The sequence below is a fragment of the Drosophila persimilis genome, unplaced genomic scaffold, assembly GCF_003286085.1.
Source record: "Drosophila persimilis strain 14011-0111.01,24,50 unplaced genomic scaffold, DperRS2 tig00000124-arrow-pilon, whole genome shotgun sequence".
In the NCBI taxonomy this organism is placed as follows: domain Eukaryota; kingdom Metazoa; phylum Arthropoda; class Insecta; order Diptera; family Drosophilidae; genus Drosophila; species Drosophila persimilis.
Window position 1 is genome coordinate 3,684,072 of NW_020825294.1, and position 142,176 is coordinate 3,826,247.

Below are 142,176 nucleotides of genomic sequence, written 5' to 3' on the forward strand. Positions count from 1 at the left end.
ACACCAGGCCCATCCCTGGAGGGCCCATGAGTCCCCCATACATGCTGCATGGTGTATGGTGTTTCAGGGAAATGGCCAATATGATTTGGTCACAGATGATGTAACAAAATGCCAGGAAACTGGACAATACGAAAGCAATATCCCATGGCATAAATATTGGCATTTATCTGAGAAGGAGACCTTTCAATCGTCTTGTAATGATTCGTTATTGTTAAGAAAGAAAGGCGGATGACATTCCTAAACATTTCAATGTCCTACAACCCAAAGCAGGGATCCTTTTATATCCAATGACTTTTGGCTAACCCTTTCAGTACCTTCTTTGATAATTCTTCAATGGTTCTTGTGACTAATGGGAAGCAGTCTTATAGGAAACCTCATCACAGATATTTCAAGAACTATAATATGATCAAATAATCAAAAGAAAGCCTTTAAAGAACTATTCCCATTAAAAGTTATTCTTCAAAGGTGCTTAAGTCCCTCTTAATCTCAGGAAATCTTCGGTTTTCCACCTCAAAACTCCCTCCAAACATTGAGGAATCCTTGAATTCCTTAAGGAATAAAGAAACCAATCAATTGCACATGTCTTCGCCGTATGAAATACGAGTATCTCCACCAATCTGCAATCACACTTTGTTTCCTCAGAGTATCTCGAAAGTCGTACATCGTTCCGATTTTCAGCACTTTGTTTTTTTATCATTTATGAACGAATCTCAACGCGCTCCGTCTCGGTCTCCGCCTCCCCCCTCCATCTCCATCTCTGTCTCCATCTCTGTCTCTGTTATTGCAGTGTGAATTTATGGCCAACAGATTGGTGACTACACATATCCGCGTACATCCTCCATCCTGCTAGCCGGAAAAACGTATCTACCGCGACTTTTATGCGCTTTAAATACGGCCCCGCATTCCCCGCAGTCCACAGTGGCATTCCTCAGTGCCATCAGTATCATCGTTTCCTTTCCCCTGCGAAGCAATTAAACATGTTGAGCACGTCAGGTTTCAATGAAATCGATGCGGCCGCGACAGTCACGTGCCTGAGATATTGAAAATTCAATCGTTGCCATTAATGCGCACAAATCTTGACTTTTCGGAGCTAACATCAATGCGATAATGGAATGGAGCAGGGACTTGCCCTGCCCCCCCTCCCATCATCGGCAAGGAACGGCAGGAGTCGGGCAGACCGGAAGGTAAGCTGCTTTGAATTTTTCAACATTTCCGCTTATTATTTTACGTGTCGGATTTGCGTGTCACGCAGCATCGAGCGATTGGAGCAGATACCAGATAGCGGAAAAGACAGAGGAGACTCTGCCGAGGAATCCGCCCAATCATTGCTCATGTTTATGCAAATTAAAATATGTGCAATCGCAATACAAAAACATTTTTAACAAAAATTATTTGCATATTGGCCTCTTTCAGGCAATTTACAATAAAACTTTATTACATCATTTTTGAAATGAAAAAAGAGAGAGAGTGAGAGCGTAAATGTGACAAATTACAAGCGAAATATCATTCCATCAAGGGGAGATACCATCCAATACTAACTTTTTGTACCACACATAAAAGATTTCATCGAAAACTGATAATTCGAAAGCAGCAAATGAGCGATGATGATGATGTGGCGGGGGGCTGGTGGCTGGTCCGATAACCCCTAATAATCCATATATTGTATTAGGAATCCTTTGGCTAAACACTCAACAAGCGATCAATCAGTTCAATCAAAGCAACGAAGCAACATGTGACAATGGCCACCCTATCGGAGGGCACTCGGGTTTCCGTTTAATTAGTGGGTTGGACTAGGCCTTGTGTCAGACCCACACACATCCATCATGTCCCTGGACAGCAGAGAGAGTACGCGTATCAATATGATTTCCAATCGCAAAGTCAACCAACTCCCACACCCACTCCCACTCTCACCGCCACCACCGCCACCACCGCTCATAAGTATCGATAGATTAATCATCAGGGAAAGTGGTTACAGTACACGCCCCGGCCCGTCGTCTATCGCCATTTCCCCGAAGCCAACTCCGCCATTTGGGGGATCCCTGTGACTTTTGTGACCTTTTTGGCATGCAATTTTAATGCTTTGCGGGAAGCGAGAGAGATGTATTTAAATGATTTCCAGCCGGGAGCCAAAGCCAGAAGATGTAACGAGGACACTTCATTTTGTATGCTGCCACACGCCAAAGAGAAAGAACAACTTTTACGAGAGAATTGAAAACTTTTGACCCCTGGGTTCAGCCTCGGTCTGCCGAGGGGTACCGGGGTCTGGGGTCTGGGTGGTGTGTGGTGTGGCAGTGGCAGTGGCACACAACAATACAATCAACACGTTTCCACAATCGATCGATTTCATGAGCAATCAAACGTTTGTCACATCCAGAGAGCCCCAGCGATGTAAAAGTTACAGCACAAGTTCAAAGTTCTTAACCCACAAGGCACCCCCCCCACCATCGTACTTCACTTGGCCGAAAAAAAAGATGACAAGAGAGTTAGGCAACAAAAAACAAAACAAAAAAAAAGAACCCAACAAAACACCAACAAGAAGTGAAAATGTCCAGCAATAAAATGGGAAATCCATTTGGCATCCCCGCATCAACTGTCGTCTAACAAAACTGTGACAAATGCGACAAAAAAAAAAAAAAACACAGAAACAGAAACAAATTGAAATTAAATTTGCGCCTCCAACTTTGTACTTTTCTACATTTTATTTTTTTAAATTTATTAAATTTAAAATGGAATAAATTGTAGAAAATGTCAGACAACACCACCAGAGCCGCTTCGTTTCTTCGTCTCGCATTCGAGCTCATCCGAAAGTGCTGATTGGTGCTTAGGATAAAGAATGTCCTCATTTTCTTGGCCTCAAATTCGAAGGGTAGTCGAAGGGTACATACATATGTGTTGCGCTTCAGTAAAAGTGTAACTACCAGAAATTAAGAACAGCATGGATGAAACCTGTTCCTGAAGTCCATTCGTTCATTAATTAATGTTGGCTTCCAAATGACATCGTTCGGACCAACGGAAATACTGCGGCAAATGGTATTCTTTATGGTTTCTTTCTATAATGTTCTCAACTATGGTTCCTAGTTTAAATCTTTCCTTTTTAGTTTAAGTTTTGTTGAATTTATAGTCTAACCATTTTCTCATAGTAAAAACCTCTTCAAGTAAAATAGTGCAGCTCATAAAATACCCTATAATCATCTCAGACCCAAAGTAAAAGCAAATCTACACAATGCCTCAAATATTTATAGCTTAACCGGAAGTCAGCACCCTGGGAACCATTCACCGCCCAAGCCCAGGACCGAGCCCAAGCCCAAGCCCATGATCCCATGAACCGCCCCATCCTTCCATTCAGCAGTTCCGTTAAAGCAGTTGGCCTTATGGCCGGGACCAGTGGCTGAAGCTGAAGCTGAGGCAGTGCCTAGTAAAAGTTAACAAGAACACGTAGTAAAGATTTTGCCGTTTAGGTTTTAATGCGATTAGAGTGGCAGACAACAGCCAACAGCGGAGTCGAGAGTCTTCGCCTTGGCCCTGCCCTGTGATTTATGGCCTGAAATACACGTAGCCATAATCGATGCTGACCCACAAGGAGAAAGAAGAGACAGAGTGGGAAAGGGAGCGATACAATGTATATGGGTATGGGTGAAAGTGACAGGACCTAGGCCAAGACCCACACAATATTTAAGTTTAAAAATTTATCAATTGGATTTGCAAACTGCTTTGTCATAAGTTCTCTCAACCTTTTTTGCACTTTTCCAAGACGCAAGTCGCCGGTCGCAACTTTTTCTTTAACCGAAGGATCCTTTGGCCACCGCCCCCCTCGCAGCCCAAGTCCTAGCCCATTCTTGGTGACTAGTTATCGCGTGGACCTTCGGCACGTGCCAGCATTTTGTATTTGATTTACTGCCTGGTCTCAAGAGATTTAGCATGGTGTCTGGGGCATTCCTGTGGCAGATGAAGGAATTCCATCTTAATTTCGCGCGAGGCAGTGGATTGTCAAAGTTGTGCTGAAAGTAGTCGAAGGAAAGTACTAACCCAACATAATTCAGTCACTCTTTTGGGAGCTCTTTTCGGCGAATCAAAAACTGAAAGGTAATTGCATTATTTTGCCCATCTCTCGGCTGTTCCATTTATTCCAGCTAATGAACTCAATTATAAGTCAATTGGCGGCTAATTCGATGCAACCAGAGCCTAACCAAAGGCCCCACCACCCCCCACGATCATCCAGTATAATATGGCCTTTTGTTTGTTCGCTCGTCAATCGAAACCGAAAAACCGAAAACCGAATGGTAACCAAAATATTTCATGTCACTTAAATTAGTTAATTTTGCGCATAAATGCATAAATAAATGCACGAATGTGGTTTGGGATGCATTTTGCACCGGGATTAACTTGATGCACTCGATGTTTTTCTCATAATTATTATTCCGTTTTTCAATATTTAATTTGGTATACCCCCCCCCCCCCCTCTGCCCACCTACCTCTTGCCACCCTCACAATTCCGCACTTTTCGACTCATTTAGTATGTGGCAATATTTCTAATTAAAGGTTGCAAACAAAATCAAAACAACCGCGAGCCCAGTTTTGGGCAGCAGGACACATTTCGAATAAGTATCAACGAGTATGTGTGTGCGTGTGTGTCTCTAACTGTGTGTGTGTGTGTGGGGTGTTTGCTCTGTTAAGTATGCCATGATTTATGCATCGCTGCTAAATGTTGCTGAGGTTTCCAACCCGTGCATTTTGCAGTGCGGCCATGTGGCCAGTGTCAACTGCGCGGTGCGGCATTTTAAATTGCAATATTCCATGCACGCATAATTGAAGCTATTGATTGTATCGGAACAGTGGGCGTAACAGTGTTATGCAGGCACTACACTACACTGCATCGAGTGGGGGGGTGGGGGGGAGGAGTGGGCTGGTCGGATGTACAGAATATTGGATAACTGAAATTGAGATTTTGAGCCTAATGAAATGAATGCGTGCAGTCGCACAACAGACAATTATGTATGTATGTGCGTCATTATTAGTCGGAAAAAGTTAATGATTTGCTGGAGAGAGAGAGAGGGTGGGGGGGGGGGGGGAGAGGCAGAGGGAAGAGAAGTGTTAAACTTTTCCATGGCTAATAGCTTTAATTGGTTGTCATTTGATACTAGAGATATGGTTATTTTATTTACCTGTAGTTGCTTCTTAATTTATGGGCGAAAAAAGTTGGAGGTTGCTTCTGAAAGAAAAATAGAAACAGATCGATGTAGATATCTCTCAAAAATTCTCAAATATTATCCCAAGACAATAGTTCGAGTTCTTCCCATACATTTACACACTATTCTATTGATATCCTGCCCCCAATGATAATTAAAATCGATTTAATGCCTTTTCTAGGCCGCAACTGAAAGATTGACTGAAGGACTGACTGCCACTGGGGCTTTCAGTGGCTTCTTCCTTCGAGTTTTTTTTTGTGATTTTTTTATTTGGCAAACTCCAAGGGAGCAAATTTGGCATGCTGCTTCCTGGCCTTAGGCAGAGTCAATGCCAGGATACTGAGAACTGGCTGCCGGGATGCTGCTTGGCTGCTGCTTGGCTGCTGGTTACTGGGCTCCTGGATCGGAGGGAGCAGCTCTAATGAAATTGCAGCGACTGGCTGAACAATCTTGGCAAGGATTTAAGTTGCCCCCACGCGTTGTGATTGTTATTGTTGCTGCCGATGCCGATGCCGATGCCGCACCGCTGCTGCTGCTGCTCTGAGCCGGTTTCCAGTAGGGGGCTTTGTGGCCCAGAAAACATTTCGCTTTGTCTACCAAAAAGGAGGAGAGAGAGCTACAGAGAGTCGGAGCGAGACAGAGAAAGATTCTATTGAAAATCCGATTTTCTTTTGCAGCTGGCAAAGGGGGCAATGGAATATATACTTTTGTGCAAAATGATATGATGGAGCCAGATAGTATCATGTAATTTGGCTTCTTTCCGGTGGCCGCAGCAAGGAAGTATTCTTATAAGGAGTTCAAAGGATGCGAGAGTGGAAAATATAGCGGAAATCTGGGAGATATACTTCCTTTCAATTAAATTAAGAAATATTTAAAAAATTAAACAAAAACTACCAGCTATTTCCAGTCGAAAAACAATGTAAATTCTAACAAATATTTTCCATTAGTGATTATAGAACCAATCGATCCCTGCTCCCTATATTTTCTTAAGTACGGGGTACTCTTAGCTCCGTTTTCTTTCGGATTTCATATTTCCCCCTGCCCTCACCCTCCCCTTCCCGGCTTACACATTTTCTTTATGCTTTTACTTTCACCCTTGGGGCAGGCATCTCTGCTGCCTCTGCCTTGGTTTATTTACCGGCATGCATTACCTTTTTCCAACTTATCGACATAATTATCTTAAAAAATATGAAATTATATATCGCACATAAAAAAAAGAAGGAATACAGCGCCAAAAAGCCAAAAAGAAAAGGAAAAGCAACAACAACAAAAAAATATGATATACCAAGGTGAGCATAAAAAGGAGGCAGCCAAAAGCAAAGTGGCTGCCATGCCCAACGCCCTTTGATTATGCGGCTGTGATAGCAGGACCCTGTTACTGTTACCTTTGTTGTTGCTGTTGTTGCTGTCCTTATAACGAAGGCAAGTCAAGTAAACTTAGAGGAGCCAACCGAACAGGTTGGAGTGGGGAGGAGCAGAGCAGAGCAGAGCACAGCAGAGCACTTCTCATTAGAATGCTTCACAGCGCAGATTTGACAAGACGGCCGCCTAAATACGCACAGCACCGGGCGCCCCACTTTTCCACACTCTCCACTCGGGTTTTCCTTCAGTCTTAATACCCAGGGGCTTGCAGCGAAGAAGGGTGTACTGGATTCTTGGGGAAGAAAGAGTTTCACGGAGTAGCGTTTAGGGATAGAAGCTGATGGAACAAAGCTGGATAACTGAGAAACATTTGGTACCGGCTCCCTCACTTGCTGTCTTTTCTAAACAGAGATTCTGGAAGAATTTAGAAGGTATAAGATCTGGTGTGCATACTTTTCTGATTATTACCTAAAACCTTTTGATATCCGAAATTTGAGAGCTATTGAAGGCAAGGTTTTCCACTAAAAACGGTAGGTTTTTAATCGTTTTTACAGCCAAAAAAAAGAAAGAGTGAACATTCTTAGTTCTCCTTCAGATAAATATTGAATATTTTCTTATAGTTTTCCTCTTATGAAATTCTACTTTAAAAAATTCCGATTCTAGGGCATCCTTCTGTTCGAAATCATATCAAATATTTCGCATGTCTCTCTGCTGTTCTTGGTGGTGTTGGTGTTGGCGTGGAGTCACCTCCGCCGCACACTCGCACTCACAGTCACGCATTCCTTGTTGTTGTTACAGCTGCGCATTTTTAAACAAGATTAAAGCGCGCACGTCGTCAACATTTTAGGGTGTTGCCAGCAGATGAGTGCGCGCGTTGTGGCAAGGATGGCTGCTGGTGTGTGTGTGTGTACGTGTGGGGTACGAGTATTGCTGTCGGCAATTTGTTGACTTGACTGCAAATGTGTCGCATCTTAATGCGCTGTTATTAAATATGCCACAGCAAATGGAAGGCAGCGGTGGAACCCGCAGCAGGAGCAGCACTCGCACAGCCACAGCCACAGCCCCAGCCACAGCCCCAGCCCCAGCCACAAGGAGAAAGTGCGAAAAGAAATACATCTATCTACAAGGTTGAATCATAGCGAATGTATCTTGGAAATTTTCCATTTACCCTCGAAGGAGTTATGAGTGTGTGAGTAAAGGAAAATTGCGACCAGCAACAGGAATACATTTTAGTAAAAGAAAATTTCCGAGAAATCATTGCTGCTTCTTCTGTTTCCAGAGCAAAGTCAATTATTTTATACATATTCATGCGGCAGGTGGCAAGTGGCAACGGGTCTGAGAGAGGGCAGGGGCTGTTTTAAGGAGGTTCTTAGGGACTAATTGTCGTACAAGTCAAGATTCAGTCAGGGGCAGAAGACTGGCAAATATGTATCTTTGATTAACTTGTAGATTGAGTAATTAATTAAATAATAGATGACTATGTGTCTGTGGTGGATTTCTTCGAGATTTCTATAGCTTAAAGTCGGTTGAAGTGGGGCAAAAGAAGTTCCAATGTGGTATATGGTTTCATGTGGCTTTGGCATCTACTTTTCTAAATGAAAGTCACATTTCTTCCAGATTTTCAAGAACTCAAGACACTAAGACTTAATATATAGTTTTTTCTATACTTAATATGTGAAATCTTTGCTCATTCCTCTTTCCCTAATGATATCCACTCTCTAAACACCTCAAAATTGATCAGCTCTTATTAATTAGTATTTAATTTTGAGCCCCGCCAATTCTGGGCACTCCTCTCGCAGTGGCTCTCTTTCTCTCCCCTTGGGATAATACCAAAATAATTGAAGAGTCATTTCAGAGCTCCGCTCGAGTATGCAACACGACAGGCGAGCAAATTGAAATTTCATTTGTGTCAACCGCATGTCTCTCGCCATTCGTGTCCTCTCTTATATTTTCCAGCAACTCTTCGCGATATTCCTCTTGTTTTTTTGTTTTTTTTTTATTATTTTCGTATGTTGATTTAATTGAAATAATTGAACGAGCAAAAATGTCGTAGGTGCGCATTTCATTGATGACCTAAAAGTGACACTCGCACATTTATTTGTTGCATTTTTGTTCGCTTTTTTCCATGTGGGATTTAAATTGGATTCGCTCGTTGCCATTGCCATTCCATTGCCGAGACCTGACCGGCCCTGCTCCACCGCCCACTGCCCACTGCCCTGCCCCACTGTCAATGCCTGCTTGCAATAAATTCGCTTAATGAAGTTTTAAAAAAAATACCAACGACTGGTCGGAGCGGCCGTGTGGCGATTTCACGTGTTTTATACCGAAATGCATTAAATGTAATTATTTCTTTAATTAAAATATTTAGTGCAACAGCAGCCGACACCGGACAACAGCGAACAACAGCGGACAACGGCCTACAACAATGTGAGACGAGGAGCCGTGCCGACGTTAACAATTTGCGCAAAAGTCACGTCGTTGCTGTTATTATTGTTAATGTTGTTATAATGCCTCGAATGACCATTCAGCCTAATTGAAATCATTAAAAATACCGTTGCACAATGGCCCTACGTTGCACACACACATCTGGATGTGGGCTTTTGAGTTAAGCAGTTAAGGAATGCCTTGAAGATACATACATTGAATGTGAAGGACGGAGGAGAAATGTTGTTATATAAATTTGGAGTGTGTTCCCCTCTTAGCTTATTTGTTAAGCGTTCGATCGTGGTACATGGCTCACCCTCCGACAGAAATATACCCAACATCCAAGGTTTCTGGTATGCTGACACAGTCCCGTGTTTAGGCAGAGCTCAAATATGCACGAAAACGAAAAAGAGAACCACCGATCGCTGGCACACGACGCACCCGAATGAGAGCTCGTCTTGAGGCGATACGAGGCTTCAGTGCAATCGTTTTCGCTATCACTTCGCGCCCTCCCTCTCTCTATATTTCTCTCTCTTTAATACGCCCTCAGACCGATAAGATGCCCTTGATGCCCGGAGGCCCTCTAATGAGGTTGAAAATTTGTTGATTGATTTATTTTATTTCAATTTTTTTGAGTCGAGAAATCAAAATGTGCTTCTGATACCCAAGAAAGAATACAGTGTTAGTCGAAGTAATTGCGATAGCATCTTCGTATCTGTGGGATATTTTGTAAGTGAATAATCTTCATATAGATGAATGGTGTAACCTACCATAGAAAATACAAATTGGGGAGCTCTCGCTGAAATGGGAAATCTACCTCAGACTCTTACAACCGCCGCTGTTCTGCTGCCTGGGGGTCTAGTGTGGAAGTACATGCCTGGCCCATCATTCTTATTACCTATACAGGAGACTCGTTTTATTGTGATGGTACGGAACGTAACGGAACTTACTTCATTGGAACTTGTAATCCACATCTGTAAGCCTTGGGCATTGCAGGGGCTGACGGAAGAGCTTTGTCTTACAATTGTTTTTGGGTATTCGATTTGGTTTCCATTTGTATACTATCAGACGATCTCTCCCTAGAGCGCGGTCTTTACATATATTACACATATAAAATATATAAACAAAATATCTCGTTTCCTTTACATGTTGTGTTAGTCTGACAGACAATAAAACTATGAGCGCTAGAGCTACAACATTTTGTATCCAGCCTACTGTGATATCAGACTGAATCAAGATAATTTCAAAATTTTGCCCCACCAAAGAACGCAAATCTGTGGTATCCACAATATTGAAGATTCGAGAAAACTATAAACGCGCAATCATAGAGAATGACCATATCTAACAGATTGTTGAATCTGGTTCAGATCGGATAATTTTTATAGTCAAAAGGAACAAACATGACTGATTTTCTGTCTCTCTCGCACGAACTCTTTGTCGTGTCGTTCAATATTCGCGGCGTCTGCCGGAGGAAAGCCATACTGACTAAGTATAAGTATAAATGTAGAGTTGCGGTGTCCGCAGCAACTCACAACGTTCCCCCTCGTTGTATTTCTCTTCTTCTATTATGCTGCACAAATCTGTCAGCATAAGGTTGCCTCTTTCTATGCGATCAATATTTCATCGTCCATGTCTTAAACCCTTTACTCCACTCCATCCACACATTCATAACAGCAAGAGTGCCCCCATTGAGTTTTTAACACGAATTTTCGTACAGCAATGCAATTCCACTGCAAAGTGAGAGCTTCGTGAAAATTCCATTTACAGCATCAAATTATGCAATGACAAATATGAGGGAGCTCTGAGAAGCTAAAGCAGGAGAATCGGGTGGCCCGCCGCCCGCCTCCCACCACAATGACTGTCCTTCAGTCCTCCTGCAGTTGGAAAAGTGCCATGCAAAAGGTTAATTTACTTGGAAAATTCTTGAATGCTTATTCTCAACAAATATGCGAGCAATTGTTGAGCTTACTTTTTGAGAGTGAATGAATGGTAATGGGGGAATGGAAATCTAGGGTCTTGGTTTGGGGTTTTTGGGGGTACAGTGAAAGGGAGACCCAGAGCCGGACAACTGTGCTGATTTATCTGCACAAATTGCCAACTGAAATTAATAAGAGAAATCAGTTTACCATTTCCTGTCCGAGGACGAGGACGAGAACGAGGACGAGGACAACGAGGAACGACAAAAATACTAGAAAAATGCCAACTAATAGTCCATTGTCGTAGTCTTCGCATCTACGACTGTGATGGGGGTAGGAGTCTGGGGATTGAAGAGACATTCCAATAACTGTACAACATCCGGTTGCACACACAGACACTCACACACACACACACAGACACATCCAAGCAGAGATACAGGACACAATGGCAAAAACGTTTCCAATTTCAATGGGGAAATATTTCTATTTCAACATGAAAATATTTTTTAGCAGCCTTTTGTGTAGGATATCTAAACGACTCTTCACCTGACGAGAAAAAGAGAAGACCCGGTAGCCAAGATTGTAGGGGGTTGTGGGGAGGCGACCTGCGCCAAGAGAAAAATTCAATCTTAATCCAGTCCGCTTGGTAGGAAATTTTTTATAGACAGAAAAGTAACTAAAAAAAAAATATATAAAATATATGGTATATGTGGTAGGGGGGGGCAAAAAATTGATGCCATGCACTTAGACCTGGCTGCTGCTGCTGGGGACTGGAATTGAGTCTCTCTCTCTATATAATGGAACCAGTGACGTATGCACTTGACTTGACTTGCACATTTGCGGTGTGGCAGAAAGCCTCGAGAACTCAATTCGAGCCAAAGCCAAATCCCAAGAAAAATAGTTATTGTTAGAGCAACGACGACAACGAAGACGGCGACGACGACAACGAGGATGAGAGCGAATACGGCAGTAAGTAGCTTTATTATAGGATTTTAAGTTATTACACCGACGGCCCTGAGGAGACCTGGTGATCTGACACTGGGGTCGGGGATTGGGGTTGGGCTTGCACTTGACTGCGAGAGAGAGAGAGAGAGGAAGGGGCTTAGTCCCCCTTCTCAATGGGATGTGTGCGCCTCCTTGGCCTACAGTCGAATTTGTCAACATGATTTGTAAGGAATTCAATTCGTATTCTCATCGCCTTTTTTTGTGGGATTTCTTTTATTAATGGCGGAGTATTTACATTGAGGTTAAGGAAAGTCGCATTGCAAACAGTATTTGCACACACAATATGTGGGTCAAAGTTGATGAAAGGATGAGCACCTGGAGCCAAGTATTTAACGGGAATACCCTAGCATGTTCCCTTTAATATTTCCCGGCCTACAGCCACAGGGGAGTACAGCTAAGGATACTGTTGTCTCCTGATAATGAAAACATTCTTTCTCCAAAGAAAACAGCCCCCAATCAACAGCCACTTTTTTCACAAATGTCAACCTCCTCGCGGCCAACATTTTGACAGTTTGTTCCATAGAAATGTTGGAGACTTTTTATTTGTGCCGCCACTTTGACCCAGTTAATAATTTAGTACAATACATTAGCATTGGGTGGAGGACCGCCCATCAGTTTTTGTGTCACAATTTTGACACTAAGACTAATTTAATGGAAAATGTCCGAACAAGGAACTTGAAAGTGTCGCATATCGCGACACGCGAAGTAGGACCTTGGCCCCGCCAAATGGTAGTAGAAGTATCTGAGAATACCTCATGTGGATCATATTTTGGCTGACATATCTATTTGTATGCAAATGCCACTCCCCCAGAGAGAAGCCGAGGAGGGAATGTCCCTCTGAGAGCTAGAGTGTCACCTGGACTCATCCTGGGGCAAGTGTGCGTGCACGTTCGGGCGTTTGTGCGTTTGTGCGTGCCAAAGTCAAAGTCGAGGCGAGGAATTTTCCTTTTGTTGTTTCGGCATTCCATGAACAATAAATCACGGCACATACGGTGCCGCAGGTCGGGAGGGATGGATGGGGATGTGGGGGTGTGGGGGTTTGGTGGTTTGGGGGGTGGTAAAAAACTAATAAATCTAAGGCCAATTAATTGACTTAACTGCTGCTGGCAAACCAGACTCAAAGGCACACGAGGCACACGGCCAAAGGCGCACCAAAGGGTCGCAATTTATGGCCACACCATCAACTTGAACCCGCACATAATAAATCATAACATTTTACAGATAATAGAAAACCTCACACATGTCCAAAACAACCTCGGAACTCCCACCTCGACTCCCACTACGACACCCACTACTCCTTCACCCACTCCTGTTGTTGTTTTTGCAATTTTGTTTGCCCGCCGGCCTGAAATTTTAATAAACCGCAGAGCGAGTTCTGTCTGCCAGGAGCAGTACCCACTGTAGTGGGAATAAAAATTGTTTCACATAATTTATGCCGCCTAAGAGGAAAGCCAAGGCTCCCACACACACAGACAGACCCAGGACACCCGGCACACCAGACCAGACAAAAGGATATTGCCCAGGATGCGTATCCGGCGGCGCCTTTTTGATCAAATCTAACTTTTTGTGTGTCTGTGTGCGTGTGCCTTGTGGTTTTTCGTCGGTATGCGTGCATGTGTCGCAGTAGTAGGCCTTGACTTGGAGTTCATTTTAGTTTCATCCTGGATTCACTTCATTTACAATTTTTTTGTCCTTGTTTGAACTTCTGTTTTTATTTTGTTCTTGATTTATTCACAAACTAGTTGTCTATATATTTGTTTCATTCTCTAAACAGTGAACGACAGCAAGTCTCCTACGGTAAGCTCACAATATCAATTAAAGGTGGTGGAGGTATCAGAAGTGGTAAAGGGGTTTAAATAATCACACCTAAAAAAGTACTATGCCAAAGATAAAACTAAATAAGACTTACGAATAATACGCGAGAGCCACAAATGGGAAATATATTTAAAAAACATATTCTTGACGGCTAGCGACAATTACCCACACTATTTTCCATCTAACCAACACTGGGGTGGGACCTAGCCAGCACAAAAGTACAGCCATTTTCCAAGACTTGAAATACGAATGAATGAAATGATGTTCCACCAACACTAAGACTAAAAGTTGCATCGATCCCGAATTGGAAGACATTTGAAGTGATTTCATAATTTTCTATCAATCCACCACTAAGTTCTCTAAAGCTTGCCGTGAAAATTCTAGTACTATTTGTTTGTTTTTCATCGTCATCCAGAAGTATTTTTTGCACTCAGAATTCTTGATAAGTTAAACAAAACAAATTCAAAATCAAACCTAAAGTAAAACAAATGCAACGGCAGTGAATCAAAGTCGAATCGAAAGTTTTTCGGGGGCGTTGCACAAAAGTGTTGCCAGTCGGAACGGAAACTTCCCGTTACGCCCACGGGGCTGGCCCGCGTGTTTGTCTAGTGGTCGTGACTCCTCTTTCACGACTCCTATCCTGTCTGGTTCTTCCTCTGCCGTCTAATACGGTGGGCAGCCCATCGTCCGTCGTCCGTCGACAGTCCTGCCACGCCCCACGTCTTGTAATGACGTCATTTACATGCTGCAACAGCATTCATTACAAGCGAATATGGAAGAGGGTGAGGTCTAGGCCTGGAAGCCTCCTCTGCAGAACATCGCCGCGGCAATTACATAAATCATATGAGAGGGCTTTGTCGGAAGACAAACGGAGTTTACATATGATATGAAACCTCTACAGATAGTGGTCCGATGTGCGGTTAAGATGTATCCAGACAAAGGGGGGATATAGAATAAATATAGATAGAGGCAATGTCCAGTTAATGTATCTCCAGATAGAGATAGGATATCCAGAATCCAGAAGAATAATCTACATAGTAGGGTAGAAAACCTAGATACCACAGGATAAAAGTACCCTAGATTGCGCTGCGATTTTAGATTTTCTTTCCAAATGTTTGCGCGGCTTGTCGGATCTGTAAAAACTTCTATAGACAGATGGGTGGATGGGGCAATCACTGGCGGAAAGCCATCAAGTTCTTTCATTCGTTCGTTCATCGAATCGTAAATAAATTATTTCCCTTGATTGATCAACTTTTTCTCGCTGACAACCATCAAGGGGAGGAGGGGCAAAGGGCAATGGGAACTGGGAACTGGCACTGTCATCCGATGGGGCAGGGAGGTAGTGTCATTGTGGCCGAAAATGTCGAGGCAGCCGCTCGTAAACATAAATCCAAGTGACGCTAATTGTTTGTTGCAATTACTGCTGCAGTTGTTGCCACTGTTCAGTTACGTGTGCTGCCACGCAGCAACAACAGAAGCAGCAACGGCAGCAGCAGCTGCCACAGGGATGAGTCGGCGTGGTGGCAAAAGGAGCTGGGGGATCAGGAGGAGCAGCTGTGGTGGTGGGGGTAGCAGGAGGTTGTGTTTGCATGCAAATTTTGTTGCATCTGCAGTTGCTGTTGATGCTGCTGCTGCTGTTGCTGCTGCAACGGCAAACAATTACTCAAACATTGTTGCAACTGCTGCTGCTGCTGCTTCTGTGGATGCTGCAGCTCGTTGTGCGTGCTAAATGGCGACTACTCTGGTGGCTAATGATAATCACTCGACGCCCTCCCCCTCCCCATGTCCACCCGGCTCCACTCACCTCTATAATCCGTCAGTTTGTCGACTCTTACTCACTTTAGCCGCGCCCGCTCTTCATCTCTGCCGTCCTTTAGCTCTCTGTCAAGTGCTTCAGTTAAAACCTGAACAAAGAGAAACAAAATACATAGAAAGCATAAAAATGAGTCAAAGTGCTGTAGATATCACCTAGGGACGAAAAACCCTCCAAACATAATTGGAACGACTTTAAAGGCTAGATAGATTCATAGAAGGAAATCATCTATCGATGTTTACCCACACTGTTTTCAGCCTCAACCAACACTGGTACGTTTTTTTTTTCAAACAAAGCAACCCTTTGTACTGTCTGTCACTACGTTTTCTATAGCATTTGCACATAATTTTAGTCCTGATTGTACGTTCATAGAGTCAACAGTTCAGTCAGTTTTTATTTATAGTTTGCCGCGTTTTTTGCCATACCACAACATTTTATGTCTCGTGCAGTATCAAATTCTTGGTAAGTTGAACAAAACAAAATCAAAGTGAAAGCAATGCAGTGTTCAATCAAACTCGGATCCAATGTGGGCGTCGTGTTGAAAGTCGGAAAGAAAACTTCACGTTACGCCCACGGGCTGACCCGTGACTCGCGATTTCTATCCTGCCTGGTTCCTTCCCTTCCGTTTTGATCCGTGGTGAAAAAATCAACATGAATCATAAAGCAATGGGGATATATTTTTTGGTCGGCAGATAGTAGGCGTTGTCCGTCATGCCAATCGAATGCATTCCGAATGGGGACTGCGTGTTGAGCCTTAAGTGTTTCTTATATCCTCCTCTTATATGCTCGAACGGAAGGCGTCTGTTATCCTTTCTGGTGCCCTCAGCCGCGATTTTGTTTAACACTCGGATCGGTGTGCATCGTCTAGCTTCCTCTTTCGATTAAGGCGTGGCATAGCCGCTCTTCCGTCGCCAGTGTTGCCATGTTCTACAAATAATAATTGAATATTTCCAAGCACTCCTTTTTAATTTAAGGCCATTAAGGCCAATTTTTAATCGCTGATTTTCCAACATTGTTATTTCTTTGTTTATCCAGCTACCGATTTTAAAATTCTAACCGTAGTGCTATAATCATAGATTACGGTAAGTATTCGCTTTTTGTTTTTGTAGAGCATTGATACTCGTACCAACTACAGTCGAGGGTTGGTTTGGTTCTTATTTTTGTTCATGGCGTTTCCCATTTCGTGCAGATATTCCTATATTAAGCACATCCTTCAGAGTCTGGCGCTGTTGTTGGTTCTGTTCTGCTGTCTTCTCATCTGTCAGCAGAGCCATCAAACAGACCAACAAATCTCCTGCCAGGCCGAGCATAATGCTATTTATATGCCATATAATTGGCACTCGAGTCCACTTCACCTCTCTCCTCTGTCCTGTTGTGTCCTGGCGGGGTCCTGGCCAGAGCAGCACTTGGCAGGCAGAAGATGAATTTCAAGTTTGCATGCAAAGACAGCCGCCATGGCAGGAGGAGCACCAGGAGCCCCAGTGGCAGTGGCACGGGACGATGGGCCACACAAATGGGGCGTATAATGCTCGCAATGGGAGTGCGGGAAGGGGGGCGGTTGGGGTACTCTACACAGTGGTGTGGTGGGAGACACACAGCTGGATATAAATCAGAATTAATGCATGGCCATAACAATATCAAATTAATATTTTTGGGAAATGCATACGACACACACACACACACAGACACAAAGACACTGGGGAGGACTAGATGGCAGATGGATGAGTGGATGGATACATAGTACCTAATTATACATTGAATTTATGCCTGCAAAATGGCAATTGAATATTTATTTCCAGACTACTCGAGATTATCCTAAAGTATTCATAGAACCACTCGGTGGTGGCCATGAACTAGTTCTTTCGCATCGTGCAGTACTTCAATTAATCCTCCTGTAAAATGCATACCACATAAAGTAGCAAGAAACCATGTGGTTTAGTAGCCTTCTAATCCATGGGCAAGCGGTGAGCGGTGGGGAGGGGGGGTACTTGCCCCATTTAAATTATATGCCCAACGCCCAAATGCTGATGGGCACTAATTTGTATTACCAAAACCAGACATGAAGATAGAGAGAGAGTGAGAGAGAGAGGGAGAGTGAGAGTGAGGATGGCTATGGTGTGTGGCTACTGACTTCCTCGACAATTAAATAAACAGTTCGTAATACGTACCCCACTTGGACCCCGGAGGAGGCGCAACCAACTGCCAGAGACCTGACACACACGCATGGGTCTGTGTCCTGGGTCCTTTCGTGTGGCATTTTGCAACTGGAAAGTGATATTAATTATGGGCTTTTGTTGCAGTTGCAGTTTGCAGCCAAACCGCCTGATGCCTGTCGCCTACAACAAGTCCATGGACTTTAGCCTGAAGGCCCTGAAGGTCCTGAAGGAAGCTACTGCCACTGCCACTGCCACTGGTTCTGGTTCTGGTTCTGGCTCTAGCTCCATTCTCGTCACTGATTAAGTGACTTTTGGGCATGACACAACTCTGCGGCTTCTGGGACCGGCACTTAGTCACACACTCAGCCTCCAGCCCCCAGGCAGTCCTCCTCTCATCCACACATCCCCGTCCATACAAGTCAAACAAAATTTGTAGCAATTAATGGCGAACAAAGTACACATGCAACTAGAGACAAAGGACTTCTCCCATTAGCCTTCCAACTGCTTTCAATCTCATGCAATTTTAATCCATTTCTTTTTTTTTAGAGAAAATTCGAAAAATGGCTCCTGTGATGAAACTCCGAAATCCTTTCCTCAACTTCCTAGACGTTTATCGACGAAATCACTCTAATATGAATATGGTCACGGCTGCAAAGGCCGGTGCTCAGCGCTGGCGTCATCTCACGGATGAACAGAGATCAAAGTTCAGGCGAAATGTTGATATGGATTGCCATGGGAGTGGCTTAGACTCAAGAAAGAGAAAGAGGGGAAACCCTGGCCCCATTACCAATAATGGATATCTGAATTTTATACGAAAATTCCGCCAGAGCAACAGGGCATTGGACCTCAAGCCGCAGGATGTGATACGACAGGCGGCCAAGGCCTGGCGCCGACTTGGCGATGCGAACAAAACTCTTTACCGTCTTCACGTAAGTGGTCCAAGATACATACCTGTACGAGTATCTATCGAAATGAATATACAAGAAATATCATTCACAGGCTTGCAAACAGGCCATGAGACGTCAAATGATAAAGAAGCGCTAATAAATGGAGGAGGAGGAGGAGGAGGAGGATGAGCCATGCCTACAATCCGATTGTTCTATTTAGTGTGTTTTAATTCCACGATGGTTCGGACTTTATGGCAGTCGGGGAGGCGGGAAATGTGATTGAAACATGCCACTTAACATCTAAATTAATGTATTGGACAAAAAAAATATATATATAAAAGTATTACTAAATGTACCACTCCCATGTGTGTGTAAAAATCATTGGCTCGCTTATCGAGTGATTTTTGTAAATATTAGTGATGAGAATGCTGAACTTTCTACTCAGTCAGGAATCACAATTGATGGGCTGCCCTTTAGTATGTTTAAATTCAAAAATATTCATAAAGAAACGCTCTTTCGTTAAAGAGAAATCAAAAGCTTTTCTTTTCAAATATAATTACCATTTTACTAAAGTTAGTGTCTGGCTTCTGGTTGATAGTTGAAGCTTCTATCATCCCACCTAATCTTTCTTTTACGGTTTCCATAATTATGCCCTGCTAATCAGTTTGGTGGAAAATTGCACCGCCCACAACCATAATGAGAGTACGAGAAAGCCAGCACCAGAACCAGAACCAGAACCAGGGCAAGCAGAAACCTATCGCGTGAACATAGTTTGAGTGGCACTCCGGCATTCGTTCAACGCTTAGATACATTTGTATCTACTCGTAGCTCGGTAGTTAACGCGGGGTCCTCATAGCAGTAGTAGCAGCAGCAGTAGCACGTGTAACGTGTGTTTATGCAGTTGTGCGGCTCATGGGCCAAATTCAATTTATTATTCCACTATATGAGCTTTCGCACTTAACTTGCATGAATATATAATGAGCTCTCCCGCTCTCCTGGTATGGAAATGGTATATGGAACGGTGCTCTATGGATGGTATATGGAAACCCTGAACGGTTGTTGGGTGAACGCAGTTGCGTGCTCGAAGCTGTGAGAGTACGGGCATGGGTGGGTTCTCTGACCCGGCGCCTGTTGTGAGACGGCTAAATTGAATTATTAATAACACGCAGCGCTTTCAATGGAATAGAACGGAGCCGAGCAGACTCAAGGATGCCTTATATCTATAAATATATGTATATATATGTGGATGTGTGGTAAGGCGTTTATTGTGGTTATGAGAAGCGAGACAACCTTGGCAAGCAAAAAGGGCAACCAAAAGAAAGGACTAATCGTAGCACTTATGGCCATAATTTGTCAATTTTCGAAACAATTCCCCAAACTCGCATAAATTGTCTGGCACTGGGCACTGGGCACTGGGACAGTGTCATCTTTTGGCTTTTGGCACCCATTACGGCTCATTTCTCTTGTGGCTCTGTGGGACATTCCCAGCCAGTGAAAAATGAAAGTGACGCATCCCTTCACACACAAAAAGATGCGAATAAAGGCAAAAAAGAGCGCATTTAAATTCCGTTGTATGCATAAATTACACTGAAGTTGACGCTTTTCACATAAATGTGTAAATGAGTCTCAGTTTTGGTCTGTGGACTCTTTCCGTTTTTCCCCTTTTTTTTTTGGTTGCGAATGAAATTGAAATGTATCCCTGAACGGATTCTCTGGTTTTTGGGACTTGTTGCTCATGTTCCATGATCCCTGATTGAATCGAAAGCTCGGACCCCAAAAGGAAATTGTGTTCGCAGAGGGAGAGAGGCCTTCCTTCGTTCATTCGATTTTCACAGATTTATGATGCTTTCAGTTTCGGACCAGAAAAACTAAAAACCAAAAATCAAATAAAATACATTAAATATACCGATAAATGTGCACTCGAATCGAATAAGGGACGCTGGACACTGACTAAATGCTAAGGCAAATAAAAATTCACTTAGCTAACAAGAAAGGAAAGCCAGCCAGCCAGCCAGCCAGCCAGAGCCTTCTTTCTCTCGGTTTGTGGTTTTTTGTTCTAAGGAAAATTACCGCCCCTTTGTGAATTTGGCCTGGAGATAACTGCCGGCCGAGGCCAAATGACACACATTAGGGCCATGCCAAAGGTATACTCATATGGCCGAAAGGGCGATATCGGTCTGGAAATGGTTATGTGCCGAATCAATTCAAGCTCAATTTCCTTTGATGAAATGTATTTGTGAGTGTGGTCTGTGGGGAATCCGTGCCGTACGTGACAGTTGTTCTTAAATAAGCCCCATCCACACGTCGGGAATGGCTAAAAACCAGGAGGAGAATGCAGAATAAAATACAGTAAAAAATATGAAAAGTGCGCCACAAAAGAGTGGGCGAGTCAGAGTCAGCAGAGGATACTCAACTTCATACGGAAAATCGTTCAATTAATAACACAAATCCTTTATGGTCAGTTACCAGGGGACAGGACAGCCGACTGGCCGTTAATTAATGCACTTGTCTGTCTGTCCCATTCTCCAATCGAATGTATTCACATTTCCTTCCCTCCTTCCTCCACTTGATGCTATGATTAATGTTTAATTAAGTTTGCAGCAAAAACAACAAAAAATTGCCCCGAATTGGCAGCCCTGCCAAAAGGATTACATCATATTTAATCACAGTCATTATTTATAATGATATCGCTTGCATGAGGCATTAAAGTCAGAGCCTCTCCAATATGCCAAAAGTTATCAAAGAGCTGCGAAGTAAGAGTAATATCACATAAGCGTTATTAAGTGAATTTCATCCGAATCTACGCGGGACGTTCCACAATTCAATTTCGATAGCATTTCACCAAAGTTGAATGCCTATAACATTTTTCTATATCTTTCTAAGAGCTCCCAAAGTTGTCATCTGTTTGAGAGCCTATTTTGCAGCCTCTTTACTTACCCTGTAAATCCATTTCCCTTGATTTTGTTAGGCTTCTTCCTTAGTGATCCTTCCATTTCATTAATTTTATCTCATTTTCCAGATCAGCAACAAGATAAGAAGCTATCCTTCAATCATTCAATCGGAATGGCCGACAATTTCCCATTTTTGGAATGTACGAGTACTCCCTCATTATCCTCCAATGCCCTTACGCAATTTGTGTGTGTGTGTGTGTGTGTGTGTGTGTGCAGAGAAGCTTAAAGTCATCCTTATCGGTGGGGTAAGCCAAAGTGCAGTTGCCGTCGTTCGAGTTGAAGTAAATTAATTAACAATGTTTATTGTTTGCACAATATGCAGGAATATTCCATTGCCAGTTGCTGTCAGTGTGGCCGTGCTGCTTGTTTTTGTTGCTAGCGTTGTTGTCGGTGGTCTCCTTGATGGTGTGCGGCTGTTGCTGTTGCTGTTTCCATCGGTGCTCAAATGTGGCTGCAGTTGTATCTGTCGCTGCTTCCCACCGCTTTCCACTGTGGCTGTGGCCGCTCTCCGCCTGACTGACTGACTGACTGACTGACTGACTGAATGACTGACTGGCAGTCAATTTGCAATGGCACTTACATGTTGAGAAATGTTTTACATTATTTGCACATGCTGGCAAATTAAATTAAATCAAATTATTTTGTTTTGTTTCTACAGATGTTGCTGCAGCAGTCTCCTGCTGCTTCTGCGGCTGATACTCCTGGCTGCTGCTCCTGCTGCTGCTGCTGCTGCTCATCATCATTATCATATCACCAGTTCTTGGGTTAAATGAAACAATCTGGTAATTGCAAACTGTTGGCCAAAAGAGCGAGACTGAGTCTGAGACGGAGACGGTGAATGAGACCTGCGGCCAGTTGCATTTAATTATAGCCATAATAATTGAGGTGGCCCTTAGGGAAACGTTGTTGTTGCCTCTTAATGAGTAAGAATACCACAGATATTCCGTAAATGAAACTGATCAATCGAAGGGGGTTCCATTACAAAATAGAACGTAATTATAAGAAAATATTGAAGATTACAAATCTTAGAATGTTGGAATAATACCTGAGGTTTGATGTAGGGCATCAGGAGGTGACATCATCGAAGCCAAGAGACAGCAGCAGAGTCCCGAATAGCGGGCAGACCTACCGAACTAAGGCACCCGAAGACCGCAGTGGATCAAGATCAGGCGGGCAGAGAAGGGCTGACAGAGCTGAGAGAGCGTGCCAGTTGATGAGAGAGAGGCCGACACGAAGTTTCATGAGCAAAGCAGAGAATAGCGGGCAGAACTTTAAGCAGAAGCGACAGCGTCAGCGTCACCAAGCGGGCAGAGGCCGATCTATAGCAGTCGCCAGAGCGTGAGAGGCTTGCCGATTGCTGACCGCTGCCTCTGCCTCTGCCTCTGCCGAATGCAGCAGCGACATGAAAAGCAGAAAGAAAAGAAGAATTAGTAAAATGAATCGACATGCATCGACTTGCCTTGGCATGCATCATCCATCATCGACCTTGCTCCCTGGGACAGCTAAATTTATATTTATTTAACATTTTCTTGTCAAAATTTCACTGTTATTTCGATAAATCTAAATGAAATCAAAAGTTTTCCAAAATTCCTCAACGATTTCAGCAATATGGTCGATATGCATGAAGTGATTTTAAATTTTATTGTTTGCTTCTATCAGACCTACTTGCTATTTGTAAGTTCCAAGAAAGCACACACCGAGTGGTTGAATCTTCTTTAAAAACCCTCCATTCACAGCGTCAAATCCGTCCAATCAAGAAGATGGCTGCTCTGCTCGTTCTGCACAACATTTTACTCTACTATGTGATTAATATGTTCAAGCATTTGGCTCAGTGTACGTTTGCGGCTCCACAGCACTTGGATTACCTTAAGGAATTTCTCTTTTGGCAGCTTCGATTGGGTCCACGGGTCCGGTGAACACCTTCTATTATGTGCCCTTTGTGTATGAGACGCCAGCAGTTCGGGAATCTGGCGAGGATTGGCATGTGGTGCTGACAACACCCCAATGGCGGTTCTTCGAGTCACTTTTCCGGCACCATTTGGCCCTGTTGCTGCCCTTCAATCTGGCCCTGCTAGTGCCAGTAAGGAATGCTCCTCTCGGCTAGGCTCGGCTCGGCTCGGCTCTTCATGTCAAAAGATTCTTTCATTTCAGAACTGCAAACGGACTTTAATTAGCGCATTGGTGTTGGCATCCAACTGTCTGATGTTCGTTTGCTTCACCTCGGCCATCTGTCACTGGGTGTCGTTGTGCGGCGGTCTCTACGGGGGACTGCGACTGATGCCAATTGTGGTCCTGGGTCCGGTATGCCAAATGGTTTTGATAGGCTTTTTCATGGCCCGCATCTGGGTAAGTCAGAGACAGAGACTAGATCTAATGGCAGTTGATGTTTAAATGTCATTGTGTACTTTTAGCGAAGGCCTTGGATTATTATTGAGGCATGAAATTTGATTTAGGCAGAGCCTCATCTACATACTGGTGGGTGGTAGCCACCTTTGAGGCCAGCAGCCATCATAATCAGCACCACAAAAGTTAGCAGCAGCAAATCAAACCAATAAACCAACTGAACCAAACCGAACCGAAAACGAAACGAAACGAACCGACTCCACTCCACCTCTCAATCTTGCTGCCATGCTGAAAATCACTTTCACTGCACAACTGCCAAACTGCAGGCATTTATGACAGCAGCAGCAGGAGCAGCAGGAGCGGGAGCAGAGTAGCAGGACCCCTTGGGCAAGGAGCAAAATCGCATAACAAAATTGTTGCTGAAAAGTTGAACAAATATTGAGGTCAGCAAAATGTCGAGCCGAGTCGACTCCCAGGCATTGTGCTGCTGCCGCTGTTGTTGGTGTAAACTGTTTTGTAGCCTTTGGCATAAACTTCTGACACGCTCGAGCGCAGTCTGAAGCCTGAACTGAATGCTCCTTCTGCTACTGCTCCGGCTACTGCTCCGGCTCCTGCTCCTGCTCCTTCTCCTGCCCATGACTCTGACTCTGGGCCTCCTCCTGCCCTGTGTGGCGGCCTCTTCTGGCTCATTCTGACCAAAAAATATTCAATGAAAATCGGCAGTCGACAGTCCCCTCTTTGTCAATAATAACAAGAAGGGATTCGGTACGATAGTGGCTAACGAATTTTGAATACACTTGCAGAAATGTCTAATGTAAAAGGTGCGAACATTAAATACCAGGATATTCGAACAGACGGTCAGATCCATGACCATATTTATGCCAAACATTTCTACATAATCATTATACCCTTCGCTAAAGAAAAGTAAAAAAAAAATATGAGTTGTTGCTTTTACCCCTCTGTGCCTGCCCCTACCCCTCTGGAGTTTGCGTGGCGCATTGCAGACGTCGATGTTGCCTACGGCTCCGGTTTCGATGCCCCGACACCGACAGCACTCCGGCTGCCACTATACCTTCTCCGCTCTTATTGAGAAATTGCCGCAAATGCTTTTCGATTTTTCGTTTTTCCTCCGCCTCCCTCTCTCTCTCTCTCTCTCTCTCTCACTCTCTGTTCGTTGCAACGGACATGGCTTGGCTTTTCATATTGCATAATTGATTGTGTGTGTGTGTGTGTGGGTATGTGCGGGTTGCATAAACGCCAAGCAGACGGCATTGTCACCACCCACTCAGCAGCTCGAAACCTGAAACCTGAAACCCCGACACAGATCCCCGCCACTGCCACTGCCACTGCTACCCGCCTGCATTTATGCACATTTTCAATATGCATTCAGATGCATTTCCCATGCATTGATTGCCACAGTTGGCCACCAGGATCTACCGGGAACCAGGAGCCAGTAACCAGAAAAGAGCATTGCATTTCAGACGAGGCGCATTGCGTGTTGTGTTAACTCTTTCTTTGGCAATAATTAAATTGCGCAAGTTTTGCGAATTAAATCCACAAACGAGCCACAAAAGTCTACAGTGATCACTCGTCAAGACGGAAAGTTTCCCTTTTTTTCTCTCACTAATATTCGTTTTGTTCCTGATTTATTTACAGGTGGATCCAGTATTAGACTATAATTGGGATTTGTTGGCAATGGAGGAATAACAATTTAAGGAGAAAGTAGAAGTTTTACAGTTGGAACACATTAAAGAAGAATAATAGCCTCCACAGAAACTCCAACCTTGAAATGTGCCATCTTCTTTATCTTTAAATAATTTACTATCATATTTGGAAAAGCAAAGAAAACCCCTTCAAGCGGAGGCCAATCTTAGCATGGATATCTATTGATTAGGTAAATGTACGAGTATTCTTTTGACGAGAGAACATTTTGTTAGCTATATGCAATTAAAATTCCTTTCATTTGCGCACTTGTCAGCCACTGGACATGGAAAATGCACACGCAGCAGCAACAGCACACTACTATCGCCTGCAAGGACACACCATGCACACACATATCGATGGATATGTAGGTTAACATGTGGATGACACATCAGTTGTGACACTTTTGTTGATTTCCTGTGCAAACTCTGGCAGACATTTTAAATTCAAATGCAATAAAATGTTAATATTACTTTATAGAGCCCTGGCATCATCATCATCATCATCCGCTGAAACCACAGACCTCATTATGTCACCCACACACACACACACAAGCAGGGGTTTTCCATAGAGGAAGAGTACATATATTGTATGTATTTATGTGCATTTTTCTATGTACAACAAAAACGGTGCTGGAAAAGCAAGAAAGATGGCAAATTGCATGTGAAACTCCCACGAATCTAATAACACGAGGAACAAAACAAGAAATAAGTCGAAGATGGAACGCAAACTAAGGGGAAGATGGGATACTCTGTATTAAGAAGGGAAAGTCAAGTTAAAAGAGCATAAAATAATATAACAGCGCAAGGGACGGCGACCCCCGGTTCACTCGCTTGGCTCCGATATGTGTAAAAACTACAACCCAAAAGGTTTTTATATAAAAGAGCGATAAGATCTTTGGATCTGCCAGAGAATATAAGCTTCAAGAATGGTATACTATCATCAGATAACGGATAGGGTAGTTTGTTAAAGATATAGGGGTTCCTATTCCTTTTAAATAAGAATCAAAATACATTAAAAGTTTTTGTAACTGAAATTCATACACTACGACACTGTCTTGGTCCCACTGATTGCACTTCTGTACAGTCTATCACATAGTTAGTTTACCCTTTGCTGAATGATAAAGTACTAGAAGCCGGAGAGAGCTCTCGACGAATCTCAAGTCGTGATATGGCCGCATAGTAACGAGACACAGCCGTGTACGTAGCCGTAGCCCCGCCACGTGACTATATAATAATGAGCAGGATGTAGAGAGGTGGTTGAAAGTACCACCGTCGTGTCTCTAAGCGGGGGAAATTTAATTTCTAGCCACCCGCCCCACACACTCCCACACCGCCATGCCACATAATTGTGTATTCAAGTAAGAGATATGGGAGTTGAAAGAAGCTCTATGAAGGAGAGACGACCCGACCCGACGCGACGCGACGAGACGTGGAGAAGGAGATGGAGGTGGAGTGCCTGCCAAGGGCTGCCTTAAATTAAGATAATGACATGTGAGGTATCGCCTCCTGGGGTTCTGGTTCCAAAGGAGTAAATGGTACAAGGTAGAAGGCAGGAACTGGAGCTAGAGAGAAGTGCTTGGTAAATTGCGATAACATAGAAATGGCCTGAATGGTGGCTCACTTTAAAACACTTAACCCTTGACATAGGAGCGGGGGAACCCAAACCAAAAACACCATCTACAAGAACACCCACCCAGCCATTGGGGTTGGCCTGGGTCTGGCCTGGGTCGTCTGGTCTCTGGTCGCTGGGGTCTGGGGGCTGGCGCACGCACTTTTAAAGCGCAACTTGATGGCAAACTGCCAAAGAGTTTGACTTCCTTGATGGCGTGAGGAGACTTTGGGGTTTGGGGTTTGGGGGGTTGGGGTTTTGGGTGGATTGCAGGAGAAATCTAGGACATGCCAATGCGCTGGGCTCTGGGAAATTGAATTTTGTGCCTTGCCTTGCCTTGCCTTGCCTTGCCTCCCTCCACGCAGAGGGAGGTGGATTTCAGTGGCGGGTAGTGGAAATTGCCTGCATCGGCTTACGGTATCATTATTGGCTTCTCAATCTGAGTGCAAGGCAAGTAAACGCCAGTGCGGAAAGACCTGCGTGCCTTAACCTACAGATTTCTCTAGGATATTATCTTTTCCCGGTATAACGTACAACCTATAGTAGTGGTGGAACAGAGCCTTGTCCTATTGCAATTAAAAGCATTTTCAAAGGTTTAGATTATAACTTCTTTCATGAAACATTTTTGTCTTCTTTATTTCCGACCAGACTGCCCTCCCAATTTGCGTTGATTCAAGCCATTTATTTGTAACCTTCAACTGGGCTTCCATTTAACCGCTCCAAAGTTCATCCTTCCTGTGTAGTCTCTTGGCTCTTCTCATCCGAGACGTTCGTAGACAGGTAATTGCTGTTGATTTCGGGCCGGTCGAATCATTATGCTCAATCATTTCCCCCCATAATCGACAGACCCAACAAAAACGAAGCGAAACGAACAGTTAGGACGGATATTCAATAAGCAAATCGATGGAGAGCTACGAGTATATATGTTGTATGGCAATCCTTTGCCGAACACACATGAAAGTAAAATTTACACACAGAAATTTTCTTTTGATTGATGCGCAAATCAGCAAATCAATTGGAATGACAAACAAAAAAGGAGGGAAAACGGAGGGAAAGGGATGGACAAGGAAAAACGAAGGAAAATAGGAAGAACAGAATAGAAAAATTTGCATTCCAAATGCCCTCAAGGTACGCCACCTTGCCATTTCTTTTGAATAGATGTATATATTATACACCAAAAAAATGCGTGATTTTTGCAAGAAAAAAATATACTGTATGCAGACGGAGACCCTGACACATCACCCACACGCGAGACACGAAAAGTAGGAGGAGTATGGATGGGAAGTCGCAGATTTACTTATTCTTCGGCAATCGCTAGGATGGGCATCCACAGGGAGCTTCCAAAAAACACACAAATATACAGACGAGACACTCAAAATCCTTGCCACGGAATTCACTATAACAAGACTATAATAAAGGACCTAATACGTCACATATAACTCAATTAGAGAAAGCGTTCGAATATTTATAGAATTTATATTATAGAATATAATCTCTTAGAAATTGTACTTTATTTTTTACTTAAATGTTCAAAAGCTCAGCCAGAAGTAGACGATTTTTTAAAAGAGTTTTTAGGTATGTTTCAAATATTTGGTAAGACCATTTTATATCACACAACAAATAGCACAACATATTTATTGAAATATTTATTTGAAACCAGAACTCCGCAGAAACATCCCTCCAAAAACCCCTCGTTACAACTATCAGCATCAGCAGCCGTTTCCCTAGAACTAACCCAATACTATCCACAGAAATATACTTAGCAATATCCCTAGATCTATCTAGATAGCTCTCCGAAGGTCTGCATCAAAAATCTCAAGACGCCAGTATCCTTCAACGACAAACCATGCTTTGATGATGACAGAAGGCATACAACTTCAATACAATCCTATAGAGCGCAGTTCCCAAGCCGGAAAGAGTGCGGGTTCAAGGGATCGAATCAAAAGAAGCAGGAAAATGGCACCCAGACGAATCAGTGGAGGCCAGAGGCCTCCGGAGAAGAGTATGATAGAGAGAAAATAATTCGAACTGTGACAACAAACCGCCGTTGCAACAGGACCTTCCTTATGGAGTGCATTCGTCGCGAGCTGCGCGGTGAAACATCCGAGGGAGCAAACGACTATCTGGAGGGTGAAATAGAGCGCTACAAGACATTTTCCAAAAAATACAGCTGCAACGATCCCGAATACAAGGAGAAAATGCTCGGAGGGGATCCTAATGCGCAGAGGACATACCTGTTGCTCAATATGCAACAGGATTTGACCAAATTTTTGACCCTTTGAGAGGGAAAGAAAGAGAACAACTTAAGAGTCTAATTTAAAAAATTTCAAAATAAAATTGAAATTTTTGCCGAATATAATTTTGTAATATTATGATATTTCGAGCGGGGTTCCAGAAAAGATAATCAAATCAGCCTTATTATAGAGTGTGGGTGGTTTAGAGAGTGGTTTAGATGCCAGAGTCCCAGTGCTTGGTCCATTTGATGGGCTCCAAAGTGCCCAAATCCAACTTCCAGATGGCACCATTCTGGTTCAGCTCAATGGCCTTCACAAAGTTCGCGGCACACTGCTGAGAGGTCTGGTTGGGAGGCCCCAGCAGCTTCTTCGCCACCTCGGGCTCCACATCCAGCCACGAGTTGAACTTATTGACAAGAGTGGTCTTAGTGATGCCAGGATTGACAGTGTAAGCAGTGACACCAGTAATGGGGGCCAATTTCTATGAGATTTGAGGGAAATATTCAGTTTAGGGAGTAGGAAAGACGTTGGATTACTTACTGCCAGGGAGGAGGTAAAGTTAACCACCCCCGCCTTGGTGCCGGAGTAAACGGGCACCTGGTAGATGGCATTGAAACCGGTGACGGAGCCAATGTTGCAAATGATGCCGCCAGGGCCGCACTCGCGCTTGTCCCAGAACTCCATAATGGCTGTGGTGGTGTTGACCAGGCCCGTATAGTTAACGGCAACGGTGCGCTCGATCTGATGATCGTCCAGGATGCCAGCACCGTTGATCAGCACATCGACAGTCTTTATCTTTGCAAAGACGGTCTTCAGGAGCTTGGTCGTCTCCTTGAGAGGCACAGTCACATCGTAGGGATAGAAGCTGACCTTCACCTTGGGATTGAGTTCCTTCAGTTCGCAAATGGCCTCCGGATTTTCAATGCGATCCAAGATGACCAGGTTCTTGAGGTCACGCTTAACCAACTCCCGGCTGGTGTCCATGCCAATTCCTCCCAGACCGGCCACGAAAACCACATTCTTGTCTGTGAGGCACAATCCCTTTGATTCGTTCGATTTGGTAGATTTGCAGAAATGCTGGTCTGAACTGAAGGGGGACAATCGTCGCCCGAGACCGGTGCGCCCAGCACCAGCAAGGGCGGAAGTGACATGGCCCATTTCGGGCAGGCCGGTGATGTCTCCGCGTGCTGCCAGTGATGGCGGGGAGCTAAGCAGTCGTGTGGCCACGCGTTGTATATCTGCGGCGGACACTTTCTCTATCTCCTCAATGAAATGCTCTGGCCGCTTGCGATGCCCCGACGCGAGCACCTGGCGCCCGACATCCTCGAACACTACAGCTCGCGATTCCAGGTTCATCAGTAGCATCGATTGCAGCTGTATTTTCGAGCGCATTAAATCCTCGCGTCCCGGCTCGGCTACCATGCTCAACAGCTCGCGGACTATCACCTCGACCATGTCGTTCAAGTGTTGCGGCGGCGCACTGCCGTGTATGCAGAACAAGCCGCTGTCGGTATAGGCATGATTGTGTGCCGTGGCACTGTGCACCCAGTCGTAGCGATTTAGGACCTTTGTGTAGAGGCGCGAGTTCATTCCCTTGCCGTGACCGCCGGAGCCCCTGGAGAAGGAGCCCCCGCCGCCCATCATTATGTTGAGCACGCATAGGGGCACATAGTCTGGATCCTGGTGAGCGCATCCCTCAAAGCCAAGGACGACATGGGCCAGCTCCGGCAGAGCAGCGGCCGCGTAAAAGGGAATCTCGCATTGCTCCTTCACAATACCGCCAGTGTAGTGGGCGATGGAAGTGTCCACCTGCTTAGGTCCTACGCTGCTTTCTGGCTCGCTCTCCCAGATGGGTTTCTCTTCCACAAAGTACTTCCTCACGAGCTCCACCAGTTCGTCGTGATCCACACCAACGCCTGCGAAAACCATGCGGCTGGGAGAGTGATGATGCTTCAGGTACTTCATTAGCACAGCCCTATCTATGCTTTCCAGAGTCTCTGGAGGGCAGAGCTTCGGCAGGCCTAGCGTATTGTCCCCGTAGGCAGCCGCGTGTATCATGTCCATCAGTATCGGTTCCTGATCGGGGCGCATGCGCAGCGTCTCCAGCTCGAAGTTGACGGCACGCGCTGCTAGATTCACCTCCTGCTCGCTTATCGTGGGTCGCAGAGCGACATCCGCCAAGAGACGCGTAGCCGAGTCAATGGCCCTGCTGTCGATGCTGGCGGCATAGATGAGAGTGTCGCGCGAGGTCTGACAGTCGCAGATGCCCCCGTTCTCCTCCAGCTCTTTCCGTATGGCATCTCTGTTGGGAAAGTTAGCTGTGGAGTTGAAGGCTAGCTTTTCGAGAAAATGCGATACACCGCCGGGGTAGGCCGCCTCATAGCGTGGACCCGAGCTTATAACCAGGCCGACAGTACAGAATTGTCCGCAGCGCGGCTCCGAGGCAATGCGCAGTCCATTCTCAAGGGTCGTTACCCTTGTGGCGGCACTCTCAGCCATTGGGGCTGCGTATTCAGCCTCCGGCACGTTTGGCAGTGGTTCTTTTTGTCGAGGAAGGTGCGTAACGATCGACGGCATATTAACCCTGCTGAGGCCATCTTTCCCTCGCACTCCGCTGGGGATTCTCCCGATGCCAGTCCCGCTGCCAATTTTCGAAACTTTGGTAGCGAAACGACATGGAAATGTGCGACAGGTGCTCTTGAGCGTTTTCAGCATGCCGATACCTCGCCTGTTCATTTCGCTGCAGGTTTACTGGTCTAACCGATATTTACAATTTTGTACTGAATGATTTAAAACTGAATTTTGTTCAAAACATATCTATCCTATATGTTCGGGACCAGAAATGAAACTAATGTTGACCCGGCTTCTTTCTCTTTGACTTTTTGATAAGAGGTATATATGATGGCACACAAAAATTTATATTTGGTGAGAGTTCCCTAAGACCTCAATATTTTTAAATATCTAAACTAAACTCAATATTATTTATGCTTCCATATTAAAAGTAATAGGCAGCTATTAGTAAAATTATTTTATTTATTTTTGTTAGACTAATAAAAAATATATAATTTAAAAATGTAAATGGTTCCCCTGAAAAATTCGAGTTTTGTGCAAAAACCCAACATACATGCAGACCATGACAGAGAATTAGTCGTGTGGCCAATGTGGCTCCCACATGGGAGTCGCGGCCAATGGGATGGGATGGGATGGGACGGGCTCGGGCTCTGGCTCTCTGGAGACGAAGATTTACTTATTCTCCTGCTCAAAAGCTCAGCCAGAATTAGAGGATTTTTTAAAAGAATTTTAAGGAAACAGAACTCCGCAGAAACATCCCTTAAAAAACCCCTCCCTACAACTATCAATATCATCAGCCGTTTCCTAAGAACTTTTTTTTTATTCTTTGAACGTTGAAATGCAATGACTGCACCTTGCAAGAGGCGATGCAATTACTGCACAGTCAAGTGGCCCGTCTGAAACCAGCAGGAGAGATAGCTGTTAGACTAATATTCGAGGAAAATTAGCATGAAAGTTACTGAGAACTAGGCATGCATTCAAAATACAATACCACTACAATTACTAATTACTAGAAAGGGATAATTCGATCTACAAAGTGGAAGGAACAACGGTGTAAAATTTCTAGTAAGTCGAATAGGAATCGTGAAGTTTATGCGGCTCAACATATCAGGACTGTCTATGTCACCCCTGATCAAGTTGTGCATAGAAATCACACCAAGCATTTTTCTACGGTTAACTAATCCTCCATTACTAACAGCAGTTGTTATATAGGGGACGTCAAATTCCTTTGACCACCTCTTTATAAACCCCTGCATGTCCATGGACTTATTTACCACGGTAGAAATGTGTTCGGAAAACTTTAACGTGGGGTCTAACATAACACCCAGATCATCCACCAGAGTAATTCTCTCAAGAGGACCACCAAATAGGGTATAGGGAGCCAACAAGGGGCTAGAGCGATGAATTGTCATAACTTTGCATTTCGAGGCACTGTGCCCTGTGGTACTCCCGAAGAAACCTTTACTGGTAAAGAGAGGGAATTTTTGAAAAGGACTCTTTGAGACCTGGAACAAAGATACCTAGAAATCCATCTCAGGAGGTTGGGCGTTTGGTAACCCAAAACTATCCACAGAAATATACTTAGCAATATCCCTAGATCTATCTAGATAGAAACCCCATCCATAGAACCATAGGACAGAGCTTTCCCCTCCAACTATTCCCTGAAATCTCCCGAGAGAACTACCCCTGGAACTTTCCTTCAGTTTCAACAAATTAGTTCTGGTTCGTTCGAAAAAGTAGACAGTCAAAATTTGAGTAAAGACAAAAAAACACCCAAAGAATCTCAAAAAGTGCAGATCCCCTGATCCTGCAACATGCACTTTGGACAATGGAAGGCGAGGGACCCCAGGAAGGAGGATAAACCAGGGGAGAAACCGGGGAGTTCCAAAGAGAAGCCAACGAAGCATTTGCCCAAAGGTGACGAAAAAAAGATGGAGCAGGATCCAGGGACAGCGCGCAATGAGAAGACGGTCTCCGATGCCAAGGTAAATCTCCTATGCGGTGGTTTCTTTGCGATGTTGGACTGCAGCCCCCGACCGGAGGAGGCATTCCACCCCAACTCGCACGAGTGCCACATCGCGAGGGAGTGGCTCAGAAAACTGACAGTTATGAACTGCAACACAGTGTTCAAGGCGCGCATACGAAAGGCGTACATGAGTGCATTGCTTGAGTGCTTCAATCAGAGGCGCCTCTACGGGATCTTGAAGCAGATGCCCCCGGAAGAACTCAATTGGATGGACTTTCCGGACACCACGTATCATGCGTCGAGGCAGAAGTTTGATACGTGTAGGGGCATGCCACAGAACCGTCTTTTAGAGGACACAATGGGTTTGGGAAGTCCTCAGTCTTCAAGCGAACAGCCACGGGAAGCGGTGGATAGACAACAGCGTTTCATGGATGAATCAGAAGAATTTATGATAGAACATCAGGTATTTAGCACCGAAGAACCTCAGAGTTTCCAGCAACAGCCACGGAGATACCAGGAACAGTCACGGACGGAAACCTTCTACGATCCTACCACCTTTCCACCACCGCCCCATGTGGGTCAACAGTCGGGATCCTACTACAAGCCCTCGCACGTGAAATTCGACACCTTCGGGGCGCCCCCTCGCTTCATTGCGGAAAGGAAAGATAGAACAGAATTCTCCCCATCAGGTGCAGAAGGAGGAGGTGTGCCAGTTGAGGATTTTGGTACTGCCCTCATAGAGGCCCCTCCTGATCCTCATTCTGCTATGCCCACACGTTCGATTCTTAAGCATAGTTGCATCAACAATCGGAAAACGCCAGTATCCTTCAACGACAAACCATGCTATGATGATGACAGAAGGCATACAACTTCAATACAATCCTATAGAGCGCAGTTCCCAAGCCGGAAAGAGTGCGGGTTCAAGGGATCGAATCAAAAGAAGCAGAAAAATGGCACCCATACGAATCAGTGGAGGCCAGAGGCCTCCGGTGGGGAGTATGATAGAGAGAAAATAATTCGAACTGTGACAACAAACCGCCGTTGCAACAGGACCTTCCTTATGGAGTGCATTCGTCGCGAGCTGCGCGGTGAAGCATCCGAGGGAGCAAACGACTATCTGGAGGGTGAAATAGAGCGCTACAAGACATTTTCCAAAAAATACAGCTGCAACGATCCCGAATACAAGGAGAAAATGCTTGGAGGGGATCCTAATGCGCAGAGGACATACCTGTTGCTCAATATGCAACAGGATTTGACCAAATTTTTGACCCTTTGAGAGGGAAGGAAAGAGGACAACTTAAGAGTCTAATTTAAAAAATTTCAAAATAAAATTGAAATTTTTGCCGAATATAATTTTGTAATATTATGATATTTCGAGCGGGGTTCCAGAAAAGATAATCAAATCAGCCTTATCATGTGGTAGTGTTTAGAGAGTGTGTGTAGTTTAGAGAGTGGTTTAGATGCCAGAGTCCCAGTGCTTGGTCCATTTGATGGGCTCCAAAGTGCCCAAATCCAACTTCCAGATGGCACCATTCTGGTTCAGCTCAATGGCCTTCACAAAGTTCGCGGCACACTGCTGAGAGGTCTGGTTGGGAGGCCCCAGCAGCTTCTTCGCCACCTCGGGCTCCACATCCAGCCACGAGTTGAACTTATTGACAAGAGTGGTCTTAGTGATGCCAGGATTGACAGTGTAAGCAGTGACACCAGTAATGGGGGCCAATTTCTATGAGATTTGAAGGAAATATTCAGTTTAGGGAGTAATAAAGACGCTGGATTACTTACTGCCAGGGAGGAGGTAAAGTTAACCACCCCCGCCTTGGTGCCGGAGTAAACGGGCACCTGGTAGATGGCATTGAAACCGGTGACGGAGCCAATGTTGCAAATGATGCCGCCAGGGCCGCACTCGCGCTTGTCCCAGAACTCCATAATGGCAGTGGTGGTGTTGACCAGGCCCGTATAGTTAACGGCAACGGTGCGCTCGATCTGATGATCGTCCAGGATGCCAGCACCGTTGATCAGCACATCGACAGTCTTTATCTTTGCAAAGACGGTCTTCAGGAGCTTGGTCGTCTCCTTGAGAGGCACAGTCACATCGTAGGGATAGAAGCTGACCTTCACCTTCGGATTGAGTTCCTTCAGTTCGCAAATGGCCTCCGGATTTTCAATGCGATCCAAGATGACCAGGTTCTTGAGGTCACGCTTAACCAACTCCCGGCTGGTGTCCATGCCAATTCCTCCCAGACCGGCCACGAAAACCACATTCTTGTCTGTGAGGCACAATCCCTCTGATTCGTTCGATTTGGTAGATTTGCAGAAATGCTGGTCTGAACTGAAGGGGGACAATCGTCGCCCGAGACCGGTGCGCCCAGCACCAGCAAGGGCGGAGGTGACTTGGCCCATTTCGGGCAGGCCGGTGATGTCTCCGCGTGCTGCCAGTGATGGCGGGGAGCTAAGCAGTCGTGTGGCCACGCGTTGTATATCTGCGGCGGACACTTTCTCTATCTCCTCAATGAAATGCTCTGGCCGCTTGCGATGCCCCGACGCGAGCACCTGGCGCCCGACATCCTCGAACACTACAGCTCGCGATTCCAGGTTCATCAGTAGCATCGATTGCAGCTGTATTTTCGAGCGCATTAAGTCCTCGCGTCCCGGCTCGGCTGCCATGCTCAACAGCTCGCGGACTATCACCTCGACCATGTCGTTCAAGTGTTGCGGCGGCGCACTGCCGTGTATGCAGAACAAGCCGCTGTCGGTATAGGCATGATTGTGTGCCGTGGCACTGTGCACCCAGTCGTAGCGATTTAGGACCTTTGTGTAGAGGCGCGAGTTCATTCCCTTGCCGTGACCGCCGGAGCCCCTGGAGAAGGAGCCCCCGCCGCCCATCATTATGTTGAGCACGCATAGGGGCACATAGTCTGGATCCTGGTGAGCGCATCCCTCAAAGCCAAGGACGACATGGGCCAGCTCCGGCAGAGCAGCGGCCGCGTAAAAGGGAATCTCGCATTGCTCCTTCACAATACCGCCAGTGTAGTGGGCGATGGAAGTGTCCACCTGCTTAGGTCCTACGCTGCTTTCTGGCTCGCTCTCCCAGATGGGTTTTTCTTCCACAAAGTACTTCCTCACGAGCTCCACCAGTTCGTCGTGATCCACACCAACGCCTGCGAAAACCATGCGGCTGGGAGAGTGATGATGCTTCAGGTACTTCATTAGCACAGCCCTATCTATGCTTTCCAGAGTCTCTGGAGGGCAGAGCTTCGGCAGGCCTAGCGTATTGTCCCCGTAGGCAGCCGCGTGTATCATGTCCATCAGTATCGGTTCCTGATCGGGGCGCATGCACAGCGTCTCCAGCTCGAAGTTGACGGCACGCGCTGCTAGATTCACCTCCTGCTCGCTTATCGTGGGTCGCAGAGCGACGTCCGCCAAGAGACGCGTAGCCGAGTCAATGGCCCTGCTGTCGATGCTGGCGGCATAGATGAGAGTGTCGCGCGAGGTCTGACAGTCGCAGATGCCCCCGTTCTCCTCCAGCTCTTTCCGTATGGCATCTCTGTTGGGAAAGTTAGCTGTGGAGTTGAAGGCTAGCTTTTCGAGAAAATGCGATACACCGCCGGGGTAGGCCGCCTCATAGCGTGGGCCCGAGTTTATAACCAGGCCGACAGTACAGAATTGTCCGCAGCGCGGCTCCGAGGCAATGCGCAGTCCATTCTCAAGGGTCGTTACCCTTGTGGCGGCACTCTCAGCCATTGGGGCTGCGTATTCAACCTCCGGCACGTTTGGCAGTGGTTCTTTTAGTCGAGGAAGGTGCGTAACGATCGACGGCATATTAACCCTGCTGAGGCCATCTTTCCCTCGCACTCCGCTGGGGATTCTCCCGATGCCAGTCCCGCTGCCAATTTTCGAAACTTTGGTAGCGAAACGACATGGAAATGTGCGACAGGTGCTCTTGAGCGTTTTCAGCATGCCTATACCTCGCCTGTTCATGTCGCTGCAGGTTTACTGGTCTAACCGATATTTAAAATTTTGTACTGAATGATTTAAAGCTGACTTTTGTTCAAAACATATCCTATATGTTCGGGACCAGAAATGAAACTAATGTTGACCCGGCTTCTTTCTCTTTGACTTTTTGATAAGAGGTATATATGATGGCACACAAAAGTTTATATTTGGTGAGAGTTCCCTAAGACCTCAATATTTTTAAATATCGAAACTAAACTCAATATTATTTATCCTTCCATATTAAAAGTAATAGGCAGCTATTAGTAAAATTTATGTATTTTTTTTTTTTTTTTTTTTTTGTTAGACTAATAAAAAATATATAATTTAAAAATGTAAATGTTTCCCCTGAAAAATTCGAGTTTTGTGCAAAAACACAACATACATGCAGACGGAGACCATGACAGAGAATTAGTCGTGTGGCCAATGTGGCCCCCACATGGGAGTCGCGGCCAATGGGGTGGGATGGGATGGGATGGGACGGGCTCTGGCTCTCTGGAGACGAAGATTTACTTATTCTCCTGGCAGCCTCTGGGACGGGCATCCACACACACATACACACACACACAGTCTGACACGCACTTCTCTCTGGCTAGGGGCTGCTGCTGACGAGACGCTCAAAATCCTTGCCACGGAATTTACTGTGATGCGCGGCACAGTGGTGCACGAGGCATTAATAAAGGGCTAAGAGATACCCTTCCCAGCAAATTAATATTTTAAAATACTTTGATTATTATTGAATTAATTATTAATATATTTTTTTATTTATTTAAGATTTATTACTTTATTCATTGTGAAATTATTCCCCGTAAAATTGCGTGTTTTTTGCAAGAAAGGAAAGAGAAAAATAGAAAAATAGAGATAGTGATAATAACTATACGGTCGTGTTCTCGTTCCACTGTGCAGTCGGTACTTTGTTTTCGCATGTAATGGCATTTTAATTGCACGCTACAGCTCAGCCCAAGTGTCTCTCAATTAAAAGTGTCTGCTTGGCTCAGAACGACATCCTGCCTCTGCCATGGTCCTGCCACACACTCCCACCGCAATCTTGGCGTGTTGGCTGGGGGGGGGGGGAGGAAAATGATGTCAGGCCACATGTCGTAATATACGCGAAACGAAACGAACCCCCGTGGAACGGTTGAAGATCCCCCTTGACGATGGCCAACCCCGTCCCGAGACCTCAGTCGGAATCGCATAAAGTTGTTAATTATTCAGAGAGAAGGCAGCGGAAGCGTGTGTCCTGCAAGATAAGCAGTCCAACGCCATTGCCAGAAACATCAAATAAGCAACATTTATTTTTAGATACAATTTAGGCAAATCCCTGGAAATAAAAATAAACTCCAATTTCTCTATGGGTGAAAACAAAAATTTGATAAAAAACGATGGGGAGACGGTGCCACATCAGCAACCCTTGAGCTTAAGCGAGGAGCTACGACGCGAGAACTTTGGGCTGCAACATCATGCCCCCGAAGACTTTCTACGATCCCAAGTTGGAAGACCGTATATCTCTCCGCTGTGGGGTATATAATTCAACATTTTTCGTTGCAGTGGCAGTCGGGTTTGACCTCTAGATGGTTTCTTGGCTATCGCTGGCTTCTGGGCATCTTTTTTGGCACGGGCGTCATCAGCTGTTTGGCCAAATATCATCACAATGGTCGATGGTTCATCTATTTGACCGATTGGGGTTTCCTATTGTGTGGCATTACCAGTGTGAGTGGCGCCATATTGGTGACATTCCACCATTGGAATCCACAGCGAATGGGTGAGAGATGTACATATATTCTTCGACTTGATATTCCTTATGCCTTTCAATATGTCCGCTCTTTTAGTCAGAAATAACTGGCAAATCAAAGCCTATTGGGTCTGCTATTGGATCAATTTAATATTCGCAAATGTGATAGCTCTGGTCTATTGGACCTGCATATATCCACAGGATCGTGATCCCAGCAATCCTGCATACTTCACTGATCTCTATAACATCTGGACACATGCCCTGCCACCGATTTTCTTCACAGTGGACCACCTTATAGTGGCCCAACCAACGCGTCTCCTGCACTTCGTGTATCCTTTGGCCTTCGGGTGGTTATATACAGGATTTACTTTCATCTATTATGTGATGGGTGGATTGGATTTGTGAGAAGACATGTCCAATAATGTGTTCCTATATAATACCATGTCCTGTGTTTCTCTACAGAAAGGGCCGTCGCTATATCTATAACGTTTTGAACTACAGTAAGCCCAGGGAAGCCCTGTTTACCATTGGCGCTATTAGTGCCTTGTCGGTGGTCGTGTCTACCCTACACTATGGAGTCTATCGACTGAGGACCTTTCTGGCCCGCAAGCTGGGGAAACTTCAGTGATCCTTGTCGTTGTTGTTCCCCCTTTCATAATTGCATTAAAGCGAAGCGTGCCAAAACTTTAAAAACACTCCGCACAGAATCCCCTAGAGAGAGACAGAGAGAGAGAGAGAAGTACAAAAACAAAAACACAACAAAAAATAGATATGAAAACAAATTTTGCTTATTTGTCCTCTGATATGTGTCGGTCTTGGTCTTGTTTTTTGTTGTTTACGCCGCTCGCACGTGTCTGGAAAATTAAAAGCTAAGCTTCTCTGCAGCCAGCTTAAACTTTAGCTACCCCCTCCCCATGATGCTCCCTCATGTATCTGTATCTGTATCTGCATCTGTATCCGTCCATCTATCCATCTGTGTATGTTGTATCTGGCTTCAGTTTTATATGCAAAGCTTCACCACAAATTGTTTTGATAAAGTTTCATTCTCATTTCGTTGTGTTCGGGGTTTCGGGTTGTTCCCCCGGTCATCTTTTAATATGTAATTTGTTTTCTCTTTTCATCATACCCTTTTAAAGGGGGGTATCTCTCCATTATAAGGGAGAAAATATGGCGATATGTACAAATAAAAAGAAAATACAACTAATAATATTTGGTTGAAAAAATGTCCTTTTTGGTTATCGTTTACAAGTCGGAAAGTCCCGAATCAGAGCCCTATATCGTATCGTATCATCGAAGAACGTTTTCATATTTAGAATATGTAGAAATTTGTTGTTCCAAAGATAGTTTTGTGATTTTGCAAGAGCATCTATTGCCTCGACTGCCGAATATATTCCCAAATATTTGTTATTTCTGGCCATCAGCAGAGTTTCTCTACTCCAAGGTGTGCCCTAAGAAATGAACAAATTAAAGTTTTTCAAGTCATTTCACCATATGCAAAAGTGGCTAACATTTTCAGATTTAAATAAAACAAATTCCATAACATTTTCAGTTTCCAACATTTAACATCTGGAATCTCGGTGGCTCGACAAATGTTCCCCTTTTTTTTCGCCTGCAATTACAGTTGCGTATAATGTTTGGTTGGGGGCTAGGGAAAGGGGACAACAACGGTGTGTTGACGCATTGCTGGATTTTTTTCACCTGTTCACCCACTTCAAGCATCAAGCATGAACCATGGTGGAGCACACCCTGAAACCACCCCCACACTGCATTAACTTCTGCTTCGATAAATAAACAAGTTGAGCTACTTAAGATTTAAGTTGTTGTTGCAGTTGTTCCCCGTGCCACAAGCCCCAATCCTCGTTCCCCTTCCCCATGCCACTCCCCTATCCCATTGTTGTTGTTGCAAGTTTTGCTGCACACAAAATTTATAGTGGATACTTTTTTTTCTGCAAACTACAGTGAAGATTGTCTTTGGAGAAAAAAGCCCTGCCATGTTTCGGGTGTCCGTTGATGGGCAGCTTTCACTGTATATTAACCCCTTGATTCCGTTACGAAATTGCATATTACGTATACGCTACGTATGCGCATTTCAAGCATGAAACTCTCTTCTGCACAATGCACAACAGCAACGTCGCTGCCGCTGCCGCTGCCGCTGCCACACTGCCACCGCGTACTGCCTCAGCCGATGCCACACTGCCCCTGCCTCTGCCCTGCGTGTGCGTTGGATAATAATAAACATATAAATGTTTATGTTAAATTAAATTGAATGCAAAAAAGCGGAAATGTAACAAAAATGGTGCAAAAAAAAAAAAAAGAAATGGTTTGCGCCTTGTTGGGGAACGGGGAAACGCTTCAGTTGTTGCACGACAACAGAGAATTTAAGAAGGCTCCGCTCACTTCACTCCATATCCCATGCCAGTTTGGGGCGTCTGTTGTCAGGCAAAGTGCAGCCATAAATACGTTAACGTTCGATATTTTTGCGAGCGTTTGCCAGCTGCAGCTGTAGAGAATTTCCGAACGGGCTAAGTGGCTGCTGCCACACCCACCTATTGACATGCCACTAAGCAAAGACACTTTATGGGTGGCCCAAAGCCCTATCTATGTATTTTTTGGTTGCTGGGATAGTTTCGATAGTTACTTACTTCTTTCTTGTGGCAGTAAAAAATTTACTAAATTGAAATCACTTAAGTAACTTGATGATGGCCCAGGCAAAGTCTCTGATATTGTTGCCTCCTTTTCACGTCATCAACAGGAGGCCGCCGGCCTGCCTCTATAATGCCATTTGGTCTTGGCTTTTTGTGTTGAGTGTAGTCTCTGCAAAGAGGGAATTTATACATTATTGTTAGGTGAAAAACTTAATTTTAAATAGCTACCCAGTATAGTATACCCAGTAATTGTGGAAAATGGCGGGAAAACCTTTAGGCAGAACATAAGATAGGCCATAAGATATCCAACAGATGCCCCTGCAGATCCAGTCGCAGGTGGACCCTGGGGCAGCGACCAGCAGCGTCGTATCGAAGCTGAGCTACGAGGACGATCGTCGTGAAGTATGTGCCAATGTCCTCGAGCAGCCCAGTAGATCCTCGCTCGCTACTTACGATCTTAGTACGAGTAGCACTGGAATTTGTAAAATGGGGATGGCGACCATGAATATACCCCGAAAATCATAAAAATTATGACAAACGCCTATGCGACCCATTATCAAATAATATCAAATAGATTAAAAAGGCTTTTTTGGTCATATGTATAAGAAACGAGGGGGAACGTTGTGAGTTGCTGCGGACACCGCAACTCTACATTTACACCTGATACTAAGTCAGTATGGCTCGCCTCCGGAAGACGCCGCTAATATTAAGCGACACGACAAAGAGTGCGTGCGAAGATATGGTCATTATCTATGATTCTGCGTTCTTAGTTTTCTCGAATCTGCAATATTGTGAATGCAACAGATTTTCGTCATTTGTGTGGGCGTTAGGGGGTGGGGCGGAATTCTGAGATATACGTTTTATAGTGGTTACTCTAGCCTTAACAGTCCCTGAGATTTGAGGTTGCCCCAGATTTTCGTCCTTTGCGGGGGCGGAAGGGGGTGTGGCGAAATTTGGACACGAAACGGTCAAGGTCCGATATCACAGGAGTGTGGATACCAAATTTGGTTGCTCTAGCTCTTATGGATTCTGAGATCCTTGAACTCATATTTTGCAATTGGCAAAAAAGACCATGAAACCTGTGTGTTAGAGAGAGACAGAGCGAGAAAGAATGAAATTGTTTTCTTGATTCTGGCTATAATAATTATAGGATTTTGCAGATTTTGCACTCGAGAAGATATAGTCATCCTCTACGATGCTGCGTTTTTCTCGTATCAGTTTTCTCGTATCTTTAAAATTGTGGATACCACAAATTTTCGTCCTTTGTGGGGGCGGAAGTGGGCGGGTCGAAGCTTTGAAATATTTTTGTAGCAGTGACATATCACAGAAGTCTGGATCCAAAACATCGTTGCTCTAGCTCTTATAGTCTTTGAGCATTAGGCGCTGAAGGGGACGGACAGACGGACAGACGGACGGACGGACAGACGGACAGACGGACGGACGGACAGACGGACAGACAGGCATGGCTCAATCGACTCGGCTATTGATGCTGATCAAGAATGTATATACTTTATAGGGTCGGAAACGATTCCTTCTGGACGTTACACACATCCACTTTTACCACAAATCTAATATAAAAAGGAAGCAACATCATTTTTTTCTACCGTTTTTACTTTTGTGATGACAAGATTACCGATGATTAGGAACGGGACTGTGCCACATTTGCTTTCAGGAAATGGGAAAAATTTCAGTGCTACTTTTTGTACATGGCTGTCAGAGAATGCATAAAATGTTTAGAACCAGTAGGTACAGTTCCGATACGAATGTAGCGAACGGGTCGCTGTTCGAATGTGAAGTTAAGTGTCGCGTTTCCATGAAGACTTTCCGATCCCACACAATTCCAGTGAGTCTGGTCGCAAGAAACATGCACTTCGAAACTGATGCTATATGAGCCATATTGGAAAATAACTTCAATAAAGTTGATTGCGAAAAGGTTTCTCAGCTCGAAGACTGTACGATCTTGCTCATCCTGGAAACGGCGCGCAAGATGTTTCCCTGATGCCACATCCTCCCCCGGCAACACGACGACACGGTAGGGCAGATTCTCTCCGGTATCCACTTGACCAATGGCGTCGAGTATCTGTCCCAACTCGTATATGCCAGAGGGGCGTACCTCTTTCACCAGCTGTTGGGCAGTCAAAAGCGGGAGACGTACGAGCGCAGCCACCGTCTTGAAGTCCTCGCTCGGATGGTTGTCCCTCCATTTGCATACAGCTCGAAAGATATCAATTTCGAGAGCCGCCAACTTGTCCCGTCGCAGGAGTTCCTCAAGTGATTCCTTGGACAGTTGTGCGAAGGAATCATGTTTTAATATATCGGAGCAATTGTAGTCGATGAAATCTAGGCATTCTTCAGCCCGTTGGTTGAGATTGTTGCGGCGTGCGACATCCAGGATCGTGCACACATTACTGACAGAAAGATTCTGCTGCAGGTAGTTTCCTATTCCCGACTCGACGGCCTGCAACCCGTAAAGATGGGCCAAATCGAGCACATCGATAATGGTGTCCACGTCCAGTGTGGACAGAGTCATCTTCCCCGAGTAGAGATATCCCAGGATTAACTTGAAGGCTTCAAGCGGCACCTCCAGCGGAACTTCCCGTTGGTTCGACTCGGCCAAACCGCCGTAGAGCAAAGCGCGGAAGTACTCACAACGCATCGCCAGAATGTTGCGATGGCCCGGCAGCCGCTGATTCTCCACCAGGAACTCCACGTCCGAGTAGGGCTCGTTCATGCAGAGGCTGGCCATGTCCTCGACGAGGCTGCCGCTGTAGTCGATAATGTATTCTTTAGTGGAATTCGGGGACGACGAGGTATCTTTATTTGCCTGGCTGCTCATTTTCGTCGCTAGATTTCTGTGTGTGGAATGGATAGAGGCTGTCTAGATTTCAATGCTTTCTGTTTCGAAAACTCACTTTTTTCGTTTCCTCAAATAACCTGTAACAATTGCAATTAAATGTTATTCGGTGCTCCGCAGATTTAGTACTGCTTGCATGACCGATTAGTCAGATCGAACAACTAAAAAATGATCGGTGCGGAAACGATCGCGCTGATAAGATAAGATTGGAGATCCCACCACTATCTACTATCGATAGGGTACGAGTAGACCTCTCGTGTACACTATGCTTATAGCTTTGTTTGATCAATCAAGCATTTCTGCCCGAGATAGGCTTACATTTCGGAGAGTAGCTTCATCCTAAACACTTCAGTGTTCAACTCCGGCGATCGTGTGCGCCGCGCACCCTGGCAGTCCGTGCTTGCCCAAAGAAATCTCAGATCGAAATTTAGAAAGTGATTTTAGATCAGCTGCGCTTTTAGGCCCCTTTCCGGCCTAGTGTGCGCGAGACCAAATTCGAAATCAACAGAACGGTTTATTCATCCGTTGATTTTTAGAGCTGGTTGCAAAATGATCTAAAAGCTCTTGCTCCGTCAGTTTAAAAGCTTCGATCGTCGAAGCCACTGGCTACGCAGCGCCCGTCGACACGTTCTGACTGATGTAGAGTTGCGGTCGCCGCAGCAACTCACAACGTTCCCCCTCGTTTTTAGTTAGCGGTAGGCACATATATATGTACATATGTACATACTCTTTCTCTTTATTCCCCATCCAGTTTCATTTCGCGAATTCCCTGTGGTATTCTGTATTACGTATATTCAAAATGATGGACTTAAGTAGCCGTTAAATTGAAGTGGGTACGAAAAAAAAAACATAGCAAAACACACACCCAACCCCACAGAGAAATGTGGAAAGGGTGGGGAGGGGGGGAGAAAGATAAATGTTTACTTATGGAACGGCGTGTGCGTGTGCGTGTGTGTATCTGGGTGTGTGTGGGTGTGTGGTTTAAATTTAATACGCCATTCAATCAATTTCTGAACCACAACCCAGGACCAGGACCAGGACCCGCACCAGGTCCCAGCCCCATCCTTCTCCCTATGGCGCTGTCCTTCCTTTCCTTTCAATATTGTCGTTTGCATTTTGCAAGGAGAGTATTGGGCGGCGGAAAGTGGGCGCGTCATTATCCTTTCACGCAAAACAAAACGCTGCTGCGTGCCAGGACCTCATTCTCGCACTCCAGGCTCCTATAGGGGGGAGTGGACTGGCTCTGGGCTCCTCAAGTCCTGGCTCTTGATGCCCGATTTCGACTCCTGGCATTCTCGACTGCTGACTGCTGACTGCTGCCTGCTGTCCCCGTTGCGAGTCCTTTGTCTGGGCATTTATTTATTTATTTATTTATTGTCATGCCTGTTTATTGTTTTGTCTTTGATTGGCTTCGGCTTCGGCTTCGGTCGCCCCATTCCTCCATTATCATTGAAAGATTTATACATATACTCGTGCTTTAACTGAAGAAAGTTGATTAGCTTTGTGGTGCCACGGGTGCGATTTAAAGTCACTTCTAGAGTATACGTATGTTGCTCTCTAGGTAATTAATGGAAATATCTTCTCAAAAATATGATTAATTCTAGCCAAATATTTAAGACACTTTCTCCATAAGCGTGAGCGCCTTACCTTAGTTCCCTCTTCTGAAAAGAAAGTGTATTTCCGCAAATTCCACATAATATTCCAACTTTCTGCTGTCTCATGTCCGCTTGTCCCTTTTTTTTTGTGCTTATTCTCGAAATTCTTTCCCCTCTGTTGGTGTGTGTGTGTTTCGTATTACTCCTTTGGAATCCTTCTTATTGGCGCATAGATTTATGGCTTTATGCTCAAATGATTGTTTGCTCTCTCAGACCCTCATAATACGCGCTACGAATGAGGATGAGAAAAAGCCCTGCCATCAAATAGAATATGCAAAAGTGATAATCAAGTTATAAATTTAAATTGAAACTCATAAATTTCTGCATGCGAATGTGGGAAAATATATGGTATTCTGGAGTAGCATTGTCCCCCTATTCCATCATGTAATTATCTGTGCGGATTTCTCAGTATTTCCCTGCCTGGAATTTATTGAGAATTTACATGCAGATATAAATACATATTATACCTGAATATGCACATATATGTACATACATATGTATGAGTAATGTATGCATTTTTCTGAATATGGCACAAATATGTATTTATTGCCGGAAATCACATATTTCCGGCGGCAGGCTTTCGGGGCAGGCGACGTGCCATTAATGAGCAGCACAATTAAATTTCACTCTCAAAATGACACAAAAAGGTTAAAAAGTATTGTCTAATTGGTGGGTCGCCTAGGCGAATGACCTGGAAAATAGTTGGGAATTTTAGTTGTAAACCAAAATTTGAAATTAAGTATATTTTGAGTGGACTTTGTGAAAATGAAGTCTCTTCTTTGTTACTTCTAAATACTTAAATTTATTAAGAGTAGATATCTGATGTATCTAATCTAAGATCTAATCAGGAGATATTCTAATAATAATATTCTCTGAATATATTGGAACTAGCCCCCTACGGGGTCCGAAAACTCAACTCAAAACTGTTTCACACCTTTTTAATATTTTTCTCTATGTGCCATACCCCTCACAAGTCCCTGCATACCCTTCATTCTTTCGAACATAAATGGAATTTATGCAAAATATTACAACAACAACAACAACAACAACAAGAACAATAGCCAAATAGGACACTACGTACGTGGGCGGATGTGTTCAGGGACGTCTGCGTGTGTGTTTGCCTTTATTTTCCCATGGCATAATATAAAACATCCTGTTGTCGGGTCCGGGTCTCTCACACATGCCTATTGTCATAAATAACCCAAAGCCGAAGCCGACCCGAAGCGAAAGGTGTGTTTTTGCGTTTTGTCTATTGTTTGTGACTTTGTAAAATTTTGTTTAAGTTGCTTAAATTTGTTGCGTTATTTGCGTCATTTCCGCAGCAAATCATGAAATAAACAGGGTGCTCGTACAATACCAAGTCCAGGCACAACAAAAAAACGGAGAAGGAAATAAATATGGGTTTTGGGTGGCGACCTCTGCATGAACGAGCACTTGTCGGACGTGGAGCTCTTGGTGGAGGATCAGCGGCTGCCTGTCCAGACGTCTCCTTCTGGCGGCGCGCTCTGAGTACTTCCGCGCTTTGCTCTACGGCGGTTTGGCTGAGTCGAACCAACGGGAAGTTCGGCTGGAGGTGCCGCTTGAAGCCTTCAAGTTAATCCTGGGATATCTCTACTCGGGGAAGATGCCTCTGTCCACACTGGACGTGGACACCATTATCGATGTGCTCGATTTGGCCCATCTTTACGGGTTGCAGGCCGTCGAGTCGGGAATAAAAAAATACCTGCAGCAGAATCTTTCTGTCAGTAATGTGTGCACGATACTGGATGTGGCACGCCGCAACAATCTCAACCAACGGGCTGAAGAATGCCTCAATTTCATCGACAACAATGGCTCCGATATAGTAAAACATGATTCCTTCGAAAAGCTGTCCAAGGAATCACTTGAGGAACTCCTGCGACGGGACAGCTTTGGGGCCCTCGAAATTGATATCTTTCGAGCTGTATGCAAATGGAGGGACAACCATCCGAGCGAGGACTTCAAGACGGTGGCTGCGCTCGTACGTCTCCCGCTTTTGACTGTCCAACAGCTGGTGCAAGAGGTACGCCCCTCTGGCTTACTCGAGCCGGACCAAATATTCAACGCCATTGGTCAAGTGGATACCGTAGAGAATCTGCCCTACCGTGTCGTCGTGTTGCCGAAACGTCTTGCGCGCCGTTTCTTGGATGAGCAAAATCGTACAGTCTTCGAGATGAGAAACCATTTGGTAATAAATTGTATTGGATTTCGCATTTCTCACGCATATAAAAAAGTGATCGACTTGGATGTCTCTTGCGACCAGGCTCACTGGCATCCTGTGGCATCGAGTTAAAATCAGGAAAAAGCGGAATCAAACTGCATCTTCAAGGAGCGAGCCGTGCGCTATATTCGTGTCGCAGGTTCAAATTGTGATGTAGACTCTCTGACGGCCATGTACAAAAAGTAGCACTGTGCATCAGCAGCGAGCTCTGAGCGAGGAAGGTTACATCCGTTGATGAAAGTGTTATTCCGATAGTCGTACTCATCATTTCCTAGGAGGAAATACAGATTTTTTATTTACACATCTACATACATATGTACATACATATGAATAAAAAGGAACATTTTTGGGCAAACATTTTAAGCAAACGATTTTCATAAAGATGGACAGTACACATTTCTGGGACGCGTCTCTACCGAAGAGCAATTGAAACCCTACAAAAACTCTTCCTAGAGGAAAGTCAGAGAGATATAAGGACCTCTCGACCCTTGACCCTCGCTGCGCTTACCTAGTCGTACGACTTCAATTTAACGGCTACTTTAATCCATCATTTCAAGTTATTATCTTTTCGCCTGCTGCAGTGCTGTCTGCTGCCTGCTGCCTGCTGCCTGGTGGCTGGTGGCAAAAGTTGGCAAGTTCCCGAGCACGCTTTGTTGGCCACGCATCAAATGGGCCTTCAATGGGCATTAAAAGGAGAGTTGATGATGGGGCTCGTCCTGGATAATGAAAGGAAAGGGGCATGAAAGGCCCATTAAAAGGCCACCACAGAAAACTGCTGACATCACGACTGGCGACGACAAGGATGGGTTGATGGGTGGATGAGGATGGGAGGAGGGGAGGCTGGTGCTGGGGCTGGGGCTACTTCGCCGTCGAATTAAAAAGTTGCCTTGATAATCCTTTTGCAAAATAGACGGGATTAAGTAAAATGCTGAGCCGGAAATTTATGCAGGCCAGGTGCTGGTGCGCTGCCGTCCAGGTGTTGACCATCAGAGAGTCAGTCCGAGGCGAACTGCGCGCCATGAGAGCACTTAAAATGTGCCACAGTGTTGCAATAATTACCGTTAAATGGTGGCAGTTTAAAACACTTAAGAGGCAGCGGGGCGGACGGGGGGGCAGGCACAGCAGGCTGGCCCTCTCGCTGTCTCTCTGTTATTATCCTTGCAGCAGCAGCAGGAGCAACAGCAGCAGCATCTCGTTGTAAGTCCTCTCCATGGATTGCGGTGATTTGTAATTTTAAGCAGCGTATGATTAACTTTTCTGCCGCAAAGGCGCCAACGGATGCCGAGTCCTTGTCTCCCAATGGCTGAGTAATGACTGGGGCTGCATGTCCTGGAACAGTTGTTGTGGGGATTTCTATGACATTCACTAAATGGGTTTGTTGTTCCAACAGAAGTTAACAATTAGCTGAAGAGTGCCGGAAAGGAGATACTTTTGCTGGTCGAAGCTGTAGATACACTGGCATTTCCGTCGTCCCAATAACAGTACGGTTTTCATGCCTTGCGCGTCATGCGGCAGCGCCCCTCGGTCAGGTTTCCTGCGTTACCAAACTTACCAAAAACTCTTTCAATTAAAAATATCCATCCATCCAGAAACGACGCTCATTGAACACTCTCCAATAAAATCAATATTTTTGTTCCATATTTTTGTGACCAGTATTTACTTTAAAAGCAAAATATAATAATGATTCTGGCCATTAAATTGGTTCGCCAAAATATCGTAAAGGCAGAGTCGCGCGGGCCAAAGCGTTAACCCCAATCCGAGACCAATCCTGTTCCTGGTGCCCGACAAGTGTGTGTGTGCGTGTGTGTGTTGTGTGCACTTGTACTCATAGTTTAGCCAGGGGGAAAAACATATAAATAAATATACAAAAATAAAACCAACAAAATGCGAAAAATTGTCCTTGTATGTGCCGCCTGTCTGCCTGTCTGCGTGGGCGCAAGAGACACGGACCTGCTCCTGCTCCTGCTCCTGCTTCTGGTTCTTGCTGGTGTTGCTCCTGCACTAAAGTGCCATGCATTTGAAATTTGTAAGCACAACACTGCGTATGATCAACGTATGTATGTCTGCTTGTGGGTGGAATGGTGCTGGGTGCGTGTTTTGTGGACCGAAAGGCATGGGGCGTGACTATGTGGCACTGCACATGAAATAATGACAACAGCTATAAAATTTTGTTGGCTTTTTGGCGACACAAGGAACGTGGGGGGGGTGGGGTTGGTGAACAGTGTTCCGGGGAACAGATTCTTTTAGAAAAAAATGATTTTGTATATTTTTTAAATATTTTTGTACAGCCAATTCCCTACAGCTAAGAGGCTTACATTTTCTTGGGCAACAAACAGCAAGAGCTAGCCATTTTCTTGACTTGCAAAAGGAATGAAACCCCTTAAGCTTTAGCCCCAACGTCTGAGCCAACTAATTGCCTTACTATTTACAGCATCCGAATGGTTTTCAAGATATCAAAAAAGTAAACTGCTAACAGAATAAACATTCCGCAAATACCCAACCAAGACAATAGTCTTGAAAATATGATTTTTGAATCGGTAAGGATATACAAATAAAACCCCATAAGCCCGTCACTTATATAATTATCACTGTGCAACGTTCATTATTTATTTTGTAATTCAATAGATATATAGAGCTACAGACTATAAATACTTGTATAAACAATTTTAATTCATACAAAAAATGTATAGAAATTATACTGCCATTTTTTAGGAATAAATAAATACATACATCAGGCCAAGATATCCGTTCGGTGGGAGAGTATTTACTATATTTCTTTATTTTTTTTTTAAAGATAAATCATTTTTAATCAATCTTATAACGTAAGAGGTCGTCTTTAACCCTGAAACAGGTATATTTTTGAGTGTTAGATAACATACAGCAGCCCTGCCCCAAGACTGCCCCCATAAAGCGGTCCTATTGTTTTATTATTATTTATTTAGTATAATAAAATTTACTGCGATTGAGAGGGGGGTCCATTCATTCAATAAACCCCCCGAAAAATCGCAGAGTTTAATTGGAGTTTTGGTTTTTGGGAACACAAACGACAGAGGCATTTGCTCAAGTGGCTTTTTGATGCTGCTGCTTTTGGTTTTGCTTCTGCTGCTGATGTTGCTACTGCCACAGATTCTGCTCACTACTCTCTGCCCCCTGCTGCCCCCTGCTGCCCCCTGCTGATGCCGCTGTTGCTGCTGTTGTATGTAGTTTATTTCCCCTTTTCCCGGACTGTCTTGAATTATTATTCATGAGAGCTTTAATTTATGCTGCAGTTAGAATTAGTGAGCTTTGCATTTTTCGCCATCTCTTTCCCCGGTACTGTACATACTCGTATGTATGTACATATATGTATGTGTGTATGGGAGTATCTGAGAGTGTGCCTAAGTATCTACGAATGTAAGTAGGTGTGTGCCTATCCCTGTCTGTGTGTGTGTTGGTTTGGTTTGGTTTGGTGTTTAGTTTTCGTTACGGAAGTACTTAAAATGGCATTAATACTTTCATGACTTGTGGCCCAGGCAATCTGCGGTCAGGTGGTGCGGCCAAAATATTCACATTAACTATTCATATCCATTCACATCGTGTCTGCATATGAATGTTGTGGGTATAGCATGCATTTGTAATGAACAGATAAGACTGCAAATTAGAGCAAAGGACATACGATACGATATTTGTTAATATGATTTCCCAGGGACTGCAATGAATACAGCAAATTCGATTTAAGTCCAAAATAATTGCACACAAGTCTGGGATGTTGCTGCATTATCCCTGACGGATTGGGAATTTGGAAGATACTAGAGCTTTCAGCTTTTGAACTGCTTTTTATTTAATAATCACTTTTTTTGCTTGTTCTCCAATTGTTATTAAATGTTTTAGTTTCTTTTCCCATTCCGTTTTACTTCTTTCTTGAGCCATGCATTACTTTCGAGTGAGCGGGCCGATGAGTAGGGCTGCTCCAACAACAATGTCAACGGGAACAGTTTAAAATGTATTCAATTTAGTGAAGAAAATGTAGAATATTCATCTTATTTTATAGAGCATTGCTCCACCCATAAAAATGTATCCCCATTTCCTTTCTGGCCATGTCTGGCCCTTGCTCTCTCTCAATTTGATTTCCCCCAAGTCGGTCATTATTTTCTACAGCCTCCAGTCCCCCCGCCCCTGCCAAGTATTTACATGTTCAATTAGTTTGATAGGCAGCGCGAGTCAAGTGAATGGTCCAAGAGTTGATAAAAATACTTGAGATTTTATTCGAAAATTTCTCCCATTTTGATTCACTCTGTCATTGGCCCTTGGATCTCCCTGGTTCGCTCTGGTATTTTTGTTAGCTGCTTATGGCCATTTGCTTGTAGCCAATTTCCATTTTAGTTTGAGTGGCAATCAGTTCTGGGATTTGTTTATGGCATTTTCATGCTTATTTTTTCGCATTTCTACGATTTTTTTTTTTTGTATCTGTTTGTAGCTCTATAAATGAGTAGTGCTCAACATTTTGTACAGATATAAAAAAGGGAATTTACATACCATCCCCCCCCAGCCCCTCAGAGGCATATCAGAGCCCCCTAGCTCGCTTCTGGCTGATTTTCTTTTGGGCATACGTGTACAGACACATTTTTGTGCCTTGGCTGCCTTGTTTGAAAACTAATTAAAAGTTTAAATGTTTGTAATTAGCGTCGGAATAAATGTCTGCCTGCCACATTATAAAATTAGTAAATTTTATGCCAAACTTTTTGGCTGCAGTCAAAATATACGTATAGAAAAAAAAAACCAACCCACCCACGCACTCCCCTCTGACTGTCCCTATACCCCCCACCAACCCCCCGCCAACCCGCACCCTGTTGACGGCGGTTTTCATTTCGCAATTTTCAGTTGTGTGGTTTTGATGGCTTTTCAGGGGTTTTTCGAGCTTCGTCTCGGGGCTGGAGTGGAGTCCATGAGGCTGATAAGTTTTCAGAGTCAAGTGAGGTTCTGAGGAGTTTGAAATGGGTACTGCATTCGATACGATGCTCGATAACTGGTTGTGGATGCTATATTACATACTATAGTTGGAAAAACGATGGTTTGGGCTTCTATGGTCTTCAATTATTAATTAATTTATCTGAGATTTGCTCCAACTTGTTTCAGATCTATGGCGTCCCTGCGTAACGGATTCAATTATAACACAAATCCCCTGCTCACCGAATATACCCACATAATCCTGTCTGTCGGTAACCCAAATCAAAATCCAACGAAACGGCGGCCTACCCTCCCTCAAGAAATCAACGACAACTCAAACAAAAAGTCAATACAAATAATTTTCATCCTTTTTTGGGGGCACAGGCTGGCGGCAAACAAAGAGGTTATTGTTATGGGCGTATCGGCCAACCGACCACGCCCCATACAACCGATGGGAGGGAGGGAGATTATTCAATCAACAATAAAAACGCACACGCTTAATTAATTTAACCCGAAAAGTCAATCACGCGAAACGTTGACGAATGACAACGGCAGAGGTAGGAAAACAGGGACAACGCCGCCCCACGCCACGTTTCATCCTTAAGCAGGGTTGCCGCCCCCTCTCAAACGAAAGAAAAATAAGTATGGCGCACAATGACAAACATCGATAACAAGTTGTTTTTGATTTCGTTTGGAGGCATTAAAATAAAGAAAAAGAGTGGAAAAAGAAAGCAAACACACAAAAACCAAGGAACAAAGGACACAATCAGAGGTCTGTCTGTAGCCTTCGGCTGAGAGGACATCACATAAAAAATAACAAGGATGCTGCGCTGCTGCAGCACAGGACACAGCACAAAGAACCGTTCCAAAGCCATTTGCATTTCTCAGCGCCGCTCTTCGATTTTTTTTTTCTTTTTTTTTGTTGTCTGTTTTCGTTTGTTTTTTAATGCTGCACTAAAAGTTCACTCAAACGTAAAAAATAAAATGTTTAATATAAAACAAAAAAAAAAACAAAAAACACAGAAAAAAGGAGAATATAAAAAGTTCCACGTAGCTCGACAGGAAAAAGGAGGAGCTAGCTCTAGCCCCTGAGTCCAAAACGGAGCACGCGCTAATCTATTTTTGGTTTGTCTCAGCCTGCCCCACCGGCCCGCCGCACGCAATGGCCTGGGGCATGAGGGGCGGCTACTTACTTAGATTGGTCCTATTTATATACTCCTCGGCCGGATAGTGTGTAGGTGTGAAAATATCTGTCTGGCAGGAAATCCATTTTGAGCTAAAGAACCTGGAGCTAAAGAAGAGAATCAATGCATATGAATGAGCCGTGGCCTTTGAACTTAAGAAAATCACATGTATGAGTCTTTTTACTAAGATTAGATGGTTGACATTAGGATTCCAGCTATTCAGATTTATTTTCGGCCAATTGAAGGTCTAGATAAATAAATTAAAGGAAATTCAACAGAAATTTCTCTTGTTGGAGTGAAAGATATAAAGAAAACTATCAACAAGGGTTACCATAAAAATTGGAAGGTATTTATATGATTAATTTAAATTTTTAATATTTGTCCACAATTTGCGGAAAGCAATAAGGCGAATGTTATTGCTTTGATAATAATAAAAATATTTAAAAAACTTAAACTTTTGGATCGCTTTCGATCTTCAGGTACGACACAACTTAAAATACCCATAAAAGATCAGACAATTGTCTTTTTAATTCAATAATTTCTGTAGATACCCAATCTGCAAATGCCGAGTAAAAATTATGAAAGTTTTTTAGTTTTAAAATTGCAAAATCCTAGGATAAGATATGAATTTATTCATAAGTGACCAATTAATATTTTTCTTGTGGAAAGTACAGGCACCAAACGTCAGAAAATCTTTAAAAAAGAACCTTAGAAAAAAAACTACTAAAAATTCCTAAATTTATCGGATGATTTTTGGGTCATCTTTGACTCTTTCTAGCAGATTTTCAAGCCCAAATATGAGTCCCCCCTCTTTACACTCTATAAACCCATTCAATTTTGCCATCTTTGACTGAAATTCTATGCTCAAAACCATTTAAAATGTTGGAAACACTTTCCAATCTGCCTAGCAAAATGGGCTTAAATTTCAGTGAGAACTGAGAGCCTCCCTCCTGCCACATGTACGGGTACCGACTGCCACGGACTAAGTAAATGCAGTGCCGCAAACATAAACTCATTAGCCCCGAAATCCCCCACCATACAAGAGTGGAAACGGGGCTGGGAGGAAACGGAGTGTTAGATAGGTTGTAGAGAGTCCAATTGGTCAAATATTCAATATGCGCCAATCGAATGACCGACCGACGGAGCAGCACAGAGCATCAGATAAACGCAATGCAGCGTCGCTTAATTAAGGTTTAGTAGTAAGCCCCCTTCCCCCAAACCCACACACACACACGCACACACACACGCACACACACACGCACACACATACCCGGAGAGAGAAACTCAATGTAATTATGTGCTAAGTGCTAGAGGTCCCAGCTCCAGCTCCAGCTCCAGCCTCAGCCTCAGCCTCACCGAAAATTCATTCAGTATCGGACAATCGCACAATGTTCGAAGAACGATTCAGAATTCTGGCAGTGGCCAGTGCTCTCATCGCCATATCAATAATCATCATCATAGCCCATTCACAAATTCAAACATTCGTAATGGTTTTTGTGGTTTTTGGGCCCAAAAATCGTGCAATTAGCACAAGATTATGCCTGCGTGCCTGGCATTTCGAAATGTTATTCAAAGATTGTACTGAAAGGCTGGGGGATTGTATGCTGCAGAAATATTCTCATTAAAAATATCTTTAAATTTAATTTTGTATTATTATATTGTATTTGGCTCGTTTCTTTACCGTGTGTTCACTGCACTGCATATGTGTTTAATTGGACCTATTTTTCTGCTCTTTTGGCCATTTTCTTCAACGGCCTTGCGCCCAACCACATCCACGCCCACGCCCAGGCCCCGTGGCAGTAGAAAGGATTCGCTGGCTCAGCAGGAGGCAAGCAGCGCGAACTGCGGGCGGGTTAAATGCCAGACCGCTCCGCTGTCGCTTGCTCTCTTCCAGTGTTGACCGGAAAAACGCGGGAAATTAAGGATAATGTAATTTATTGATGCATTGTAAAAGTTAAGCTCCCAGCCGCCTGGCGTTGTCGCCTCCGCTGTCTCGTATAAATTACAATTTGACCCGAGAAAGGGAAAGGGAAAGCCGCCCGGAGATTGTACAGCACAAAAACGTGGACAAAAGAGAGGAGAATGGTGAATGGGGGCATGCGGCATGAGCCATGCCGGTGCCTCATAATACTTTGTGCTCACAATTTTCTGCACAATTAGCAACTTTTGTTGCCCCTCTCTCTCTCTCTCTCTCTCACTCGATTTGCATAAATTTCTGTTTCTTTTTGCCATCCAAAAAATATTTTATTATATTTAAAATACTCACACACACATAGATACTTAAAAACTTTTTATTCCATGCCTCTGCACGTTTCATAATATTTGTAGAGCACTAAGGGATACGTGTTTTTTTTTTTGTTTTTTATTTATTTTTTTTTTAAGTCAAACAGAAAATGTCGAAACTTTACTTTTCCATCATTGTTTCTCTCGCGTTGAGTTTCATATAGAAATTAGAAAAATTAATGATGCACCAAGTAATTTGCGCCATTTAGGGGAGTTTGTTTATAAAAAGAAAAGAAGCTCTATAGAAATACATTTAGGGAAATTCATGACTTTAACTAACTCCCATTTAGTGGTTACTTAATACCAATTAAGAGCCATATAGGATCATATTTGTTTTTGCCTTAAAATCAAACAGTATTCGAAAGCTGCTCTAATGAATCACATCACACGGAATAATTTACCCAAAAGCAAACAATGGTAGTAGGCAGCCGAGGAAAATGCGAAATAAACAAGATACATCGTTAACGGATTTCATAAGGGGAACCAAAGACGATTACATTTAGTCAGTAATTAATTTATGGGAGATGCATGTGCATCTATGTATTGCGTGGAAGCTTTTGCTAAGGAAATCGATGAGTATTTGGAGGCTCTTAAAGGCTTTGCAGTCTCAGAAAATGATAATTCTGCTCCTCACTCAATGATTCCAGTGCCACATTCATGGAATGCGGCGAAAAACGTTCATTTTCTGTACAAATGTTCCATAAGCGAATGGCCATTAGCTATTCGGGAATATAAACACACATAAAATATGTCAAAAATGCTTACAAAAAAATGTAATAAAAGCAAAACCCATATATGGCCATTAAAAATAAAAAATCAAAAGATTTATTAGAGGAAAGCAATCACGATTCAAAGGAAATGTTAGTAAAATATTGTTAAAAAAATGTTAATAAAATTTCCAAGAACGAAAGAGAAAAAAGATTCATTTCATTCAATGTTTTTCAAACACAATATGCATATATTAGACCACTTAAATTGCATTTAAGTCCATTAAAAATTCCCTGGATATTCACCAAATTTCTGTTTGCATGCTATTCTGTCTTCAATGGGTGTGTCTAAAGGTATTTGCCAGTGCTGGCCTGACTGCCGGCCTGCCTTTCAGGCCCAATTAAGTGTGACAATGGGGAATGGAAACAAAGACGACATTTTTGACAGTTTAATTTTGGCGACTGAACACACTCGATTAAGGCGGAAAGGAAGACCTCTCCTTTCACTCTGTGTGAAACGGAAATTCTTTCCAACCAAACAATCAACACTTGCCCAGAAGAAGAGGCCAGAAGGCAGGCAGGCAGCCAGGCAGGAGGCCACTGTGACACTATCGCCAACGCACAGGGCAAATACTAGTACGAGATAGCATGGCTTTCAGCTTTGACCAAACAAACATATTTGCCGAAATGCCTTTGGCTTTAATTTCGAAAGACGTTCGGTTCGGTGGTGTCAGGGTCGGGCGGGAGGTGGCATCGGAGGCGTTTGGATCTTATTTTGTCTATTTATATCACAAGTCTCTGTCTATAACAGCCCACCCGCCCCCCCAGAGTCTTCCCAGTGCTGCCCACAAATCCTCGTGCTGCTGCTGCTGGTGCCCGGGAATGCCGGCAGCTAGTGGCAAGTGTAAGTGTGGCGCATTCCAGGCGTGTTGAAACTGTAAAATAGATGCCATACCTTCTCCCACACACACACACACACACACACACACACACAAGAAATTGCAATTGCAAGTTGAACACACACGCACACACACAAATATATGGAAAGGTTACAGTACGGTTCGGTGCCATTAGACTGTTTAATTGATTGATTTTCAGAGATCCAAGTTTTAAGAGTCTTTACTTTTGTCCGATATCAGCATAGATGACTATTACATTTATTTTACATTTTTGATCATCAAAAACAATCTTCAAATCTTCGATTTTGATTTTAATCCCTCCACTGTCTAATCCTAAAATGTATCTTATAGTTTGAAACATTGAAAAATCGATTTCCTAATCGATAAATATAACTATAAATCCAACAGAAATGTTATCTAATTGGATATAGAGTGAAAGGAATAATCTACACTAAAATACACTTTCGAAACGCACTGTCCACACATGGCTTAAGCCAGAAATCCTTTTTGGCCTCCTCACACACACACACACACACACACACATTCGAAGAGAACTAACAAGAAGATGCTTTGCTCTGCTTTGCTCTGCTCTGCTTTGCTCTGGCCGTACTCGTACTCGTATTTTAGCTTCTTTGCTGGTGAGCTACGTGGCTTAGCTGGCGGAGATTTATGGGGGAATTCCTAAAAGAAATCCAAGTCAATTACTTGCTTAATTATTTCCTTTGAAATTTATTGATTTCTTTCAGCCCGTTTCGCCCGAGCCCGTGCCCGAGACCGAGCCCTCGTCCTCGTCCAAGGATTGGAATGCTGTTCTCTGCTCGACACGCTTCGTTTGCTATTTGTTTTGTCTTGGAAATCGGCAACTTCACCCTCCACCATCCACCCTTCCACCCATCCAATGATAAATACTGAGATACACAACAGCAATGAAGGAATTTTTGCTGTTTGAAATTCGCTCTTGGCATTCGACTTTCGAATAGTAGGGTGTGACTGCCAGAGAGTCGCTTGTCGCTTAAATTCAAATCAAAATATTTGCTTTAATAAAATACAAATTCAACATCAAATAATTAATAAAGTTAAATTTAGCTATGGCCCAAAGGTGGTACCTAAAGCGTTTTATGGCAAAAAGAAAATGATGGATACATGCGCCGACGCCTGAGATACTCTTAAATTTAAAAATTTGTGGAATATATAGGTATTTTTTTTATCCTCTATTCTCTACATGGCAAACATCTCAGAATACCCTCAAAAACCAACAAAAGAATATGTATCTCGTATATTGTTTTCTTTTCATTAGGGAATGCTCGTCTGGAAATGTCAAATCTGCAGGGCTAAAATGTTTTAAAGTTGAAACTTAATTGCCTCTTGTCCGGCAATTAAACAATTTTATATATATTTTATTTAAGATTTTGCTTGTCAATCGTTTTTCATTCAACAGGAAGCTTTAATTTTCCCATTGAATGAACTCTAATTAATAATAATAAAAAAAAAAAGCAGAAATTTATTAGGCAATTTGTGGAAAGGATCTTTCTGTCTTTTGGGGGGCCTTTTGATGTTTGCTCAACTGTGCGTATGAGTAATATGAATATTGACGTACTCACGCTCGGATGAGTTTTAGTTGTTGAAAAAACAACAACAAATTTGTATGTGAATTGCTGTTGTTGTTCGGCTGGTCTTACGAGTACTACTCGTATTATTGTTGCTGATGTTTTTGAAGCTGGTTTTGCTGGATCCAGAAATTACACACACTCATGGGAGCTATTTTTCGAGTAGTTCGCTGGCTATGAAGTGGACGGACGCCCTCGAGTGGACGCAAAGCCCCCTTGTGGGCCTTTTTGCAGGGCAATCGAAATCGAGTCCCAGAAGGGTGGTGGGAGGAGGGGGAGGGCAAAACGGTGAAGGATTTTAACTCCAATGTGCCACACGTGTGGAATCATTCTTTCAGAGGGGGCTTGTTCTGCTCTTGACATTGACAATAAAATAGCGGCTCAAAAATAGGGATTCCATTTAAAGGCAGAATGAACGACCAGTGGCGGATTTTTCTGCTACCATTTATCCACTCTGTAGTCCCGAAAATTGTTTAAACACAGAGAGACATAACTTTATTTATTTGCCCTCGTTCCATGGAAAATGTTTGCATTTTTTTTTTTTTTTTTTTTGAGTATTTTCTTTGTTGTTTTGTTTTGTGTGCCCTACGGCAGCGACGGCAACGACGGCAATGGCCACAACGAAAATCTCTTTATTGGATTATCCTGCAAAATTTACGCGGCATTAAAAGCGGCCAAACGAGACCCACTTTCCGTGGCATCCCCTCACAAGCCCCCCCAGGGGTGATTCAGCGGGGGCTTCAAGGGGTTAAGCGCAAGGTAGTCAAACTCGCGAACAACAAAACGAGAAAAAACCCCAGTTTATTCACATTTTAAAGGTCGTCGGCGCGCTTCCATTAGTCCACAAAAAACAAAAAAAAAAAGATTCCCCCAACCCAATACCGAAAGCGCCGAAAGCGGCAAAAAAAAATCCATTAGCCTGTCGCATATTTCCAGGACATTGCCTACTTAGAGCAGTTTAAAGTTTTAAGCCCTGCAATGGAGCTGTGAATTCCGTGTTGCGGGCTAAAAGTGAATACAATTCCGCAAGTGTTGCCAAAAAATACAACAACAAGAATCAAAGGGATCGCCCTTTGGGGCCAGTAGCGAAATGTGATTGAAAAGGGATTTCAGGATGGGGCTGGAAGTTTAAAGGAAGAAAGGTTCATGTTTTATTGGAAGAAGAAACGATACCTTAAAAGACGCCTAATTAATGCAGCTATACAATTTTGCATTTAAAAGCGTAAGATTCCCCAGATTTTAAGCTGGAGCATAGCTGCATTTATCAGCTCTTTAAAATGGCAATATTACTTAACATAAGTTATGTTAAAAAAAAAAATAAAACCAACCTCTGAAAAAAAATTATTTGAAAATTTAAATAAATTTCAATTTAAATTAAAAAAAAAAAACCTTGCAATAAACAAATACTTTTTGTGAGTTTTTAAATCCTAAATTTAATAAAAAAAAAAAACTTGGCATAAAAAAAGCAAAATTCATAAAAAAAATGTATGGCGCCAAGTCTATAAAAAAACTCGTTTTGGTTCGAAGCGTAAATACGGTAGTGGGCGGGGCGAAGTTTTCAAATATACTTGTAACAGTGACATATCACAGAAATCTGGATCCAAAACATCGTTGCTCTAGCTTTTATAGTCTTTGAGCACTAGGCGCTGATAGGGACGGACAGACGGACATGGCTCAATCGACTCGGCTATTGATGCTGATCAAGAATATATATACTTTATGGGGTCGGAAACGATTCCTTCTGGACGTTACACACATCCATTTTCACCACAAATCTAATATACCCCAATACTCATTTTGAGTATCGGGTATAAAAAAGGCACGAATGAGAGAGACAAATAAATGGTAGAATATCATTAGGTATGGACATAGATCGAATAACTAACGGCTCTCCGTATCGCAAGCGGCGCTCGAATACAAGTGCTTCTAACCCGAGTGACCAAACCAAACCCTGTTATTAGTATACCCTGGACGAGAGCCAGCGAAAATGTGTGTGTATGTGTTTATAGGTGTGTATTCTTTCTAATTCTCTAAGCTCCACACACGATCAGCGACAGCCGCTGGACCCAGAATTTGCTGATTCAGCTCTCTTATCAGAGTCTCGGAGCGAGAACAATATCATTTGGATTTCAACAGTCAGTGCGTTCGGCATCGTTTCATTGAATCCCACTGCGTTTTTGTAGGTCTATAAATTTTGCCGGGCAGATCAACCTCCGTAATAAGCCTTTAAATAAACTACAGAGAAACGGATGAAAGCTATTACCACGTAATTTGTGAAATTCTAATTGATTTAAACAAAATAAATATTCATTAAAATATCTCATTTCTATCGATGTTTGGCGTGTTAAATATACATACATATATATATCGATAGCACGATAGCGATTTATCGAAATTCAAGAGTAACTCGAAGCAAAACACCGACTGCCGCTGTGCCGACTTGTGAAGTCAAAGAAAGGGAAACCTGAAAGCCTGCATAAATAGAAGCAGCAGAAACTGACACAAAAATTGCCAAACGCCACAAAAAGAGGAACAAAACAATCTGTGCGCATACATTTTTCAAGAAATTGAAATAAAGTGAGTTTATGGAACACAAAGAATACACGTTTAGACATCATTTTTTCCATTCCACACAGAAAGATCCAGCGACGAAAATGAGCAGCCAGAAAAATCAAGGGACCACTGTGGAAAACATCGACGAGATCGACAGCTTCGTCGCGGACATGGCCAGCCTCTGCATGAACGAGCCCTACTCGGACGTGGAGTTCCTGGTGGAGGATCAGCGGCTGCCGGGCCACCGTCTCGTTCTGGCGACGCGCTCTGAGTACTTCCGCGCTTTGCTCTACGGCGGTTTGGCCGAGTCGAACCAACGGGAAGTTCGGCTGGACGTGCCGCTTGAAGCCTTCAAGTTAATCCTGGGATATCTCTACTCGGGGAAGATGCCTCTGTCCACACTGGACGTGGACACCATTATCGATGTGCTCGATTTGGCCCATCTTTACGGGTTGCAGGCCGTCGAGACGGGCGTAGACAAATACCTGCAGCAGAGTCTTTCTGTCAGTAATGTGTGCACGATCCTGGATGTCGCACGCCGCAACAATCTCAACCAACGGGCTGAAGAATGCCTCAATTTCATCGACAACAATGGCTCCGATATAGTAAAACATGATTCCTTCGCACAACTGTCCAAGGAATCAATTGAGGAACTCCTGCGACGGGACAAGTTTGCGGCCCTCGAAATTGATATCTTTCGAGCTGTATGCAAATGGAGGGACAACCATCCGAGCGAGGACTTCAATACGGTGGCTGCGCTCGTACGTCTCCCGCTTTTGACTGTCCAACAGCTGCACTATGGTCCGAACGACCACTTTTGTTGGCCAAAATTAATAACTCCCGAACGGAACAAGATTTTTTCATTTAGTTTTTTGTATTGGATACATATAATCAATAAGAAATGGATTTAAGAAAAAAAATGGGTGTGGCACCGCCCCTTTTTTTAATAATGCATATTTAAATTTTTAGTTATAGTGAAAAAAAGTATTAAGCATATTTTATTTAAGAAAACGGCGTTGCACGACTAAAAAAAATTTTGATTTAAATAAAAATAAAATCGTTTAAAGGTTTCCGTAAATTATTGCCGAAATCCTTGTCTAGAAGCAAGGTTAACGCCTCGTTTAGTGAGATATGTGCCGGCTTTCCGACTGGGTCCTGTACAGCCTTACGAACTTAGTTAGCATATTTGGACATAAAGATAAATGTATTATAACAAAGGCTTGTGGCCAATCCACATATTTTCGTTCAAACATCTTTGAATTTTACCGGCATTTGTTCCGGTATGTTGCCAAACGGTAACAAATTTTCTTGCTGGTATCTTCAAAAGCTTTATTAATTTCATATGATATGTCGCCTTAAGATCCGTTTTCAAATAATTGATAATTTTACCCTTCTCTGAATTCCATTCGGCAAACAAATCTGCATTTTCGAATTTGAGGTTATGCTCTATTAATGCAAATTCCAAGAATTGTGGTAAAAAGTGGCATTTCTAACTATATACATTTCAAAAAGAATTTATCAATCTACGACACAGAAAAGGTTTCAGGGTGGGACTAGGTAGGACTCACTTTGTAAACCTTTTCAAAAATTAGTTTTCATTACAAGTTGGCACATGTTGAAGGCCTCACTTTAACCTTCAATTACGAAGACATCAGAACTACTAGAGACAGTTAAAAACTCAAAACACGTAGTAAGAACCCGACAGATTAAGATTCATCAAAAAAATTTAATCACGTCTTGGCGTTTTTCAATTTTTGAGATATCTAAAGTGGTTATTAATTTGCCACTTTTTCCCTTCACGTGCTTTACTATAAAAACAGTTGGGTTGCACAGCTGATTTTGCGAATGTGGCGCCATCTATGGAAATTTCTGGTACGCAGATTTAATGGTCGATCTTTTTCTAATGCGAAGCGATCAAAACCAGGTTTCAGTTTTGACTTTGAAAAATTAGGTTTTGGCCAACAAAAGTGGTCGTTCGGACCATAGTGAGCTGGTGCAAGAGGTACGCCCCTCTGGCTTATTCGAGCCGGACCAAATATTCAACGCCATTGGTCAAGCGGATACCGGAAAGAATCTGCCCTACCGTGTCGTCGTGTTGCCGGGGGAGAATGTGGCATCAGGGAAACATCTTGCGGGACGTTTCCTGGATAACCAAAATCGTACAGTCTTCGAGCTGAGAATCCTTTCCCCAATCAACTTAATTGAATTTATTTGCGAATATACCCCATTTAATCGCATCATGACGATCGAAGTGCATGTTTCTTGCGACCAGACTCACTGGAATTGTGTGGGATCGAAAAGTCCTCATGGAAACGCGACACATAACTTCACATTCGAAGAGCGACCCGTTCGCTACATTCGTGTGGGAGCTGTACCTAGTGGCTCTATACATTCGGTATCTTCTCTGACAGCCATGAACAAAAAGTAGCACTGATTCTATAGAATCATCACATAAGTATGTACATTTTTGGACATAGCAAACGATGGAAAATACTAGTTTCAGGGAAACTTCACAGCTTAGGATAGATCCATTTAACTATGGAGAAATTGCAACCCTTCAAAAACTCAACCTAAGTGGAAGTTAGAGAGATCTATTGGCCAACCTGGCACGAAAAACGGTGAGAATATGGTTTTTACCTGCGTAATCCCTTTTTTTGGGTGGTTTTTCGTGCCGGGTTTCGTTAGTTAAATCGATCTAGAAGGCGCTAACAAATTTAAGGAAGCTGTTGGTATATATTAGATTAGATGTTAGATGTAATAGATAATAAAAGATATCAAAAACAAATACAGTATTTGAATAAAAGTTAAATAAATTTAAATCTCTGGAAAATTCTGTATTAGATGTTTGGTATATAGATAGTAGATAAATGGATATATTTCATCGTAAAAGCTTTGATGAAATGGGGCTTTTCAAGAAATGAACAAAAAATGATCTGTAAATACATCATCTTACATCCAAAAAATACACTAAAAAAGAACAAAAAAACAATTGATTTAAGGATTAAATTAAATCATACCATAGCATTCATGTTGCTGGCATGACATTTGATTTTCTGAGAAAGTCATAATGGATTTCGTGTCCCCGGTCATCTGTAAATTGTAACCTGAAGCCACAGCCCGGTGAGGGAACCCCTAGGACAAGCCCTGGAACCGAATCGTAGTCAGCCCCTCGAGGAGGGGTAACGGGCGTGGCAGACGGGGAAGGATGGACGGGGGCACGAAGGACAGAGACAGTCGACAGGGGCAGAAAGGAGAGACTCAAGAGGATGCCACGCAGGACAAGGTCGTACAGGATACTCTTACAACTAAGGATCAGGAAAACTAGGAACCACTCGTGTCACGCAGGACAGGAATCATCCACAAGGGCAGGAATGAGCGGCCCAACTTAATGCCACGCAGGACAAGGCCTTCCAGAATCCTCTTACAACTAAAATCGGCAAAGCCAAGAGGCTGTAAAACTAAGCAGCAGACTGTGGCAGGCGGACGGATCAAGCCGGACCTACGGAAAGAAGGATAAGAGTTAGCTCATCAACCAATAGAAACTGAGCAAGGGTAAAGAAAGTAACAGATACCCGGATCACCACTATCCCAGGGAGCGGGTTGCGTGGTGCGTCTACGGACGAGGTGGCCCCGGAAAGGGGGTTCCGATGATGAGCCGAAGTTCGGGTCCGGGTCCAGGGCATTGGAGACAGCTGCCAACGTCGGGGAAGGCGGGACAAAAGCGAATGCCGCCCGTGCGCGGTCTACCGGCTGGGGAATCGGATGATCCCTAAGCCAAACAACACGACGCCTGACCTGGAAGTAGAAAGGGCCATTAAAAATCAAAAAAAAAAAGGTGAACAGAAGGAAAGCTAACAAAACCCCGGGGCACCCCAGGGTTAACGCGGCGAGAGGCGCGGATAACTTTCAAAACGGTAGCGAGCAGCGAGCGAGAGCCAACTGGAGGAGCCCAGAGAGGGGCGGCCATTGAAGCGGTCGTCCACGCATTCGACGCGTACGGCCAAGAGAAAGGAGTCGTCGGCACGCACCAGGGGAAGGTCGACAACACGGCAAGGAGACCAGCAGTCGACAAACCCACGGGAGCGAGGAGCCACTACCGACGCAGGCCGAAAACGTGGTCGAGGAGCCGCAGCCAATGCAGGCACCAATGGGGGCACCACGCGCCAGCAACGAGCGGGACCCGAGGCGACGAGCACGGCCACAGGAGCCAACAGGCCCAGCGGCGGCACCCACAGTCGGGATGGTGCCCAAAGATCCGCTCAAGGTGACGACCGACGACGACGCGAAGAGGCCGGCGAACGCGACGATGCCCGACACGACACTGGGGGCGGTGGCAGCAGAAGACGGCGCGAAGACGACGACGGAAGCGATGGAGGACACACTCGCGGAACAACGCTCACCTGAGCCATGGGAGCGAGGTCCCTGGCAATGGCCAGAGCAAGAGGCCAAAGCTAGGCCGACAGACGTCGTGCCCAGGGGAGCGGGCAGAGGCGCGCCGGCCCGAGCTGCAGCGTCAGGCATCGTGGCCCCAGACGGGGCCGGCTGACAACCCACGGTGGCAGCCCATCAAACGCGAGGAGTGGCCGGCCGTCGTCACGCGCTCTCTCGCGCGGATGAGGCCAACTTCGAGGAGGGTGAAGCGCCTGGTCAACGACGGTGGCGTCCGGTACCGTCTATCGGTGTCCACCGATCGGCAGGAGGTGTTCCGGGCAACACACTGAATAGAAGAGAAGAGTAGAGAAGAGGAATAATGAAAGAAAAAGAATTAAAAACAAAAACGAATAAAAAAAAATAAAAGAGAAGAAGTACATGGTATTTACCTTTCAGCAGAAGAACAGAGGGGCATCGCTAGAAATAATCGGTAAAGTATGAATGAATGCGGCGGAAGGCGTGAAAGAGAGTGGAAAACTTACCCGAAGCATCCAAAGGGCCGCCGGAAGGCCTGCGCACCAGCGGACGGCAGAAAGGGAAACCGGACAGGCACAAGAAAAACAAACAAAAAACCCGGAACAACGTCCATTGAGGAATTCGCGATGCGAAAGTAGAATACGCACGCCGCGAGATATCGAGTAGATCACAAAAGCGCCCCTACGCTTTATCGAGTGGATCGTAAAGGCAACTCTACGCCATATCGAGTAGGTCAGAATAGCGACCCTACCCTATATCGAGCGGATCACAAGAGCGCCTATGCGAACTATCGACAAGGTGAAAACGAATCGATCGCTCACATCGGAGAGATACGGCAACACCGCACTGGGCGAGGCCGAGGGAGGGCGCCAGGGTGCAACCGGTTCGAGAACAAAGCGCGCGCGCGCCGTTCGCGCGGGGTTTTTGAAACGTCCCAAACATGGGACGCGGAGAATCGGGGTTTTCCGCCAAGCGAACGCGTTGTGTGAGGATTGAGAGGCGGACTCGAGCATACAGCCCAGAGCCAAAGGACCCAATCCCTTGAACCAACGGTGCCACGCTTGGAGTGCATCCCACAGGGAGTGAGACACCTTCGGGCCGAAAAACCAAGTGAGTCAAGTGAGAGCGAACGCGTCAGGCGCCGACTGACGCTGGCCCCAGTCAGTAGAGTCGGCGGTGCCACGCTTGGAGACGCCTTGGGGGGTCCAGGGTGGGTCACGCTCACCAAAAACGCAGAGGAGAACCAACGGTAGAGCCAGCACCGGAGTCGGAATAGCGTAAGATAGCTCTAAGATACCAATAAAGCGTAGTTGTCATATCAGTACAAAACCCAACCCGTGCCTTCTTACTAGTCGTCGGGGCAACATACAAATATTGTTGCAGCGAGCCCACCGACCGCTGAGGCAGCCCAGCTGAATCGGTTCGTCACACCATTATTGTCAGCTTTAAATTCAATTCCGCGGTGAGTATGAAAGCCCCCTTTTCTGCTTCCTTCTCCTAGAGATACGAGTATCGTTTGACTCTGCATAGGCCCCCTGGATGCGCCCCTGCCTGGGATTGATGTGACACCGCACACACATAAAAAACGTAAAAGAAAAAAAATATTAAGTACAAAAGAAGGGAACACAGCAATTCCACTCACAATCCACATATTGTAGTTTCCAGCTGTTTTGATCCGAACTGAACTCTCTCCCGCGATAGGTCGCTCTCTGCCCACCGCCCCGTGGGGCAGGAGCAGCCAGCAAAGCCTCATACAAATTGCCGAGAAATCCTAGCAATGCCAGAGATGCTAACAGGACCCCAGGACCATGCCGTGCCACATACACGGATTCTGTGAAGAGTTTTTTTTCCTTCCCCCCCCCCCCCCCACAAAAAGAAACGGTTCAGAAAAGTTCCTCAAAACATGCGTGGGTGTATGTGTGGGATGTGTGTGTGTGTGTGTGTGTGTGTGGATGGACGTTTGTTTGGCTGCTGAATCAAATTGAAAAATTCTACCCCCTCACCGCCCAACAAAGTTCCCTACAGCGATGGGGAGGAGGCACTTCATACAAAAGGAAAGGTATTCAAATTAATTTGAATGTTTGACATCCAGGAACTAGACCAATTAATTACTTTTTTAGAAATTTTACAACTATTTTCATAAATTATTTGGCTTTAACTTTTTCATATATAAATTCAGAATTAGTTTTCATTCGAGAATTTTCCAATTTATGGTTTTTTGTTTTAGAAAAAGGCGTGAGAATTTGTAGAAAAATTGAATGTATAATTTGTAGAGAAATAATATTATATTATTAATTAATTAATCTTAAGTCTAATAAAATATCTACTGAGTTTTAAAGTCAGGCCATGCCTCTGGCTTAGCACACCATGCATATACCCTTGTTATAATGATACCCATTAACCGTATACAGAGAACCTTTTTTGGCATGTCAGGGCCAACAGCGCAGCGGCAGTTGCCATACCAACAATAATTCAATATATAATTTGGCATAGAAATCAAATAAATGCAGAAAAAATATATATATATAAAAATAAATCAAAAATGTCAAAGCTCACAAAAGGGGGGGACAGGGACAGGGACAGGGACAGGAGGTAGAGGGAGCGAGGACTTTACATCCCAAACGTTTGCTATCTATAATAGCCTTCAAATAAGTATAGGGAACCCCTCATTCGTACATATATATGTGTGTGTGTGTGTGTGTGTGTATTCCATTGACATACGGATTGTATGCATATGTACGAGTATATAGTAAATACAAAATATATCAGTTGTGGCGAAATCAAAATGCAAATGCATGTTCTGCATATTTAATGCGCGACAGAAAATACCCAAAAAAAAAAAGAAAATTAAATCCAAATATTTCCAAGGATAGCAACGATCATTAGTATACCCTGGAAAGGATATTGGAGTATTACTTAATTGCAGCAGCCTTTTTGCTGGTGTAAATATATGCATAAATAAATCTTGATATTCTCTCGATTTATAGAACAGCCTACAAAAGATTGTTACGGCCGAAACTACCTCTAGAGTGACACCAAAAAAAAAGAAAAAAAACATATATATAAATATAAAAAAAAATTCCCTTTGTTGCCACGCAGCTGCATCAACACAATAGCGAGAAAACTTGCAACCAAAACTGCGGCGGGCACCCACTGCTGCTGCAGCTCCCTGCTTGCCCTAAAAATCACGCATGACAAAATGCCAAAGTGGCAGGCAACAACAACAACAACAACAACAACAAAAATATGCAGAAATACAACAATCAAATATTCGAAGGAGTTTTCAACGGGTTTTCCAAAGGCCCCACCCCCACGGCCCTTCGCACAATACTTTCACCCATTTTTCGGCCACAGCAATGACTTTTTACAATTTTTATATGAAATGAACCATTAAATTGAATTGGCATTAAAATTATGTGCATGCTGTTGAGCGAAATAGGAAATACATACATACTATATGTACATATAGATATGTACATATATATAGAAGGAGAGGATGTGAGGCAGACAGAGAGGGAAAGAGAGAGAACGAGTGCTTTTGGCACTTTGCATGCGACTAACCGAAACCCATTCCGACTTCGGAGCTATTTGCATTTTTATTACAACAACTGGCAAAAGCAGTTGAACGAACGAGCAAAAATTCAAATAAATGTTTGTTAAGTATTTTTGAATTGAGTCTCACACAGAGCCACACACACACACACACACACACGGCGGTAGAAAAACGTTTGGATCCTTGCACCTGCTGCTTCTCAGTCGCAACAACCGGAGAGGAGAGCAAAAACTCCCTCTGGCAGCGACAGATGTGGGCACAACAAAAGGCTAAGAAATATATCAGCAAATGCTCAAGGAATTGCTCTTGCAAGACTACAAAATACCAAATGGTAAATAATTGTAAGGGACAAACCCCAAACAATATTTGATAGTCCACTCACCCCGAGGGGCCTCAAAAATAATTGAAATATATTAAATCCATGAATAGTAAATATTACTTAGCATTTCTGTAAGTGTTCCTAGCGAAAAAAATTAAAATAATAATTTTTACGTTAAGGAAAATCGTTTTAAAGTCCCAATTCCATATTCCCTATCCCTTAAATATTTTTGTTTTTTAATTTTTGAAACAAAATTTCTAAATTTCGGAATTAACCGATATTCAGGACACCCAAAATGGATGCATTTTGGTCTAAAACATGAGCTGAACAGCATTTTCTTTGCCAAAAATGATTGAAATTCATTCAAAATGTTTCTACAGAATTCAGCATGTGGTGAAAAGGAACAAAGTGAGAAACACACTCGATTTGCCATCGGTCATCAAATAGAGGTGCAAATATTGAGAACAAAACGTAATCACGGTCTGAAAGGAATATTGAACATAAACCGCTAGATGCAGCAGCGCTCCTCGGTTAATTTTGCCTGAGATCCGCTTATGAAATGCTTCGCTGGGGTGTCACTTGGGTGTCGCTTGGTTCTATCTATGCCCCAGTCATTGCATGTCAATATCCTAATAAGTTGCCTGACATCTATCACGAGAGTTTTCCTTACTATAAAAAGCCTTGCCATACCAGTTTTTTGCAAACAAAAGAACGTCTTGAAGTCTTCTTTGCCTGGGCTTTAAATTTGACACAATAAACTTCACTTTTCCTCCGCTTAATATGCTTCAAGGAAGGAGGGAGAACTCTGGCATCCATATCATTAGTCAGCCTGCAACAAGATGCTTGCCACAAACAAAAACAAAAAAAAAAAAGGAAAAAAATTATCAATGGATAACCGAATGCAACACCAATGCCTGAGGCAGTGGCAGTGGCATGAGGAGGATGAAGCAACAGCAGCAGGAAGAAGAGAAGGAGGAGCTCTAGCAAAAAGCCGCCATTTTTCTGGCTTGTTTGACAATTGTTGCGGTGTGGTGTGGTGTGGTGTGGTGTGGTGTGGTGCATGGAACATGGTGCATGGGGGCATGGAACATGGCCGCCATTCATCGTCCGTTCGTGCGGAGCAGCAGCCGGAAGCAGCGGCAGATGTTGAACGTGACCATGACAACGATTCCATTGCAACCCAGAGAGCGAGAGAGAGTCTGGACTGGGACTCGTTCCCCCCGGACACTCCGGACACTCCGGCCACTCCGGACTCTGGACTCTCTCCGGACTAGCGCTGTCCGTCTCCATCCAACCACTAATGCCGTGCTAGTTGTTATAGCTGTTGTTCGACTCAAAGAGGCATGCAATGCAAGTTGTTATAGTTAGCTGACTCTTGTGGTGCGTGCACTTGCCAAGTTTTCCCCACTCCAAGCCCCAAACCCCCACCACAAGTTTCCCTCCCCCACCCCTCCGCTGTCAAATGAACTTCTCCACCGCGTTAGTGGGACAACTTTTCAATGAAAAATTTAAAGATACGTACAACATTTCCAAGTGTCATCCGGTAGGTATCCTTTCACTTATTCCACCTTTTCCAAGACCTCATTTTGCCTCACAAAAAAAAAAAAAATAAACACTTGAAAGGATTCCCGGCTCAGGCAGCAGACAAAGCAGCAGTTTTTTTTTTTTTGTCTTTCTTGTTTTTTGTCTTGGTTTTCCCTGGCTAATTGTTTTCGCCACGCTGGGTGTGAAAATTGGAAAATGTGTCGGAAGGCTGAAAGGTGGAAAGTGGAAATCGGAGCTCGCTTCGATGCTTTTCTGCCAGACGACAGACTTCTGACTTGTGGGGCGACATTATGGGCGCCCCTTTGATGGGGCGCTCGCGCCTAATTAGCAATGAGCCGTCACAAATTGTTTGTTAATTAAATAATGACAAAACATAAAAAGGATTTCGCATTTTCTCATTAATCGTTCCAGTCTTTTAACACACAAAAAAGGGTTCAAGTGGCATCGAACCCAATTGACAGACACTCCAGGTACGAGTGATTGGGTTCAGTGTTCGAAAGGGATGAAAAAAACAACTTTGAAAATGGTTAAAGGCCCTAAAGTGCTCTAGTTCTTGAAAGTCCATTAATTTACTTTAATTTAATTGTGGCAAATATTCGTTTGATAGGTGTAATCCTAGTTGTATTGTTGGCTATTGATCTATGAATTTTAGTGTTGGTAAAGAATATTTGTTTTGAAGGAATTGTGATAAAATGAATAAAAACTTATGCCTAAAATATCAAAAGACCAAAGAATTGAATATTCCTTGCGAGAATTTGTTAAAAGTACATAGTGTTGGTAAACAGTTATCAATAAAGCTGCAGAGGCATAAATAAACGTAGATTTAAAAGCCATAAAGTTTTAAAATAAATTGTTTTACAATCTTTTTGCTTTATTCTTGAGATCATAAAAGTTATCTCTTTGATTTCTTTCCAAAGAAGTGGTGGTAAGTTGGCAAGCCTTAATAGTGTTGGTAAGGTGACCAAAGTTTTCTTTTGCAGAGGTCTCATTTTTTTGAAAACACCACTCCCTAAAGGTCCCATCAAATCTCTCTTCATAAAATCAAAAAGAACAACAAAACTCCGATTGACCAAATGCCACAACCCGTCCAGCCCCGCCCCGCCCCATTGGCAAATTAAAATTTCGAACCAATAAACTGCACTGCCAACTGACTTTTCCGAGGCCCCAATTCCGTATTTGTCCTTTTGCTGCGCGATGGCAAATTTTATGGCAGCTGCAATGCAATATGCAGGAAGTCGAAAGGCGGTGCCCCCAAAAATCGTAACCGTCCCGCTGCTGTCGCGGGTCATTAGAGACACGCCGCGGCCGCATGGCTCTCCACGACTGCGAGCCACTCATAAAATACAAACAGGCAGTCACAGGACAGTCAGAAACGATGTCAAGTCGGGAAGTCGGGAAGTCAGGGGAAAGCAGCAAAATGCGAAATGCAAACCACAATTGATGGGCCGGCAAAATGCGTGAGGATAACGGCGCGAAGGCAGAACCCAACCATTGACCAAACAAAAAACTATTCAAACTATTCCTGCATCACCCAAAAATTATGCGATCTTTAGAGGGAATTAATCGATTGTATTTTGGAGGAGCTTAAGGCTTGGTAAATAAGGGAATATTTTAAGATCTTCTGTGGACATGCTCTGATTCCAATAATCTGAATAATCTGGTATACAAGCCAATACGTACTCTTACATTCCTTCGACCAAATGCCACTCTCAATGTCTTTCTCCGCTTATGAGCGGAAATTATAAATCCATTATATGAAACTGTACTTTTCCCCCAAACCCCCCTCAAAACACACACAAAATCCTCGTACAGGACCCAAACGCATTAAATTTTAGAGGCGTTTGCGCGTGTGGCCATAAAAACCAAATGGCGGACGAAAGGAATGAAGGAAAGAAGTGAGAAATAAAGCGAAGAGGCAAAAGTAAAACAAAATGTATAGAAATTCCTTTTGAGAGACAGGCATTGGAATATGTGTTTCCACCTAAAAGTATTCAACAAAAAGTCCCGAAAATTACCTTTTCCTGAATACTTTTTGATTTTTGCAAGAAAGAGCGAGAGAGAGAGAGAGAGAGAGAGAGTCACTCAATTAGCATAATCAAGAGGGTCTCTCTAAAGAAATGCCAGCACAAATATCTTTTGTATAAGGAATCATTTTCAATTAGCACTCATCTTGGGTGTAATTTATGAGATTTTCCTCCAATATATAATATGTGGAGAACTTTGTTTTATGTGCATCGTGGCTATTCGGAGAAAAATAGAGAAGAAAGATCCCGCAAATAAACATTTGGGTAATGCTCACAGTTTTGTCCCATTGCCATGTTATGCAAAAGTTGTAAACGACAGCGGAGTCCTCCTCCTCGTCCTCGTCCTGGTCCTAGTCCTAGTCCAAGCTTCTGGAAATCCTGTTTTATGTCTGGTGTGCTACCACCAACTCTGCTCGGCTCTGCTCAGCTCTGCTCTGGAAAAAGTTGCCGCAGTAATAAAGGAGATTACCTTACACATAACATGTGGAGTAGAGTGTAGAGAGGGTACTCTTGGAGGCAGAGATTTTCCTGGGGAGACACGAGTAAAATGATTTCTGGTTTAGCCACAAAAGCCAAAGGAGCCTTTGAGGCGGTCGACATGGACACATCCTGTCCGCTGCAGCCTCTGGGCCATCGCCAAACCCCGCCGCCCTTCCCAAAAGAAAGTTAATGGAGGACAGCGCCCTGTGCAGCGCCAGGGAAATGCAGTCAAATGTGCCGAAAAATTGCACAACCGAAACTTTCTGATTTTACGGATGAACATTAACCCCTCCACGCACCCCCCAACCAAAAAGAAGAAAGAGTTCAAACGGAGGGCGAGATGATCCGAGGCCAAAGTTCCAAACATTACAATAGAATTAATAAAATGAAATGAACTTTAAAACTATCATTTAAATGTGTTAAAATTTAGAAAAGTTCACTTTTACAGCACTACAACGAAAGGGGAGTTTAAGGGAAATGATCCAGCGATGCGGCACGACTGAGGGGCTCTGCTGCAGGACGCGCAACACGAGAAACCAAGAACCCAGCAAGGATGCTGAAAACAGAAAGGAATTTTATGTGTAAAATCCAACGCTACCTTTCTCGTAATTATCGTTATATTCAATTTATTAAATCAGATAGAGATCAGTGAACGCACTCACGAAGTTCTTCTTTCTCGATCCTCACTCCTCAAGGTCCTCCTCAATTTTCTCTCCCTATTAGTGGTACTGAAATTTATGGCTTTCCTATATGTATTCAAGTATTTAATACCAAATAAATAAGTTATTTCGTATTAAAGACATACGTATGTATGTACACCTATGAAAATATTTCACTACATTCGTGGCACGATTTCTCCAAAAATTCTATGTATATATATAAAAGTAATAACCATAAAACCTGCAGATTGTTCTCTTCCCTGTTCTTCAAGCACTCTTGGCCAAGAATTCTCTTGAACAGGTAAGATCGAAACTTAAATTTGCACCCTAGAAAATTCCTTCAACTCTTCTTGAACTTAAATTGTGAGATTCATTTGCTACTCATCTTGTGCTTTCTTTTGGAGGGAGGGGGCCAGGGCGGCTGTGGGCAATGGCCAAGTTGCACTTACACTTTTCTCATTACGCACACACACACACACACACACACACACACTATGTGGCACACTTGGGCCCATTGTTCCCCATATTTTTGGGCAGAAGGAGCAGGAGCAGGAGACCAGAAGCCGGACTTGTGGCGGCAGAAGGATGAGCAGGATGAGGACCAGTGTAGCAGCGTCTATGGAAAACAACACAAATTGTTATGATAAAAGTTTTTATCAAGTTTTCGTTTCGCTTTTTGTGTGTGTCGTGTCGTCATTGGTCTTGGTCTTGGTCTTGGGTTTTCGTCTGGCTCTGTCGTTGATTTTTCCTATAGAAGATAAGGAAACCTGGGACGAGTAAGGGTGTTGTTGTTTCTCTCTGGACCACTGGAAAATGCATAAAACAATGCCTTTGGGTGCCAAGGGGTTTTCTGTGTCTCATAAAATTTTAACTACTTGCAAAAATACTGCTAACTGGTAAAACTTTAAGCCAAAAATCATTAAGTCTGCCGAAGAATTGTTTCGGTGTTTCGCTGTAGAGATGCGGCGCTCCTCTCTGGATGAGTGTGTGTGTGTTCGCGGGAAGGGAAAAGAGGGAAAAGAGGCAGAGCGTGTGTTGTTGGTGGTTTTGTGGTGGCCAAGGAGTTGCCTTGTTTTATGCTGCAAAATTGGTTGCATGGCCATTTTGCGGTGCTGCTGCTGCTGGGCTGCAAGCAGTTTCTTCTTCTTTTTGTCTTCTTGGTCTTTGTCATTATGACTGGACCTTGGGGACAATATCCATTGCTGGACAGTACGCCGAGCTCCACCAAATGTATGTCCCTCTCTTTCTCTCCGCCTCTCTGTGTGCGTGTGTCTCCCCTTTCTCTGTCGTTTGCTGGCTGGCACACAACTTTTTAATTGCAATTAAAAACTAAGCAAAAGTCTTGGCCAAGGAAATCTTAACCATTTTCCAGTCTCTCTCTCTCTCTCTCTCTCTCTCGCTCTCTGGCTTTTTGGCTGTTGTGTCCCTGCTGCTGCTGCTGCTGCTGTTGGCCCGAAATGAAATGACTGTCGTGTAGAGGAGACCGACAAAACTTACAGATTGCACATTTTTAGTTTACCTCTGTGTAAAATATATTGCAAGCCACAGCAAAAGTTGACCACGTCAACGGTTAACAGCTCAGGGGGAAGTTGTTTAGAAAAAAGGACTGTATAAAAGAGAGGAGAATGAATAGGGCGGAAAAGTGCAGCAAAGAAAAAATGTTACGTACAGGGACTGGATCGATCACAGAGTAAATGTAACACTTTATAAATATTTTAGAACAGAAAAACTCTTATTTTATGTAGGACATCATTAGAGATTTCCAAATGGCTCGATAATGTCTATATGCATTATTTCAACACATTAAAGCATTACATAATGGGCATTTTTAAAAGCATCACAAAAGAGAATCTAGATTCGAACATGATTCAATTTTTTGAAGACTCTTATCTATATAATCCTAAATCTAAACTCATTCGAAATCGTATACCAAATCCGTTATCACAGACTCAAACCACCCGCCCAAAGATCACGCATCAAAGACCCACACCTACTACTCAGCCAAGTCACAAGCCGCATCATGGGAATTTTTAAGGCCATCACAAAAGCGAATCTCATTTCTTCCAAGATTCAACCTTTTCAGGACTTCTTGTTAATAGTTTTCTTCGCCATTTTTCTTCCCAGAATATTTCTATAAAATTGAAGCATAACCTTTTTTCAAATAATCCTATATCTACTCTCATTCCCCACATGATTTACCCTCTCGAGCAGCCATTGTCATTTCTACGCAAATCCGTTATCACAGTCTCAAACCACCCGCCCAAAGATCACTCATCAAAGACACGCACCTACTACACAGCCAAGTCCCAAGCCGCATCATGGGAATTTTTAAGGCCATCACAAAAGAGAATCTCATTTCTTCCAAGATTCAACCTTTTCAGAAATCTTTGTTAAAAGCTTTCTTTGTCACTTTCCCTCTAATGATATTCTTATCAAATTGGTGGTCAACATCTTTCAAATAATCCTATAGCTACTCCCAGTCGAAATCCTACTCCAAATCCGTTATCATAGACTCAAACCACCCGCCCAAAGATCACTCATCAAAGACCCGCACCTACCACGCGGACAAGTCACAAGCCGCACGTTCTTTCAGCCAAGACACATGACTCTCAAACTGGGTCACAACAAAGCTTTCACCTATATTCCGACGCTGTGCCGAGCGAGCCGTTGGATCGCTGGCCTGCCTGTGAATTGAAGTGAAGTCAAGTTCACAATAAAACCATCAAAGCCTTGCCCTGTCCCATTCAGTTGGCTGCTAGCACTCGGCTTGTGTACAGAAAGATACAGCGATCCGATCAGTGGAAAACAATACGCGCCAACCGATTTTTTGGCTAGCGCAATAATAATAACGGGTTTTCGTAAAGGTTTCTGCCAAAAAAAAAACAAAAAAAACCAACAAAGTGATTTTCCACCAAACAAAAAAAAAATAACGTGTGTGTTTAGTGCGAGAAGATGGCCAACAATTGACAAAAAAAATATACAAATAGCTGCATTTTTGGTGGTTTAACATTTGAAATAAAAAGACATAGCCTTGGATCAACAGAAATACCAGCTAAGTGCCGGTTCAAAGCGGTTAAAGGCGGCCAGCTACTTTACCTTTTAACAACAAACTTAAACCACCACCACCACCACAGCTGCAACAACAACAACAACAACAACAATAACCACTGTAAATCAGCTTAAAATTAATTGTCGCCCAAGTGAAGTGAACCGCAAAACTGTGAAGTGAACGTGTAAGAAGCAAAAAGAAACAAAACAGAAGAAGCCGAAGCAACAGGTAAATCACCAATAAATCCGCTCAAGGAAGTACTACAGATCATGCAAATTATACAGTGCGAATCGTCACTATAAGGTTATCTGAACTATACAAAAAAAAATATCAACACTAAGAGCAAGGTTTTTTAGGGTTTATTTTAAAGAGATTATAATGGAGCTGGCAAGGGATTCCTCTCCCTCGAAACGACGGAATGACACGATCTTTAAATATTATGGAACCCCTCAAAACATACTCCAGAAATGGTCTTATTTCTTAAGATTCTTCTTCTACAGGAGATTTTCAAAGGTGCTCTTAACTTTGAAATAATAGGTCTTAGGACAGAACTTGGCTATTGGTTGAATTTCAAATAATTTCAAAGACGGCTTCTCTCATCCATCAGCTTGAACCATTATAAATGGATATTTACTGTAGGTAAAAAGTATCAAGGCACAGAATGCATCTTTAAAATCATCAAAGAACGAATCAAAATCTTTGAAAAAATTACTATTATAATCTAAAAGCCATTAGAAACTGTTGATTAATAAAATTAAATATAATTCTAAAGAAATTTAATTTTAAAAGGTTTTAAAGCCACCAAAAACTATTTAAAAAGGGTATAAATAAATGAGTCAAATAAGCACTCACAGAAGTACCTAAACTAAGGAAAAATAAACATTTGTTACAGAGTAAATTTAAGAACAAACCAGCAGAAGGAACTATTTTAAGTTTCACTTTAAACCGCCGAAAGTACAAAAAAAAACTATTAAAATTCCTCTGAAGTTCTTCGTCACGTAATTTAGTAAAAAAAAAAAAACTTTATAAATATACTCCAACGTTAGAGTATCCCGAGATTCGCATTTCATCAAATTTCAACCCTTTTTGGTTGGCTCTTTCAACTGATGACGTATACGCAATGTAGACACAAAAGCTCATAAATATATGCATATGTATGTATGTATTTTTGTATATTGTGTATATATTTTTGTGATTCGTCTAACGATTCGATCGTTACCGTCTATTTGTTTTGGCTGCCAGCGCAACAAGCTGGTCATATTTTAAAAACACGTTTTTGCATGCTAATGCCTCTCAGACGGTAGTCTCTGGCGGTAGTTTCGATTCAAGTGTTTGTTGACTCTGAACGAAGGTAAAGTTTGCAATGGATTTGCCATGCTATGGATACAAGTACTTGCTAAAACAGACAAGGCATTAAACAAACACAACACAGAGTATGGTAAAGTAATACCTGTATCAAAGGTAGAGCGTGAATCAGGAAATAAAGCGGGCTCTTTATGAATGGAAACGAATATGTTCTGTATCTTTTAGAGACTGGTACCATTAAAACTGTGGGGGTTCCATCTGTGGCTTAAAGCATCATATTTGTATGCTTCCAAATAGGTTTCAGGTGAGCATTAATTACTAGAAATTTTTCTCGGTATTCATGTTTTTTTTAGGTCTTTTTTAAAATATAAAGAAATTGTTACAGTAATAAATGTATAAAAATCTTCCATTATTCCATTCAGTTTCGTTGTCTTGTCTACACTTCTCGACCCTTCTTTTCTTACAAAAGAAACCGATCGGATCGTAAATTTAAAAACCAGTTAAAACTGCTATTAACTCACCTGAACAACTGCTTGACATTCATGACGTCACTTGAGACATTCTCTTAATTCGATTCCAAGAAGCCTCGACAAAAATTAAAAGAAGAATAGATCTTGTCTCTGGGTCTGAGTCATCCCCAAGTTGGCGGAGGGGGGGGAACTTTTTTAGAACACTTTTAACAAGCAACGAGCAAGGAGAAAACCAGTTTTATTCTGAAAATAAATACAACAAAATAATGAAAATAATTTAAAGCGGATTTAAAGACGTCAATTTGTTTGGGGGGAATTTTTGTTGCGTTCTGCCACAATTTGCGTGCGGTGAATAATTTTACAACAATTTCTATACGAATATTTAATGAATCAGAATTCAAGATGAGTTTTAATAGCTGTAAAATATGTGTTGGCTAAACCCTTTCAATCGGTCAATGCCAATCCGACTAGACCCTAGTGTTTCTTTGCTTTCTTTATTTTCTGCAATAAGATTTATCAATGTCAATATACGTTCTTAATTAGGATCGTAACAGGTCTGTTATCTACATTTTTCGCACATCAATCTGTCAACAAAGTGCATTTACAACACAAGAGATACGAATATTACCTGAAAAACAATCTGTTGCAACATTCGTAATTAGATTTTTTGTTTGTACAAATTTTACGAGTATCATATAGAGATTGGGAGTGTGGCATATAATAAATAGACTCTTTCTAAGGGTTCTATAAACATTTACAAGGACCTAAAGATCTGTTCCGCTTTCAAATTTCTTGAATTTTTCGCTAAAGATATAAGGAATACTCAAAGGGGAAAGATAATCCAAGCGCTAAACGAAATATACGTATATTGGATCTTCGTTAAGACTTTCCTTTACGTCTTTTACATTTAACGGGGTTTTTTTAAATTTATTTAACAGTAACAGCGCTTTATTATAGATTTTTCTATGAAATATTCACTGAAATCCCCTTGTTGTAATCATCGAAGAACGAATTACACTATTTCGAAATTAATAAAATAGTTTTACAAATTTCATTGGTATTATTCCAACAATATGTAAACAAGTTGAGAAATTCCCGATTTTCGCATTCCATTAGTTCCATCAATTATTCTTTGTGACTCACGCAATAGTAGAAAATCAATTGCAATTATTTTGACAAACCCTCATAAATATCGATCGAAAATTTCGATCGCGAAACGTGCCCACTTCTCGGTTAAATCAATAATTGCGAATTAATATAAGCGCAAACGTGTCAATATTTCGCGGTAATTGTCAGCCGGTTGCACAGCCAAAGCAACAAATTTATGAGATATAACGATTTTGGTACACAAACGACTGATATATAATATATATCCCAAATCACTTTATCATTTCAGTGAGCTAACAACACTGGTTGGTAAATGAAATAAGGTGTTAATTATATAAATTAATCACATTCAGCGCCTTCTTTTGTTGAAGAAATTTACTCCTTAGTTGGCGAATTTTTACAGTCCTGTTAATTGTTTTATGAGTATTAAATTTGCTCTTAATTTGTTGTAATCTATAGCAGGGCAAAACATTTGACTCTCATTCTGTGAATTTTTCTCCACCAAGACGGAGCCCCACAGATATCTAATGGAACTTGCAAAGCACATATTTCGAGTTGAAAACCTCTTGCATTATCTATGCCAGACAGACAATAAATTGCAGTATCTAAAGGGCCAAGACAGTCGGTCACTCTTTCTCTATATGGCTAACCATTCGTCTAGCCTTATCTCTAGCTCGTGACAGTGACATCATTTCTTATCTTCAAGATCATTTTTGGTTTATCTGATTGTCACTTATACAGCTTCTTTCATCTAATCGTGATCTGAGCGAAAAAAAAGCATATCACAATAGAATTCAGAATTCAGAATTCAGAATTCCCATTCCCATTCAGTTGAACTTGAAAACTCGCTGCTAATAGAACTGTTGACTGTATTTTGCAGGAAACTATGGAAACATCGCATCATAATCACCAAAATCCAGCTTTTATAGGCGACGATGGACGCAGCACAGCGAGCACTGTGGTGATATCGGTAAGCGGTTTGGTCCCGAAAACAAACTATGAGCCAACTAAACATCGCTCTTTCATACAGTCCAACAGTCCGGTGCCGGGCGCTACAGCAGCCGGTCGCGATAATGCCGACCAGGAGGCAGGAGCGGGCAAATTGTCAGAGGAACGTGCCACCTGGGGCAAGGGAGTGGAGTTCCTAATGTCCTGCATCGCCATGTCGGTGGGCCTCGGCAATGTCTGGCGATTCCCCTTCACCGCTCTCGACAATGGCGGTGGTGCCTTCCTCATACCATATCTCATTGTGCTGTTTCTGATTGGCAAACCGATTTACTATCTGGAAATGGTAATTGGTCAGTTTTCCAGTCGCGGTTCAGTAAAGGTTTTCGATTTGTGTCCAGCGATGAAAGGTAAGCGTTTGTGAAAGTTCACTTTTTCGGTTCAGTTCGAGGTTTTGATGCTCTTGCGGCGAAGATACCAGAAGCAGAAGTGATTGCTGTCAATCGATAATTATCGATTTCAAGCGATGCTTTTGTGAATTGTAGACACTTGACGTAGATAGTAGGGAATATTTATACTTTCAAGAAGTAAACGGATATCTAATATAATACGCAAAATTTCAGTTCTATCTGTTGTTCGATAATTATCGATTTTAATCGAAACTGGAAGTTAATAGTTCCAACCAAGAAATTGATCGATTTGAATATATTTTTCTGTAAATTAGATTGGATTTTTTGTTAGCTATGATACCAGTAAGTTATTCAACTTCCACAGTTTAAACCCTCAAAGAATATCAGATTACCCTTCAAGCAAGAGCATAGCAACCAAAAGAACTGAATCTGAACCACGTAAATCATCATTTGTGCTCATCAACCCATCCTCGACACCGCATCTCGTACTCGTATAGGTGTTGGAATTGGTCAGGTTGTGTCCATATCCATGGTGACCACCTACTATGTCGCTATAATGGGCATAACCCTACGTTATTTGTACGAATCGTTTCGCTCGCCACTGCCGTGGTCCGAGTGCCGCTCGGAATGGGAGTCCACCTGTGTCGCCTCCAGTCTGGGTAACACCTCCAAATTGGCCAATAACCGAATGGATATGGATATGCCTCAACAGCAGCCGGTGGCATCCGCCGAGCTGTATTTTCTGTAAGTGGTTTGTATTGTCGTTTGCTGTTGCTGGGGGTCTCGGTTTCGGTCTCGGTGTCATTATTGTTGGTGGTCTCTTTCTGCCGTTGTGTGTGTTTGCTTTTGGGGCATGTTTTCTGGTGTTCTGTGGGTGCATTGTGGGGTAATCTTATCGCACGATACTCTGTGACTCTGGTGAAATCCCGGCACCCAGACTCAACTCAAGTTTATGGGAGCATTCGTTCGCTTTATTGGCATGCGGCACTAATTGAATGAGTACCATACACGCAAATATGGCGCCTAAATTGCCATTAATTGAGAGAGGATACTGGTGGATACCGCAATCGGTCGATGCGATTGCAACAGCCATCAGAGGGTTCAGTGACAGTTGCTCCAATTGGCAAACATCATCATCATTATCATCATCAGTATCATCGGCATTCAATAATGGAGGTTCTTGAAGATTGAATTACTCAATCACTGTACACAGTATAGCCTTGGCATTAACCTTGTTTCACGATGGAAGAAGATCGATTGCATTGCAAGAAAGTACTCCATTATTTTCACCTTTCCTAATGGTAATTGGTTCAATGATTCCTTGTTGAATATTTGTTTGGGAGATAGTTTTAAGAGGCTTATCTTTGGACGTTGCATATCATGCCCACGCCACATTAGGCCAAAGCCTTTAACGCACTCCAACCGACCGATATGCGCTGCTGCATGGCGCGCGACGCTATTAACCGCACCGGGGAGCGGTTCGAGGAACATTAGAGCTCCCTAGAATATTCTTCATTGGTTCCGTCAGAAATACATCGATTCTGTGATTATTGTTCTATTCATTCCGACAATCATCAATCTTTGAACGATGAGAGTTCCATTTGATTTCTTTAGTAAGCTTCTCCTCCAATCCTAACGGCCAATGATCAGAGTTCTAAGATCTTAATCACTTCTTCTTATCAACTCATCAGCCAAAAAAATAGCAACTAAGGCAACATAGCAACATCTTTGAGAGGTTACAATGCCCCAAGAGTAAATTATAAATGACAACTCGTTAACTAAGAATTTACTTAATTTACTTAAAAATAATTTGAACTAAAAAACGTACATTCTATAAAAAATCTTCCATTCCTTCTTTCTTGCACTTTCACTATCATTGTCTTTAATCAGAATCAAAATAATCATAATCATCCTCAAAGCATGAATAACACGAATCTCCCACGCTCTATCTCTCTCTCTCTCTCTCTCATTTGAATTGTGTCTTTAAAAGTCTTTACTTTCTGTATCTGTCATCCGGAAAGGTGTTGGAATCGGTCAGGCACTGCAGGTGTTTATGCTCAGCACATACTATGCCGCACTGGTGGCGATAATTGGTCGATACTTTTATGAATCATTCCGCAACCCATTGCCCTGGGCCAAATGCCACGAGGAGTGGGGTAGCAACTGCATTGATTCCGCCCCCGATGCACGTAATTGGCTTCCACAAGATCCACAAGATCCACAAGATCCACAGGATGATCAACCGATACAAAAAAATTACACAATAAATGATGAGAGTCAACGGGTTCGGACCAGTTCGGAATGGTATTTTGTGTAAGTGGGGGATAGTACTCTCGTATGGTGATGGTTTCTATCCTAACAATGATTTTATTATTGGTGGTTGGTCTGTACCCTTCGATCTTTCCATTAATTTGTGACACTTTTCAATTTCAATTGAAATATTTAGAAAGGAAGTGCTGCACGAGAAGCACGACATCATCGATGGCATTGGTCTGCCCAACTGGGAATTGGTCATTGGCTTATTCGTCGCCTGGCTGTGCGTCTTCCTCATCATTCGACGCGGCGTCAAGAGCTCCGGGAAGGCCTCCTATTTCCTGGCCATCTTCCCCTATGTGATCATGGGTGTACTCCTCATCCGTGCCGTCACCCTGCCGGGCGCCGCCGATGGCATCTTGTACTTCATCAAGCCGCAGTGGGGCAAGATATTGGATCCGAAAGTTTGGTATGCCGCCGTCACGCAATGTTTTTACTCTCTCTCCGTTTGCTTTGGCAACATCATCATGTACTCGTCGTTCAACAAATTCGGACACAATGTCCATCGGGATGCGGCGATTGTCACGGGTCTGGACACGATCACATCCCTGCTGGCGGGCTTCACCATCTTCGGTATCCTCGGGCACTTGGCCCACGAGATCGGCACCGATGACATTGGCACTGTGGTGAAGGGCGGCGCTGGCCTCGCCTTCATCTCGTATCCCGATGCCATTGCAAAGTTCAAACAGCTGCCGCAGATCTTCTCGGTGCTGTTCTTCCTTATGCTGTTTGTCCTGGGAATCGGCTCGAACATCGCCATGACTTCCTGCTCGGTGACGGCCATAAGAGATCGTTTTCCACACTTCAAGCAATGGCAGTGTTCCCTCTTTATAGCAATCATTAGCTTTGCCATTGGCTTGATGTACATAACACCGGTAAGATAATCAATGTAATACTTAAGACTTAATGGCTTAGTTATTGGTTGTCTTTGAACATTAGGGCGGACAGTATATGCTTACCCTAGTGGACTTCTTTGGGGCCTCAATGATTGCCTTGGTCCTGGGCATTGCAGAGCTCTACACCATTGGCTGGATCTATGGCACTGATCGGCTTTGCAAGGACATTGAGTTCATGCTGGGCCGCAAAGTGGGTCTCTATTGGCGACTCTGCTGGAGCATCTTCACCCCATTGATTATGACTGTAATCCTGATCTACTTCTATGCCACCTATGAGCCCCTGACCTACAACGACAAAATCTACCCAGGCTGGGCGTACAGTAAGTGTTCCCTCGAAACACCTTTCACTTGATGGATCACTGATCAATGGTCGCCCTTTGTTTTCCCAGGCATCGGTTGGACCATCACTGCCTTTGGCATTCTCCAGTTGCCCGTGTGGATGATTGTGGCCATTGTCCGGGATCCGGGCAGAACTTTGGGTGAGAAGATCACTGGCGCTTTCACTCCAACGAAAAACTGGGGTCCCCTCGATCCCCTGCTGCGGGAGCAGTATCACAAAGAGATTGACAACGAATTGACCCCGAAGCGGGGTCAAGGCGTTTGGCCCGCCATCAAGCAGAATATTTTTGGTTAGCCGGAGATCTGTACGTATTGAGAGAGCCACCATTGTAAATAGTTTTGTGAATGTATATTTTTTAAGTTGTGAAAAAGTATACTAGAAGATCTTGTATAACTCTTAAGTCTGCCAATAAAGTGAATAAGTATGTAAAGATTTTATTTTTAGCTGAAGCCATAAAAGGATAGGATCCAAGCAGAGACTTTATGATCCCAAAAGTCACAGCAGTCCCAGGGAATAAATCAACAAAAGCCTCAAATTTAATATTCAAACCAAAAGCTTCGACGATCGAAGCTTTTAAACTGACAGAGCAAGAGCTTTTAGATCATTTTGCAACCAGCTCTAAAAATCAACGAATGAATAAACCGTTCCGTTGATTTCGAATTTGGTCTCGCGCACACTAGGCCGGAAAGAGGCCTAAAAGCGCAGCTGATCTAAAATCACTTTCAAAATTTCGATCTGAGATTTCTTTGGGCAAGCACGGACTGCCAGGGTGCGCGGCGCACACGATCGCCGGAGTTGAACACTGAAGTGTTTAGGATGAAGCTACTCTCCGAAATGTAAGCCTTTCTCGGGCAGAAATGCTTGATTGATCAAACAATGCTATAAGCATAGTGTACACGAGAGGTCTACTCGTACCCTATCGATAGTAGATAGTGGTGGGATCTCCAATCTTATCTTATCAGCGCGCTCGTTTCCGCACCGATCATTTTTTAGTTGTTCGATCTGACTAATCGGTCATGCAAGCAGTACTAAATCTGCGGAGCACCGAATAACATTTAATTGCAACGGGAAGTTCCGCTGGAGGTGCCGCTTGAAGCCTTCAAGTTAATCCTGGGATATCTCTACTCGGGGAAGATGCCTCTGTCCACACTGGACGTGGACACCATTATCGATGTGCTCGATTTGGCCCATCTTTACGGGTTGCAGGTCGTCGAGTCGGGAATAGGAAAATACCTGCAGCAGAATCTTTCTGTCAGTAATGTGTGCACGATACTGGATGTCGCACGCCGCAAAAATCTCAACCAACGGGCTGAAGAATGCCTCAATTTCATCGACAACAATGGCTCCGACATAGTAAAACATGATTCCTTCGAAAAGCTGTCCAAGGAATCACTTGAGGAACTCCTGCGACGGGACAAGTTGGCGGCCCTCGAAATTGATATCTTTCGAGCTGTATGCAAATGGAGGGACAACCATCCGAGCGAGGACTTCAAGACGGTGGCTGAGCTCGTACGTCTCCCGCTTTTGACTGTCCAACAGCTGGTGCAAGAGGTACGCCCCTCTGGCTTATTCGAGCCGGACCAAATATTCAACGCCATTGGTCAAGTGGATACCGGAAAGAATCTGCCCTACCGTGTCGTCGTGTTGCCGGAGAAGAATGTGGCATCAGAGAAACATCTTGCGCGCCGTTTCCAGGATGAGCAAAATCATATAGTCTTCGAGCTGAGAAACCTTTTCGCAATCAACTTTATTGAACTTATTTTCCAATATGGCTCATATAGCATCAGGTTCGAAGTGCATGTTTCTTGCGACCTGACTCACTGGAATTGTGTGGGATCGAAAAGTGTTAATGAAACCGCGACACATTGCTTAACATTCGAAGAGCGACCCGTTCGCTACATTGGTATCAGAACTGCACCTAATGTACAGTCTCTGACAGCCATGTACAAAAAGTAGCACTGTGACTTTGTGCATCAGCAGCGACCTCTGAGTGGGGAAGGTTACGTCCTTTGATGAAAGTGAAAGGTAGTCGAACCCATCTCTACTCTACAGGAAATACAGACTTTAGTAGCCGTATAAGTATATATGAATAAAATGCACAGCATTCCAATTTAAAAGACAATCAACCAGTTAATGGAAACCAAGTGAGGGGAGTACAAGAAGAGCTGCAAATACAGTGAACTATTAGAGCAATAACACAGTGAAATAATGCTATAAGAACAACGATTGCCTGTTTGCTTAGCCTTGTCCCTGCACATTCACTGTGGTGCAGCCTGTCAGCACACAATTTCCAAGATTCCTATTTTCTATTTCTTACACGCGTACAATTTCACCCAATCAAAAGGAAAGATCAACTTCGGCTGCCGAGGACATACATACATACATACATAGATACAATCTTTCATGGTAGATACATATGTATGGCGAGGGGATCCGAATGGAATCCAGTGTGTAAAACGTATTCAAATATAATTAAACATTACCTTTAAAAAAAACAAACAAATTTCTTAATTCTGTCAAATCTAGCCTCGGAAAGGGTATCAAGAAAATACAGAGAGTGCGAGTGCCGAAACATAGGGAATAAAGCAAAGAAAAAAAAAGAAGAACCGTTGCTGTCCCGTTACTCGTAGCACACTGCACACATTGGCGGCTCTTCGCATGAGCGGGCGCTAGTTTTCTAGGTGTACGAGGGCGAGTAACGGTGCTCCCAAACGTTTCGTCTTGTACACTGTTTCCTTCCCTCCCTCCTTCCTATTTTGTTGATGCTTTGCTTTGGTTTGTTTCTATGCTGGCTCTAACCAAAGACTATACAATACCAAGATGTTGCATGAGGAACAAATTCTTTTTCAATTTTCGTTTGACGCTTCACGGTACGGGCGCGCGGGGCTATTACTTCAATTCTCTTTTACGCTAGCTTCGCCTCCGAAACGCTACTCGGCTTCGTCAATGCCTCGGTCAGCGTCGAGTCGGTGTGTCTCGAGAGAAAGAATACAAAAACAAAATATGAATCGTCTGCTTGCCGAAACCGTAGGGCAGCGTGGTCGCTGATGTTTTTGGCGCGGCACAGTGGGGCCGAAATAGTAAAAAATTGTATGAGTGCTTTAGATAAATTTAATGTACGCATCTAGTAGAGAATTTTCCAATTGAATTTTCAAGATAGTTTTAGTTTAGGAGATATAAGCACTCAAAGTTTAACATTTTTTCAGTGTGCAAATATTTATTGAACTCATATTCACTAACTAATCTAGCAAGCTGAGACGGCCAAAGGTCCCACTGTGCCGCTCCAAGGATCCAAAGATCGGCGATCCGCGACCACCGCTTCGACGGTGCTGAGGCTCGAGAGTCCAGAATTGCCGAACAGACGAAACCGATGGGCAGCGGGGTCGCGGTAGAGACGAAGTACAGGCGAAAAGGGAATTGAAACCCCGCGCGCACCCTCGTGCCTTTTGGGTTCTAATGTTAGGACCCGCCATAGAACAGCTTTTTGGTCGCTCATGCAACATCTTGGTATTGTATAGTCTTTGCTCTAACCGAAGTGCGAGTAAGAGATGGTGGCGTGAGTGGATGTGCACTTTTAAATACAATTTTAATGTTCAAAAATATTTCTGGACTTCCTCTTCCTCTCCTCGAGTATTTTGAAATACGATTCCAAGAACGCTATCAATTTTATAAGCACGCTCTAACGCTCTACTATCGGCTTTTGCCGATACCTTCAATTGAATTACTCTCACGCTACCCTCACCTCACCTCACCTTTGGCTCCTGCATCAGCTGCTTCTACAGCTGTTTTTTTTTAGCCTTTTGCGGGCTGCGTCCCGTCCTTTTTGCGATGCAGGAGGCAAGAAAAATGATTGAGTGGGCACGGCCATATCACCAAAGCAGCCAGACAGTGACACAAAGAGTATGGGCTATGTGACGTTCTTTTAAGCTTTTAGTTAAATATGTATGTAGAAATCTTGATACATCTGTTCAAAAATCGTTTCGTCGTGCCCCAAAATTGCCTTAGCTAATTGCATTTGAGAATTGTTTTCGATGCGATTCGCAGTTGGACAGAGTACCAATGATGGATTTCACTTGGAAAGATCGGTGGGTGGGCATCGCTTGCTTTTACTTATGCCTGACGTTTGTGGTCGGTGACGCTTTATATTATGACACAAGTACGTGGAATATTCTTCGGTAAAAGCTATGTTCTATTTCCTAATAATCCATTAGCCCTGTGTTATGGGGAACCCGACTTCACAGGATGCGATTGGAGAGTTATAAGATGGTTCTTTAACCCATCGACCAAGACTTGTTTCCTTTCACGCGTTTGCAGCGGTGGCTTCTGGTATTTCATGACTTGTGCACACAACTGCATTGAGCGTGGACCCAAAGAGAGGCTGGCGAGGATAAAGGAAATGAACCAGAAATCTACAATTGTGGTGCCATTCAATTCGTTCGCATGGACGACAACAGTGACATGGGATCCAACTGTTAGTATAAAAAAAAAAAATTAAAAAACCAAAAACACCACAAAATGGTGGTAAATTGTTTTCGAATTGCCTTTGAGACGTTTATTCATACCTGAAAAGTCATCAAATTAATGCACCCAAATAAAATTTAAAAAAAATATATATATATAAAAATGGAAGAAATCATTTTTTTCAGATGTTCAGATCAAGATTTATAAATGTTTTTTTGGGCTTTTATGTACAGTTTCGTAAAAGCAAATCCATCCTCTAATGATACAAAAAACTAGCCATAATTTATTTCAAATTTGTAAGGCCACAAATCCATCAGAAATTTCTGTTTTTCTTCGTGTTGGCATAGTGTGATTGGTTTGGATTTTGCATTAGCTAAGCAGCCATATACATATGTATATGCGAGTATTGTTTTCGATGTATTGCGAGATTGACACTTAGAAATAATCAGCTTTGGGTCGTAGGAAAAATTCGTTAGAGATCACTAAGGTTAGGTTTGGTAGTGGCCTCCGTATCGGCCCGTTATGGCACCGCTGGGACTGCGCTATGGGGCGCTAAGTATCTGTCTATTGTAGCCTTATTGAGTCAAGATAAGGGCCACCCATCCTGTTTGCTTCCAATCTCCTGTGAGGGATGACTGCGCTGCACCTCCATCTGCCAAGTTTTCAGAGCTCAGAGGTGCCCTACCCTCGTGTCTTCCTTCCTTGATGATAAGCTCAGAAGAGATCAGTAATGATACAATCCTGATCAGTGCTGTGTATTTAGATTCATTACAGCCAGAATTGTGGTAACTAGTTCATTCGAATGAAATAAATTGTTAATAATTTAAATAAAATCAAGGAAAGAAACACTCTGCACTACCCTGAAAAAATGTTGAGTTAATCTCAGACTTTTGTTTTCCACTAGAAAAGGTGCTTTGCATAAATAGGAAAAACAGAAACAAAACTTAATTATGTGGCATTTACAGCATGAAATAAACCTCCTGTTGCCTTTCACGATAATTACGGAACACGAAACAACAACGGCAACACAAAGAGGAGGAAAAAGAGGGGGAGGGAATGTCAACCAACAACAACAAGAACAAATAAACCGCAACTACTTAGCAACATTATACACTTCCGTGGCAGCATCCAGCAGCATCACAGGATCCAAAAACCCACAACCCAAAAACGTAATTATTGTTGCGGTAAATGCCACAATGCCACCCAGACACCCACCCACTCACCCATTCCCATCCTCTTCTGAACCACTGACCAGGCTTTTTAATTTCTTTATATATACATATATACAAAAAAAAAAAGTAACAGTAACTGTAACACAGACCGAGACCGAGCGAAAAAGAGACAAACGATGTGCTCAAAGGGGGACAGAAAGAGAGAGAGAGAGAAGGAGAGAGGGAGGTGTAATTGTGAGAGTGCAAAAGAGAGGTGTATATGACAACGTGCCGCGAAAATTAATCCATTTGCTGTGACAATGACTTTTATGCGGTTTCCAGCAACGCGGCAACGGCAACGGCAACGTCCGGGAATCGCCAGCCAGGAAGCCACCACCAGGAGGCCAGGCCATGGCCAGGCCAGACGTTCAGACCAAAGGACTGACCGTGGGACAGACAGACAATCGGCAAAGTCAAGCCGCAGGCCAAATGCGGGCCATTGTAAAAAGTGGCCAATAGACAGAGACGGTGTCGGAGACAGAAGAGAGTGTGAGAGTGCGAGATTGAGAGATTCAGGGGAAAAACGAAAAGCAAAAGCAAAAAAAAAAAAAAAAATAGAAACCCCAAGACTCGGTGAAGCTTTACAATCCCTGCGACATGTAAATATTTGGCGACATTTATAAAAAATGTTTACGGACTACCCAGCGAAGGGAAAGCGGCGGAGGCCTTATCAAAGCAATTATCTCTAAGATGTCCGACGGTACAGAAGAGACCCACCGATTCGGGATTACGGATTCCGGATTCCGGATTCCGGATTCCGGAATGGAGGGAGGGGCAGCGCTCCTTCCTTGCTACCCACTGGGCACCATTGTTTGATTTGGAACCGTAACAGAGACAAAGTACATAACATTTCTCTTGATTTTTCTCTCACTCTCTGCCTTCTCATTCTTTCCCTTTCAGTTCGCCAACTGCGCTGCCCTCTCTCTGTCCATCGGTTTTTTGCGGCGGATTTGCCAAATGCCGAAAATTGTCAAATGTTGCGGTCAATTTGCGGTGGACTGGTCGTCCTGGAGATTAGGTGACTGGATAAGAGATGCCCAACTTCCTGCATCTATCTCTCTCTTTCTCGTTTTGGTGTTGGCTTGAATTACACTTGATTTAAGCCAAGAGTTAATCATGCCGGCACATTTTATAGACATCTTTTAATTTGGAAATACAATGGAATTATATTAAAGAGGAATTCCGTTTATTTGTATATCTTGGCATTTTTTCCTGTTTGAAGATAACTGACCTGCAGGTAGAATTGGTCTGAATAAGAGCCAAAAGAGCCACCAACGCGAATGTAGCGAACGACACGATCCGTGAAGTGCATGTCCTCTAAGTCCTGTCTATGCCTTGTTCCCACGCAATCCCCCTATGGCTTCGGTGACTCCGAAAGTTACCAATAAAGTTGACTACGAAGAAGTTGCTCAGTTCCAAGACAAAATCCTGTGTGCGAGGGTGCTTAGTCCAGCGCGCAAGATACCTTTCAGAGGCCAAATCCACCTCCGGCAATAAGACGCCTCGGTAAATCAGATTATTTGGTGTGATCATTTTATCGATGGCGTCAAGTATTTTGTCCGGTGAGACGATGCCAGAGGGTCGCACCACATGTAGTAGATGCTCGATTCTCATGAGGGGGAAACGTATCTGAGAGACCACCGGCTCGATGTTGACGTTGGGATTGTTTGCATAAAGCTCGAAAGATATCTACTTCGGGGACATAAAAGTTGTAGAGCCGTAGAAATCTCTCTCAAGTGATTCCATAGACAGTGCGTAGCAGGTGCTATATTTAATATTTCGGCTACATTGAGGTCCATGAAGGTGAAGCAGTCGTTTGTCAACTCGTCCAGACTGTATCGACGCTCTGATTCCAGGAGCATCATATCCTAAATTATTTAAATAAACTAAAAAAAAAAAAACGAGGGGGAACGTTGTGAGTTGCTGCGGACATCGCAACGCTAATATTAAACTACACGACAAAGAGTGCGTGCGAGAGAGACAGAAAATCAGTCTGAGCGTGACGTCACGCGCTGCGTAGCCACTGCAAATTGATTTGTTCCTTTTGGCTATAAAAATGATCTGATCTGATCCAGATTCAGCAATCTGATAGATATGGTCATTATCTATGATTCTGCGTTGTTAGTTTTCTCAAATCTGCAATATTGTGGATGCCACAGATTTTCGTCATTTGTGGGGGCGGAAGTGGGCGGGTCGAAGTTTTGAAATATTCAATCAATCGACTCGGCTATTGATGCTGATCAAGAATATATATACTTTATGGGGTCGGAAACGATTCCTTCTGGACGTTACACACATCCACTTTCACCACAAATCTAATATACCCCAATACTCATTCTGAGTATCGGGTATAACAATACAAAGAGGGCTGTTTAAAATACGATTTAGAGGCTTAGTCGGATAACCGAATAATATTGGGTTATTTTCAGCGTTTCTTATATTTATTAATTTATCAAATTAACAAATTTTTAGGGTCTGAGACAGTGGATAACCTAGCACACAGCTTACTCCTTCGACATACTCCTTGCCCTCTCTGCTGTCCGAAGCTCCCCCATTATTGTAGCGGTAATCTTAGTGGTTGCAGCCCATACATTGGTATCCGCTACCATATATGGCACGATATTATTGTTGCACATATTGCTATACATATGTACAGCTGCGCCGAAAAAAATAGCACCAGGGGACTAATGTTTCTATATTGATGGATTTAGCTTCATCAATGGTTCTAATGAACGTTGTTAAGACTAATATGTAAACTTTAAGGTATAATTTATCGTATCCCAGAGCACTGGTATGATTTGCAAACTCCAAATGAAAATATTTGAAAAGAGAAGAATTTTATCAGAAATTTGGGCACCAACAAAAATAGCACCAATTTACAAAGAAATCAAAAAACTATAAAATACAAGGAAACTTTCCAAATTTTTTTTGTAAAATATGTTAGTTTAGTTGTATTTAAAGGTTGGCATTTTGTTGCAAAGCCTTTGTCAGCAACAACAACAGCTCAACATATTCGCATTAAAGCTCACCTAATTTTCGCATCTTTCCCTTGGGATATTGATCCACGAACCATGCAGGATACCCCAAACATATTTATTGTTCTTTGATTCCGCATTAGAAACATATTTTTTAACTTGACCCAAAATATTAGCAATGGGGTTCAAGTCTGGAGACTGAACAGGCCAATCCATTGCACTAAGAGAATTGTGCTCGAACCACTTTCGGGCTCTCTTTCTAGATCGTTTTGGGTCATTTTCCTGCTGGAAGTTACAAAACAACTCTATTTCGTATTCTGCATAAAGCAGAATCACTGTTTCTTTGATATTGACATAGACATGTTGATCCATAATGGGGTTGTGCCATATATTGGGTCACCTGCCTAGTACGAAAATCATGCCCATACGATTTTTCTTTCTTTTCTATGTCTAATGAATTTACATGTGAGTCAGGGGGTTATATTCTGCATTCGGTAGTCGTTTCACACAAGAACAAGACCTTTTTACACCAAAAAATAAATTTTGGCTTTAGTCGGACCACAGGATGTTTATCCATTTTCCTTGGCTCAACTTTAGTGCTATTTTACATAACAAACTTTTTTTGCCCTATGCCTTCCCATGAGAAGTGGAATTTTCCTCGGACTACGAGTACCCATTTTACGTTCTTGTATACAAGATCTAACTTTCCTGGTACTTGACGATTTTTTAAGATCCTTGCTTTAGCTCTGGTGCCGACTTAAATGGGTCCTCCTTGCTCTCACGAACCAGTAGTTTTAGCAGAAATGGGGATATCGCGGCCTTTCTTGCACGTGATTCTTGTTGGAAACATATTTAAAAGCATTGCTAATCATTTCTTTTGAACAACCGACAATTTGCCCCACCTTAGGATAGGTCCTGCCTTCTGAATTGAAAGTTTTGATCCTTTGGCTTTTTTCTTCACTTTAGAGCTTTCCAAGATCCATAACTACTTAAATTTTGCAACTTTCTTGTCACAATCATCTAAAGCAACCGATTTTTAATTCAGTCAAGAAGTTAAAATATCAAGAAGCTCCGAAAAGTAGAAGCTTTTACATAAAACAGTTACTGGTGCTATTTTTGTTGGTGCTCTATTTCGGTCCTCTTTCGCAAAATTGCCTAAAGTTATAAGAACCGTTAGAATTGAGAGAGTAAGCACACTTCTCTCAGAGAGGAGACATATAAAGCTACATTATATTGCAGTAAAGTCCAGCAAATGTTGGACAGTGGTCTTGTTTTGAAGGAATAAAGACGGTCGTCCCTACTGGTGCTATTTTTTTCGGCGCCACTGTATGTATGTTCGATGTCCAACAATTCACCACAAGATTTCTCGCAGTGTTAGCTTCCGTTGCCTTCTTTACTTCTTTACTATTTACCGTTTGTAACTGTCCACCGCCTGTCTCATTGCTGTGCATGAGTTTTCTTGTTCACCGCCTGTCCCATTGCTGCGTAGGCGTTAGTGAGAGAGTGCGTAGGGAGAGAGAGAGACGACTCGCTCAGTGAAGATCAAAAGGGACAACACGAAGAGAGAGCGCGCGTTGGGCGTGTGTGTGGGTTAGATAGAGAAAGAGCGAACGAGTGCTTAGAGGCATACTCAGAGAAGTGGCGATAAAATGAGTCGGGAGAGCGTAACTTTGAATGAGGCATGTAACACAGGCAAAAAGATTCAAGGCTAATGGCAAGCGATCCCCCTTTGAGGGATGGTTCAGCAATGTTCAAAAAGTAATTGGGTTAATGGAGACAGATCCGAATTAGAATAGAAAACCGACAGCTACATACAGCTTTGTGTAGAAAATTCCCTGACAGTGTCAAAAATGAGTAATCATTGTTTTTGATGTTTTTTCAGTTACCCCTTTTATAGCTTTTTTTCACAAATTACCTTAAGTTCAATCACGTAATTGTTATAAATCAATAAATTTATTTTCAGCGTGTAAAGAATAGTCCCCTTTCGAATCTAATAAGTATTGTATGTACATACATATATCCTTTATTTTGTAAAGAATAACGTATTCTTAGAATTGTAAGTTAACATAATTTTTTACTGTTTTATGCTTTCTTTTAAATTTTATTTATCAATTCTATTATTTTTTATTTTATTTATTTTTGTGCATGAATATTTGAGTTTATTTATGAATTTATTTTTATCGATTTCCTATTTATTCTTCACATTCGACTAAATGAGCTTCTGAAAAGATGTATTTGATGTATTTGGGATAGTATGTTCTTCATTAGTTTTGAATCTGTACTCCACCTTCTACAAGTTTAATCATATTTCCCAAAAGCAGAGCACTTTTCACTTTCTGTGCAACTCAAAAAAAAAAAACAAATAAATTTCCTTATATTTGTGGTACTCTCGATAAGAAAATGAAAATGCAAATTCATATTGTCATTTTCCAACCTGATTCCATCCCTTGATATATATTTTTTTTTGTGGAAACGAATCTTTGGGAGCTGTTTCAATTATCATTATGGCTGTATGGATATGTAAATGTATGTTATTTATAAGTTAAATCTTTATACACGAGTGTGTGTTGGTGTGTGTGTGTGTGTGTGTGTGTGTGTGTGTGTGTGTGTGTGTGTGGGTATGATACTCGGTATAAATGCAAAGCTTTTTGCATGTACTCAATTTTAAGCTTGTTTGTGTGTGTGCCTGGGCATTTGCCTCTCATATCAGGACAAACGTAAGCCGATTATAAAGCCAATTTCTATATCATACAACGTGTCCTTTATGTCTATATAGATTTATATATAAATATACAATTATATTTATGTTGTGCCTTGGCTTTTGCTCGCATGAACTCTGGTCTCCTGTCGTGTTTTTTGCTTTTACTACGAAAGTCGAAAGCCTTGGACCAGCCCCGAACTCCTTGTAACTGCCAGGGTTGCCTTGTTAACATACTAAATACTTTTTAATGCCAATTTATGGAGCTTCGTTTTTGGGGCCAGATACAGATATCGAAGTGGTGCCCCCCCCTTGGGGATACCCAATAATTTCATATACAATACGAGTATGAATGTATGTACATACATATGTATGTGTTTTGTTGTACAATGTATTCGATAATTACATGGTGCAACGGTGCTTGGAAAAGTGCGAGGGGAAACACTGTGCAACTTTTCTGAAGATGCCACAAAGTATGCAGCGTCAGCTGATAAGGGGCGCAAAAATTAAAAAAAAAAACCAAAAAACAAAAAAGGGGATGGGGATGCAGGACAAGGACCAGCAGCAGCAGCAGCAGGACCATTTATAACAATGCAAACTGACAGAAAGAGAGAGAGAGAGAGAGAGAGATAGAGAGAGAGTGAGAGCCCCACACCCTCATTCTATTGTGATGCAAGAATTAATGCACCAGACGTGTCGCAGAAGAGGAGCCCGGAGGAAGAAGACAGGGAGCTTGTCACACACAAAGGACAAAGGACAGCAGCGAGAGAGAGAGAGAGAGGGGAGCAGAGTGTGCGGGCAGCAGCACACAAAACAAACGATGTGGTTGCAAATTAGTAGTAAACCACCAACTACATCAAGCGTGAGAGGATCCCAGGGCTGCAGTGCACTGTGCACTGGCAAACCAGGGCGCCCAAAACCCAGGGCCCCAAAGCAAGTGGAAATAAGTCAGTCCACCAGTCGGTCCTAAACTACACACGCGCTGATGAAAGGACTCACACACACACACACGCACGCGCACACACACAGAGAGGAGTGGAGTGGAGTGGAGGAGTGAGCGCCTGGCTCCACACAAACAGAATTATTTCGTGCATCCTGCAAACGGATGCATGACAGGCAAAGGCAACGGCAGAGAGCAACAGCCGCCTCTCCGCCATTGCCACATCGCCATAAGAAGTAAGCTGTAAATTTTCATCAGCATTCAAAAGGGAGAAGTGCTGTATACTCTTTCCCAAAGAACGGGTCGACCAGGCAAGTTCTTCAAATAAAAGTATTGAAGTTTTAGAAACCTAAGACTTCTTTGCACAGAAAGCTCGAAAATTCCCCAGATTATATCGAAGAACCTTTTTCTGAACAATTTAGACCATCTTTAGACCGTGAAATGACCAAAACGAAAGAATGGCTATTGAAATGTTAGTCAAAGATTTTGAATCAAATCCTATAGCCGATAATACCGATACGCCGACGTATTCAACTATTAAAGTGGTATAAAATGAGAGGAAAATAAGCGACTTTTAATCCCCAAATCATCTCTAGCTGTTATCTTTCTTTTATATACAAAATGGTAGGTCGTCGTTGTCCGATATTTGGCTCATATCATCGCGAGGAATGCGAGTGAGCCGGGGTGGCCGCTAGAACGAAGCGATCGTTTAGAGGGAGTACTTTTGAATAAAAAATGTATGTTTCATCCCTAAATCATGTACAGTTTTTATCCTGAATAAACTATAGTCTTTGTGGATTATGTACCAATATTCAGTCGTTTAATCGCTAAATATATGGCATCCTTGGATCAATTTTCCTTCCTTCCGTCCTTCCTACTTCCTTCAAATGCAGACTTCCCTGAGAAAATGTCGTCCTCTTACAAGATCTTTCACCCAGTAGACCAAATCTCAGAACCATTTAAGAGTAGCCATAAGTGAAGAGCATCAAGTCCTTGGAGTTATCTTTCTATCACTCTGGCTAGCTCTCTATCCCGCTCTCTTTCTAGTTATCTGTCTCTCTCTCTCTCTCTCTCTCTCTTCGTGTGTGTACGGCCTGATAGTGTAGCCATAGCGCATAAAGTATGATGTGAGATTGTTGCTGTTGCTGGTTGCTGCTTGCTGGTTGCTGCTATTAAGGGGCAGTTGTTAGTGGCACGGTGAACGTGTGACAAGGCCACAGGAATGCTGAGTGAGAGGGAGAGAGAGAGAGAGACAGGGAGGGAGTGAGTGAGTGAGGGATAGAGCAGGAAGTACCGGATGTCGCCGGATGTGGAGCTAGCCGTGTGTGTCCGTGTGTGTGCATGTGTGTCGGTGTCCCATGTTGTCGTGTGACTTTGGTCATGGTTATGACTCCCGGACTCCGACTCAGGACTCAGGACTCAGGACTCAGGTGGTGCCCGGTTATATGTGCCTCCACTTCCACCTTTCACCCCTGTGCATGTGTTTGCCTTTCACCTAGATTCCCCATTTCCCAGCCCATTGTCGCCTTTGTTCAGCCGCGCTGTCAGTTAAATGTCAACAGGATATGTGGGAACTATAATAATTTGTTGGCTACAGGTCCTCTTGGCTTAGACTTTTGTCTTCTTCAGAATGTGAAGTCGTTGATGCCTTTAGACCAAGCGATTGGCTTTACCGGAAGCAATTTTATGCGGCTATACATCCGTCTAAATAGTTCATTAAACTGTTTTTAATGGCTACAAATTGTCTTTCGACATAATCGTTGGATATTCCCCATTTATTGTGGAGACCGTTTCTAGTTGTTCAACCTTGTGGGTTAAAAAAAAAAACTCCCTACAATACTTGAAGATACAATCGTGCTCACCAAATGTTTCATTTGAAATAATTCTCTGCTCAAATTAAAAGCGGAAAATGATATTGAACTCTCACGAAACCCACTTTCCGACAATGAGGCCGATTTTATCCTATATCTAAGTACAGCCTTCTCAGCGCCATTTTAATTTAGCGGATCATATTATCAAAGAAGCACCAGAAGGCCAGTGGCAAGCTGCTAATTTTTTGGCAATAGTTTATGACAAAAAAAAAAAAAGGAGAAAAAACGGGTAAGGATCTGTTTTTGTACATATATGCAATATATTTGGTCGATTGTTGGTCCGGATCGAGCTCCTCACCATGTTGCTGGAGATTTATCAGAGGCACCACCAAAGCCACCAAATAAAGATACAGGAATCGGTTCACTTCTTTAACGTGTTGCGACGCCTAAATATTTCCAAGTTCCAAAACCATCCACGCTTTCACGCAGAATTTCTCTGCAAGAATTCTATTCTATTTCCTTATTTGAAATTATCAAAGCTATCAACACACAACTCAACGAAATAATTAATTAATTATAGGAAATGAAATGCCGCAAAGTTTCTCACCTGGCGAACCAAAATTTGTCCCGAAAATTCCAATTTCCCACGCCCTCCCACGCGAAAATTTTTGCAGGCAAACTGCCAAATGTCACCTGTCTCTGTCTCTGTCTCTGTCTCGCCTCAGTCTCTCTCTGTCTCTCTGTGTGTTCTGTCTCGCTTTCTCTATTATTTTGTCAAATGTATATTTATTACCGGAAATGTAAAACAACATTGTTGAGAGCTGATCCAAGGGGCAGGGGGCTGCGGCCGAAATGACAACGCTGGCAACAGATGCCAAATGAGGTGGTGCCATGAGAGGTGAAGAGGTGGCTCCAGCGGGGCGGTTTGAAGTTTTGAGAGGTGCTTTAGGAATAGGCCGCCACATGGCAGGATGTCGCTTCTGTTCGGTTCCTGCCAATGGACAATTTTAAACGGGAAATGATTTTAATTGATTTCTGTGTGACATTCTGTTATTACAACCCAAATGAGATTTCTAAATCCACACCAAAGAGTAATTTGCTTTGTTGTATGCTTTAAGAATATTAAGAATTATGGGCACATTAGGGAGAATATACGGAATTCTATATTATATAGGCGTATATTAAATCTAAGTATTTTGATTGTAAAGGTCAACATTTTTACATTTTGGCAATAAAACGAATAAAATTCTACCCCAGAACTGTCCGTAAATGAAATATACAATTTGTAAATAATTTATTGGATAGCATTAAAGCAACAAAATTACGAAATAGCAGAGCAGAAAGAACAGACGAAAAAATTCAACAAGATAATGAATATGTGCGTGTGAGCAAGACGCAAATGCGTGAATATTACTCGCAAGAGTCACTAGAAAAACGACATCAGCAACGACAAGCGTGCCGGTTTGTAGCTGAAAACTTTCCATAAATTAAGTATACAATTTGTAAGCATTTCATTTCAAAATAAATAAATAAAGTTAATTTTTAATTTAATTTTCAGCCTATCCATAATTTGATTCAGTCTCTTGTAGACTAGTGTAATTCCATCCAGTCCAAGTATCTTCGGTTTGGGGATTAGGAGACACAGCTGGTACACCGTTCAAGTGCCAGCATCTGACAGACGAAATCGCGGGCGCAGTTACCCAAAAATACTGGACGGAGGAGGTGCTCCAAAAATACTGAATGAGCGAGGATGGTTTTCGTGGCCACCAAAAATACAAATTAAGGCAAAAGGAGGCTCTGCCCCAATTTCGTGTTTTGGTTATTTGTTCAAACAGATGTTGCAGATACTACTATTACCAGTGTTGCCGTTGTTGTTGCTGTTGCTGCTACTTTCGTTATTTGTTTCAATGTGGTCGCCATTGGTTTGGTTTAGTTTTTGTTGGAAAATGTTTATTTCGCCAAAGTTTCGGATGGGTCCTGGTCCAGGTTCAGGTTTAGGTCCAGAACAGCGGGGCAGAGGGTTTGAGTGGGCGACGACCGTACGAAATTGACGGGGCGTGGGCCAGAGAACCAAAACCATACCGTTGCAGTCAATAATTGTAGGTTCTATTTGAGAAATTAATGAAAAAAAATACCGTGCCAAATACTTGGCAACATTGTTGCAACTGGGAAAACATTTTGTGGAAAAGTAAGTAAGTATAAAATGGGAAAGTGTTCGCAGAATGGAACTCTGTTTTGTGGGGTTTTAACATGAATCGAAACAGACACATTTTGGAAACTTTAAGATGTTTAAACTTCCTTTTTTTAACAGTAGATATTCCACATAGGAATACCTCAAGTACAAATGAAATGTGGAACCACTTTCCGCATAGTTTCAATATTTGGGACGCAATTCAAAACGCAACTTAAACCCCATTGAGATGGTTCAAGCCATCTGCTTATGGTGCTCAAACGTAGGGAATAAATTTGAGGGTCTATTGAGGCTCTGTTGTGGCAGGTCTTAAGGCCCCGGTAAACTCTGTTAAACCCCCTATGAATAGCTTTGCAGATAACACGAGAGTCAAGTCATTAAGATCCTTTGGAATTGATTGAAACGGTTGTAGACGGGATTTCCCAAAGCGACGGAATGTAAGAACCTTATAGATGTAGAATATCTGCAATATATGGTAACAGAAGATAATTTCATAATTTAATTCGACTTAAATAAATGAAAAAAGAGAAAAGATATATAGATACCTTCTAGGTATTAAAGGTTCAACATTTAAAGCCCTCAAAATTTCCAGATTTCACATTTTTCCCAAAATATAATACCTAAACTAAGGGAAAGTAAATAAATAAAATGAAAAATCATACAAAATACTGAATAAATGAACCCCAAAAGCCACGAAAAGCTTAGCCACAGCCAACAAATTTTTGCAGCGGTTTTGTGCTGCCTCCAATATTCTCGTAGAGCGATGTTTTCAATGCTAAAATTTAAGCGGTTACCGCAGCCTATTTATAAACATTTACCAGAATTTAACACGCCCTCGCTGTCACCCCCAATGGGGGGTAGAGGCATAAGCCCAAAGAAGATTCGTCGAGTGGGTTTTTGGGCATTGACGTTTTGGCCTGGTGCTGCATATCCGCTTGTGGTGGACCACAAACGCTGCGGCAACCACCCAGAGACCGCCCTAAACCACTCGGTGGAACCCAATGGCCTAACCACTTGATGGCCTTTTTGTTTCGCGAAAAAGACCAAGCTCCCTCCATCGCACAGATTCGAGGGTACAGAGCTATAGACAGAGCTCTTGCTGGTCGATTATAGGGTATATGCTTCTACCCCATGTGGCAAACATCATCCCGAGCCCATGCTACCCTTTGCATCTGTTACAGAAATGTCAATGACCATGGGCAATCACATTTATCAGACCATCAATGGGGTCTTTTTTGTTGTTGTTGTTGGTGTTGGTGTTTTTTTTTCTTATTTCAAGCCCACCGCGAGATCTCTGCCGCTGTCGCGCTTTTGTTTACGTAATTAAAAGTGGAGGCTGATGAAAAAACGATAGCTCAAAGAGAGAGAGAAAGAGAGAGGGGGAGAGAGAGGGGGAGAGAGAGGGGGAGGCACAGAGAAGAGAGGTTTATGTGTCACTTAAATCAGTTGAGCGAGCTTAAAATGTTAATACAACAACTTATTTACGCCGCGTTGCCCAATAAATCCGCATAACATAACTGTATGTAAGCACACACACACAGCACACACACACACACAGCACACACACACACACAGCACACACACACACAGAGCACACTCCTCGACTCACTAGGTCCCTTCTCGCCCTCGTTGTTCTCTTTTTCGGGCGAGATACATATGTATATATGTATGTATGTATGCATGTGGAACGTAAGTGATGTGTGGACTTTATTAAGCCATGCCATGGCCAACGAAAATTGCAATGAATGTGGCAACATTCATAACTCTCTCGACGTGCATGTGTGTTCTACAGACTTTATTTAACGGGAATATCGTTAGTGGCTTAGTGGTTCTGCAAAGACACGCCGCCATCCACAGGATAACAAACCCTGACGACAGTGTTTAGCAAATTTCGCAGTTATCATTTTTCCAATCTGTCCCACTGTAGCATGAGCAACGCGCAGATACGATGTCGCACGCCGCAACAATCTCAACCAGCTGACTGAAGAATGCCTCACGTTCATTGACTGCAATGCCTCCGATATAGTAAAACATGATTCCTTTGAAAAACTGTCCAAGGAATCACTTTAATGAAGTTATTTGCGAAAATACCTCTTGTAACATCACGATCGAAGTGGATGATTCTTGCGACCAGACTCACTGGGATTTTGTGGGATCGAATTGCTATCAGAAAGCGAAATTCAACTTTAAGGAGCGACGCGTTCGCTACATTCGTATCGGAACTGTACCTAGTGGTTCTGTACAGTCTCTGACAGCCATGTACAAAAATTAGCACTGTGACTTTGTGCATCAGCAGCGACCTCTGAGTGGTGAAGGTTACGTCCTTTGATGAAATATAGACTTTAGTAGCCGTATATATATGAATATATGAAGCCTGTTTGCGTAGCCTTGTCCCTGCATATTCACTGTGGTGCAGCCTGTCAGCACACAATTTCCAAGATTCCTATTTTCTATTTCTTACACGCGTAAAATTTCACCCAATGCCGAAAAGGAAAGATCAACTTCGGCTACATATATACAATCTTTCATGGTAGATACATATGTATGGCGAGGGGATCCGAATGGAATCCAGTGTGTAAAACGTATTCAAATATAATTAAACATTACCTTTAAAAAAAACAAACAATTGGATAATGGTATATTTTCTGGGGGAAATTTTCAGATACTGTTCTTGATTCATTACCCCTTCAATGAACACCAGATTTCATGCTTATTTTTGTCGAAATGCAGCCCAAAATCATAACGGTACCCCCGCCATGTTTCACTGTTGGTCTTGACTGATTTTTATGCAGCTCAGGATTTGGTTTCCGGGAAACCATAGTCTTGGATTTGCTTTCGTCTAAGGATATTACATCATCACACCAGCTTTGGTCCTTTTGGAGTACTCCTGGCCAACTGTTTTCCTTATCTTTCGGTTGTGCTCAGAGAGCAAAGGCTTTTTCTTTGCGACTCGGCCGTTGTGCCCATGTTTTTATACCCGATACTCAAAATGAGTAAGTATTGGGGTATATTAGATTTGTGGTGAAAGTGGATGTGTGTAACGTCCAGAAGGAATCGTTTCCGACCCCATAAAGTATATATATTCTTGATCAGCATCAATAGCCGAGTCCATTGAGCCCCGTCCGTCTGTCCATATCAGCGCCTAGTGCTCAACGACTATAATAATAATTATTAATAATCATTAATATATACATATATACCTCTCTAAAAAGGTATATATATATATTTTATACAATGTATACACGTTTGAAATTAAGAAGAAGAAAAAACCGAATATTAATGTTACCCACTGTAGATGGATTACGACTAAAAGATTAATAGATTATTTTTCGAAATTATTCTACTTATGATATTTGACGGATGTAGAGGCTCAAGTTTGTGTGGTATTTAAGGGTCTAGTATTCCACTAGCTGCTGTCTTAGATTTGGGTTTACTTGATCCCCAATTTCAGGGATATGGATATCTTTCCAGAGCAAACCAGGAGGTCGTTGGTCATCGCTCTTAGGGTTTTTGTTTGGAAAACTAATATTTTGTTAGGTCGCGGGTTCTTGCTGTTGGTGCACATCCCCAGACTCGAATGGCGTATGTCGATAAGGGAATTATTACTTTTTTACTTTTTGATTTTATAAGCCATTAAATATTTTTATTTTTTTTTTCAAGTTTTTATAGACTGATCAATACAAAATCCCTTTAGATTCTTTCCCATCCAATAGATCCTTCAGCTTCTATCATTTTGGATTTATTTCAATCCACAATCTTCCCCTAAATATTTCCTAAACAATTGAAACGTTTAATTTTCTCTCTAATTGCAATTAAACGTTAATCACAATTCAATGCTTTAGTGCACTAAGTTGTAGCTTCCATTCTAAAGGATATAGAAACCCATAAATCTCATTCACACAATAGAGAGAGAGAGAGAGAGAGAGAGAGAGAGAGAGAGAGAGAGAGAGAGAGAGAGAGAGAGAGCGGTCCCTCGGTCTCCGTCTCTTTCCGTTCATCTTCCGCATCAACGCGCTCAAATAAAAGCCAGATACCGAGTAGTAAATAGTTTTCCCCCCCTCGCATAGCCCCTCCCCCCTCCAGCAAAATTCCCTGTTAATGTCATCGGACCGCCCCCTCCCCCATTCATTGGGGCTTTATTTACGCTTCACTGAATTGATTATCAAAAATTTATTGATAACAATTTCTTCTATGTTGTTGTTGTATTAGCAAAGCATTACCTTTTTGCTCTTAAATTGAAATTAATTTGATTTGAACATTTATTCGACTAATTGAATGTTGGTTTAATGTAAAATTTTAGCTTAAGCTGAGAAATTCTTACAATATTGTTCCAGACCTTTAAATCAGTTGAATTGATGGAAAGAATACTGTGAAAATGATGCGTATTAGAGCGATTCGAAGTTATTAAAATTGAAGAGATTTGGATTGCAATTTAATAACAAAAAAATACTAGAAAATACTAACAAAAATACCAAATATTATTATCCATACAAATTCTCGAATAAATACTAGATATGTAAACAGAACCAGAAAACTACAAAAAAAAAAATACTAGACATACCCAATGGCGATCAAAATTACAGCTATCCAAAAAGTTCAAACTAGATAAAGTCCAGTTTATATTCAAATAAATCCAAGGACAGGGTAACCTTTGCTTAGATCGTCTCTACTGTAGATATTGGATTCAGTATTTCATACGACTATCGACTGAAGCCCCAAAAATAAACTCCCATTTCATTCAGAATGAATATATTTCGTCTCATGGCAGATCTGGCCCATGTCTTAGCCATTGTAATACTGTTGCATAAAATATGGAAATCTCGTTCGTGTGCCGGTATATCGGGCAAGTCGCAGATACTGTTTGCACTCGTCTACTTTATGCGCTATTTGGATATCATGACCTCGTATGTGAGCTTCTATAATTCGACAATGAAGTTGTTATTTTTGGGTACTTCTGGAGCTACTCTGAATCTGATTTATCGCAAGTTCAAGCCATCGTACGATCACAATCATGACTCGTTCCGCATTGCTTACCTCCTGGTGCCGTGTGCCTTGCTTTCGCTTTTCTTGAATCATGAATTTTCCGTTTTGGAAATACTCTGGACCTTTTCAATTTATTTGGAATCCGTTGCCATCCTGCCGCAACTATTTATGGTGGCCAAGACTGGAGAAGCCGAGTCCATAACGAGCCACTATCTCTTTGCCTTGGGCTCCTATCGGGCGCTGTATGTCTGCAATTGGGTTTATCGCTACATCGCAGAGTCGCATTTCGATTTAATTGCCATCATCGCTGGCCTCGTTCAAACTATACTCTACTGTGATTTCTTCTATCTATATATTACCAAGGTCCTGCAGAACAGGAAGCTACAGCTGCCCGCATAATTGGAGGGCTTTCAAAATTATTTAAACACATCAAAAAAACACTTTAAGGCAGTTAAGTAGAGGAAGATTTGGATTTTAAGGATATACAAAATATATATATCGAATGAGAAATTTTGTTGTATTGAAATATTAAATTAATGTACGAAATATCCCACAAATGATCAGATTTTCTCTCTATTATCGTCCGATATTTGACTCATATCGGCGTGAGCGACCGTAGCCGGGTGAGCCGGGGGTAGGCAAACGAGCGAAGCTTGTCCCCTAGGGTGTGTACACCTCTTGGAACCCTTGAAATTCCTCCTGTTGGATTACGATTCTTGATCCCCTTTTAAAAGTAGACAAAAGTTGTAGGTTTCTGTGTAATTGAATGCTTTTGGCTTAATCCCTGTACTTAGACAAGAACAACCATTCCCCTTACAACTATTCCTCCATCCATCTATTCAAACTAATTAAACAATTTCCCTGGCTTTGTGCTCCGTCACATTGAAAAGTTATTTGCCTTCGTTTTGCCTTCGTTTTGCCTTCGTTTTCCCTAAGTTTTTTTGTGCGTGTTTTTAGTAGCTCAACTTACAACAAATCAACACATTGAGTTGCCACTGAGGTGAGGCATGGTGACACGCAGTCAAGTGCAATAACAAAAGCCAAAAACAGCTTGATGAACTCAACTTTATGGGCGCCACAACAGACGAGTTGTGCGGGGGAAGGGGGCGGGGGGGGTTTTTTTTTAAGGACATTAGTTGCTAAATTAGTGGAGAGCTTTCCATTCCACTAACTCCTTTTTTGTGTTACCATTTGAAACATATTGTGCCACCCATACGATCCATGGCTGTGTCTCTTAAGTGCTTCTTTGGGCTTCCCCTTTTTTTTAATGGGGTTTTTGCCAGCTTCGAGTAGAGGGGTTCTCGACGAGTCGAATCAGCTGGCTTAGTGCAATTTAATGCACAATTGCTTGGGTTTAACCTACGACCCCCCAGTACAGTACACCCACACAACGCCAGGCCGCCCAGAGCATGTTTTGTCTTTAGTTGTGGGGCGGACGGGTGGAACGGGGTGCTTGCCGTCTGTTCTTGTTGCTCTTGTTGCCGATGTTGTTGTCGTCTAGTCACGTCTGCTGATGACAAGCGTCTGTTGTGCAGCACAAGGCATACCCCCCTTTGCCCCTCTCCGATCCGACATATTGAATGTCCTGGGCCAGGGCCTGGGCCTGGGTCCTGGGTCCTGGGTTCTGTGTCCAGGCGCTTCGTTGCGCTGCATGGCGCATTTTCCAACGCCATTGTCCTGCTGTAGGTACTATTTTTGTGTCGCACAATTTACTGCACTTCCTGGGCCAACAGCACACAAAAAAAAAAATGAGAAAGAAGAATACCAAACCATCGTGCGAGTGTACACCAGAGACAGAAAAGAGGGTCTGGAGCTGGAGACCCGATGACAAACTTGGGGGGAGGCCAGCGAGCGCGCATTGTCTCGATAATTACCCATGTCCCCTGGTGTGGCAGTCAGCCATGTGACTGCCGACTGCCGACAGCCGACAGCCGACTGGTGACCCTTGGCCCCGTTTTCTATCTATCAACAACTTTTGCCGAACAAAAGTTGGGCACGTTTCGCCACAGACAACAAGAGAGACAGAGGGGGAGAAAAGGGAGCCATGCTCGCCTACTCGGGCAATTGGCAAACGTATTGCCAGCGCAAGGACATGTCAAAACTACATACGACTGTACACCGAGCACAGTAACTCTCTCCCTCTTCGATGGCTACTTCAAACAGCTTAAAGAGTGCCTTGCCTGGTGTCCAACGCTGTGATTTGAAATGTCGAGACATTCGAGGGCCTGCGACACAACTCGAGTTCCAATCGAAGCCCGGACCTCGGGGCACGAAAAACCGAAATGTGAAACACCATTTCAATTTTCAAGGGGAAAAACTTTAAAGTAATTTTAAGTTTTCTGATTTTAATTGTAGGAAAATTTACCGTTTCGGCCTTTGTGCTTTTATATAGCACAATCTTTCCTAAAACCATACCCGATATCTAAATTTAAGGCTCAAAATTACATAATTTACACAATTTATGATCCTCACGGGTCTTCTCTGTCATCGGAGATAGGTAAACCCTTTAACAAGTGGAGAAACACTTGACCAATCTAGTCTTAAGATACCACTCAACATACCATCCCTTCAGTGGGTCTGGCGATGATAATAGATCATAATAATGCTAGATCATATATAAGGAATGGATTTTAAGAATAAATTACTTACAAATTCCTAGACTTCTCACCTATTTTATGCGGATATATGCTCTAAAACACTCACATAACGATGATTTTTGGCAGATTCTTAAAGAACAATAACGATTTGTACACTTTCTTAAGATCCCATAGGAGAAACTTGTCTAACCTGTAGATGTTTAAACAGTATATTATCATGGGATCTGGTCTGCATTCCTAGGCTTGCCCCAAGGGATTTACCAATTGGACTCTCCCACCTCAAAACTCATATAAAATACCCCAATCTGTTCACTTTAAAGTCAAGGACAAATGGCAACAGCATAAATATTGAATATGACACAGAAACCAGCCGAATCCGACGCAGAGGATACACCAGACACTGACACGGAACAGCCATAAACATAAATCTCTGGCATTTAGCTTGGGCCGAAAACGAAATCAGGCAAACCCCCCACTAACCGTCTAAACGTTGGATTAGGTTAGGGGTTAGAAATGGGGAAATGGGGAGCACGGAACTGGTGCAAACGGCAACAAAAATTCAATTGTTTTTCCAGGCACAACAATTTAATTTGACACGTACTTTTAATGTTGAGAGTTCTCTCTCTCTGTCTCTGGGAAGATACCAAAGCCACCCATGTGAAATTGAATTTAGATACAATTTCCTGTGACTGCGTGACTCGTCGCGCCTAAGCCCTCCCCCCTCCCCCCCCCCCGCGTACAGTACTGGTGACTGTACCCGAGACCTGTGTCTGTCCTGGCAATTAAAAAAATTGCTATGGGTGCAAACAATAAATAAGCAATTTATATGCACAAATGCATTTATCGAGCGTGAAAAGATGCCATGAATGAACGGCCCCCTGGACCGACCACAGGGGGAGTAGGAGATCAATATATATATATATCGTATATATCGTATAAAGAGAGACCTTTAAAGTGCATAAAAATTGCACAAACGATTGCCAGCTGACGCTATTAATTATATTTACCATTTCGATAAGAAAAAGTCTACAATAAAAATTACAATGCGTAAAAATCAGACAAATTTAAGGGCAATCAATAAGCGAATGGTCAATGCTCTGCAGTGAATGAATATTCCCCCTATTCGTTTCAGCTGAATGCCGGTTTTGCCAGTCACAGGTAAACGTTGGTTGAAACGAATCCTTTCCACCCTTGGAATGTTATGGTTAGGGCATCCAAAGTGTCTCCTCTACCATCCAACTATTTCCATATGGGGTTCTTTTTGTCCTTTTTTCTTTGTCTTTCTTTCAGTTTTTTGCTCCAACAATTCAATATTTGCCTAAAAAATTTACGAGGCGTGACAGGATGGCCTGGACTCTGGTAGGGGGCGGCGGGGGGAGTCGGTTTTTTCTTTTATTTTCATTTTTTTTTCGTTGCCTCTGCATGCAAATGCGACGCATGGCGTTATTAATTCTCTCGCTGAGTAGCCGTTGAGTCGCCAGTCCAGTGGGGGGCTGTGCCCCAAGGCCCATGCCACATGCAATCGTATAAAAAAATTCCATGGCCTACTGCTTCACAAATTGCCCTCAAAATGGTGGGTGGGACTGGTGGGGAGGGGGGGATGGTATGTATAAAAATAAAGAAAAATATTTATGAAAATATTTTGTTACATTTCCGCGAGTGGCTGTGCGGTGTGTTTTTTTCCCCAGTAACGTGAGGAATGGGCAATTCTGGAATGCGCTTCACTTAATAATTACTATTGTTATTGGATGTTGAAGGGGTGTGGCGGGGGGGGAATACCATTTATTGGAATTTCTGGAGGAGGGGGGATTTTAAGACAAAGAAAATCGAATCAAGGTTCAGTGTTTTTAACCCTCTCCAGAGGTTATAAGGTAGTATTCTGAAATAGGGCACAAAAAGCTTACCTTTTGTTTGGCTCCTTGAACACCTGGCTTTCTCACACGTTTAAAGTGTTGCATACTTTTGGGAGGCAAGCCGATTACTGGGCATGATAGAGTCGACTCCAAACTGTAATTTCAACTGCAATTAGAAAAAAAAATCCTTCCATGTTAATTACATAAATGTTTTCAATGGTTCGGGAATGTGCTTCAAATCGATTAAATACACAAAACATTGAGGAAAGGGCGAAGAAATTTAAAGGCAAAAAGGGGTAAATATTATTAGGTGTTAGGGGGGACCTTTATTAGAACAAACATTAGAAGAACTTGAACGTAAAGTAGAACCAGTAAATAGTTGAGTGGAAGCCACCTGCCATTCCGCTTAAAAAAAAAAACACAAAATAGATACTTAAACATAACAAAAAATGACTTAAATATTAGTTTTTGGTTTTTGTTTTTCTGTTTTTTCTTTTTTTTGGAGGTTGAGCAGCTGCTGGTGGCTGGTTGCTGCTTGCCGCACGTTGCAAAATTAATCACGGAACGGAATGGGGGCACTTTGGAGTTGTTTTTGGACAGGCTAACGCTACCCATTATGACAAACGGCGACGGCAGATGGTGCCACACACACACACACACACACACAAACACAATGCATGTCATGCAAATTATGAAAGTTTTATGGCTGGACAGACAGACAGAAGCACAGTCCATACCCTGGAAAGGCAAGGCAGAGAGAACGAAACCGACTAATAAAGAGAATAGCAACTTCAAGTTGCTCTCTCCCTCCCTCTCCCTCTCTCTCCCTGTCTCTTTCTTGAGTTGGTTTCATTTTTCAAAAAACTTGTCAAAATAAGTTTTATTGTTTATGATAAACAAAACAATACTACAATGGGAATTGCATTTAGAGAAGGGGAGGAGTTGGGAGCGGGGGGGTGAGGGCGAAATATATATTTATTTATTTCTGCAACGTAACCCGCACACCCCCCCCGCCACCACCAAAGGAAAAGTTGGTTCCACTTTCATTTTCTATCTCCCTCTCCCTCGCCCTCTCTGTGTCCTGTCTCTTTCTGTGTTTCACTGGGTGAAACTTTTAATTTTCCAAACACGTTCCGGACAAATGAAAATAGCAGCCATCTCTATGCTTGTTCTTCTCACTCTTTTCGATACCCTGTAAAATAGTGGCATGCCAGAAGGGGATATATGTAACAGGAAGAAATGGGAAAAAGATCCCAAGAACCTTAAGATCTAGGAGATTGCTCATCTTTTGGGCCTGTATGGACCTTAGTTATCCGGATTATCCCTTAGATTTCTCTGTGGGGTATCCACAATTTTTTAAAATCTAAGAATTATTTTTCAAGCCCTCATATATAACGATATTTTCCATCTATATACCAAAAATCATCTAAATCGGAAGAAAAAAATCATCAAATTTCCCATTTATTATTCTCTTAATTTCGGAGCTAATTTTGAATAATTTTACTCCACTTTAGAACTTTAAAACTCAACTAATAGGTATTCCAAAGGCTTTTAGCCCTCAAAATAAAGCTGTGTTAGCTGGTGGTATCAAAAAAACTACCAGTTTCAGTTTCCAGAGTATCGTAATACGTTGGACAACCCAGCCCCATGCCCCATGCCCCATGCCCCACGCACATGCCGCACACGCCGCACACGAATTGTCTGTGCAAACATATGGAATACTAGAATCGGAGAATTGGAAACGTGGAATTGTCGACGTTCTCGTTGACCACCCATCCGTAGACCAGCAGCTAGCAGCAGCCCCTAAGCGCATGACTTCACTTTCTTTCCTTTCCTTTGCTTTCGTTTCGTTTTGGGGGCTCATCCCAGCGGATAGTTAAAGTGTCCAAAACGATTTAGTGGAGGTTATGTGTGTATGTGTGTGTGCTGCGAGTACTCGCTGGGAATAATGGAGTGCCGTCGCCCGGGTTCGGTTCAGGAGATTGCTTTCGTCCCCGAAGACGGTCAACAAAGTGATTTATGGTACACAGAATTCTTTGGGATTATTTAATGATTAACTTTTTAAATAGTATTCTGAAAATCCCCTTAAAATTCCCAAGCTTTCAATTAGGCCCAAAAATTGTACGCAACCCAAAAAATGTTGCACCAAAAATTGCATTTGGCTGCGGAAATGGTCGGTTGGGGTTTTTGGGCCGTTTTCAAAAGGCAAACACGCCACGCCATGCGCCCGGGTAAACAGTTAGATAGAGAGCACCCGACAGAGGGGTACAGTTGTGTGTACAAAACGCAATATGCTCAACATGTTGGCAAACTTTCACAACTGTTAAGGTAAATATTACATACGGCACAACGGAATGCCTTAAAATAACAAAACGTTAACGCAAACGCAAACCGAGTGAAGGCCGTGCTCGATTTTGGGGCTTAGGGGCGGTGGCAGTGGCAGTGGCGTTGGAGGCGTGCCAAATAATGTATACATATTTTTTAGAAATATTTATTGACTTAAGTATCTTTCTCTCCGATTCCTATCTTTGTTAAACATTGAAAACATTTTCATTGGGCTTTAGTGTCAGAACATAGGAAATCATCTTCCAAAAAGCCACAACCGAATTTAGTATCTATTTAGAAGCTGCTTCCGACAGGACTTCATCCGAAATGTCTCGCGCAGGACATAGAGGCGATATTCCAGTTATTGATTTGACGGGAGACAGCGGCGACGAAGCAGAGGAATGCAGCAATGCCGTATTGTGCCCCATATGCTACGAGCACCTGCACGAACGAGGGTCCAGTGGCCACCATCTGCGGACACCTGTTCTGCTTCAAGTGCCTGAGGAATTGGGTGAGGATCAGCTCTGCATATCCCCTGTGCCGATAAACGATAAACGAGCAGGCCTTGGACGCCCCGACTGGCATTTAGTGTCGGAAATTATATCAAACCGAATTTCCATTCAATAGAAATTGTAGAATAAACTTGTAGAATTTTGTAACCAGAATATCACCCGAAAATGGCATCGATTACTGGTACTAACGCCTTAGATGGGACCATGCAGATAATTGACTTGACGGGCGACGACGATGGCAAGAAAGATGGCCAGGAAGCGCCCCAAAGGCGCCGTCCAGCCCAGAAGAGCACTCGCGGTGCCCGTTGTTGTCTTTGCTGCAAATACCTGAAGAATGCGTCGTCAATGGTAGCCACCTGTGGACATGTCTTCTGTTCGAACTGCTTGCTGGGATTGATGGAAAATGATTCGCAGTGTTCCTTTTGCGGGCAAGACCTTGACGAGGAGTCCATTTTTCCAATATATCCCAAGTACAAGGATTAATTATGTACTACCGCATCATTGTAACATTAAGAGTTGTATTAAAGATTGTAGATCATTGCATGACCGGCCAAAAAGCTGTTCGTAGGGCGACCGCTGTCTAAAGACTTGCTTTTCGGTGCCGAGATTCCAGCAACGAATCCTCATAAAATACGAGTATATCGATGGAAATGGATGATGTACGCCATGTCGCTGGACGTCCTGGTATATCTAGTCGGCGAAGAAGGCATTGCCAACAGCCGTCGAATCGGGTTTAATTGCAAGGACATGGCATGGGCTACTGGGGATCCCCACTCGGCCTCTGACTCAGCCTCGGATGACTGAATCGGTAGCGATAGAGTACCGCCGACCTGCTCCTCTGTATATTCCCTGGAATTTTTATGCTCGACTTTTCCCATTCAAGTTTCAATTTGAGCCTCGAATTTTCACAGTTTTCCACGCGACACTGGTGCTAATCACATGTCGTGGTCGTGGTCCGTGGTCCGTGGACATGCGGCAATTGCAGTGGCAATAACTGGGTTTCCAGTTGCAGTAATCGCCTCTTTGTTGCAATATCAATTTCAATGTACATTCAAATTCAAATGTGTGGGCGGGGGGGAGTGTCTGGAGCAAAGGTTGGGTGTGTTTTTGGAGTGTCTGAAGGGTCGGAGTGGACCTTCAATGGGTTCTCGCTTTTTTTTTCTTACTCAATTTTTTGTGTTTTGCTCTCAAAGCATTGGGGGCATGTGGCAAGGCATAATAGTAGAAAAAAACTACAACAGCAGCAATACAGAAATGCGTATGTATCCGTATCTTTATCTGGTTCTGCATCTGCATCTGCATCTGTGTGTGTGAAAATGCTTTTTATCCGTAGTACGACGCTTTTTGCAAGGCTTCATCGTCTGGGTTGTGTTTCAAGTCGAGGACCAGCGGGTTTCCCTGGACCAGGACCCGGACCCGGTACGCTCTGGTCCAATTCGGATTTGATGCATTTACATTTGCACCTGTGCCACCCACACACACACACACACAGAGAGAGAGAGAGAGAGACGCACCTGGGTTGTAAGCTTAAGTGCCATTACATGCAATCGAGTCGAGTTTGAGTCGAGTTCTGGCCCTGTTCTGGCCCTGCTCTGTGCCTCGTGTTTTCGGCGTTTCGTCCATAAGAGCATAATGCATATTTAAGCATATTTTGTAGTCTACTTTTACGGGCAGTTGGAAAACGACGTCGCCTGGGCTCTCCCTCTCCCTCTCCCTGGGAAAGTGCACTTCATCTAGACAATTTGTTGGGCGGTTTGGCTCTAACTTCTTTGGTTTTTTTTTTTCCTTAGTATTTGTATGGCTTGTAAGTGGGTAGATTATGCGCTGCCAAAGTTGTGACTGCTTCGAGTGTCTGGAGGTAACTATTTTGTGCAGCTTTGGACACCTCCTGCTCTCCCTCGAAGCCCCGTATTATAATGGCTTCATTCAACGACACTTGAGCTACGGTAATTGATGGAGTAAGAGGGCTTTGGGATTCAGCACGTCGCCAAAGATTGAGTATTTGTTGTTGGAATTTTGGGACCGAAAAGCAAGTCTTTAGACAGAGGGCGCCCTACGAACAGCTTTTGGGCCGGTCATGCAATCATCTACAATCTTTAATACAACTCTTAATGTTACAATGATGCGGTAGTACATAATTAATCCTTGTACTTGGGATATATTGGAAAAATGGACTCCTCGTCCAGGTCTTGCCCGCAAAAGGAACACTGCGAAACAGTTTCCATTAGTCCCAGCAAGCAGTTCGAACAGAAGAGATGTCCACAGGTGGCTACCATTGGCGACGCATTCTTCAGGAATTTGCAGCAAAGACAACAACGGGCACCGCGAATGCTCTTCTGGGTTGGACGGCGCCTTTGGGGCGCTTCCTGGCCATCTTTCTTGCCATCGTCTTCGCCCGTCAAGTCAATTATCTGCATGGTCCCATCTAAGGCGTTAGTACCAGTAATCGATGGCATTTTCGGGTGATATTCTGGTTACAAAATTCTACAAGTTTGTTCTACAATTTCTATTGAATGGAAATTCGGTTTGATATAATTTCCGACACTAAATGCCAGTTGGGGCGTCCAAGGCCTGCTCGTTTATCGTTTATCGGCACAGGGGAAATGCAGAGCTGATCCTCACCCAATTCCTCAGGCCCTTGAAGCAGAACAGGTGTCCGCAGATGGTGGCCACTGGACCCTCGTTGGGCAGGTGCTCGTAGCATATGGGGCACAATACGGCATTGCTGCATTCCTCTGCTTCGTCGCCGCTGTCTCCCCTCAAATCAATAACTCGAATATCGCCTCTATGTCCTGCGCGAGACATTTCGGATGAAGTCCTGTCGGAGGCAGCTTCTAAATAGATACTAAATTCGGTTGGGGCTTTTTGGAAGATGATTTTCCATGTGGAATACTTTTTTACATAGATAAATGTTTTTTTTTTTGTTTTTTGTAAACTAAATCCCCCACAAATTTTTGTTAGTTTTTTCTGGATCTAGTGTGCCTTGGCATTATTTATAATTTTTCGACGAAAAATATAATACATTTTTAACAAATTTTGACATACGTAATATTCCGAAATTCCATGAAATTTTTTTGGTAAATAAATAAAAACAATTACTAAATTTTAAATTGGTTAAGCAGACTGCATGTCTAAAGGACGTTCCGGTCTTCATGAACTGATGTCCAACTCCTTGACTGAGGCTCGGGCCGGGCTTGGTCGAGCATTCGCCCCAGGCCCCAGTCCAATTGGGGCAAGGGTTACTGCTTGCCAGCTGCCACCGAGCGCAGCCTCCATCGGGTGGACAGTTTCCATGCCGCCACTTCCACTGCCATGCCGATCAGATGCAAATTTGTCTGCCTGGGCCCCGGGAACGGACGATTCAATCAACTGAAGGGCTTTTGCCTGGGCGTTGACGAGGAGATCGAAAAAATCACCGTATCGCTGTATTCGACAAGATGTGGGCCTCTCGCATGCAGATCTTTTCCAAGGATTTGGAAAGGATTTGGCCGGGCTGGCCGTCACCGCCGAGGGCCATATTGGGACCGTCGATAGTGTCTCGCCCACCGTCTTTGTTATATCCGAGGAAGGTACGCTGGTTTGATTGCAGTGACTATGTGCGTACACCCCTCGGACATAGCCATACGAGACAATGTTTTCTACCTTTGCGATATGAAGGGCCATGTCGTGGCCGTTTTCCAAGACGATGGCACATTCCTATATCGCATTGGCAACGAGAAGGTCTCCGGCTAGCCTCCAATGCTGGGGATTCGCATGGAAATCGCTTCCATGTGACTTGCTATGAAGGCTATGGTGTCCTCCTTCACGTTGCTGCGGCCTGAAGATTACATCCGAAGGTTATGTGGTCCCTCGGGCCAAGAACAACCATCAAGTTCTTGTGAAGGATCCGCCGTGTGTCCAGTGATTCTAAGATGACTCTTCAATCCCGGGTTTTGTGTCTGTCCCCCATTTGCAATGGCCTGGTGGATGCCAAGACACGATGAGCGGCAAATTAGACGTGAATTGGGAGTCGATGGGCAGGCATCAGGCTGGACAATTGCTGCTTAAACACCGCCGATCAAAGGAATAGACCAAATGCATTTTCTACACAAAATTTTGAATGAATTTGGAAAAAATATAATTTTGTAATTTTCAAAATTCCTTTCTTTAAAAAAAAAATTAAAAATTTTGAGTTGTAAGACAAAGGGTATTTATTTTGGAATGTTTTGTTTGGTTTGGGAACCAAAGTTGATGAATGGAATAGACTCTAGTGCTGGAAATTAATATAAATGACAAAGTTTTTCGGCATCTTTATATTAGGAGGCGGTGGAGAATCGCTGGATGTGCCTGGTGGATGCTCTGCTCTCCCGCAATTGGCCTTAAATTGCACCGATTAGAGTCACAAACTTCTTAAGGAAATGTACTTGCACTTTCTTCATCCTTGTGGCGATTTGCATTCCCCTGCAGCAGGCCTTATGGCGATATAGTGAGAGCAAGCCCGATGTGGATGCGAGAGCAAGCGCGAAGTGGATCGTGGGAGCAAGCACGAAGTGGATCGTGGGAGCAAGCACGAAGTGGATCGTGGGAGCAAGCGCGAAGTGGATCGTGGGAGCAAGCACGAAGTGGATCGTGGGAGCAAGCACGAAGTGGACGCTAATTGCCAGCCCGAATTGGGCTGCCCGATGCGGACTGTGCGAGCCAGCACGAAGTGGATCATAAGAGCAAGCCCAAGGTAGATCGTAAGAGTAAGAGCGAGCCCGCTCTCAGAGAGCGATTGCAAGGCGCTGTAAATGGTGGTGCTAACAGGGATCGCTAACAGACTGTTAACCGAGATCCGTAACAGACTACCAGCGCTTTTGCCCTGTTACAGCTGTTGTTGCCCTGAACAGAATCCACCCCGCATAAAAAACAAGGATTTTCGGTTGCAATATTGTAGGGTGGCGGTGACGGGTGGGGGTAGTGGTAGCCAGAACTTTTCCAAAGAAAAACCCCCAATGTAACTTGTAACATGACTGAATAAACACAATTTTCTTCTGTTTTGCTGGTTCGTTCGTTCGTTCTTTCGTTCGTTTGTCAACAATTCAATTCATCAAGCCAGAAGTTTTACCTGAGATAGATAGATACACCCGCATATAGTATGTATATAGAGTGGGTGGGGTAGGGGGTAGGGGGGTGGCTGAACCGTTTCGTTACTTTTCTGTTCTCTATTTTCCTTAACTAAAACACCCTTGAGAGTTTTCTTCTTCTTTTTTTCTTTCTTTATTTGATCATCTTAGCTGCCACTTGCAGTGGCACAAATACACAGGGAGACAGGGAGACAGACAGACAGACAGACACTCAGGAGGACACCCAGGATACGACCTCCTGACTGACATCCTTGACTTGGCTGCTAGACTTTTACTTTTGGCTTTGGCAAACATGTGGGTGGCTGGGTGTCTTCTGTGTGTCTGAGCAACAGAAAAGTTTGCCAACTTATATTGAAAAATGTTGTTAACACGCAAAAGTTTCTCGTTTTTTTTTTGTGTTTTTTTTTTTTGTTGTGCAACGTTTACACAGGCCCCGAACTACAACAAAATCAAGCTAAACAAGTGGAATTCAATAACTGGACACACACAGAGCACACGGAACGCACAGGAGTGCAAACAAAATAACCAAAAAGCTGCTGCTGTTTAAGTGCTCGGAAAGGCACAACTTGGGGCCAAGATTTGAATAGAATCCCGAGCCGAATGTTTTCCTTACCTGGAGAGACGGCGGAAAGAGGGGGGAGTATGTGCAAACCCCTCGAATTGTAGGGCCCTGTATAAATATTTACCTGAGGTTAAGAGCATCGGCCATTCGAAGGGGGGAAGGAAATTTCAATGAACAGTTGGAGGCCGAGGCTCCCCTTTTTTCTGTGTGCGTTAATTCAATTTGTGAAAAACTTTTTTTTTTTCTGTGAATTCCTTTTGGTTAATTCTATTTGCTTTCAAGGTAGGATACATCATCCCTTTGAAAGGATGAAGAGAGTAGAGTAGAGAAGGAGTCCCTCTGGGAGGTGGAACTATGGTGTGGCTTTCATCTACAAGATCCCAAAAGTGATCTAAATGCAACTCTCAATGAAAAACAAAGCCCGGAAAAACAATCGAAAACCCCGTAAGAAAAACCAAATACCATAAATCTCAATTTACAATCGATTTTCGCAAAGAAAAACTCTTGTGCTGCATTGATGCTAAATAATTTACACATAATTTAACACAAACTTGACATCGATGTTGGTTTTACTTCTCTGCTGTTATTCTGTCTTTATTTTTGTAGATTTTTGTGTGTTTTTTGGGGGGGGGGGGCTTGTCGTTGACATTTGCTGTCGCCTTGTCGTGGGTTTATACAGGGTATTAGTAGGACGTTTGTGCAAGGAATGAATCTGCGATTCTTCAGCGAAATTTATAGGTTATCCGCTAGCCTCAACGACGCGACTGTACCCCTCTCGTGCATGAGGCTTTGGTTTCTGTTTTTTTGCTTTGCTTAAATTATTTACCATATTATCAAACGTGACGTCGGGCTGGTGGCACGCTCTGGCTGGGGGTATTTCTTAAGTGTGCACGTAGCAGCCGCAGTGAAGCAGAGAAATCGGGCAGACACAGCGTAAGGCGGTAAAGGGGAAGTACATGTATTGCAATCCGCTAAATTTGCAGTTACATCATAAATTTATAAAAAGTATGGCAAAAGGAGCAACAGGATAGAGGAATCAAGCCAACATTCGAATGCTCTATGAAGGAAATTCGGAAATTTGGGTAAGCTTTAGTTTTCCGTTCGAATACACAGTCGGTCCCAAAAGTCCTCGCTTTAAGACTATTATTTGTTAAATTATTTTATTCCAATTTTATATATATATATATATTTATATATATTTATTATGATTATTATATATATTTTTATTTATTTTATTTAAAATCGACTACAAAAAAAATCTAAAAAAATAAAATCTTTTAAAAAGTATTTTTTTTACCAGCATAAATTTGTAAAAAGCTTCCAAAAACGTATAGAATATTGAGGAAATATGTTTCAATTTTATATAGTTTTTCCAAACAATCCACCAATTTTATAGCTTCCCTAAAGTGTAATCCCCATTATCCCCCCACTATTTTCAAACTCTATCCACTCCACCGTAAAACAAAACCCAAAAGGGGAGAGCCACAAAATTGTCATATGCTGATGAGACAGGAATACCCGTATCCCTTCCTCTTTTCCGCCGCCTCCACCTTTTCAGCGATATACAGGGATTCTTTTTTTTTTTGTGTAGCTTTTTTCGCCCCTGTGGAAAGCTAATCATGATTTGCAATTTAATTTGTTTGCATTCGCGTGCGTGTCGCAAATAAATTGATGTCATACCCAGCCACGCCTCCACTTTTCGCGCTGTCGTGTGTTCAGTGTGTAACGCTTTAAAAGTGGGAAATACAGGGATATATAGGGTATGCCAGAGGACAAGGGTATACTCGAATGCATGGACGGGGCATCCATCAAAGTCCCAGATCGAGATTCAGTTCAGAAAAAGCTATGTATAATTTTTAAAATTTAAAATTGAAGACTGGAACTACCAGTCATCTCCAGGTCGGGCATTCTTTTATTTTATTTGTATTTGTATTTTTTTTTTAGAGCCAGGATACGCTCTCTGGTTACGCTTCGTTCGGTTTTGCACACACACACACACTCACACATTCATTTTGTAATTATTTGCATATTTGATCACGTATACGCCCCTTGAAACAGAAGACCAGAACTTTGCTTTTGCTGTGTGTTTCGTGATGTGCTGCAAATAATTTGATTTCTTCTTCAGTTTTGTTATCGAAGGGGGGGTGAGGCGGTGCGTTAATTCGACGATTGACACTTGACACCATTTCTGACTTGTTAAGGGATTAATTAGAATTATATTTTGCAATTATTAAACCAAAGTAAAGGAACATAAACCAAATTTTGTGTATAAATAATTGATTTGTGTCCATTATGAATCGTTTATGAAAGCAATTATGAATCAATTAGAAGGTATAATTCGATTAAATTGAAAGTATATTGAATTACAAAGAGAATGGAGTACTCGAGAATTTATTGGCACAAAAAATGGGGTTTTTTAAATTATATTTTTATAAGATAAGCCGCTAAGATCTTAACGCTATCGATACAAATAAAAAACTAAATTTTAATTAAATAGTTTTTGCGTATGTCCGTGCTGCACAAAGTCACAAAATGGAGGATAGATTCTTTAATTTTTAGAATGTTGCAAAATTTAAATATAAGGAGGCGATCCAGGCCTACAACTGAATTTATTGTCATGTGGAAAGTACATTGTGGCACAGTGTAATCATTGACTAACGAATACTAGATAAATAACCAAATAAAAGCTCATGAAATGTATTCTCCTTTTGATTGGAGACTTTATTTGAGACCTATGATAGTAAGGCTGAAAACACTCCCCGACACATGAATGAGACACACTATAAATGTACACTTAAAGGTACTAATATTTATAGCATAATCCAAAGAAAACAGTAAATTGGAAATTACGTAAAATTTGTATTAAATTTAGCATACAATTTTTATTAAATTTAGTATACATTTTCGAAAAATTTAAAGCAATATTTATTAAAGGAAATTAAGGAGAAAAATGAATAAAAATAAATACAAGACTATTTTTTTCCTAAATTTGTATATTATATTGTATAAAATTCTCAAAAGTCAATTAGAGTGTCCCTATTATAAGAAAGAAATTTGAATTGTGGTAAGTCCTTTTCAAAGAAGGATAAATCGGAAATAAAAGCAGTGAAGGACGTAGGTCCATAAATAATGCAAATGAGGAAGAAAATTGGTAAAACTAGGAGTGATTTCATAAAAAAGAGTCAAATTATAGGAAAAACATGAGAAGTCTAACCAAAATTGCTATTTTTGAGACCTCTGTGAAACGTCGGGGAGTACGTATTAAATTTGACTTTCGCTAAATATTAATAATTTAAAAATTAAAAAAATAAATAAAATAATGTAAATGTATAAAAGTAATAATTGAATATATTTATTTATCTTGAATATTTATATCATTTCTCCAGTGTCTACCTCTTGGGTGCCCCTAATTTGATTTCAATTGTTATATAAATATAAACCCCTGGATGCCTGATAATTATCATCGAGAATCCTTTAACAAAAATCTTTCGAACATTACTCAAACAGTAGCGAGGTCTTGCCCCAGAGCAAATCGCAGGTAAGCCGCAGACAGCAGATGCAACCGAACCCGAAAGCGGACAACGAAACAAACAGAGCAGATACAGATGGATAGATGGATATATGGATAGATATTGATGCTTGATACTGGACGACGCTACGGAATGGAGTAGATGGCACCGGGCGGAAGTCGAACCATTTACGAATGCTCAAAAAGCAATTTAAAATGATTTACGTTTCGTGGAGAGAGCAGAGTCGTGTGTGGATGTGCTACCATGTGTGGTGCGGTGTGGCACGAACAACGTTTTCTAGTTTGGCAGTTAATTACAATCGGTACTCGAGTCTGTCTCGTCTCTCTCTCTCTCTGTTGTCTCTCCCTCTCCCTTCTCTAATCGTGAATTAATAAAGTGCCAGTCAGTGTTAGATTTATGACACCGAACCCGTCGGGAAATCGAGACAAACCGTTTTGAGTGAGAAAACTCTGTCGATGATGGAGTGTTCCACTCGATTTCCTCCTACTCGTATCTGTCAAAGGCCCTTCAAAAACAACATTTTCCAGGCCCACTTGAATTACAGGGTACTTCAGGCCTGGCTGTCCAGACTGGGGGGGGGGGGGGGGGGGGGCATACCTTTTTTTTTTGTCGCTTAATTTGTGATTAACAAAAGAATGTCTGCGTACAACATAGCCAGCCTCTACGTGGGGTAGAAAAAAAAGGGAAAATGCACTTGAGAGCTTTAGAGATGGGGTGGGGTGGGGTGGGGGGTTGCCCTGCACTAAACGGCAGAGTGTGCGGCCCATTGTTGAGGGCTGCCATACAATTTGACTTCCTTATCGCACGCTTTCAAGTGCCAATACAACAGGCACCGGCTCTGGCACCGGCACCGGCTCCGGCTTCGTCTCCGTCTCCAATGAGAACTTCAATTTCGAGCAGCTTCTGCTCCTCCGGCTGCGAGCTCCTGTTCTGCGACAATGAGCTGTGCTCGACGACGACAGAGGACGACATCAACAACGCATTTGATTTATCAAAAAGCTAAAGAAAAGAATAAAGCAGAAAGCTGGCAAAAGTGGCAACCGGCAAAAGCGCAAATCACTTCCGTGTGAAAAGGCCAACAAAGAAAGGAGCAGAGCACTACGAAGAATGAGAGCGTGATCAGGTTTCCGTTTCAAGGGTTTCCCACCTCGCCCCCTCCGCCCAGACAGACACTGAGACATGGCTGAGAGCCATGTTTATGACTTGGAATTTATTGCAATTGATACCAAGACCAGAGCAGAGCAGAGCAGAGCAGAGCAGAGCATCTCTCGTCAAGTATAGTGGCTAATGCCTAAGGGCTAATAAAATGCATACAGGCGGGGGTGGGGGTTTCCTTATCGCTATAATGGATGCACTTTATGGGTTTTATGTTTTGTACCAGAAAGGCCTTCCATATGCATCACCGTTTCCTTTTTAGCCAATTTCGACTGTATCTGCCAATGCAATTGCCAATAAGATGCCGTACCTGGTCTTCGTTTGCATTCGCAGCTAAGAAAAAAATATAAAAAAAGACAACAACAACAAACAAAAAAGAACAAAATTTACCGCATGAAATTTTGCTCAATGCTCACGTCTTTCGGGTAGCTTTTGCCAGAGTTTTTTTTTGTACTTTTCAAAAGTTAAAATACTCTTTCAGTGGGTATCATCGAAAACAATATGACTATGTTCCTTACTATATTCCCAGAAATGTATTTGGTACACCATTTCTTCAAGGTAGCTTTTAAAAGTGAAATTTGTCTTTGGTACAATTTTTTGGCAACAACTTCAAGGCCAAAAAAAGGTTTATGGTCATTATCCAAAGCTATAGCGAGTTTAATAAATAATAAAATTAATTTTTCATAATTTTTTTACGCTGACTTAAATTTTTTGAATTATGGGAAAACATTACTTTTTTTAGTGGAACTATTATGCGATTAATTAATTAACCCAAAAGTATTCAGCAGTTGTTTTCGAAATTCCGTTTCTAATAAAATATTATTTAATGTTGATTTAATTTTATTTTGTATATTAAAATTTATTATTTATTTAAATATTTCCACAAAAATAATATAATTTTCTACATCGAAAATGCAAAATAAACCAACACGTTTTATTGCAAATATTTTATTAATAAAACTTGTAATTTTTATATTTGTTTATAAGTTTCATAAAAATTTTATATTTTTCTGTTACTTATTTCAATTTCGTTAGAAATAAATCTTTTTTTTGTTATTATTTATTTCTAAAACTATTTTATTTTAATATTTCTATAAAAATGGTACAGAAATCTGTATTTAAAATCCAAAATTAACCAAAATTTTTAATTGCGTTTTTGTTATTAACAAAATATATAATGTTTATTTTCTTTGACTTATCATTTATTTATTTACATTTTTTGTTTTAAATAATTTCCATAAAACTCTGATCATTTTCTGTATTAAAAAACTCAAAATTATCCAATATTTTTGATTGAAGTTTTTGTTATTAATATAACATTATTTAACTTTATGAATTCTTTATTGATTTCAAATTTTTTTTGTTCTAATATTTCCTCAAAAATGGTTTACTTTTTTGTATCCAAAATTCAAAATCAGCCAACATTTTTTATTTAAATTTCGTTATTAATAAATTATTATTTATTTCATTTGTATTATTATTATTGTTAATTTTTATTATTATTATTTTATTATTATTAATTTGTATTATAATTATTTTATTATTATTAATTTTATTTATTGATTAAATCTCCATAAAACGATGCTTCTTCAAGGGTATCTAAGGATTCGGTTCCCCAATATATATCAAATATAATTCTTGTTGTTCTTCCCATAGTTGTTGTTGTTGTATTGTGCCTCGTGTTGTTGCATTGTCTGGCGGAGGCAGCGATGCAAAAACAACAGCACATAAATCTTCATAAGGAACTTGGAGCGAACGGAGAGAAGGAACCACAGCCTCTTGGTTTTCTGGGTTAGTTTACCGTTACCTGAGAAGAGCCATTTGCTTTTGGCTCCCCCCTACCCCCCCTCCCCCCACACTATTGTCTACCCGTACTCTTCTCTCCAGCTACGTGTCTCGTTCTCTCCGCTTAGTGCTAATTTTTTGCACGCCTCTCGTCTGTAAATAAAACACGTTGCAAATGGCACGCCTCTACCGCCGCCCCAAAAGATAGAGAAAGAGAGAGGGAGACACACACACACACACACACACAATAGGCGCCATAATTCAACATAAAATAATGCACAGACCCCACCCCCCCAACGGCAGAGAGAAAACGATTCTGAAGAAGGAAAACTGTTGGGGAGTTTTCCCCCCAAGTGGCTGCTGGAAAATGTTCTTTTAGTTTGCCCTGCATTCGAGGCACTGGAAAATGCTATTAATGGCAGAATTAAAGACCAGGTGGTTGCAGTCGGAAATTTACAAAAATTTCTTTAAAGAAAATTTCAAAAATTTTCTTTGTTTTCGATCAAATGTTGAAATAAAAAATCTTTAAATCCCAGTGACTCGAATATGAATTCTCAACAAGAAGAAGACAACCCACAGTATGGCTATGGAGAGCCACCACAGGTGGCCCCACAAGTGCAGCCGAGGCAACTGTACCCAGTCCGGTTCCGGCTGGACAGCGAAGGACCTTTCGATATACCGAAGTCAACTATGCTGGATCGGGCGTCGATTTCGCACACCAACAGGCGCTTACTTGATGTTCTAAAACCATAGAAAAACACACGACCTACAAAGAGGAAGCCAGATGCCATGGGCCCAGAATTTTATGTGTTTTTGCAGTGCATTTGAATCAAAGTTTTAATAATTTCTCCTATAGAAAACTTTCATATATTTCTCTGAAAATTCAGCATTCTTTTACGACCTCTAATGATCGCACAAATACCTCAAAGATGGTTCTTCTAAAACCCCCAATGATCCCACAAATACCTCCTAAATATTAGTACAAGGTACTGTGGAAAATATGGCATAAAAAACGTAATTTCCATGTGATTCACGGCCTTCGATGACACCCAAATTAATCTCTAATTCTGCCGCAAAGGCATTTCTAATTCATTCCAAAGGCAGCCGATGATCCACCAATAAAATATACATCGTTCTTTTGTACTCTTAAACTATTTGTAGCCCAAAAAACTGTTTTCCTGCGTATATCTTTTGCTTTTTTGGGGGCACACTGCGTATACGTATTTTGTGGACCATGACTTGGCAGCTTTTTGTGCCTTAAGTGGTCCAGGGAGTGGTCTCCTCTATCCTCTATCTAATTTGCAGTCCACGACGAATGCCCAACCAACAAAAAAATGGTAAAAATAGAACTACAAAACAAAACGAATGGCAAGGCAACGGCAGAACGAGAGGAATACCGAACAGAGAGAACGATAGAGAGAGAGAGAGAGAGAAAAAAATCGGCCAAAAAACTTTTCTTATTTCGCATGAAAAATGCAAAACTTTTTTAATATGCAAAAAGTTAAATTTCATTTAAATCAAGATTGCAGCAGACGACGACGACGACGACGGCGACGACGACTGATGCGATGCGACGACGATGGGGCTGCTGCTGATGGATCTCCTGGATCTGTTACTGATGCCTTCTCTCTCTGTAACTCTTTGCTGGAATCCCTCTTAGCTGCACTTTCATTTAATATTTTACTTAAAAAGCTTGTTGCACGGCCCATCCATAGTTTGGCCTGCAGGGAGGATGGTTTTTAACCCCCATTAGCCGATAAACACAAGAAATCATTCACAATTATATATATATATATATATTTTGACGAATAATTGGGCTTAGAAGTAGAGCCGCGGTGCTTGCTGCGGCTAACAGCGCTTGCTCTGTGTTCTTGTGGAAAAGAAGGTTTTGCTTGCATCAAATGAGGCATAAGGAAGATTCTAGAGGCAGCTTGGATGCAGTGGGGGATCATAAAGAAGGTATATTTTGGTTAAAGACGGATCATTGGGCTTAGAAGTGGCGCCGCGGTGCTTGCCGCAGCTCCCGCTCGTTTCTTGTAGAATTCCTGATACAATAGAACGTTTTTCTTGTATCAAATGACGTTTAATTGTTGTTCTAATCTATAGTAAAGGCCTTGTAATCTCAGTTAAATACTGCTTCACTTAAGTGCTCCCAATATGAGCTCATAAAATTCTAATCGGCGCCAAACTGTCTCGCATTTGAAGAGAGTTCCGCAGATACTTCCACAATTGATAAGAAAGGCAACTCTCGAACCTTTATAATGATTCCAATTAGTCGAAAAAAGCTAATTGTTTCGTCGAACAGATAAGAACGCTGACAAATGACAAAGAAACCGTATCTGGGGAAAGAAAAAAGATTAGAAGGTGTGTGTTCTACAATTAAAGTGCCTCAACAAATGGTTTGTGGGCGAGGTCAATGTACTTCTTGCTGATTTGTATTTATTTTGTTCTCGTACGGTTCGATGTCTATGTGATACTGAATGGTGAGTGTTTTGCTTCTTTGCTTTTCGATGGACTGGGAAGAATATCGTCTGCGTTCCTCCACACTTATTTACACTCCACATTATTTATTTAATTAAATAAGAAAACTATGGAGAGCAGCTCTCATCATTTCTAGCTGGAAAATATGCATAAAACATTTATTTACACATTAATTTACAGAATTCCATTGCAGACTATGAAATTTAATTGAAACATTCTAGCGATGCGGCTGCTAGGAGAAGTGATTGTTGCCATGGCATCTTTCAACACTTTCTCGACTGCAAAAACTCAATTTCACAAATAGCCACGCAGCCAGGTACAGCCCGAATCGCACTGGAATGCATTGCTTCTGCTTGGATGCACTCACAGATACAGACACCCCTCGTACATAAACTTGTATATTTATAGGACACCTAATGCCCGGGCAGCGCATTAAATGAGGTTTACAGGGGAGGTACATGGGGCTATCCAGAGGGAAATATACAAGCGGGTGTTCTAATCATATAAACCGTGTCCAACAAAAGTCTATACCAAAGTCTATACTAAATGTTCAAGAGTTGCCTTTCTTATCAGTTGTGGACGTATCTGCAGAACTCTCTTCAAATGCGAGACAGTTTGGCGCCGATTAGAATTTTATGAGCTCATATTGGGAGCACTTAAGTGAAGCAGTATTCAACTGAGATTACAAGGCCTTTACTATAGATTAGAACAACAATTAAACGTCATTTGATTCAAGAAAAACGTTCTATTCTTTCAGGAATTCCACAAGAAACGAGCGGGAGCTGCGGCAAGCACCGCGGCGCAAAATATACCTTCGCTATGATCCCCCACTGCATCCAAGCTGCCTCTAGAATCTTCATTTTACCTCATTTGATGCAAGCAAAACCTTCTTGTCGACAAGTAATTCCACAAGAAACCAGAGCAAGCGCTGTTAGCCGCAGCAAGCACCGCGGCTCTACTTCTAAACCCTATGATCCGTCAAAGTTTATACTTAGATATAAAACTAAACCTTCTTTACTAGTCCCACCTCTTTTAAACGTTTCGCGACTGCATCTAAAACCCATCTATTGTCTGAATACCTTTCCATGTTTAAAATTTTGACGAAAGCAACACCGATGGCTGATTTTTGAATTGACATTTTGGACTTGTTTTTCGGAGTGCAGTAAATTTGGCTGCCGGGAGAGCTTTATGGACAAACAAAGGAGGACGCGGTATCGAAATTGCAGTGCGTGCTGCATGCCACAACCACAAACGCCAAAAATTCTTTCGCTGTTTTGGTATTTTCCTCCCCCCTCCCTCCCCCCGGTAGTCGCCCCTCGGTCTATTTTCTCTACATAGATATTTACCCCCACGCACCCGGCCACCGTTGTGCTGCCTCGCATGGAATTCATTTATGCAACTGCCACGCGTTTGGGGGCACTGCAGCAATACAAACAATTCGCTTATTGAGCAATAATTGCCGCAGCGCAAAATTATGCACAGGAAAATGGCAGCGACATTAACCCTACGCTTTTGCAAAATAGCTGCAAAATAACCATTAAATTGCTGTCTCCCCAGCAAAATTTTGAGTGTTTTTCGGCGTGTCACACAAACTGTGATGATAACTTGTGGCCTCCTCAATATTGTATGAAACGTTTAGGTGCTTTAAATGAATTGAATGTTTTCGTTTAAAGGTTGGGCTTCGGGCCAGAGGTCTTTACTTGGATACTTGGATTTCATCTTAGGGTTAGAGATCTCTTGGGGGTGGAGACACTTTTCTTAAGAGAGATCTCTTGGGAGTGGAGGCACTTTTCTTTAGAGAGATCTCTTGGGGGTGAAGACACTTTTCTTTGGGTTAATGGTCCGCAGAATGAGGGTCACAGAGTATCGCAAGATGAAGGTATGAAAGGTACAGAACGTCCTCTTCGATCTATAATAAAGCTTAGAAGGTCTTACAAGCACCTCTAGCCACAGTATCCGATGTAGATCTGATTGAGATGTTTATGGAGATCTGAAACTGGCTCTGGAGCAGGCACTTTCCCCTGTCTAATATCTTCGTGGCAGGGTCGAGGGTGAGCCGAGGGCTGACGAGCAAGCCGAGGGCTGGCGAGTGACCTGATAGTTTGCAAGTGAGCGAGGGAGCCAGGGGTTGGCGAGTTTACCAGGGGTGGCCGAGTGAGCAGATGGTTGGCGAGTAAACAGTGGATTGACGAGTGCGCCGTGGGTTGGCGAGAGAGCTGAGCGTTGGCGAGTGAGCTGATGGTTTGCGAGTGAGCGAGTGAGCCAGGGGCCGAGGGTTGGCGAGTAAACAGTGGATTGACGAGTGAGCAGTAGATTGACGAGCGAGACGAGCGTTGAGGAGTCCGCCTAGGGTTGTCGAGTGCGCCTTGGATTAGCGATCATGCTGCTTCCACATTATCCACCATTTCCTTGTGCTTCCTGCGCTTGATGTTCCACCAATATCCGACCTGTCATTCTTCAGTTTTACATTCGTCTTACTTTTTCGGCTCATTTTCGAGGCCTCTTTTGCTAGTTGTTGCATTAGCAACCCGTTCCACTCTGCATAGAAAGCCCGAAAAAAAAAACCCAACGAGAGACCTGCTACATCAAAGTGGTGCTGGCTGCTGGCTGCTGGTTGCAGCACTTGAGTTAGGTGCAAAAGCAATTACGCGCATTGACTTTGTAATTAAAATCGATTTTCATCAAGTTTTACTGCCAACCAAAGCGCTTTTGATTTCCACAGACACAGGCACACGCATGCCACAAGCCGGGGCAGGGACAGGGACAGGGGGCAACAGCAACTGAAACAATCCGTTTTTGTGTCTGCTGCAACTGCTGTTTTGCGGCAATTTTGATTAGAAATTCGGCACGTAACCCCTTCACTCTTTTCTCTGGGCAAATTAATCCTGGTCCTGGTCCTACCACCGCCCCCTCCCGAAACACTTGTCGGACACCGACCATCATCGTCATCGTCATCGTCAGTTCTTTTCTGGTTGTTAGGCCCCGGTAGCAGGGACTGTGTCCTCCGACCGCCTGCTATGCTATGCACTTGATGAGCTTGTCGCCTGGGGGGTTTTTCATAAATTTTCTAGGGTTTTTCCAGTGCGAAAAATTGCTTAAACTGAAGCACTTTAATCGTCAATTTAAATCTTTTCTTAACGTATTCTTCATGAATCAATATATATATATATATATATATATGTACTTACCGCTTTCCTGCTTAAGCTTCTCTTTCTTCTCCACAAAAGGGAAAAGAAGTCAAGTCAACATTGAGCTTCAGAGCTTAATTATGGCCATATTTTCGTGGAGGAATACAATGAAAAGAAATCTGTGAAAATAAAACGTTAATTGCATTCAGAAATTGCATTTCATTTCACAAATATATGTATATGTATATATATATTATTACTTTTGATGGCAAAAGAAAAAAGATATAATAAAACGATGTTTCGTTGCACGGTTTGCCTTTGATGCATTGTGCCAACAATTCAATTGAATTAAATTTTACGCCATTACGCGAAGAGAGAGGCGGACAGGACCACACCGGACCCGAGACCCGGGATCCGGGATCCGGGAACCGGGACCATCGAATGACATACAAGTCACGACTGCTGCTGGCCCGTGCGGATTGGTCCCATTGCCCACATGTGTAATCTGTTTGCCAATATTAAAATATTCATTCACCTTAATTGTCAACGGCCGAGAAGGACCCAAGGACGGCACAGGACAAGGACCAGAGCCCAGAGCCCGGACTTCGGTCCGCAGCCTCAAATTCTGAGCGCCACAACCGCGCCGAAAAATCTCTCTCTCTCTCTCTCTCTCTCTCTCTCTCTGTCGCTCTCTCTCACTCTATCCTGCTCTGTCTATATATATCTCTCAGAACGCCCAGACACACGCACACATATAATAACTTGATCTCTGTTGAGTTGTCAGCAGAACATCACGAAAATTGTAACGAGCAGCATCAAAAACAGAAAAAGACAACTTTTGCAGGTTATTTTTTGGTTTTTTTTTTGTGCTTTTTGATACCCTGTGGAATAAATTGCGAGGATTGATTGGTTGAAGGGCAGGCTGCGGCATAGAAAAAGCTGGAATATTGAACGCTAAGGGGAATGGGAACAGATGGGGTTTGAGAAATAACAGATCTATAAAAAATGAAGAGAGATGTGCGGTCTACTTTGCCCTGGTCTTAATACAGCCTCTTACCAGCCTCTTACCATCCTCCTGGATCGCAAACGGCTCCCTTACAAAGCGGTTGTGGCTCTGAGAGCTCCAAATGCGGTGTTTTGGTAGGGATTGAACCAGTCATAGAACTAGGATAGACCCCTCTATGAAGAGGGATAGAGAAAGCAGTGGCGCGTTCTCTTTGGGTACTAAAAACTCACCCTTAACTGCCAAGCCATACTGGGAGAGAGGGAGAGAGCGATAGAGAAACCGCTGGCGCGCTCTCTTTGAGTATTGAAAACTCACCCTTAACTGCTAAGCCACACTGGAAGAGAGAGAGAGAGAGGGAGAGGTTGCAGAGCTCCCCTCCACATTCTCTACAGGGTATCCAGATGTTCTGGCACCTATAAATTTCTTTATTTTTGTTGCTTTTTGTTTGTTCCATTTGAATGTTTCGTGTGCGAAAATTTCGCCAATGCCGGCTACACCCACACACGCGTACCCGCAGATATTTGCACACACACACAGACAAACACAAACTCACTTCCTGTGCAGTGCCTTTTTTTATTTATCTGCTTTCGTTGTGCTTTTCATGGGTCCTGGGCAGTGGGCGGCTGGTTCGCTGGGGTCCAGGGCACAACAATTGTAATCACTGGGAATCAGCATGTTTCACATACCAACACGAAAATCTGTCGAACATAAAAAGCAAAAATGCTGCCGCCACATGCCCCCACACACACGCCCCCATAAAATAAAACTGTTGAAGGTGCAAGTCCATGCGTGTGCGTGTGTGTGCGTGTGTGTGCGTGGGGGCAGCACAAAGTGCTGTGCTCTACGGAAACAAAAATAAAAAATGGGGATCAAGGGAGGCAGTCGAAGGCCTAGATACCCTAGCACAGGCATCCCCTTCCCCAGGGATACCAAAAACCTTCAAGAAGAAGTTTATCGTTTTATTTTTCCACAATATTTGTTGCCAAAAAGCGTCTAAAAACCATTGGACCCCTCGAAAAGTGTACAATAAAAATTGCAGCCTTGGTTCCTCTGCCGTATGCCACGCCCATTGGTCCATGCCTATACGCATTTCCACCTTTTACGTTTCCGCATACGAAAATTCAATTTGCTTTTCAATATTTGTCCTCTCTGTCTTTAGGGTCTCTCTCTCTCTCTCTCTTTGGGTCCATCTCCTTCGTTAATTTCGCTTTCTGTTACGTTTTTTGTTGACATTTAAATTTCATTCCGAGTTGTTGTAATTAATGATTTTTATGTATTGCCATAAAAGCGCCAATTGTTTGGCCAACGCCCGACAGGGATAAAAAGGTAGAAAGGGGGATAAGAAAAGTTTAATTTTTCATGGACTTAAAATGTTGGAAAATATCATTAAAATAATGGGTACGTGCTGAAGGATCTATAAGATCAAGAAGGATATTTAAAAATTTAAATCCAGAAAGGGATTTCCTTTCAAAAATGTAAATCTATCAAGGCGGAACCTTAAGGAACAATATCTTGGACACCTTATAAGAGTTTTTCATTGGGTATGGTTTTCCGTTTGGATCTATAGATCTTTAAAGCTCTATAACGGTGGGTAGACTTCGAGGATACATAAGTGGATCATTCGGCTTCTGTTACGAGGCCTACGATAGCCTCCTCCGACTGAGAGGTCTACCCTAAAAATTATACCAATTTAATCCAGAAAAAATAAACATTTTCCATCACTTTTTTTCTACCAAATGGCAAAAAAAAATACTCCACCTAAATGAACCTTTTCAGACACCTCATAAACTCTCTCCTTAACAACAAATGACACTGAATAGGCCTGAATAAATCGCATAAAAACTACTTTATTCAAATTACATATCTGCAGTCATATTCAATTGATTTTAATGGCAATTTAAAAGTATCTGCTAATGCGGCGGCAGATACCAATTACACAAAATGCCCGTCATTAAGGCACCCGAATAATGTAAGTTGCCTTAATCCAAGGACCAACAGCTGTGATAAATATTAATAATAATAATCCATTCAGAGCAAAAAAAGAAAAAAACACACACACACTAGCCAAAAACAAATCCAATAATATTAATAATCATTTCGCAGTGAAAACCGCAACATTGAAAAGCGGATCGGGTGTTTCGAATGCATTTAGCACATAATTCACAAGCAATTTAAATGCAGAGCAGAACAGAGCCACCCCACCCCCCACTCCACCGCGAAAAACATTCTCTCGCTCTATGCATCATTTGTTTGCAAATGCCCACACCGACCGCAGAAATATTTATTCAGGTTTTTTTTTTTTTTTCGTACGGCGATTTTTTTCAATTTTTGCGCACATTTTTTCCTTTTGGCGTGTCAAACGATTTGCAAAAACCAACTGGCGGGGGGACAGGCGGGGCTGTTAACAATTGCATTTTGCAGTTGCTCCACCGTGTTCTGTGTTTGGTTTTCTGTTTGTGCGGTCAGTTCTTGTACCTTTTGGGGATACCCTGTAATGGCGGAGATATGGGATTCAGTGGAGCAGTTAAAAAGCTAATTTTTGGCAAGGTAGACTCTCTATCGAAGCTCCTAATGGCTCGCAGAGAGATACAGAAGATAATGGAATACGAAAAAGAAACACATCCATGTTTCAATTAAATATTCGGGTTTTAAAACAAAACTAAATAGAATTAATTTAGATTTCAACATAAATGCATGAGCACTTATTTTTCAAAACGGTCCATATTTAATGTGAATATAAAAATAAATATATAGAAATAAAATTAATTCGTTGTTAATATATTTAATTTAAATATGAAAAATATTTAATATTTAAATATTTTGAATTTAAATTAGAAATATTTCATATTTAAGTGAATATTATTTATTTATATTTTTTAAATAAATTAAATATATTTCGTATTTAAATGAAATAAAATAAATAATTTAAATATGACATAAATTTAATTTAAATATGAAATACATTTAATTTAACTGCAAAATATATTTAATTTGAATATGAATTACATTTAGTTTAAATATGAAATATATTTAATTTAAATATGAAATTAATTTAATTTAAATACGAAATACATTTAATTTAAATATGAAATAAATTTAAATTAAATATGATAATATTTTATTTAAATATGAAAATCACTTTCTTTTTAACAATTTCCACTCTCGGAGCAAAATTATTTGTACATAAAAATTTGTAAATTAAGGTTTGTAAACAAATTAAAATTTCAGTGCCCTTTCTCTGGTGGTAAGAATTACCCCTAGATTACTATTTTCAGCGCTTCTCTATATGGATATCTGGAATAAATTTATCCACGAATTCTACCCTGGAAGTCGATGAGTGGTCGGTAGAGTGTTTACAGTATTAATGCCTATTAAAGGCAATCGTATGGGTCCAATGATGTTCTTGTCAGAGGGGCAGAGAGCCAGAGAGACTCCGTACCAGTGCCAGGGTATCTCCTTGTCGATGATACCCACACAATGATATGCTTCGCTTTCCCTCTCGTCTGCTGTTGTTTTAAGCGTTAAATTTAATTACTCGCCAATGGCTGGGAAAAACTATAAAAATTCATGTTGGCGTATGTAGTGTGGCGGTGACTGTGTGTTGTGGGGTGGGGGTGGGGGGGAGGGAATGCATTCCAGCGGAATATAGAAATTTGAACAGCTGCTGCCTTAAATAAGCACACAATCAGCAGAGAAAAGTTATAGTAGATTCCCGTATATTGGCGAGTAAGGGGGAAGGTGAGAGACGACCGCAATACACAAACACACACACATGTCCTGGAAATAGTTTTTCTATTAACCAAAATATAAATATTTCAATATATCAAATATGAATATGTATTTTTGTTATTTAAAAACAAAAAACAGACAATATCGAAAGAGAGGAAACTGAAACCGCAATTAATTAAAAACAATTTTTATTTGTCATTTGAGTTTTTTTCGTTTTAGAGATTTTTGGCATGCCATAAAAGGATTTATTCTTCTATTTTTTTTTTTACGCTTAGAAATATGTGTGTTTTATTTAATTGTTTCAAATTGTGGCGCGTGCGTATTTTTTCAACATTTTGATACATTTATAAATTATTTAATTGACTGATAAAATTTCTTCAATATAGAATTGAGCACTTATTTAGATATTTTTTATTTATTGAATATTTCTATCAATTTATACAAAAAAGATAAAGTAAAAAAAACTATTTTAATTTTATTTTATATGATTTATATAGTTTTCAAGAGTTTAATTATTAATTTTTGTATATATAAACAATAAAAATATTTATGCATAATTCAAAAAGATGAATATTGAATATTAAATATTTATTTATGTAAATAAATTTGTTTGTAGGAGGGCGGATCGTGGTAAAAAAAAAAGAAAGTGGTTAATATGGCTGTCGTATTTAATTTGAAAAATTGTTGTATGCTGGCTGATTGGAACATAATAAATCATGTATGTACAATGTACATATGTTCTAGCTCATGACGCAATTATACAAGGTGGTCCGCTCCCGCAATGCGCTCTCTTTTCGGGACTTATTTTGTTCAGTACAACATAAATTTTCGTTCTTCGATCTCTCAAAAAACGGGCGTCAAAGCGCTCTCAATAATGCTGGATAATTTTTGTATAATTTTATCATGTTCTAGCTGGAGAGCTAAGGCCGCCCGAGAGCCGTGTGGATCCTAAGAGCAAGCGCCAGAGAGGGTCTTACAGAGCGCTGTAATGCAACTGGCTGTTAACGGAGTCTGTTAACCCGCCCTGCTAACAGTGCTGTAGCCCTGATCCATGGCCTGATTTCTCTGGACTTCAAAGTACTGACGTAGGAGTACAAAAAAAGATCTACAAATAGCCCTATAACATTGTCGCTTTCAATTACAAGGTCTTGCCGATTTATGGCCAGATTTGATTTTCGGGGGAGAGAAACCCTCCTTATCGCGGTGGTCAAATGTTTGCCGGACACGCATTTGATTTTAATTAATTTAACACGAAATCATTCAGGCGATATTTCCGAAAATTAAGCGAAGCCCAGGCCCACATCGAATGGCTTATTGACATGCCACCACACACCGCACGGGCGAGTGGCAACAATAGGTGGCATAAATCCTAACGAAGGGAATGTCCTGCTTACATCTAAATCAATTTTATTGCCAAAAATTTTAGTTAATTGAGTGCACAATAATTATTTTAATCAATTAGGGGGCGGAATGAAATGAAAATTCTAAATATTAATTAGGAAATAAGATCTTTGGTTGGAAGTCCTGAATCGATTAGTACTTGAAAACGCACTAAAAGGAAAACCAAGTTTTCTTTTAACGTTGAAAAATTTTCAATTTAAATTTTCAGTCAGCAATCTTTTTCGCTTGTTAACGGCCATTTACGGGATGGAAACTTTTGCCAGCAGCAGGCAGCAGGCCACCCCTTTATCCCTGCCCCAACACTTGGAACTCCAGTTTTTGGTCTATTTCAAAGTGTTTATGCGGCTACAAAATGAAGCAAAAGCAAAGTTTTTCTTGACAAACTTTACTTTTTTGGTCACAGGAAAAACTTGTGCAGTTGGCAGGAGCCGCCAGGGGGACGGTGGACGAGGGACTGAGGGGTAGAGTGCGGCGGCAGGTTTTGGGAAAAGAAAAACATTTTTCATAAATTTAAAATTGCAAATTTTTTAGACCCAAAAAAAAAAAACAGAAGCTAAAAAGAAAAGAAATATCTGTAACGAGAAGTTTTGCGGCACAAATCAATAAGACCCAGGGACTGGCCTCCAGCAAGACAATTGAGTTGTGTGTCCTTGTTGGGGGTGGGTGAGGGTGGGTGAGGGTGGGTGGCAGTCTGGGCCCGCACATTAGATAAATAGGCGCATGGCACGGAATACTGACCAAGGAGCAGGGACCAGGCCTAGTCCGGTCTAGTCGCAAGAACACTGCAACGTTCGTTGAAACGTTGATGGCAATGTCTTAATTGATTTAACACGAAATCAGTCAAACGATAATCGAAAATTGCTACGCAAACTGTTTGATTACATGCAATGTGCCGGGGCGGTACGGTTCGGTGCGGGAGCGGTAGGGGCGGGGGACGGGGGAAAGGTGGCTAGAATCCGCCGCACAATTGACCCATCCATCCACAGTCCACAATCCACTCAGCCACAGCACATTGTAACCCACTGCTCATCCGTTTCAACTACGCTTCAATGCTGACGGAGGAATTGACAGAGTTCTTATACCCTTTACAAAAACAGGGTATTAGGGGTTTGTAAGGAGACTTTGACACAAAATAAAATGAGGTATTCCCATCTAATTAAAAGTACATACAGCCATGCGGGGAAAAAAATATAAACATAATTGCTAATGTTTCAAGTTTATATTTGAACATCTTAATATTTCCAATAAATGTATTATTTCTAAAATAAACCACACAGAATATTGCTATTTTCCTTTGACAGAAAAATATATTACAAAAAAGATATCCAAATACTTGGGTTACAGATTTCTTCTGTATTAAAAACCGAAGCACAAAAATTTCAATTGTAATCGCAAAAATTTGAGCATAACTGATTTCATTATTAATATTTATTAATTATAAATTAAATATTTATTTATTAAATATAAATTATAATTTTTATAATTATAAATTTATATTTATTAAATATTTATTTATTAAATATAAATTAAATATTTATTTAATAAATATAAATTAACAATTTATTAAATATAAATTAAAAATGTATTTAATAAATATAATTTAAATATTTATTCATGAAATATAAATTAACTATTTATTTATTAAATATAAATGATTAAATTATTATTAAATATAAATTAAATATATATTTATTAAATATAAATTAATAAAATAAATAAATATATTTAGTTATTGTATATTTTTTTATTATTAAATTTATTATTTATGTTACAAAAAAATATTTTTTCATATTAAAATTAATAGTCCCACAGTTTGAATTTTCACAGTGAAACTTTTCATATCCCCAAGTGTTTTATTTCTAAAGATAAGATCCAACAGTGCTACATTGATTGTTATATCCATTACTTATCGATTCAAAAATCAAATATGTACATTGATTTCTGATCATAAGTGTATCAAAACCTTCGACTTTCCAAATTCCAGTCGTCCTTTCTTGTTCGCTTTTCGGTCGGGTTTTCGGGGGACACATAATTGAATTTCCTAAATTACAACCGTTAGTTTGTGCGGCTATGGGGCCTTTGGGGGGGAGGAGGGCAGTAGGGCGGTAGGCGTGGCTCTGGCTATGGGTCGTATGAGCAATTGTTGTAATTGTGTGAATTTTCCTTGCTTATCATTCATAATCGCACTCCCCCCGCACTGCTCGGGCGCCCCTTAGCCACATTGAATTACAGTTTTCCGAGTTGCTTATCGCTGGGCTTTACATTCGATTTGGCAATGAACTGGCCAGCCGAGCCGTTCCATGCCGTGCCGCCAGTGTTGACTAATGCCCGTTAATTAGTCAACTGTAGGTTGGTCTTTTTTTTTTTTTTTGTACTCCTATTTGCTTGGTGGTTTGTTGCGCCTAATGTTGTATAATTTATATTTATTTTTGGTTATTTATTTGCCATGTGCAAATCGTGGGAGGTTCTGAATGAGTGCTCACTGAATAATTCCCCTATGCGGGTCGTATATCTCTCGATAGAGAAGGCGAGACAGAGAGAGAGAGAGAGAGAGAGAGAGGATCCAAATGTAATGGAAATTGATGAAGTGTTTTTGTACGGGGGCGGAAATGTTCCGATAAGTTTGTTTATGGTGTTGGAATATTATTTTTTGTGTCAAGGAGGGTTAATTCTAGAGCTTTATATTCTCAAGGAACCCCA

General features: G+C 42.4%; 11 protein-coding genes across 21 annotated transcripts; 7 read left to right on the forward strand and 4 right to left on the reverse strand.

Moving 5' to 3' along the window:
* The first annotated feature begins 15,930 nt into the window (after positions 1 to 15,930).
* On the forward strand, positions 15,931 to 18,919 carry LOC6593662. The gene is made up of 3 exons (XM_026987725.1): positions 15,931 to 15,983; positions 18,224 to 18,606; positions 18,677 to 18,919. The coding sequence occupies exons 2-3, from the start codon at positions 18,238 to 18,240 to the stop codon at positions 18,719 to 18,721; spliced, it is 414 nt and encodes a 137-aa protein (XP_026843526.1). The 5' UTR covers positions 15,931 to 15,983; positions 18,224 to 18,237; the 3' UTR covers positions 18,722 to 18,919.
* Positions 18,920 to 23,131: 4,212 nt separating this feature from the next.
* Positions 23,132 to 25,662, forward strand: LOC6593661. 3 transcript variants are annotated; one of them, XM_026987722.1, is made up of 5 exons: positions 23,132 to 23,189; positions 23,252 to 23,348; positions 23,405 to 23,595; positions 23,667 to 23,861; positions 25,515 to 25,662. In XM_026987722.1, the coding sequence occupies exons 1-5, from the start codon at positions 23,133 to 23,135 to the stop codon at positions 25,563 to 25,565; spliced, it is 591 nt and encodes a 196-aa protein (XP_026843523.1). In that variant the 5' UTR covers position 23,132; the 3' UTR covers positions 25,566 to 25,662. The 3 variants fall into 3 exon arrangements, with proteins under 3 accessions (XP_026843523.1, XP_026843524.1, XP_026843525.1); XM_026987723.1 differs by lacking the exon at positions 25,515 to 25,662 and adding an exon at positions 23,927 to 24,090; XM_026987724.1 differs by lacking the exon at positions 23,132 to 23,189 and having other exon boundaries at positions 23,245 to 23,348; positions 25,515 to 25,660.
* An 825-nt stretch (positions 25,663 to 26,487) lies between these two features.
* LOC113565417 lies at positions 26,488 to 29,452 on the forward strand. The gene is made up of 3 exons (XM_026987342.1): positions 26,488 to 26,517; positions 28,946 to 29,172; positions 29,227 to 29,452. The coding sequence occupies exons 1-3, from the start codon at positions 26,488 to 26,490 to the stop codon at positions 29,450 to 29,452; spliced, it is 483 nt and encodes a 160-aa protein (XP_026843143.1).
* A 50-nt stretch (positions 29,453 to 29,502) lies between these two features.
* Positions 29,503 to 32,199, reverse strand: LOC113565503 (mitochondrial-processing peptidase subunit alpha-like). Its single transcript, XM_026987714.1, has 2 exons — positions 29,945 to 32,199; positions 29,503 to 29,885 (listed from the first exon to the last, which is right to left on the reverse strand). Exons 1-2 carry the CDS (start codon positions 32,138 to 32,140, stop codon positions 29,619 to 29,621), a joined length of 2,463 nt encoding a protein of 820 aa, XP_026843515.1. The 5' UTR covers positions 32,141 to 32,199; the 3' UTR covers positions 29,503 to 29,618.
* A 3,073-nt stretch (positions 32,200 to 35,272) lies between these two features.
* LOC6593660 (mitochondrial-processing peptidase subunit alpha) lies at positions 35,273 to 37,970 on the reverse strand. Its single transcript, XM_002018794.2, has 2 exons — positions 35,724 to 37,970; positions 35,273 to 35,664 (listed from the first exon to the last, which is right to left on the reverse strand). The coding sequence occupies exons 1-2, from the start codon at positions 37,917 to 37,919 to the stop codon at positions 35,398 to 35,400; spliced, it is 2,463 nt and encodes an 820-aa protein (XP_002018830.2). The 5' UTR covers positions 37,920 to 37,970; the 3' UTR covers positions 35,273 to 35,397.
* A 1,287-nt stretch (positions 37,971 to 39,257) lies between these two features.
* On the forward strand, positions 39,258 to 40,466 carry LOC6593659 (protein rolling stone). Its single transcript, XM_002018793.2, has 4 exons — positions 39,258 to 39,420; positions 39,480 to 39,693; positions 39,761 to 40,064; positions 40,126 to 40,466. Exons 1-4 carry the CDS (start codon positions 39,283 to 39,285, stop codon positions 40,289 to 40,291), a joined length of 822 nt encoding a protein of 273 aa, XP_002018829.1. The 5' UTR covers positions 39,258 to 39,282; the 3' UTR covers positions 40,292 to 40,466.
* Positions 40,467 to 40,694: 228 nt separating this feature from the next.
* LOC6593658 (BTB/POZ domain-containing protein 9) lies at positions 40,695 to 112,831 on the reverse strand. 7 transcript variants are annotated; one of them, XM_026987718.1, is made up of 4 exons: positions 45,221 to 45,261; positions 44,422 to 45,160; positions 42,306 to 42,477; positions 40,695 to 41,111 (listed from the first exon to the last, which is right to left on the reverse strand). In XM_026987718.1, exons 2-3 carry the CDS (start codon positions 45,142 to 45,144, stop codon positions 42,409 to 42,411), a joined length of 792 nt encoding a protein of 263 aa, XP_026843519.1. In that variant the 5' UTR covers positions 45,145 to 45,160; positions 45,221 to 45,261; the 3' UTR covers positions 40,695 to 41,111; positions 42,306 to 42,408. The 7 variants fall into 7 exon arrangements, 4 of the variants coding, with proteins under 4 accessions (XP_026843519.1, XP_026843520.1, XP_026843521.1 ...); XM_026987719.1 differs by lacking the exon at positions 40,695 to 41,111 and adding an exon at positions 42,537 to 42,780 and having other exon boundaries at positions 42,421 to 42,477; XR_003408629.1 differs by lacking the exons at positions 40,695 to 41,111; positions 44,422 to 45,160; positions 45,221 to 45,261 and adding exons at positions 46,810 to 47,046; positions 81,078 to 81,269; positions 112,809 to 112,831 and having other exon boundaries at positions 42,432 to 42,477.
* LOC6593360 (BTB/POZ domain-containing protein 9) lies at positions 62,818 to 89,481 on the forward strand. Its single transcript, XM_026987721.1, has 4 exons — positions 62,818 to 62,928; positions 63,037 to 63,239; positions 63,299 to 63,539; positions 88,110 to 89,481. The coding sequence occupies exons 3-4, from the start codon at positions 63,317 to 63,319 to the stop codon at positions 88,991 to 88,993; spliced, it is 1,107 nt and encodes a 368-aa protein (XP_026843522.1). The 5' UTR covers positions 62,818 to 62,928; positions 63,037 to 63,239; positions 63,299 to 63,316; the 3' UTR covers positions 88,994 to 89,481.
* Positions 78,978 to 87,467, forward strand: LOC6593359 (sodium-dependent nutrient amino acid transporter 1). Of its 3 annotated transcripts, none has more exons than XM_026987717.1 (8): positions 78,978 to 79,479; positions 80,782 to 80,860; positions 83,014 to 83,103; positions 83,164 to 83,488; positions 83,986 to 84,232; positions 85,935 to 86,676; positions 86,741 to 87,017; positions 87,087 to 87,467. In XM_026987717.1, exons 2-8 carry the CDS (start codon positions 80,840 to 80,842, stop codon positions 87,329 to 87,331), a joined length of 1,947 nt encoding a protein of 648 aa, XP_026843518.1. In that variant the 5' UTR covers positions 78,978 to 79,479; positions 80,782 to 80,839; the 3' UTR covers positions 87,332 to 87,467. The 3 variants fall into 3 exon arrangements, with proteins under 3 accessions (XP_026843518.1, XP_026843516.1, XP_026843517.1); XM_026987715.1 differs by lacking the exon at positions 83,986 to 84,232 and adding an exon at positions 85,510 to 85,801; XM_026987716.1 differs by lacking the exons at positions 80,782 to 80,860; positions 83,986 to 84,232 and adding an exon at positions 85,510 to 85,801.
* On the forward strand, positions 108,068 to 108,844 carry LOC6593356 (ER lumen protein-retaining receptor). The gene has a single exon (XM_002018786.2). The coding sequence runs from the start codon at positions 108,068 to 108,070 to the stop codon at positions 108,704 to 108,706; it is 639 nt and encodes a 212-aa protein (XP_002018822.1). The 3' UTR covers positions 108,707 to 108,844.
* Positions 112,832 to 117,732: 4,901 nt separating the features above from the next.
* On the reverse strand, positions 117,733 to 118,399 carry LOC6593354. Its single transcript, XM_002018784.2, has 2 exons — positions 118,217 to 118,399; positions 117,733 to 118,005 (listed from the first exon to the last, which is right to left on the reverse strand). The coding sequence occupies exons 1-2, from the start codon at positions 118,397 to 118,399 to the stop codon at positions 117,733 to 117,735; spliced, it is 456 nt and encodes a 151-aa protein (XP_002018820.2).
* Positions 118,400 to 142,176: the final 23,777 nt, after the last annotated feature.

Bases quoted from the DNA above. Each gene is read 5' to 3' on its own strand.
- LOC6593662 (XM_026987725.1), top strand. From the start codon at position 18,238: ATGGCTCCTGTGATGAAACTCCGAAATCCTTTCCTCAACTTCCTAGAC. The intron at 18,607-18,676 runs GTAAGTGGTCCA...TATCATTCACAG, and splicing joins AAACTCTTTACCGTCTTCAC to GCTTGCAAACAGGCCATGAG.
- LOC6593661 (XM_026987722.1), top strand. From the start codon at position 23,133: ATGCATGAAGTGATTTTAAATTTTATTGTTTGCTTCTATCAGACCTAC. The intron at 23,349-23,404 runs GTACGTTTGCGG...CTCTTTTGGCAG, and splicing joins GTTCAAGCATTTGGCTCAGT to CTTCGATTGGGTCCACGGGT. The intron at 23,596-23,666 runs GTAAGGAATGCT...CTTTCATTTCAG, and splicing joins ATCTGGCCCTGCTAGTGCCA to AACTGCAAACGGACTTTAAT.
- LOC113565417 (XM_026987342.1), top strand. From the start codon at position 26,488: ATGGTATACTATCATCAGATAACGGATAGG. The intron at 26,518-28,945 runs GTAGTTTGTTAA...CAATATCCCTAG, and splicing joins ATCATCAGATAACGGATAGG to ATCTATCTAGATAGCTCTCC. The intron at 29,173-29,226 runs GTATGATAGAGA...CCGTTGCAACAG, and splicing joins CCAGAGGCCTCCGGAGAAGA to GACCTTCCTTATGGAGTGCA.
- LOC113565503 (XM_026987714.1), bottom strand. From the start codon at position 32,140: ATGAACAGGCGAGGTATCGGCATGCTGAAAACGCTCAAGAGCACCTGT. The intron at 29,886-29,944 runs GTAAGTAATCCA...CAAATCTCATAG, and splicing joins ACTTTACCTCCTCCCTGGCA to AAATTGGCCCCCATTACTGG.
- LOC6593660 (XM_002018794.2), bottom strand. From the start codon at position 37,919: ATGAACAGGCGAGGTATAGGCATGCTGAAAACGCTCAAGAGCACCTGT. The intron at 35,665-35,723 runs GTAAGTAATCCA...CAAATCTCATAG, and splicing joins ACTTTACCTCCTCCCTGGCA to AAATTGGCCCCCATTACTGG.
- LOC6593659 (XM_002018793.2), top strand. From the start codon at position 39,283: ATGGGTGAAAACAAAAATTTGATAAAAAACGATGGGGAGACGGTGCCA. The intron at 39,421-39,479 runs GTTGGAAGACCG...TTTTCGTTGCAG, and splicing joins AAGACTTTCTACGATCCCAA to TGGCAGTCGGGTTTGACCTC. The intron at 40,065-40,125 runs GTGAGAAGACAT...GTTTCTCTACAG, and splicing joins GTGATGGGTGGATTGGATTT to AAAGGGCCGTCGCTATATCT.
- LOC6593658 (XM_002018792.2), bottom strand. From the start codon at position 45,144: ATGAGCAGCCAGGCAAATAAAGATACCTCGTCGTCCCCGAATTCCACT.
- LOC6593360 (XM_026987721.1), top strand. From the start codon at position 63,317: ATGAGCAGCCAGAAAAATCAAGGGACCACTGTGGAAAACATCGACGAG. The intron at 63,540-88,109 runs TTCGGCTGGACG...TGCAACGGGAAG, and splicing joins CGAGTCGAACCAACGGGAAG to TTCCGCTGGAGGTGCCGCTT.
- LOC6593359 (XM_026987715.1), top strand. From the start codon at position 80,840: ATGCTTCCAAATAGGTTTCAG. The intron at 83,489-85,509 runs GTAAGCGTTTGT...TCATCCGGAAAG, and splicing joins TTTGTGTCCAGCGATGAAAG to GTGTTGGAATCGGTCAGGCA. The intron at 87,018-87,086 runs GTAAGTGTTCCC...TTGTTTTCCCAG, and splicing joins CTACCCAGGCTGGGCGTACA to GCATCGGTTGGACCATCACT.
- LOC6593356 (XM_002018786.2), top strand. From the start codon at position 108,068: ATGAATATATTTCGTCTCATGGCAGATCTGGCCCATGTCTTAGCCATT.
- LOC6593354 (XM_002018784.2), bottom strand. From the start codon at position 118,399: ATGTCTCGCGCAGGACATAGAGGCGATATTCGAGTTATTGATTTGAGG. The intron at 118,006-118,216 runs GTGAGGATCAGC...GGGACCATGCAG, and splicing joins TCAAGGGCCTGAGGAATTGG to ATAATTGACTTGACGGGCGA.